The 144,179-nt window shown below is 30.7% G+C and overlaps 3 protein-coding genes across 3 annotated transcripts in view; 1 reads left to right on the top strand and 2 right to left on the bottom strand.

Moving 5' to 3' along the window:
* Positions 1-2,960: 2,960 nt before the first annotated feature.
* Positions 2,961-76,821, bottom strand: Flo2 (flotillin-2). Its single transcript, XM_040724364.2, is given in 11 exon segments — positions 2,961-3,901; positions 4,221-4,367; positions 4,428-4,534; positions 6,169-6,245; positions 7,784-7,917; positions 26,408-26,488; positions 29,183-29,326; positions 30,148-30,356; positions 73,033-73,306; positions 73,308-73,330; positions 76,630-76,821. Coding segments are annotated over 11 exon segments (1,290 nt in total). The 5' UTR covers positions 76,679-76,821; the 3' UTR covers positions 2,961-3,856.
* Positions 34,344-40,387, top strand: LOC139907068 (glycine receptor subunit alpha-3-like). The gene has a single exon (XM_071893038.1). It carries the CDS (start codon positions 36,994-36,996, stop codon positions 37,915-37,917), a length of 924 nt encoding a protein of 307 aa, XP_071749139.1. The 5' UTR covers positions 34,344-36,993; the 3' UTR covers positions 37,918-40,387.
* A 64,927-nt stretch (positions 76,822-141,748) lies between the features above and the next one.
* Positions 141,749-144,179, bottom strand: part of LOC121127684 (tubulin polyglutamylase complex subunit 2) — a 6,238-nt gene continuing 3,807 nt past the window's right edge. The window contains exons 2-4 of the mRNA XM_071892893.1: positions 143,690-144,130; positions 142,243-142,565; positions 141,749-142,173 (exon numbers count right to left, since the gene is read on the bottom strand). Coding sequence (XP_071748994.1) covers positions 141,985-142,173; positions 142,243-142,565; positions 143,690-144,130 — 953 coding nt within the window. The 3' untranslated portion in view covers positions 141,749-141,984. The remainder of the gene's footprint in view (positions 142,174-142,242; positions 142,566-143,689; positions 144,131-144,179) is intronic.

The raw sequence follows: 144,179 nt of genomic DNA on the forward strand, positions 1-144,179 counted from the left end.
TAAATAGATTAGAAAGCTCTTTAGAAATTCATACGAATACTTCTTTTGACTTGATCAACATGTACATTTATATAATTTATTGCTATACAACTCATAAATACATATTGCTAAGATAGGTAGAATGGTAAATTATATTATAATTATTGAATTTTATTTAGGGTGGTACATACAGGGTAGGACATCAAAACGCGGAAGGTTAATTATTTTCTCATTATTATGAAAAGGTTTAGTTACTATTTATCGGCCGTCATTTTTTCATAAACAAGCTATAGTAATCATTTAATTATCATGAGCAAGCAACAAGCAAAAAGGCAGCGTATCTCAGATCTCCTAGATGCTGGAGTTGATGTGATGAAGATTACTGACATTGTTAAGTGTTCTAGGAGCCTGGTCTTTACCTTGGACAAGATGAAAATAATAATAACAATAATAGACAAGACCTCTCCAGGATGTCAGGAAGTGGAGGGCATAATTTAAAGAGGGATATGAAGTTCTTGTTAAGTTTGGAGAAGAATATCCCACTAGTTTGATTAGGCGTCTCGTCAACGACTTCTCTGTGGCTCCTAGGACCATCAGGAGGGCTATAAAGCACAACTTGGGATTAGTTACTTTCCCAAGAACCCTAGGCCACCTTCTGATAGAGGAAATGAAGGCCAGGAGTCTCAAGAGGTGCAAGAAAATCCTCACATGGATCAAGGCAAATGGGTGAATCGTATAAAAATTAAATGGACTTGAAGATTTTCACCGTAGATCAATTCCACAACCATCGGAACGACCACTGGCTTGTGGAAACAAAAGAAGAGATCCAAGGGGCTTACCACAACAAATATTCAGCCTAAAAAATGGTCCTCACCGTGGCGGCCTCTGATGGAAAGATGATGTCTCCATTCTTTTTCAAGGATGGACAGAAAATTGGCCAGGAAGCCTACGATAAGGTGCTTAGGTACAATGTCTTGGCATGACTGAACACCAACTACCCGGAGGGTAACTACGTGTGGACTCAGGAATGATAAAAGTTTTATGCAGATTACTTGGTTTGATTATGGTCCAAAGAGATATTGCCCCTTTCTCACTAGATTGGAACCCACTGGACTTTTCTATACTTCTTTACTTTGGATAGAGAAACCAACCTGACGTCACACCCAAACCTGCATAGAACAACTTGTCAGATGAGTCGCAACGTCGCATGTCTTACAGACGACGTGTAAAGGCCGTGATTGATAATGAAGGTGGCCATATTGAGTGAAAAAAAGTTTTACGAGAACCTTATCAATATGTTTTGTTAATATTTTTTTTTTTTGCCTATGTTTGAAAATATAAAATTATTGATGTATTTCTAAATAAATTTCTCGAGTCCACGTTTTGCTGCCGTACCCTGTATATGTCTATACAGGGTGTACAAGTTGCGATGTCTATATAAGTTGTAACTTGTTTAAGGAAATTGTACAAGTTGAAATTTCTTTGTCTTAATATGCATTATTTAAATAAAATATTGGTCGTTCTAATTACTAACTATTAATTTATACGTTCATTTCATTTTGATCTATGAAAATTACATGGTTGTCATGTCTTTATGATTAATATAAATGTAGGCATTTGAATTTTATAATGTGTCACATAATAATTAATGAATATACAGTTTAAAAAACGCCCTTCGAAGACTTAACTTTCTTAACTTTACATTGTAAGGTTAAAAAGTTATACAACTATTGCTATAAGCATAAAAAGGCTTTAATGATGATGAAAGTCGCAAGTTTCTTCCTATTAATTTGAAAATAGATTTAAAAGATAAGAATTCATGGGTGAAAAAGTAATTTTCGGGGTAGGGGTGGGGGAAATTTGACCGTAAATATTTCTTTCTTTTTAACATGTTTTTTGCATCCGACAAAATTGGCAAAAATTTAATTTCCTAATTTACATACATTAAAAAAAAGAATTTGAAATTTATGTCGAAAAGCTTAGACTACTCGTTGCTGTCGAATACACATAGGAAATATTAGCATCACTTAAATTAGATGAAACGCTACATCAAATAACGTTTGAGTCGATAACAAAAATAATTTTCAATAAAAACTTCAGTCACTCTATATATTCTTATTTTGAGACCCTTATTCACTAACTAATTTAATGCTCTGTCTAATATACAATTTGGTTTTATTTTCAGAAGATGAATCCATGTATTGGAATGCTTCATGCTAATAGTCCTAAGCAAGGGAGGTAGTCCATAATTGGCACGTCAATCGAAAAGAGTAGAATGGCCATCCGTCTTCTTTTTACATCCTGTCTGGGTACTTGTTTTATGAATTTATGAAATATCCGTGAAAACAGTGGAAAATTGACTTATAATATAAATCAAGTATATTTCTAAAATCAATATTTTATAGATATAACAAGATTTAAAATATCCTTCTAAAAAACAAAAAAGAACAAATAATGCATTATTTGTTTAAAAAAAGTCCTGTATTAGTGTAGGGTTACGGTTTGAAAATTCTAGACCAATTTGAGACCGTTATGATTTTTAATGCACCAAGTTAATTCGGTCCTTCAAAGAAATTTGGTCTGGAACGGTATCAAATATAAAATAAGGGTTGAATCAGTTTTATTCAAAATTCGGTGTAGACCAATCCTATAGATGAATTGTTGATGACGTCATAGGTGTGTAAAAACAATAATATCATATGAAGTTGAATGTGTTGCGTATTTCATACATGTACAACTCATAAATCAGAATAAGAGAGAAAATAGATTTAGACCAAAAAATCGGCCCACCATTTGAAAACTCTTCAATTTTGGTTTGGTTCAAATCCGTCTGGAAAAATAAATTAAGAACGAATCGAAAAATGTAACCTTGAATCGAGTTTCAACACTAGTATTCACTAATAATTTAAAGAAAATTAGAGGAAGAATAATTATCCATAGCTCTTACTGAACTCAATTTTGAAGGTAATAAAACGCAATCATTAAAATAAAAGATTATTTTATTATAATGGACTTGGATATACAACGATTACAAAATATTGAAGCTAAAGTTGTGTTAAACTTGTTGTTCTTGAATAAAAAGCCATTTGATAGAAAAACAAGTGAAAATAAAGCATAATAATACAAGGCGTTAAGACAATTCATAATCAGGGACAGAGAAAAGCAATAATACAATGATAAAATATGACGTTGTAAAGTTGTTTTTTTTATAAATATATAATGTATATAAAATATATTATTATTTAGTTTATTTGTTGGGGAAAAAATACACAAACAAATCCAATCAAAAGTTTTGTCATAAATGTAGGGTAGTCGTAGTAGGCATAAGATCATGAAAGTTAATTTTGATTATTTTTTGTCTTTCTGAAAATTTTTATGTTTGTCCTTTCACAAAATTGCACCATATCCTTTATTACAATTAAATAAAATCTCTCAAATCAAAATAAATGAAATTATCGAAATATATAACATAAAAAAGGTTTTTTAGGACTATTTGAGTTTATATAATATGATTCAAAGTTAAGTTAGAAAAAAGTAGCTATGATGATGATAAAATGAATACAAGTAACTTCTAAAATTTATGTATGTACATAGTTATGGTAAAAAGAAGAGTTGATCATAAACGTGATAGAGCATCATGTGACTATGTACATATAATATACGTCATAATGAACGCAAATGGATGTTTCCTATTCTATTTTAGGATCCCCGCAGAGAATTTATACAAAAATACATTTTCATTTGACGTTATGAACACAAAAATAGTAATAATAATAGTAAAATCCTCGTCGCCCACATTAGAGAGGGCGTTAAGAGGGGCGCAGTGGTCTTTCTTTCTTCTTCCTTTTAACAATGGTACTTTGAGATGATGAGAGCTTTAATTAGCTTTAATGGTAGTAGCTCCGGGGATCTTTCCGAGTGCCTACAAAGGAAAACAATATATACAAATTACCTATCATAATTACTGGATACATGGTCAGTTTTAGCGTGAGTGGAGCCTGGGACAACGATAAAGGTCCAAGGCCATTTTTTCTTATTCGAAATTATTTTAAAAAAATTATAAATTCATTTTTATTCCTTAGAAAAATTTAAAACTTCTTATTTTTTGAAAATATTCATTTTCTCAAACGACTTTTTGTAATTAATGGATGTTTTTTGGGGCCCTCTGATCAAGGGCGGAGCCTGTTTCGATTGCACCCTCCCTAAAACTGACCCTATCTAGATTCCTTGAGATCCCTTACCCCAGATAAATCAATTCCAGTCAAGGCTTGCACCGCTGGTGGCAGTTGCCCCAATAGTTTGTTGACCTCCATTGTTGTTTTATCAGCACCTCCCAAAAGAACAATTTCATCTATCTTGGCCAAAGGAGCTGCAACTTCAGCAGCGATCTAATAAAATAAGTTAAAAATTAGAATTAATTCCAAAGTTATGAAATATGTAGTCCTTACTTGTGGCAAGGCATCAAGTACCAAAGCCATAATTGCAGCATCTCCATATTGTTTGTACGCAGCAGCTTTCATACGCATTTTTTCGGCTTCAGCTCTTCCGACAGCCTCTGGAATAATAAAGAAAATGAAAGGTTATTTGTGTGTATGTATAATGTAGTATATGTGTGTGAGGATCAATAAAAGTAAATTAATTGGATTTATTATTAATAATTATGAAGGTTATTTGAGTGGAACAAAGGTGGTAAATAGAACACAGTCTCTATATTGTATTTTAGGTAGATAAGATTAATCGAAGGAAAAGGAAAGGCCCCTTTTTTCCAAAAATTAGATGGATACTTGCAGGGGCGTCCCCAGGGGAAGGAATTAACGAATTTTGGCTCGTTACTACAGGGTTCGGAAGCAAAACGTGGACTGTTAATAAATACTAACGGTGTAATTAAAATAGACAGATTTTGTCATTTTTTCCTGCATATTCCGAATCTCTTGTCCTTTCTGCAATGTAAACAAAGAGAAAAATTTCTCAAATCTTTCATCATGAGTGAGCAAGAAGCAAAAAGGCAGAGGATCTCAAACCTTCTTGATGCCAAAATTAGGTTGCAGAGATTATGGACAAGAAGAAGATCAGGGAGGAGCCCACAAAATCCATGAATCTCCTTTCTAACGAGTTTGACGTGGACAAAGGGACAATCAGGAGGGCTGTGAAGGATGACTTGGGGTTGTCCTCTTACTCAAGCACCCCCCACAACCTGTTGACGGAAACGAGACTGCAGAGGTGCAAGAAAGTTCGCACGTGGATCAAGGGAAATGGATCCACAGTAAAAATTTTCTCTGACGAGAAGGTTTTTACCGTGAACCAGGTCTACAGCCGTCAGAACCGCAGTTGGTTTGGGAATCACCAGAGGAGGTCAAGGGAGTGTTCCGTACAAAACATGCAGCTCAAACAATGGTCCTGGGGGTCGTGGTGTCTGCTGGCAAGAAAATGCCTCCCTTCTTTTTTAAAACTAGGGACAAAAACGGCTAGGAAGCCTACTACAAGGTTCACCATACTGCCATGGCTCAAGACCACCTACCCAGAGGAAAACTATGTGTGGACCCAAGATGGTACACCCTCACACATAGGCCAAATGCCAGAAGTTCTGCGCCAACAACATGGCTGCTTTTTGGCCCAAGGGCATGTGACCATCATCTTCGCCGGATTTGAAGCCGTTGGACTTTGCTGTGTGGGGTACATTGGAGAGGGAGACTAACCGGACGTCTCGCCTGAACGTGGACTGCCTAAAGCCGCGAGTGTGAAGGAGTGGAACAACTTGTCAGAGAAGTTCATCATCAATTCCTGTAAGGCTTTCTGCCCCCGTATAGAGGCTGTGATTGCTGCTGAGGGCGGACATAATGTGTGAACATGTTCACAAATGTCGTGTCTCAAGGTTTTGTTATTGTTTTTTCTCCCGTTATTCGGCCAAATTATGCAGCAGACCAAAAAATTTAATATTTGAAATGTTTTTCCAAAAAATATAACTTTTTGTGAAAACGTGTGGATTTTTAAATTTTTTTTTTGTGAAATTTAAAAAAAAAATTCCAAAAACCAAGCCCCTCCCCCTCCCAAAAAAAAAAACATATATATATATATAATCCTGCCTACGCCCCTGATTAGATCAGTACATCTCAAATAGTAAATAAACCTAACTTTTTACATACATTCAATAATACATACACAAATGAATACGCAATAAAATACACTCACCAATGGCTCTGGCTTCGGCTGCTCCAGTTAGTCGCATTCTTTCTGCTTCGGCACGAGCGGATTCAACAGTTTGAGTCCTGTAATGAATACAATGATAGATCAATAATAGAGTCCTACATACACGTAAAACACTTATTAAAACGTATTCTGTTATTTACTTTTATTTGAGTGTGTATTACTCTATAAATGGAATATACACTCTTTTTCTCCCTTTACCAACTGAGGGGATTTTTTCTATTAGTATTATGAAGTAGGTATGAGATGAAAGATTGAAAATGGGGGGGGTAATCTCTGAGCCATAAAGGTCTAATTATATTAGCCTCAGATGAAAAATCTGAATTCTATTGTAATAAATAAAATATAAAATGAAGTATAAGCTTATTGTAGGATCTGATTGAATTGATTTTATCTGGGCCATTTATGCCTTAAATGTAATGAAGTGTCTTCATGTGGATATTTTTTACCAAAAACTTTATAAATTGTTGCATTCATTTTGTCTACATGAGGGAAAAAACTTTCATTCAGATTATACTTCAGATGTTTTCTTACTCATCTAATGGAATTTAATGATTTTTTTTTTAAATTCTCAGAACAAATAAAGGATTTATATTTCTTCAATACTTAATAGTTTTATAAGCTATAATCCAACAAAAATAAATGTATAAAATAAGGACATACCAGATCCGTACTAAGCTTTCTCCTCTTAAAATAAATCTTCGTGGGTTAAAGAAGCAAATAAAACTCATTAAAAAATAATGAGTACTAATGAACAGGTATCAAGTAAAAAAATATTTCAAAAATTCGGTCTAGTCTCCATAGAAGAGATTATACGAATACAAGCAAATGTCTTTTACGTCGTGATTACAATACGTTCTTAGTCAATTAATACCAATATATCAATGGAATACTTTATATAGTCTAATGTCTATGTTTTTAAACTTTTTATTGTGTAACACTGTGCAAGGAGGGCTGAGCACCGGAGATTACTAGTGATGAGAGGTTTGGAAAAGTTAGGAGCTCAAGAAACTTGCTTATTGCATACGTCGACTTAAATTGAAACGAGAAAAATGATTATTATCAGCAGTCATGGGCAATAAGGGAAGAGTAATGATAAAATTTACTTATATTTTCTAAGGTAGTAGTAATATGTACAGATTCAATTTCTAATAAATAGGCTAATATACGCTAGGTGGTGTACCAGCAGCCTGTAACTTATTGTTTAAAAAAATGGCATATGTTGAGAAGAATTTCTATAGAACTCACTCTCTATGTGAGTAACGGATGTGCACCTGATTTTGGTATTAAATCATATTATCATTCAGGGAGTTGTATTAGTTTGCCGCAAGACGGCGGTACTATTTGTCGCTTTGTTTACAAACTAATATAAGTAAACAAGCCTCACACCCTATTGTAAAAACTTATTATGAATTAATTTCAAATCCATAGAGGTAAATGGTCTCATCACTAGTTATCTCAGATGTCTTTCCTGTACATCCTTACTTAAAAAAACATAGCCCTCCTAAAAATGGAAATTCAATCTCTGGGCATGAATTTGACGGAGAAGTGATTTACTTGAAAGACCCTATACACTATGTATGAGTGAGAACATTCTTACCTTTTGCCTTCAGCAATGGTTTGTACTCTATATGCCTCCGCCTCAGCAGGTAATTTGACTGTAGACATCAGTTCTTTTTCTTTACGTCGAATTTCTTGTTCTTCAATCTCAATCTGCTTTCTTCTTTCCACGACCTAGAAACATTTAAATAAATAATCATTTATCTTTGTATAACTCACGTTGAAAAAAAAATAAAATACAAAAAGTATGTCCATTGTAAAGTCATACAAAGTCTTGTCACTATTGAAAAAGTAAAGTATAGAGGAGTCAAAGGGATTTTCATTGACAGTTTGGTAATCATATGTCTAGATCAGAAATTTTGTTGAAAAAAAGAGCTAATTGATAGAATGGTAAAAATACAAACATACCCCGAATATAAATTGTTAGACTATTTTAATCCTGGGTTTTGGAGAACGACAATTTATCATTTTTTCATGGTAATGGAAGATTTTATGAACACAAGGGTTTTAAAATCAAATCCAAAACTCACACAAAACGAGGCATTGCTGCATATTCAAAATTTAAATAACGAATATTCACTGCAGAACATAACTCTCACGTTAAATAAAGTAAATGCCTCGGTCTTGTGCACACCTCCCATGCTCATCCCGTTTTACGGTGATCATTGTTTGAGGCAAAATCATAATGAAGCCCCTTAGCTGTAACTAGGACGTGTTTTACAAAAAAATTAAATTTGACAATTTTTTTTTTCTTTAAAAAAAAGACAAAATTAATGAAATATTATTATATTCATCATTTTGACTACAAAAATATATATTTTTTACAAATTATTTAAAAGCTTGACTACAACCACTGCCTATATGTACAATGTCCAGGATCTAGGGCAAGTGCCCCAAATGTCTCCCTTAAAACCAGCACTGCAGTTCTATGAACTTTTTTTTTACAACGACTGTTCCTAGGTTCCATATTTGAAATGTTTGACCTCAATCAGTATCGATACGTATTAATATGTTTATCCTTTTTTTATAACTTTATATTGTGTAAACTTTCAAAGTTTTGAATGTACATCCATTGAATTGTTTTGACTAAATATTCCCTCCTTCTCTTATAATTCTTAGTTAATCCATGAGTCGAATTATTAGTTTTAATTATATACGTATATAGGTAAATGCCAAGGCTGATCATATATGTAAATAAAAAAAATACTATGATTCATCCAAAAAAAATGAGTCTTTCAAAACTAAGATGAACTATGTATAACATAATCCCCTCTCAAAAATATTTTGAACAGCTGTTTTACTATGTTGAAAGAATATCAATTAATTAATCATCGAAGCAACCTGTCCACAACGTGGTCCAAATAACTTAATAAAATCTTTAAAGGCTGATAACGAACGAACTACAAGAAATAGAATCTTAAATTTTTAGTTATTTGAAAGCTATATTTAATGACATTCAATTATTTATAATGAAATCCACCTTTCTTGATAACCTTGGCCACATGGAGCCATAAGCTTTTACAGGCTAGAGTAACCTCCTGCAGATTCAACATTACCATGGTACTGGTTCTGCACTTTTAATTTACATTTCTTGGATGGAATGAACACACCCACGAATAAATTATATATTCCAACAAGATAGCACACCCGTCCACTTCGCCAAAAAAGTGCGGATGTCGTGGTCACATAATAGTCTCACTTTTGGCCTGCAAACAGTCCAAATCTGAGCCCAGGCGATTTCTATCTCTGGAAGAGGGTCGAACATGAAGACTGTGCCAAGTATCATTCATTTGTGGATACCCTGAATAAGTCCATTACCCGTACAATGGCAAATATGGATCTGCATGAGGTCGCCCAGGCCCGCCAAAGCTTTTGCCACTATGTGGCTGAAGTTAGGCAGATATTATTATGAATATCAATAAATGTAGGTTTCAAATAATAAAAAAGATGATGGTTCTACGCCGTCTAGTTCGTTCGTTATAAGCATTTAAAGATATATAAGGACCACACTATATATACAGTTTAAATAAAGTCTTATTTTGAAAGTGATTTGAGCAAAAAAAGTCACGCATAAAATGATTTTCAACATATGTTTTAAGCTTATATAGTATATGTATACACTAGCAAGAGAAAAATTGAAAAAAAAAACCAAAAAACAATGAGATATCACAGATTTATCTAACTATGACTTTATTATCAAGTAACACAGTAATTAGGCTATTAAAAGGAAAAAAAAAAAGGTTCAATATGGGTATAAACATTTATTTGTAAAAAATCAAAGTATTTTTGTTTCTATTTTAGCTTCATCAAAAAATCCTCCCTTTGCCGCTTTAACAGCTTTACAGACTCTTGATATTCTTGTTGTAATTTTTTCACATCATATCTATTATACAATAGTAACCTCAATCTCCCGATTTGGACCCAATAGATCTATTGTGGGAATACATAGACGGATGTAGAAACACATTTAGTAAAATATATTTTATATTCAATACATATGTATGTGTAGGAACCAAGTGAGAAGTGACCAACGCGATATTCGTACAGACACTTTTTTTTATATCTAAAACTACCAAACATATAAACAAAACCTACTCTGTCTGGCCCAAAAAATGTAAAAAACTATGAGCTAAAATGTTACACCGAAATTTTATACATAAATTCAAATCAATAAAAAAGTTATTTATGCGGAACATTTTTTACTTATTTAAATCAAAACAAAGGAGATTTGTGTGATTTAAAGGGAAAATTAGTAGTACAGATTTTTTTTTTTTTCATAAACCCAATTCAAAAAGTCATTACTCCAAAGTATATCTTACAGGTAATGTTGAAAATACTAACTATTAGAAAATAAGAAATTGTCACGTAATACCTTATTTTGCAAAATATACGTTAGCCAACTGGTTGTGTAGATGGACAGCTGTTCCCCAAGGTAGATCCAAACCTATTGGCGGAGCTATGATTTTTGCTTTTGTCTATTTTGTAATGAAAAGGTTCCAAGGTTTACAGAAGCCCCAGAATAAAAAACTCCGAAGAAAAGGGCGGGGTAAATTGTTCAACCAGTTCTTTCTTCCCTTTCTACTAAACCATTTTGAAGATTGCCCACTCTAACATAAATTTTGGAAAATACCCGTAATTATACATACATACGAATATACTAGGGTCCACCATATAGGTATTTAATATAAGAATTTAAATTTAACTCCACTAGCCCTTAAAAAGTCCAAAATTTTAAGGCACCCACTACAAGATATCATTGTTCAGAAAATGATAAGTTTACAAAGGATGAATTCTCCTCCTTTCGTCCCTCATGGAATTAGTATTCCGAATTCAAACATCTCTTGAGATGGATGATCAAATTAGAAGTATCTTCCTTCAATTGCCTCAATCTTCCTTTTACAGTGCATGACGTAATAAAATTAGTATTGTAATCGGACAAAATATGATAATAATATTGACTATTTGCTAGTAAATCCCCATTAAAATGGGATCGCTTAAAAAATACAAAATAGAACAAAAATCCTTGGGGATACATATTTTTGAAATTATACATTGAATATTTTTCTATTATAACATCTATGATATTTCTCATCACTATGTATTATGAATAAGTTATAAGAGTCTAAAGAAGAGGGTCGTTTACCGTCATTTTTCAACATAAAAAAAATAAAAATAGTTTAGCACCAGATGCAAAATTAATAAAAACACAATTTAATCATAAAAAAACACTTTCATATAACTTTTATCAATCCTACTTTTAATTTGGTAATTGTTTTAAGAGTTAAAAAATGACTCTGAACGATAATAGTCCCGAATTACTGTAATCCCAGATATTTCAGAATTCAGTTGACTTTGAGAAAAACTTAGATCAGTTTTGGATTCTGCGCTCATAGATAAATTCGAATATTTCTTTAACTCATTTGTACAAAATCCCCTCCCCCCCTTAATTGTTCCTCCGTGTTATTCTTCCAATATCATAATCTGTTAATGTTAAAATATGAAGACTAAGCTTCTGGATATATTACACTATAATTATAGACATTGTTACATGAGAGAAATTTATATCTGCATAAAAAGAAGAATATTTTTTATACATACCGGGTGTAGATAAAGTATTGAGACCTCCCTCTAGGTAGTAATTAAAATATTCATAATTGATCAGGTTGACGTTGTATATAGAAAATTTTATTTTATAATATTTTTTACTATAACAATAAACAATTAATTATGAATCTGGCCACTATCAGCCTCACTGACACCCTCCAAACACCTCCGGAATCCCTTGCACACATTGTCAACGTTGTTCTCTTTCATGATCCTCCCCTGCTGGATAGCAGAGATTTTCATGGCATCAATATTCGGGGAGGGGCGGACATTGCAGGTCTTCTTCTCAATTTGCCACAAAATAGAACAATCCAGTGGGGTCTGAGGGGGACAAAGCTTCTTGGACGAGAAGTTCATGTTGCTATCCATCCACTGTTGCATAATATTAGCAGTATGGGCCGGAGTCCCGTCCTGCTGAAATACGTACGTATCCTTGTTCAACTTCTTCATGGTCTTGGTGATCTATGGGACCACATTTTTCTTGAACACCATCAAGTAGTCGGCCACAGGTAACCGGTATCCAACAGGAAACAAAATTAGAGGCATTTTTTTCTCCAGGTGATGCCGCTTCCCTGAAAATCACACAGAGGGCGGATGTTTGGTCTTGTTGACTGTCCTGATGCTGTTGTCAGCTTTGCCAAAGCATACCACCCCATCATTTTGCTTGTTATAGACGGTGTCAACCGTAAAGGTATTTTCATCAGAGAAAAAATTACCCGGTTGCTGTTGTGCTTCAGATCATTCAAGAGTTGTTGACATCGCTGAAAAAGGAGTTCTTTTTGACGTTGGGATAGAAGTGGCCTCTCAATTCTTCTAGGCGAACTTCCTCCAGCCTTTTGGATGGCATTGTCTACAATATATCGATGCACCTTATTCTTCTTGGCGTACTCTGACATCTTCATCGTTGGGGTGACCTTAAAGGCCTCCATGGTGTCTTCATGCTTCACTTTGGTGGGTTTTCCAATCTTGGGAGTGTCCTTAAGGTTGTCCCCATCCGCCAAACAATTTCTGACCCGACAGCATGTTGCCATGCTGAGTTTAAGGCCTCATGATGTCCAAGGTGGTCCTCCTGGCGCCGAATAAATTGCCTATGATGGTACTTCTTGACTCCATCACGATATATACAGATTTTTTTACAATATGTACATCAATCAAAGTCTTAGAATCTAACCTATTCAAAAATAATCGGAACTTTAAGATTGAATCAACAACACCTATTCAAAACTGTATTTTTAGAAGATCTCATTACTTTTTCTTTACCCGGTATTTGTTAATTAGATGAATATAATTTCTTATATGCAAATATTATTGGATATAAAATAATTATAATCAGATTTGAATGGATTATAAAATAGTAGGTCTAAAACGAAAGAAGTTGACTATCAATCTATTATCGTATCCTAGGGATCTACCACAGTGGATCAGGCCCGTAACTATGAGTGTGGGTGTGGAAGGGAGAGGGATTAAATTTGCATAAAAGATAGTAATTGTTGACAAAGTGTTTCATGTTTCACAACAGATCCAAAAATCATAAAACATTAGGAAAAAAAAAATCTATTATAAACATCATACAAACTTTTTTACATTAAATTTTGTCAAAAATGTAGGTAAACGTTTCATCAAAAAGTGTTATACAATTTTGTATTCAAGCAAAATTTCCCCTTTGAAAGAATAAAAGTTATCTTGATGAGAATAAATTATGAAGAAAAATCTTATACAGGACTCTACCATTGTTTATACTAGTGGTTCCTTACCGGGGCTCCTCGATCAATCAGCAATGCTTCTGCAAGAGAACACATAAATAATAAATAACACATTTTGTTGAGTGTATTTTATATGCCGCAAGCTGTTAACAAGTTGCTCTGCAATTATGAATAAGTTGGGAATCACTAGTTTATACATGTAATATTTTAAGGAGACTTCAGAATACAAAGTGACTATTGGATTATATAATTTATTTTCACAAAATTCATTACAATAAATATCATAAGTCAAACTGGTTGAAACTCTCTTGCTAGTATATAGTATATATCAGTAAAGTAAAGTTTGTCTGTCAACACATTATTTTGAGTGAATATCTTAATATCTTGGGACTGTGACTACTTGATCTAAGATATAAAAATGTAGTAACACCAAAAATCAAGAGATTAAGCTCTACGCGTCATATTGAATATGAAAAAAGTGGGGTACGTAGTGTCTACATTTATGGTATGTATTATTAGAGCAAAGTGGTTCTCTCTTTTTGTCTGTAAGCAATAAGCAATTTCGGGTACTCCCACTGGTATCCAATATTTAAAAAGTAAATGTTGACATCCTTAATTAAGGCATTATAAAGGGGGGTTTCAATAGGGAGGCTCACATTTTATGTTGATAAGTTTCGAAAACGACGTCATATTTGTTATTTTTTCTTTGACAGCTGTGCTTAGAAATAATTGTAGTTTCATCATGGAGCAGTACACACTCGAGCAACACTTGCAAATTATTAAAATTTATTACAAAAGTGGTGAGTCTTTGATCCAAACTTTAAGAGCGTTAACGGCAATTTATGGTCAACGTAATCGACCTGCAAAATCAACAATTCAACGTTTGGTGAAAAAAATTTGAGTCCACATACACACTGCATAATGTTTCTGTGCCAGTGAGGCAAAGAAATGTACGAGGTGTAGAAAATATTGCTGCCGCAAGCGCATCAACTCAAGTGACCCAAATTTGTCTCTTACGCGCCGTTCTCAATCGTTGGTCATCTCTGTGACATCATTGTGGCGAATTTTTCGAAAAAATCTTGCCCCTACACCCATATAAGATCACGTTGATTCAAGAAAAGAAGCCGCTTGGCCACTTCAAACGTCGGGAATTTGTAAAATGGGCTGAAGGAAAATTCGAAAATGATCCTGATTTTCAACGTAAAATCATCTTTAGCGATGAGGCACATTTTTGGCTCAATATACAAAATATGCACTATTGGATCGGAAAAAACCCACACGTGATTCATGAGGCGCCATTACATTCCCAAAACATTACTGTTTGGTGTGGATTGCATGCTAGTGGTGTCATTAGGCCGTACTTTTTCGTCGACGATGACAATCACCACTTTACTGTGAATGGAAATCGTTACTGCGCCATGATAACCGATTTTTTTTGGCCTGAATTGGAAGATATGTACTTGGACGATATGTGGTTTCAAACACAGCAAATGTTACAATCAATTTATTGAAGAGTAAGTTTGATGAGCGTCTTATCTCCAGTCAATTGGCCACCTCGCTCGTGCAATTTAACACCTCTAGACTATTTTCTTTGGGGTCACGTGAAAGCCCTGGTCTACAACAATAATCCGTCGACGTTAGAAGAGCTCAAAACAAATATTCAACGCGAAATCGCTGCAGTTTCAGCCAATTTATGCGGAAAAGTAGTCGAAAATTGGGTTCAACGATTGGACTTCGTAAAACGTGCACGTGGTGGTCATTCAAACAACATCGAATTTCATTCATAAATTAACTTGAATGTATTTTAACGGCAAATAAAGAAATCGTCGATATCTCAAACCGTTTTTGTTTTATTTAAAAAAAAAATGTGAGCACTGTTAATTAAAAATCCTGTATTTAATCACGGATATTCATAAAAAACAAACAAAAACACCCATGATTTTATTATGAAAAAAAATAAAAAAAAACCAATTTTATGACAATTATCATTATACTTCATTATAATTGACGTAGGCTGATATAACTGATCGAAATCAGAAAAAGGACGTATAGGGCAAAATATTCAATATCTCGTGTCGGTATAGGAGAAAATTCTTAAAAATAGTGACATTTGCTTTGATATTTTATAGAGTACAATCAGAAAAATGGGAGTAATGAAGAAAAAAAAACGTTGTTCAATTTTCTCAGCCAGTGAATACTGTGAATACACAGAACAGTTCTCACAAAGATAAATTTATGCATCAGTTTATGTAGTTCTAAAAAAAACTGCAACACAAAGTGTGCCTCCTTACATCTTACTTAAGGTAAAACATCCCAAATAAGACATATAATACTAGAGGTTTCTAGTATGGATCTTATGGACAAGATATATTCATTAACAACTTTTTTCAAGTTTGCCAGCGATAAAAATGTATCTCAGATTTTTTAAAGGGGCATCCCATCCCACATTACGAAACCGGGATGCAATCGATGAATTTTTACTGTATAAATAAATATTTTTCATTCGAATAGATTTTTATTTCACAAGCCAGCAATTTTTGATCAAGTAAGACATTAACCATGAAGAGCTAAGACATACGAAAGAAACCAAATACAAGATAACAAAACAAATACTATTCCGAGAAACAGGTACATTTATTTATCTGTAAAATATCGGATAGGATCGGATTTTTTTAAATAGGAGTATTAATTTAATATTGTTTATACATGAGCTAGTCTAACAATCTTGACGCTTAGATTATATGTAATATCTTTTCTACAACTTTCTGACAGCTCCATCCATAATTAAGGTTGATGTAGAGAAAATGAGATAAGTTAATGGTATTTGAGACGACACGGCAATGTAATGATGTAGACAAGAAAATCAAAAATGTGAGAGCAGTCACTTAAGAAATTACTTTTATAAACAAATGATTCATTATGACTATATAGGCAAGTACCTACGAAATACATATAACCAACATGTTGACTAATTAATTCAATAATCTTGATATAATGCCGCCAGAATCTTCTTACTAATAGCCCTACACAAACATAGGCATATATACATCCATGCAAACACATTCAGACGATATAATCGGCATACACTCATATCTAAATTTCTTAAAATGGTTATTTCATACATTGTCTTTTGTAGTTAATTATACTTTAATTTATTACAAAAAACAAAAACAAAACAAGCTTTTAATGTACATACAAAGAATTATTTCCACCCGAGATATGATAATTTTTTTCATAGAAAATATCAGATCTGTTATTTTTTGTGAGTAATGTACACAATTGTAACACGCTTTACTTTAACTAAGGTTAGAAATATTTGTTTTTTAATATGAAGACTCACTGACGGCAAATAATAACTAATTTTTTAATAAATAAGCCACTACTTTGATGAGTCCATTTTTATTTGTGTTAGTTCCCCTAATGTTTAATAAACAATGGCCCATTGGCCAGACTTTCACAGGGAAAGGGGATGTGTACATATTAGAATATTTTCTCCACATTATATTTCAATAAATAAATACAAATCAACCCTTTTGGATATATGGGGCACTGGTGTACCATATTTTGATTCATTTGTCATTGCATTATTTTTCATGATATTTGGGATATTATTTATAAATTAAACAGAATAATATTAGGTCACTAAAATTTATGAAAAACATTTGATCATAGAACTTGATGTTCGTACTTTATATGTAAGTCTTCAAACTGTCATTTCTTGGAATTCCATAGGTATCATTCTACCTATCATATGCTTTTCATGTACGGATAGTATAAATTAAGTATAAGTATAGTTTTTAAGGAGTGGAGACCTCCAGGTGATATAGCAAACATACAGTCTGCCTTCGTTAGAGTTGGAACAAAATCCTTCAAGGTAAATTTCTTCGATTTTGCTTCTGAATAGAGTTGTCCTATCACAGTCATAAAATATATGTAGCGAGGTCTCCCGCTCTTTGCCACAAAAGGAATATGTCCTCTCTTCTTTGTTCTTTTTGGTCTTGTTTGTATAAAAGTTGGAGGTTGCGAGTCTATATCTGAGCCATTTTTGACTCGAGTTGGTATACGGGTTCTTCATTATGGTGTACCATGAGTCTAACAAATGTTTGTTTCCCTCTTCTCCAAGGCGTTCGATTCTTCTTTTTACTATCATCTTTGAGAGGTCAGAATTTAAATGGGCATTAATTTCGTTCTTAATTGATTTGCTGGGAAACAACTCAAGGGTTAGATACAATGGAGTGAACGGACCATGTTCATTTGTTACTTCCAGCTTCCTCATCGCCAATCTTGAGGCCAGCAAAAACGTCTCAGGACGATTTTCTGTTTTTGATTGCAAGAGTTGACCTCTGGAGGTCATTCCTGTATGATAGAAGAATTCTCTTCTATTGTCGATCGTTGTGTTAAAGTTTGGAGGTTCATTTTGACTGAGCAGTGGGAGCACCTTTTGATTACCGAATTCCATGACAAAGTCATGTTTTTCCAGAATATATTATCATTTTTGATTGTAGATAATAAATCCCCTGGACCCGTGTTTTATTTATCCTATTTCTAGAGCCGGAATAACCAACCGAGTCACGCAAAGACTTCTTGGTAACGTTTAAGACCCCTGCTATTACAGTTTGAATGCTTGAGTGGTCGTGATTTATGATTTTCGAGAAGTAATCATCCATGTCTTTGTTTGGCCATAGATTGCATAAAAGCTAGTTGTAAGAACAAAGAGTTCAATGCCTACTATCACAACGTTTCCTTGTTCGTCTGATCGTACAAAATATGAGGTAAATGATTTTTCTAACTATCAATATCACTCCCCTTGAAGGGTGAGAGCGAATTGAGCAAGCATTCGATCCAAAGGCAGCATGTATTTGGAAAACGAATTGGAGCTAACCAGACGTATGTCTATTAGAACAACTATGCCTGGGAAACTAATCAGCCTTAAATAGTCCAATATTTTACGGGCTCTCTCAGGATATACCATCGAATTTACATTATATGATATAATAGATGCCATTTTTTTATTAATTAATTTTACAATATATATATATATTTGTACTATCATTGCCCTGATATATTCCTTAATTGCTAATCCATGTATAGGTTTATCTATTCCAGAAAATTCAAACTTATCTTCTTTTCGTCTAAGTCTGTTCTTTCTACGAATAAAGCTCCACCACCTTGAAGAGTTTTCGAGAAGCCAGCATTGACAAAATTTAAATTCACCCGACTGCTGTGATATTTGATGCAATGTTTGAGATGCATTCATGAGTATATCTCTATGGCATTTCGATTCGAGTTCTTCCATTTCATGATTAATGGGTCTTGTTTATTCTTTTCCACATTGGTGTTTAGGGGTGTGGGGTTATTTCCAAAAGTATTATGCACATCTAAGCCTTCAGAGTAATCGTGTTCCACATCTTTTAAAACGACATAATTACATGATAGGGAGTTAAATCTTTCTCTTTTATACTTCTTAGTCTTTTTAGATTAAGCAATGCTTTCATGACGAGGTCGTTCATTAGGTAATACATTATCATAATTTTGATAACACATTTCATTTGAATAATTTTCTGTCGATTTTAAAACTATATGTGACTCTTCTTATCCTTTGTCTATAGCAACTTCAATTTCCATTACAGATTCCTTTTTAGGATTCAGAATTCTATTTTTCTCGCTATTATTATAGGTTTTAACCTTCTAAAAGATACGACTGGCTTCTTCAGAGGGAAGGTTTGAGGTTTCCGCAACGCCTGGTTCAGCTAATTTACTTAAAACCTGATGATTTGCTTCAGGATTGGTTTCCTTCAGCTTTTTCTGGGTTCATGGAGTCGTCTTTTTCCTTTGCCCTTAAATTTTATCAACCTCCTTGCTCGAGTTTTGTTCTTTCCCTTCCTTTGTAGGATTTTCGGATCTTCCTTTTAAGTATTCTCCTTGATTGAGTGACTTTTTATGGACATTGACATTTTTGGGGATTTATCGATCATCTTTAATAGATGTTATATTGTTCTCACAATTAGAAAATGTGTGACCAAACCTGAAGCAGTGGGAGTACTGTTTTTTTTTTTTTGGCTCTGTTAAAATCTAATTTAATTATGGTATTCCTAAAGGCAGGAGGGGTGGAATTTTTTCTTTGGATCCCCAAATACCTCAAACAGAAAGTTACCGGCTCTAGTATCCTTGTTTTTAAAAGCTGGATGCTCTTTAAGACTTTTTTGGTGAATTTCAGATCGCATCGATCCAATGAATTTTACTTTTTATGTATAATTTTTATGTGAACTAAGGATTTCTTTAGGAGAAGCATTACCTAGACATCTTAGTGCTAGAATTCGGAATTGTTTTAGAGTATTTTGTTCAAGGATACTTTTCAATCTAATACTGTCCACAAAAAATATTGTTTAGTTGATTTCTGTTAGTAAGTTAAAGGTAGACTAAGGCTACTGAACTTTGAAATAGATTTTTAAGAGTTTAATCACCCTATAATGACTCTGCAGGGCCAATCTCGGCACTGAGATGAGAAATATTATATTAAAACAATCTTACTTTGTTCATGGGGATTTCAGCCACATCATAGTCGAGTATTTTATCGGACTCAAGAATGGAACCATCTAATTTCCTTATTTGAAGACGAACATAACGCCAATTACCTTTGTTTACAGTTGAAGTTTCGTCTATTGTGACAACTTCCTCAGAATTTTGTGGTAGGGTATCCTTAAAGTCCGTGGAGCACTCTCTTCCGTCCGGAGGCTAAGATTTTCCCCTTAGGTGGACATGCCTCCTAAGAGGGTTGATGCTTACGGGTTCAATATATTAAAAAAAATTATTATTATTAATTAGCTTAGAAACTTAATTAATAAATAAAATCAGGGAGCAAAACACTAGCACTTTGTTTATGCAAGCACGCACGTGTTTTGTCAAAATTTGCCTGTCTTATCAAAAGGAATCGGTACAATACATCAGATTGAAAATTCTAGTAAGCCTAATTATATGATGGTTTAACCGTGTATTTCTATTAACCTTGAAGCTTGTGAACGGAACGCAAAATTTAATGGCATTCCTTTGAACGTGCGTTCAATTAACGGAACGGATTTTTTTTAACGATGAACGCTTAAAATGAGATTTTAGCTTTCCTTTCTAATAGGTTATAGAAATTCTGGAGTTTTCCACAGGATAAGTATCCTAGAAACACAACTTTTTAAATTCAGGGCCAATTTTTGAAATTGGAGAGGGACCTAAAGCCTCCACCCCTGATATTAATATTCACGTAAATGTGAATAACGTCTCTAAAAAGTATATAATTAGTATTTATGTCCTTTTTTCGCAGTAATAATTCAATTTTTTTTTGTATTCAATGAAACCCATTCTCACGCTCTTTGTTTTTTGTTTTTGTCTGTAGTTTTTCGTTTGGATTTGAAGTACTTCACATTAAACCCAACATTCACGTCTTTATCTACAATTGTAAAGCTCGACAATAAAAGCATGGATCAAAGAAGCTATATCTTTTAGATAATAGCATGTCACGGTGTGTTTAAAGTAGGATTAGGCTTTAAAAAATATTTATAAAAATTTGCTTGTATTTATAATATCTACGTCGTGTCAGGATGCCAGATATTAAAAAAATCGCAACCCTATATCCCTTAAAGTTAGATAAAAATAATGAATTTAGATTTTTTTCAAATCAATTAGTCAAACCTTATGTATTATTTGTTTTCTGTTTTAGTATAATCTTAACAAACATATTAATCGTTTTAACAAGTTTATATAGACATTACTACGCATTTAATTTTACTTTCATAAGCTCCAGACTACTTTAATAGATTGGTAAATACAATTATTTATTAATCGTTTCTAATTACAAAGGAAATCTTAATCTAATTTTTCATATAGAAGAGTTCTGCCATAAAATATTCATAAAAATAAATAACTATAATAAAAATTAATAAGTCTAAAATGATCCATATCCCTTTTATTAAATATTATTAACCTTTATATAATATTATTTACCTAAATGTTATTAGAAGTAGTCTGTAGTATATTTTATGTACTTTTTTGATGATATAGGCTGAAGAATAGCTCAATTGATGAGTATATATTTGTACACAAAACAGTAACAAGGGAAAGTTGTCTATCGTGAAATAGCCTATTAGTGTCTTAAATTTTTGAAATGCTTGGAAATGATAAAGATTATAATAATATATCTTTTTGCTGAAATAAAATTTTGTTTCAATTATATCGATAAATACTATTAATTTCTACTTTTATACATAAAGTAACACTACTACGTCAACCAGACCCATCGATCTGAGAAGTTGGTTAATAAATTAACTACATCAAGGGTTTGATATGACTTTTGCACAAACATAATTTTATTTGTCATTCTATACTTCATTCGACCTTTACCAAGTATTATGAATAATATTTAGTATGCACACAACCTTTAACAGTATTTTGTAAAGGTAAGGTGGTAAATATGTTCCAACAGGATTTCAATGTTTTACCTGCTTTGACAATTTTGTCCCATCAGGACTTCATATAAATACAAAAAATCCCCCTTGGACGATTTTGTCCCAGATGTGATAAAAAACATTATTATAAAATAAATAGGCTATTAAGTACATAATAACTTCTCTAGTATTGTATACAAACTTATTTTGTATCACAAATTGAGCAAACCATCACAATTACCAGGGTTTCAATGGGGGACTTCCCATGTAACGAGATTTGCTCAACAAATGACAGTCCTTGCTTACAAAAATTATTTCCATCATTCATCTGGTAGCCACTTGGCCCACACCTAATGCTATAGTCCTGAATAGTCCCAACCAAAAGCATTTTCTATGTGTAAAATAGCTTTTTAACACTTGTTGCAAGGATATACAGGTTTCTACACGACCGAAAGTGTTAAAATTGATGCCAATAGCTGCATTTTGAAGAAATAAACAACTCAGACCCCAATAAGCCTTTCACAAGATAAAAAATATGCTAAAAAGGGAGTATGGCACCAACTAGCCCCACTCCCTCCCCCTATTTGAATCTAGACTTGGATTGCACATGTAGTAAGAGTAAAATGAAAATGTGGATTCAAATACAAGTCTGTCAATTATCCAGTAAACTCACAAAAAACATACATCTATATATATTCAACTTTTTCATGTGGAATATATCATTATTTTGAGAAAACCAGTGGAAAAGCCGCCCCTATTGTTATGGTAATAAAATAATTCACTTTTGAAATATGTCGACAAAAGGTATCTCAAAAAAAGTGCATTGTACAAATATATATATATATATATATATGCTACGGGTAATGTGAATAATCGGGCAATTTGAAAAATCCCTGGGCAATGTGCAAAATGCCCGGCAATCTATTAAACTTCCAAAACAGTGGTCCATGGTCATTTTAAATTAATTTACATTCCGAGGTGAAATGATGGTGGGAAATTTGATTATGATACAATTTCATTGCAAGCAATTGATAATCTAGTTTATTTTTCATTGAAATTTATATTGTATTCCCACAATTAAACTATTCTATGATAAGAAAAATAAAAAAAGTAAAAATATTAAATTGTATTTTGCAAAATGTACCTCGGCCAAAGTCTATCGCCACCTCGATCCTGAGTATCAAGCACCCTTTCAAAATTATTATAATACAAACCAGCCCACTGGCTATGCAAGTAAACCAATGTTACCCAAAGGGGAACAAGACCTATCATCATAGCTCAAGTACCCCTTATAATATCCTATGATACAACCTGGCCCACAAGTTGTGAAACTGAACCATTGGTCCAAAAGGTGGATCATTACCCACTGCCACTTCCACCCCAGTCTAAAGTTCATACAAGTGAACCGCTGGTCTAAAAGGTGGGTCATTAGCCGCATTGAGCATCAGGAACCTTCGCTATTCACACTAAAGGGAGTGAACTTTTTTTGGTATTATACTTGGTGGTCTCTGTAAAGGTATGTGTAACTATGGTGGTGGTTTATGATCGTCATGCAGCTTTTCTGCAACCGGAAGGCTCAGTGTTTTTTAATACTAAAACTTTTCGACCAGTAGTTCACTTGCACGACCCATAATATCATAAACGTGTATTATAGGATAGTGAAAGGGGTCATTGATGCTCAGGGAAGTGGTGGCAGTGGATAATGATCAATCTCTTGAACCCGCGGTTTTTTGCATAAACCGTCGGTGTATTAAGATATTAAAAGGGGACTGGAATGCATAGGGAAGCTGTGGCAATGGGTAATAATCCATCTTTTGCACCAGAGGTTCAATTGCACAACTCGTAAAATGGGGTGTATCATAGGATATTAGAAGGGGTCCTTGTTACATGGGGTAGCGGAGGCGATATATTTTGATCTCCTTTATATACCACCAGTTCACTAACGTAACCCGTGGGCTAAGGTGCATTATAATATATACAAAGCGGTCCTTGAAACTCAAGATAGAGGTGGCGATTGGTTTTATCCAACATAGGGACCAGCTGTCCACTTGCACAACCTATTGGCAGATATATATTTTACAAAATAATAAAATGGAGTCTCTAGCAACAATTTCATATAATACAATATAAATTTCAATAAAAATGCACTCGATCAGGGATGTTTAACCTTTTATAATATAATGGACTGCATTGCCAATTGAACTATTATTATTGGGCTACAGAACCTATTGAGTTACATTTCTTGCTAAATGCCTATATATACGATTTTTGATAATATTGCAACAATTTTGCTAAAAAATACTATTTGAAGTGAGCATGAGTAGTGGGCCACAACCTAAGACTAGACAGGCTTCAATGCGGCTTGCAATTCACAATTTGGAAATTTCTGCACAATATTATCAAATTGATTGCCCTGAAACTTCATCTACATTAAATCCTTAACGATCAAATGGTTTAATAGTCAACTTACCCACAGCCATTTTACCTGACAATGTAAATGAAGTTACAATGACCATTGCCCACTCTATTGGAAATTAAATAGATTGCTCGGCCATTTTGCACTCTAACCAGCATTTTCCATATTGCCCGTATCATATATACTGGGCCAACCTTAATTATTTACCCATTTTAACACACAAAGTATTCAAATCCATCATGCCAGGATCCTGGGTGAATTAGGAAACAAGTTTATTGAAAGTTAATTTTTAATTAAAAACCAAAGGACATGTTTTTGTAAATGTATCCACCCTCAGAACTGATGGTGAGCTCCAGGGTGTGGCGGAAGATACTCCAGCCCCTTTGGATGTATTCAGGCCTTGTTGACAGGGGTAGTATGGTATAGTCTAAGGCAGGAATCGGCAACCTATGGCACGCAGAGGTATATTCAATAGCACTCGCAAATTAGAACATCTTTCCGTAGTTTGTGGCTGTTTTTTACCATTATTGCTGATAGTGGCACACTCATAAAGTTGATTCTATCAAGGTAACAGCTGGAGTTGGAAAAAAGTGAACTTGTTTTGCTTTCAAATAATGAAAACATTGACCATTGTGTGGGGAAAATGAAGAGAAAGGCGAATTACAATCAGCATGGAATGATGTAACTAATATAGATGATGCATCTACTAAAAATGAAGATATAGGAATTCTTCAAAGAAAAATAATAGGGAAAAATGCCTGTCATTTATGTCTTGTAGACTCTGAACGAGAAACTTTTAAGTAACTTTTTTAAGTTGGAACATTTCGATGTTGACAAAATGTCTTATAATATATCATATTGACCTCAAATAGAGAGTTACGATATCTCAGAAAAATATGAAATGTCAGCATATGCTTTAGGAGCCGAAAGTTTTAGTTGGAGATTTTAAGTTCTTCGATTAATTTAATCGAATCTGGAAATTGATATATTCTACAAATTCATTTGCAACTCTTTTCATTCATAAATAGTTATTTTTTTTCATTATGTTGTCTATAATCATCAGAGTTTTACAGCAAATCTATCAATAGTTGCATTGTTAGACAACTTTTTCATCCTAAAATTTGTTATTCCATAATTTTCTTATCCTTTTTGATGAATTCATTAAGTTATTTTGAAAAACCTACAAAAAATAATGAACTACAAAAATAAATGTATTAATTTAATAATCATTTATTTGAATAGCAAGTTTCTTTGTTTCAAATCCGATCCATCATTAGGTCAGCTGACGATGAATAAACAGCAGACGTTAAGTAAAATCTAAAATTTAGTGAGAAAAGGTAATAAGTGTTGGACCCGTAAAATCAGATTTACTCTGTGATCATCCAACAAATTGCGGTAAAAGAGATATTTATATCCCAACTAGAAAGCGAAATACATCTTATCATCTATTTTTTAGTCAGATATTGTGAGTTTTCAAATTTTGTTAACATACCTACTGTATTGCTATAGACACATATTTAAGATGTTTCAAAATAAAAGAAGCAATAAATGTTTTGAAAAACACAGCACACTCTTTTAGAATATACATAAATAAAATAAGAATCAAATAATCAAGCAATATGTTTCAAAACAATACTAAGCATTGCGCTATACATGTCATATGAAAAAAAAAAAATAATGAGGAAAATACTCTAATGAAATTATAAACAAAATTAGGGAAGAGTTGTCAGAAATATTTACATAAATGTAGTGTACACTGTGTCAAGCCACTTCTCCTTTTCTATCCAAAATGAAAATAAACTTCAATTAAATCTACTGCCTCCCATAACACTATACAACTTTTAATTCCCAGTGTATAAATTGTTTTCTTCTATATATGAAGAGTACAGAGCTACAGCGTCTAATGACATTTACCATACGTAAATATGAATTTAAAATCTACAAATTATGTTAGTATCTACTACATAGTAATAGATCAAAATTAATCTTTAAAAAAAACTAAAACTTACCTGGATTTGAATCTCCTCATTACGAATCTTTTGTTGAATCTTTGCCGCTTGGAGTTCATAAGCAAGTTGAGCCTCGGCTTTCTAAATGAAAATTGAGAAAAAAATATGACAACAAGTATTAGAAATGAATCACTGATTAAGATATTAATAGTCCAATAATGAAATATATTCAAAAGCTACAAATTAATTGCTACAATATTCAAAACCCTAAAAAAATACACAGTTTGTGTGCTAAATAATTCTAGGCACGGCGTTACCTCACCAACATATTAATTTACACTGTATTTTTTCGTCAGCTACAGCATTTTTCTGAATGTTGATTGATTAAATTCGATCATATTCAGTGCTGTGTACAATTACCATAAATTATTATTGAATACTAAATACTGGTAAAAATTGACTAATTGCAACCAATTGATTTTGGACCTTATTTCTGTTTCTTTATGGAGGAAAAGTTCTGAGTTACTAAGAAGATAACGACGTGTAGAATAATTGTTATTAACTTGTTGAATTTCAAATAAAAATTTTTCAAGTTACATCTTGTTGAATTGATAAAAAACACAAATAAATACTGGATAAAGATGATGATTAAATATATGTTCCTCTGCAGAAAGATTAGGATTGTCAACTTTCTAAATAGTAAGTAAATTAATTAAATTGAAATTTCTTAAGAAGAAGCGTGATGTGAATGCAAATTGCAGATGTACCTTTCATATGTAAAATAAATGAGTCCAGCTCCGACTATTCAGCCACCAAAAGGTACACTTACTTTAACCTAAATTTAAATAATTACCCAGTGTAAAAAGTGAACAAACGTTCTCCTATTAGGCGGGAACATTTCTATCTACTCATAAAAGGCCTCATTTTTAGTGGGATACACAGATTTATTCAACCAAAATCCTAAACAAAGAATATGAATCCATTGATATTCTTTTATTTATTAGTTTACAAATATGATTGGGTCACGTGTCCTCTTTTTCAAAATTAAAATAATAGTGTTGAATTTGAGCATAACTTGTACTAACAAAACTCGACTTTACTAAAGTAGACAATTTTTCAACATTAAAACTCGAAACATTGGAGTAATGAATAGTCAAATTTTTACTACCGCTCAAAAAGACAGACCTAACTACAGACACTACTCCTTTGAAATTAAAGGAAGAGTATATACATTTAAAAGGAGAAACCACAATAGATAATAATATGTGGGAATTCTACAAAAACTCAAACTCAAAAAATTTGACTCAAATCCAACACTACAAAATACCATTAGAATCATCGTACATAAAGGAAATATTCAAATTCTTTTCCAGCTACTCAATTGGCAGTGATCATGCCAATTTTTTTAATTATTAAAACAAAGTTTTCACTCCTGTGTATTTATAATAACATCAACTCTTACTTATTATTACTCTTATGATGATACAGTAAGGGAATTAGGGCCTTTGCTTATCTGAACATGAAATACAATTAGACTACTCAGATAGTTAACATAATTTGACTGAAACTAAATCTTGATAATTGTCGTGAAAAAGTCTTCAAAACTAACATTGATTCCCCTTAAAAATAATCTAGTCAGTAAAAAAATATAAATGTGCCCCTGTATGCATGAAAAACAGTCACATGGTGAAGTGTATATTGCTCTCCCTGATGTATATCATATACCAAAATATGATAAAGAAGGAGCACAGTATAAAATGAATTAAATCTCGAAAGCACTTAACTCAACTTTTATTGAGGCTTACCAACGAGCTAAATTACTCCCTGACTCATCAAATTGATAATTGAGTGAGTAGTTGCACGTGTGAGTGTCTTGATGAAAAACTGAGGGAAACACCTAGGAATCATTGCTGAGTTATTTTCTTACTTTGTCGACGCAAAATAACTAGTGATATACATCGTGTGATTTTTTAAATTTTAAATTTGTAAGAATGGTTTTTTTCCCTCAGCAATTGTCATTATCATTTCATTCCTGAGGCGTGAACTTCCTTTCCTATATAGATTCAATAATATTAATAACCTGATTGAACATTCATGAGTCCTTATAAAAGTATTATGGTAACTTTAAGGATTTGTTCCAGAATTATAATTCTAAGTCCTTGATGGACTTATACTAGCATTGCGGATCAACATCGGAGTGATTCTTGCTAAAATCCTTGTTAATTTCCTTCTCCCCTCCTCTCGTATCACACCTGATTGTAGCTGGACTCCACCAAAACATTTTTTTCAAATTTGCCAGGGATACCATGGTGATTATCGGTTTCTTTTTTTAGCATACCCATTATGCATACGATTTTCATCACTACTTATAACTTCAGACAATGCCGGGTACTACAGCTAGTATTTTTTCCTTTTCTAATTTATGGACTCGACTCAATCGGCTCAAGCTGAGACAAAACCTTTGACTCTATAAAAATGAAAGATTCGGAAAAATGAAAAACCATTCATTATCTGTGTTTTTACTTTCAGTGTCAAAAGAAGTTGATTATAGAAAATTTTAATCCAACATAAAATGATTAGAGGTAAATGTTTTAATCTAAATTCAAATAAATAAAATAAGAAAATATAACGACTCCCAAAACATTTTTTTTCAATCTTTCAAAAAGCAATTATACCTAACGTAATTATGATGAATAATGCTCGGCAGAATACATATGTGCTACACAATATATGAACATTAGAAAGTAGTTGTATACTGCCTAGTTAAATAGGAGTAGTATTATAATTGTACTTAAGTGTAAATATCGTCATAAATACATACTTAAATGTACTTACGGCAGTATTAACTTCCTTATCGAAATTGGCTTTTTGAAGTTTAAAGGCTCTAGAATTATCCTCTATTTTGGTGTCTGTGTTGTACTTGACGTCCATAGCAGCCTTTTCACACTCAGCTTCTCTTATACCAGCATCTCGGTTTGCCTATAAAATAACGTTATTAATATTTTCGAATTGTATTTTTATCCCCCAAAATATCCTTATCTTTTTTTTTTCTAAATAGATTTTATGGCCTGTCAATAACAAAAATATCTCTATGCATTAATATGTGAGGAATATATGATGCCAATATAATGATGATGGGTAAATATGTCTATTAATTGACTTCCTTCCACCTATATAGAACATATGTATAACTTTTTATATTTCTCCTAATCTCAAAATCAACTTTTCAAATCAAAGAAAATTAATTAAAAGACGAAAAATCAACTTTTACACTCATTTGTTATTTTGTGTATTATAAAATACAAACATTTTTTTAAGACTATAGTTTTTTATTTATTCATTCTTTTGAATAAGAAATAATTTCATTTTAGGAGTTTCTGTCATCCAATAAATTAATAATTTAAAAAATCATTGAAAAAATCCTATAACATATATATTAATAAATTATAAATGCTTCACTAATGGAATGCATATCTATTTTGTATTTTATTCGGCTAAAAAATGGGATTACTCCACACTAAATGTAAAATACTCATTATTACACTCAAATTCTATTAAGAGCAACAAGCCGTAGAAAATAAATATATTAAAATTGCTAATTTTTTATATAAAGCCACTTTAAATTCAATTAGTTTTTCAGAAATTTCGCGAAAAAAAATCACGTTAACTTCGGAAAAATCATTTTTTGCTTTTTTACTGTGTGTACAGATTAGACCTATAATTTTCCTTCCTCGAAACCCCCTTCTAAAAAACTATCTAATCCAATTTTAACAAAATATTAGACAAAACCAAATACATACCTGGGCTACACCAATTTCAGCATCCCTCTTAACAGCAGCTGTTTGAGCTTTACCCAATGATGCTAAATAAGTCACGTTATCATAAACATCCTTGATAGTAAATGATAGAATCTCAATCCCCATTCGTCCGACATCCGGAGCTGCTACCTCACGAACAAGTGTAGCAAATTGATCTCGGTCTTTATACACTTCTTCCACGGTCAGTGTACCTGGTAGTTAAACAAATGAATTGTTTTTAGTAAAAAAAATTAAAATATAAATTGGGGAAAAAGATGATGAAAGTTTTACATTTTGAGTCATCAATTAAAGTGAGAAATGGATCATACATAAAATGAAATTACTATTATGCAAATAACATCCATTTCAATACTTTTATTACAATAGAAATGAGTCATCAAAACCATTAGAAAAAAAAGTCAACCCTCGTACAAAAATAATTTTCCATCTAGAGCACATTTAGAAAGCATTTCTATAAAAGAAATGCAAAACTTAAAATGGAGATAAAAACGGATCACCATTGTTTGAACATTTATGGTTTGAGATATCCTAAAAGTATTTTAAAATATCCATAAAAACACACAAAAAATGTTTTTATGATTAATTATTTAAAAGAGATTGTATAAAAAACACTTTAAATAATATGTATCAACTCTTTATCCCTGCTTCCTTATATTAAGATTTTTCTTATAAAAATTCAAGGCACTCATATATTAAATATATACTAAAAATAGGAATTTGTAAAATTAAAATTTTTTGTAAAGAAAAAATGGGAGAACTAAGAATTGAGTTTCAAAATGATGAATGAATTTTCAAACACAGGATCCCGAATGAATATTGTGTTTACGTACGTACAAATACATTTTCTATTGCCAGTAAGGGATTTATATTCAAACATCCAATTTTTATCAAAAAATATATGAACTTCAAAAAGCTAGGGAAAATATTGTCTATAGTATGAACCTACTTTTTCTTTTCTAGCATAGAGTGATTAAAAAATAATTATTATTGACTTTCAATCATGATAAATGTGAATGAATGTATGATGGATAAAATAATCTTGAGAAGAAAAAGAAATAAAAATCAAATAATATGTAGCTCCAGGTTATTTAATCTGATAACTCATTTGCCACTCCAAAGACTCAATTTCCAAGCGTTTTAATGACTCCAACAGTTTTCTTAAAATAGTTGATACCATAATAATACACATATTTGATTAAGCAATACTCATAAATAAGACCATTAAATATTATTATAACATGTATCGCCTTGAAATGAAGATGAAAACGGAAGTTATTTAATTAAGGAAAAAAAGCCATTAAATTAATTGATTTTTATTTGGAAACGCCTTTTCATAATATATATTGAGTAAATATATATTATAATTATATTCTTCTTATTTGAATAACAAAATTAGTTTTGCTTCAAATTCCTGCTGTTTCTATTACAAAAAACAAAGTTGAAAAAGAAACGTTACTCCTCACTACTTTTTGTACAAACCTTTTCAGACACTTGAATAATATCAATCTCTTTATTCTATATCGCAACTTTTTCTCTAAAGAGAGATAAAGGCAATAATTATTTAAATAATCATTATCAACTATAAAATTATTATTTAATAATTTTTTCCCGCTGAACAAAAACTATTTGAATTCGATCAATCAACATTCAAAACACATGAATACGAAAAAACGTGCAAAAATCGAAACCTGACAACAAAAAAACAGTATATTTTTTGTAAATGAGTTAAAGCCGAGATATACCTATCCTGCTATTTATTTTATTGTTTTCCGAATCCAAAACAAAGTGATGAAACGACAGTTACAAGATTAATTATTGTTTCAATTTATTTGGCTAATATAATACTTTTTATCTATTAGGGGTGCTGATGGTATAACAAATTACCCAATAACTAACTTCATAACAAGGTACATTGTGATGATATTAAATTATATTTTTTCTGTAGTACCTCAAAATAAACATGCAGTGAAGACATATTTGTAACGTAGACAACTACAGTGTACGGAAGTAAAACGCGGAGCCGAGAGATGGATTTAAAAATAGATCAATAATTTTATATTTCCAATAATATGCAAAAAAATAATGTTAACAAAACTATAAATAAGGTTTTTACAAAACTTTTTTCACTCAATATGGCCACCTTCATTATCAATCACACCCTTGACACGTCCCTTGTAGGCCATGCAACGTTGATGACAAACTCCTCTGACAAGTTGTCCCGAGCAGCCACTATGGATGACTTGAGTGAGTCAGTATTTGGATGTGAGGTCCTGTTGGCTTTCCTCACCAAAGTGCCCCATACAGAAAAGTCATGTGAATTCATATCTGGTGAGGAAATGGGCCATATCTCTTTGAACCAGAATCAAATAAAGTAATTTTCATATAACTTTTGGGGCTTGACGTAGGTGTGGGTGCCGTCCTGAGTCCACACGTAGTTACCTTCCGGGTAGTTGGTCTTCGGAATTGGCAAGTGATTGCGCCTGAGCACCTTATAGTAGACCTCCTGGCCAATTTCTATCCATCTTTCCATCAGAGGCCACCACGCTGAGGACCCTTTTTTGGGTCGGATATTTGGAGTGGTAAACCCCTTGTCTTTTTTTAAGCCAGCCAGCAGTTGTTCCGGTGGTTGTGAAATTGATCAACTGTGAAAATCTTCAAGTCCATTTAATTTTTAGACGATTCACCCATTTCCCTTGATCCATGTGAGGATTTTCTTGCACTTCTCGAGACTCCTGGCTTTTATGCCATCTGACAGAAGGTGGTGTGGGGATCTTGTGAAAGAAAATAATCCCAAGTCGTGCTTTATAGCCCTCCTGATAGTCCTAGGAACCGCAAAGAAGTCGTTGACGAGGCAATTCATCGACTTAGCGGGATCCTCCTTCATATTCTTCTCCAAACTTGACAAGAACTTCGTATCCCCCTTTTAGTTATGCCCTCCCTTTCCTGACATCCTGGAGAGGTATTTTCTATTTTATTTTTTTTCATCTTGGCCAACTTAAAAACGAGGCTCTTAGAACACTTAACAATGTTCGTAATTTTCACCACGTCAACTCCAGCATCTAGTTGATCTGAGATGCACTGCCTTTTGCTTGATGCTCGCTCATAGGGATAAAATGACTAAGTAGTTAGTTTAGTTTGTTTATGTAAAAAGATGGCGGAAACATAATAATAAAAAGAAAAAAAACACTAACCCTTTTCATAATAATGAGAAAATAAATATTAACTAACAGTCCACGTTTTGCTACCCTACCCTGTATATTTGGGCAGAAAATTATCACGTGGTCATCTTTTCGTTTAAAATAACAAAAAACGAATAAATTAACGTTCAACAGGTCCAAGACCGCCACCACTCCACTTCACTGATATTTGACACTGAAACGATGTCAGGATGTCAGAATGAGTGAAAATGTGCATCACCTAATAAAAATAAATATGCTGTAACATATTATTTAGATGTTGCTTTAAACCAATGAACTTGCAACGTTCATATGATTTAATCACTGATAGAAATCCATAAAAGAGAAATTCTTCCAATCTAATTATTGCGTTAATGTAATAAATGCATACTTATAAAAATTTTATGAAAGTCGTCCAAATGTGTCATTCAATTATTTCTTTCTTTCTTTCCTTGAGCTCCAAAAAAAACTATTTTAGTTGACATTCGTTGGTGTAGAAAGGGAATGTTCAACTATATAACTGAAATGGTGTTTTCTAAAGGAAAGTACTTTAATAACATTATTTCAGTCTAAAAGGGACAAGATGACGTTTTACTTAAATGTTTGAACCAAAAATAGATTAATAAAAGACAAAAGCCATCTTATTCACTAGACAATCTGTCAAGTTAACATCTGCAGCAATATCGGAGTTTATGGTACACACAATTTTTTTATTAATGCAGCCTCTAGTTGGCAAATACCATTGTAAAGATAATTAAAACTTTTTAACTATTTCAGTAGCACCATCACAAAATTTTAAATTGTTGAGTATAATGATAGAACTATAAAAACATACGAAAGACCTAAATGTGGGCTTACCTGAAATTCCACGTGGTTTAGCTTTAAGGATTCATTTAAATGAATTTTCCAATAGTCGTCATATTCCCATAAAAAACGAAATCATCACAGCCAGGCACCCGAAGTTAAATGGGTTATGAACTTTTTAGTTGTTAGCACTTTTTTTTTTTTTTGGTTAATAATTTAATGTTGGAATTTTCTAGATATAATATTTCCCTAGCGATACTGTTGTTGAAAGGTGTAACACGGAAGAGGTGCGTTACTTAAGGAATAATATAACTATTCAATTCATTCCCTAATCTTATCCCATACTTTTAAATTGAAAGAAGATTAGTGAGAAGTTGTTTTCCTAATTCTTTTATAAATTCCAAAATATTAACTTCTTCACTCCACTAGGCTAAATGTATTCACAGCGCTACCCCACTGTCATAAAAATATAATATGTTGTCAAATATCAATTCCCCTCCCCCCTCATTAGTGTTTTGAACGTTTCTGATTGGTTGAACTCAAATTTAACTTAAACTCTTATTCAAGTCTTAACATATAAATTTTCGGCAATTTTTATATGATAATTCCATAGATTGGAAGAATAATTGGGTAAATATCAATTTTGTAACTTTTTGAAGAAATGTTGCGTGATACTGTGATTTTTTTTTTCAAATCAAAATATAGTCATCCTAGTAGTGCTTAATTTGGTTCTTTGAGTTGTAATCACAATTAACATTAAAACATATTCTTTAGAATGTAGGAAGAATCCCAGTCATATTGATTCAGTACTTGAATCCTCCTCTAAATTAATGGAAATTGAATTATTAATGATGTATACATAGCTTATAATGTTTATTATTCTGAAATAAAGATTTAGTTTGATTGTAAACCTCCTTGTGCCATCAAATAGTAATATTAATTATTTCAAGTCAAATGAAAACTCGTTGGATAACCTTATTACTCTTTATTATCTACTTGAAGACCGCCTTCCTTAAATTTAATGTAAGAATTCAATGTTCAAATATGCATCCTCTATTATTTCTAAATATATAAATATTTTTTTTGTTTCATTATAGCTTTTTAAATTCAAATGGATTCAAATAAACTCTGCTATTGAATTCAATTTCCCTTTAAAAAAGGTAAACCTCCAAGATATTACGGCAAAACTTGTCACAAATACAATTATGAATGATGAGAGTTTAATGAAGAATCTAACATTTTGTTTCAAATTCAAATTGTTCCATGACGTTCCTCAAACTATTTTTTTTGGACCTCACATCTCCTTTTGGATTGATTCCTTCATTAAAAAGGCTGCAGTTTTAAGATTTCAGAGTAAAAATGAGTATTTAATTCCATTCAAACACCATCATTTAAGTCATTTCTGGCAATGCATATGTATATTGAAGCAAGACTTCCAAACGAGTAAGTTATTCATTGTAATGAGTCCCACATAAAATACAATTCCTTCTTAATATGATTTTGTTTGCTCTGAGTCAGAATCTACTAAAAAGGAAACAATATTTAATTCATGGTTCAATATTGTTTTCATTATAATACTTAGGAAGTCATTTAAAAGTCATTTGGAATGGAGAAATCTGTTTGAGCGTCAATGACATTTCACAAAACTTTGCCATTCCACGTAACTTCATCAAAGACCTTACCTTAGGGGGAAGGGCTCCAAATCTAGTCCATGAAAACGAGGTGTACATGTTTCGAGGTATGGTTATTATAGGATTTTGTTCCTCTAAGCTTTTAGAAAACAGTAATCTCTACCATTTTTTTTTCTCGAATCGCGCCCCCCTGGGTATCAGATATATATCAATGGGGATCAAATATTTCAGAATTTAAGATAGGAAAATACGGGAAAATTACCAAAGGGGTATGTATTTATTGATAATAAATCTTTTGATTTATATTTGTGGTTGAAATATCTTTCTAATATTGTTTTAACGTTTAAAAGGTACAAAAGTATAGACAAGTTTTTAGTAATTTTGAAATACCCGTATTTGACGGGAAACGAAACCCCTTCGAAATTTGTCGAATTTGTAATTTTCTACTTGACTTGAGATGGAGAAGTCCTATGTGGAATAAAACAGAGTGTTGTGAAAACTTAATAACTACTACCCTACATGGAAAAGGGAATCGTAAAATATCTAAACATGGTTATGGCTATGATCTAATAAGTAATAAACCTGAGAACATAAAATGTTTTTTTAATTTGAAATCCTACTGTGTTTTTGGAAATAATTATTTCTATTTGAGAGGACTATCTCCTGATATTCAAAGCAAAGTAGACAATAAATATATAAATATGGTTCAAGGATCACATTTAATATTTAAAGGCTTTTCGAAAAGTAAAATAACAAATATAAATAACAGCAACGGAACGAATCTTTGGGTTATCATGGATACTTTTGATCATTTGAAAATATTTGCTTTTTATAATGGATCTAAATTGATTCCTTGGGGTATTAATATTTGGTTCTTCAAAGGAAATAATAACGAAATAATACAAGAAAGGTTACTAAAGTTAACAAAGGTACCAACTACAATTACATAGAACATAATATTCCTTCTATGATTTAATTTTCTTTATATGTAGTGTACAGCAAGTGAATTTTCCTGTGATGATTCAAATTGTATTCCAAGGAGTAGTGTTTGCAATGACGTTGCAGATTGTTCTTCTGGAGAAGACGAAATAAATTGTGGATCAATTGGACTCAATGCTTATCAAAAAGAGTTTCCTCCTTCGAGTAATGAAAATGGCCAAAAGAAAATACCTCTACAAATTCAATTTCATCTGAAATCAATTAATTTCATTGACGAAATGGGAGAATTACTTGAAGTTAGGTATCAACTTAAATTGAAATGGAGAGACTCACGAATTATATTTTACAATTTAATCAATGATAAAAGACACATTCTAACAGATAACGAAATCAATAGAATTTGGAGTCCACTATTAATGTTTGAGAAGTCTGTGGAAGAGGACAAAATACTTTTGGACAAAAAAGGTATTCAAATTACTGTTTTGAAAGATCCTAATGCCACTGGGTATCCAAATTCTATCGAAGATCTCTACGAAAAAACATATTATAAAGGCTCTGATGTACAATTGATTGCCACAATTGAAAATAATTTGAAAATCTACTGCAATTTTAATTTCCGAAATTATCCCTTCGACACTCAAAACTGTAGCATTGAAATAAGATTACCCTTTGATTTAAAGAATAAAATTGCCTTGATCATGAATGAAACCCTTACGTGGGATCCCATTCAACTTTTGAAATTTGAGATATCTGGACTTGGATTCATATCATGCCATGGGAGTGATGCCATTCGAATTCATATCATATTAAAGAGAATGTTTATCAATTTACTTTGGACGACATATCTCCCAACATTCTGCCTACAAGTTGTTGCCATGTTGACGCTCTTCTTCCCTCAGGAAAGATTTGAAACCACAATCATGATCACACTCACTACGACTCTTGTCATGTATACCCTGTATCAAAGTGTTTCCTTTTCTTTACCAGCAACGGGTTATGTCAAGTTGATTGATACATGGCTTATTTTCTGCTTGATTCTACTCTTTTTCATATTTGTTTTAGAGGTTATCATAGAACTTTGCAAGCTCTCAACAACGAAGAAGAAAAATCGAATTGCATTATTTGCAAAGTGTTGCATTATAGCTTGCTCCATTTTGTTTGATGTATGGTATAGTTTGAAATTCTTCTTCTATGTCATCTAACATGTTAATTTTAATTGATTTTAAGAACACATTATTTGTAAAATAATTAATTAACTAATAATAAATATATGTACATGTTATCAGTCATCCAACAACGTTTGTCAGTACTTCAAATCATTTAATGTATGTAACAAAATCTCTTATTCAGATCTACGGTAAATGACAACCAAAAAAAAAATCGAGATATAATTTCTCAAAACTCATGACCAGAAATGAAATTAGTAAATTCATTTCAACAATTATCCCTTTCAAAGATAATTAATTAATTTATACAACATCAAAAACTTATAAATATAATCAAAGATAAAATTACATAACCTTGTATCAAGTAATTTCTCGGTAATTCGCATTAAAGCATCAAATGTTCTGGTCTAAACGAGCGTTTCCCAAAGTGAGCGATAACTTTACCCTGTGGAGGGTGCTTTGTTGTCGAGGGCGGTAGAGCGAAAAGGAATGACTGGGGGCGGTAGAGCGAAAAGGCTGTGATTACATGTTATTAAATAAAACAACAAATTGATGTACAAAATTTAAAAAATGGCATTGCAAGGTAACATCAATGAATATGTTGAATATTAGTACGATCTATATTGATTCTCCAATCCTACCTGGAAACTTATGACAGCAATTATGATCGATTGATTCGATATCCTTCTCCTCCTAATCCAATAATATATTCTTCGTTTCGAAGTTACTTCACTATTATCAAAAGGTTGTAATAACTGATTGTAGACTAGAAGTTTATTTTGAAACCAAGAGGGTACGAGCTTGAAAAAGTTTGGGAAACCTTTTGTAAACAATAAACAAAAAGCAAGTTATTCTCTAGTACATTTTCACATCGTATTTAAAACTATACGCTGGCGATGACAGCTAAAAGTTACAAATGTATATGTTGTGTCCTTAACTCAAATATTGTAAAGAATATATTAATCCAGGCTCGTCGGCAGCCCAACGGGTAGAATAAGTAAAAAGACACGTGACTCAGGACGAAGTTTAATTTTAAAAAGAGTATATTATATAGTTTAACTTAAATACACGGGCTACATAATATAAGAACTAAGACACAGGGATATGGCCTGGCCCAAGGGTAAAAAGGGAACAAAACTGATCTCATGGATCGTTGTTTGAATGCAAAGAAGGCTAAGTAAATTGTATCTGCCTTATGATCGTACTTTTTAACTTAATCAGAAATCAAGTATTAAACATTAAGAATATCCCTCGACAATGTTTTTCATCATTTGAAAACCCTTTCGAAGAGACCAATAGAACTGAAAAAACAAGAGTTTTTAACATGAGAATCATTTACTTCGACTCTAACATGATCATTTTTATTATCCATTTGTAAATGTTTAGCCACCAAAAACGAAATCTTATCAAGATCTGGATGTGGTACTTTTCTACATTACATTTCTTCTGGAGTAGAAGTAAAATATAAAAAATAAACTCGATTGTATAAAATGTTAAAATGCTATTCAATATTTAAAATAATATATGACAGGATTGAGAAGACACTACATTATCCATTAGAGGTCAATCTCGACAATAGACTGTAGCGACATCTAGTTATTAAAATGCAACTCATATTTTACGTTCATCCCATCCTTCTTTCTCCATTAAATAATCAGTGAACCCCTTTTGTAGTTTCAAATAGCCTCAGGGAAGCCATTAGAAGCCAAAATATGTTTTATAAAAAAAACAAAAAAACAGGGACCTTTTCAAGCCTTTATTTAATTTGAAATATTGCACATAAAGTTTTAATTGAATGGATTTATTTAGTTTTAAGCTTCAAATATACTTCTGAATATTCCATCAAGTTATGGTACCTTAGTTAGCACATGGTCAAGAAGCAAGCCCGCCGCCAATTATATTGTGGACACTTGCACTAAGTTCCGACCTTGTGAAGAGGCTGTGATAGAAGTGGAGGCAGATATGTTGAATATTTCTTGAAAAGATTGATTGCTAAAATATTTTTTAATAACATTTTTTATTATCTTTTTCTAAAAAAAGTGAACAAATGAATTGAGTTAAAACGTAAAAATGTTAACTTTCTAAGGAGTCTATTTTATGGAAGTCTGATTTGACTTCTTACATAGATATAATTCAATGTGCATCGCGCCCGGGCGATTCCTAGAGAAATAAATATACTTTCTGTACATGGATTTCACCAAAAGAAACCTAAGTCAGTTGGAGTAGATATAATATGAAATCATTAAATTTTTTTATGAGAAAATAAACATTAATTAACAGTCCAAGTTTTGCTGCCCTGGCCTGTAAAAATACTTATATTTGGATAAATTGTGCATTTATTTCCTGAATATCAAAAATAAGTGGGTGATTCCTTCCCAACTTTTAAATTCAAATGACAAACTCATAAGTTCGTATATATTGCATGTTACATCCAAACTAACTATAACAATTTGTTTTAACAAATTCAAATATGTATAATATACATATTCTTCTTTTAAAAAATCAATCAGCTATTTCAAAAATAAGAAAAGGAAAAAAAGTCAAATACATGCAGTCAAAACTTCAATGCCTTGAAGTTAAATCGTCCAAATCAAGTTAGGTATCTCACATACATACATATTTACAAGTAATACTTATATAAAATAAAAGCCGTATAATGTTTCTCCGGCATCTTTCCATTAACCTTAGCCTAATTAAAATGAGTGAAAAGAGCCTTCATGGCCGTAAATCAAAAGAGTTTTTGACGATGCTGCTGTAAGGTGAAAAGATTATAACTCCCCCCCAAAAAAAACTTATCTTATTATATATAAATATAATATAAAAAACAATAAATTATCCACACATATGGATATAAAACTTTCTTCTTAACAACCTCAAACCATAGGAATTTTTAACAAGTAAGCTAGAAATGATACAAAAACCACTTAAACGCATGTAAAAAGTAAAAATCAAATACACTCATATCAAGATATAACATTAAAAATATTCTTGACCATGCTACGTACTCTCAGATACCAATTTTTTAATATATAAAATACTTTGTATAGAAGAATCATGAAACAAAAAATCTGACTAAAATCAACCTTTCCTTCTCTTTTTTTGGTATCATCTTCATAGGGATTCATGAGAATGAAGAATTCCCTGGAGAATTTTAAATTTTATAATGGTAAAAGTCGTAAGTTGACCCCAAGATTTTTTTTACTGTAAGTTTCTGTTGTAATTCATTACAAATTGTTTTTGAATTAATACAGACACTTGATATCGTGAGTACCCCTCCAAAAACACTTTTGCTGAAAGATAAGCTGAAAATCCTGTAGGATCTGTCAAAAATAAGATCTAATCAAACGTTAGTTGCTTCGAAATAAGCAGCTTCAAAATTACTTAATTACATAGGTATAGAGAAATTGTGTTTATTTTTTTTATTTTTTAATATTGTTCAGATGTAAGAAAAATCCGGGGTTTCTCAACTTTTTATCTAAAAAAAAAAAAAGTTTCCCTTATCCAAATTTGACTGTATTCACTTTTTTACTCATTTTTATAAAAGTTGCAAGATAGACTTGAACGATGATAGAAAAAAGGCTGCACAAGGACATTTAGAAGGGTACGTCATTAAAAAGTTGGCTCACCAAATCTCATATTTATGACACCTCCCGCAAATTAATTTTACAGTCATAAAAGAATTAAACTTTATTTTACAGAAAGATATGAATACGAAATTTCTTAGCTGAATAGTATGGAAAAGTACTGAAATTGCCATACCAATTTAGTTACTGATACTTCTACAAATGTTTTCGCAAAAATGTTTACGGCTAAAAGTCCATACATACACAGTGATAACAATATGAGATAATGATGCCCCATATTTGAAAAAAAAAATCAAAAAAAAATTAGTTTTACCAGCTTTTGTCTACCCTAACTCATGTTCGAAAGCTTATTTATTGAACTCCAAATAAACCTTATAAAGCTTTGAATATTACCACTATTCAAATAAAGATTTGTCCAACAGTTGAAATGAATGACTAAGCTCTACTACACCTCCTTCCCCATCCCCTCTTTACTCAAATCTTGTTGTCCAAATTATCAAGAAAAAAATGATTTTTGCCTACTGTTTTGTTGATGTCCCAATTTTGAAATTAATAAGATTATTAAAAATTTATTATTTCATTCCAAAAAATGTTATTTCGGGAAATCTTGAAAATACGTTTTTTAATGAGTACCTTATTTGTTAAATTTTGTAAATTATCCTTTTTCTTTAGTATTATTTGTCAAATTTGTATTTTTTAAAAGAAGTGACAAAATAAAATTAATTCAAAATTGTCAAACAGCTTTGACGAATTTAGCAACTAATTAATTGTCAAGTAAAGGGGCTGAATATATTTCCTACCTAATGGAAACGGATACCAAAAATAAACATTATGGATTTTGAAGACAAAATTCCACATCATTAGCCTTCTGCCAAATTTTAGAGGCCAGTAGGAACCACAAAATATAAAGTCACTCCCTGTGTATACTACAACTTATTTAAGTAAGCTTTTTAAAAACTTCTATGACCTTTATTTACGAGTTGATCAATTTTTTTAATTTTGTTCATTCGATAAAAAATGAAGAAGTCTTTCTTGGCATATACTTAAGCAAAAATAATTTTATTATAGTCTAAAAAGATTGAGATAATATAATTAATATTTTCTTAGAATAAAAGCAAAATAAAAATATGTCAGCAACTTATGTCAAAAAAATGTGTGTTTTTTAATTTTTTTAAAGTTAAAAGTATTAAGTTTACTAGAGATAATTAGTATCAAATATTGTAATTTAGCAGGGAAAGGGAAACCCACAGGCTAAATAGCAATGAAAATATACTGGCAATTAATCACACATAGAACATCATACGAGGGCGGCTCAATAAGTCCGTAACTTTTTTAATGAAACATATTTTTTTTTGACAAGAAATCGTCTTATTTCTCAACATATTTTGAGCTCTTCGTCCAACATTTGTAAAATCTTTTTATCCCTCGCAAAAAATAAGATTTGATGAAGTCCATAAAATAGACATTTGTTTCAGAGATGATTTCATCATTAAGGTCAAATATCTTTCTGCCATACAATTTCTTTAAATTTTGCAAACAAGTAATAGCCAATTGCGGAAAATCCATAGAATAGAGCGGAAGATGGAACAATTTTTATCACAATCACAGAAATTTCGTCAAGGAGACTACACATATTTGCCCCCTTGCATTGTCTTGATGGAAAATAACTTTTATCTAAGACAAATGCACTCCAATATGCTGGCATAATATTTGCCATTGATTTTACATCCCTTTTGAAGGTAATCAATGTGGATCCAAAAAAAAAAACTGTCGCCATAACTTTATTGGATGCCCGTAGAAACCTACTGTTTTGGCTGGTGCTTGTTCTTTGGTGTGATTCCATGTTTTGTCCACGGTAACAAAACCGTGCAAAAACTTGTCATACGACTGCGTTTGTGGCCAATTGTGAGAAATACAGCAACAATCTCCCAAATACCTTTTATTACCCAAGTGATCTTTCTAAATAGAAACAATGGAGCCTTGTGATGTGGCTATCACTTCCACAATCTCCTGCACTTTAAATCTCAGATTGCATCATATCGTTATTTTTTTCAACTGTTTCGGGTGTAGCAACGTCAACTGGGCGTTCCGAGTGTTCGGCATCTCTTGTGCTTGTACGGGCGCAACTAAATTCAGTAAACCATTTTTTTACCATTGAAATTGATGGTGCAGAGTCTCAGGAGTATTTGTCAACCTTAGACCTGATTTCAGTGATAGCCTTTTTCTGCAAAAATTAATACTTGATGAGCAAACGAAATTAACTGTTTTTCATTTTCACCAAAATTCTCACGGTGTGGTCTTCTATCAAAAACACGTAGGTTGTTCAATATTTGAAAGAAATCCACTGAAAGATGCTTTTTGAAAATAGCTGATTATTTATTCAAGTGAATAGGCTAAAACTTATAAAAATCGTAGGTTTATTGGCCTGCCCTTGTATGGAAGTACATTAGACCTAATAAATATATTTTTTTATTCATTTTGAATACATATATTATCTTAGTTGATAATATTATGCAATGCGAATTATATAAAGAGCAAAAGAGAGCTGATAAAGCCTTTATAGAATATATTCAATCAATTAGTCAAAATATGTTTATGCAGGAGATATGATATAGCTTTAAAAAGAAGGAAAAGTAGCGATCATTTATACGTTTGCCCATAGTTTTTAAACAATACATATCATGAAGTGTCGAAAATATGAATATTTCATGCCTAAAAGGATATGTCAAATGTATATAACAAATTTTCTGATAAGTGAGAACTTCTTGCTACTGTAAATTAAAGTTTGTCTTATCCATCAGTCTAACGACAACTACTCTAATTGGTTTACATAGAGACTTATCGTTGAAAAATTGATATGCCTGGAAATATATACTAATTTTTACCGGAAAAAAATGAAGTCAAGAAGTAAAAAAAAATCAAATTAATTTAGTCATCTCAAAGAATTATATAACGTGCCAACGGTTATTATTTACTCATCTTTATTATGCAAATTTTGAGAGGTGAAAAGTCATTTTCTTACAAAAAAAAATTCCTATTTGCCACCATGAGCATACGGTACAAAAAGAGCATTGAGATAAGAGCGCTCCTGCACGCAAAATTGTACCAGAATACGATAAGGGAGCAGACTGGGGCCGCGAGGAATACGATCTACAATGTCTTCATGCATGGGATATTAGGAAAATGTGTTTTTTAGCAATCCACAGCTAATATGAAAAAAAAAAAAAAAAAAAAAAAAAAAAATGACTCAAGGAAGACGATTTACAATGTCGTAGAGACCCCAGTCTGTCTGCTCAACCATGGCCTTCTTGGACAAATCGCTCAGAGGGGCGCTCCTCATCCTCTTCTCGTACTATGTGCCCATGGTGGCGACTAGGACAAAGACTTTCTTAACAATCGACAGTTAATTCTTATGTTCTACTACATTCTTAAAAGGGAAATTCTAAAAAAAATGACTCTTAAATTTGTATGATTAAGATGAGTAAATAATTACAGTTGGGCTGATAAAAAACTGATCATTATTACCTTTTTAACTCCTGATCCTCGAATTGTCGAATCCCCCTTTTTCGAATATTACTTTCTCGGATAATAAGTGCCGTTGAGGCTACAGTGACAAATAGTTCAACTAGGGGAACAAAGAACATCCCCATGGGCATTACATAAATTATTGGTATATTTTTTCTCCTTTACTAATCATAAAATATAATATGACGTCAATTGATTACCAATATTATATAGGAAATGTTGTTAATATCACAAAAACATTTTTCTGCATTTAATTATACTACAAAAAAGTCCATCCACATTAGAAACAAAGCCAATTATGACTGAAAGTTATGTATTTCATTAAATCAAAAGTTGAATAGATTTTGAAGGGATCTTTCAGGAATATAGGTAAGTATAGCTTAAAATGGATGTTTTCTTAAAAAAAAAAGAAAACAACAACAACATAAATACCTGGAATTTTACAATTATTTACTATTCCATCACAGACTTGCTCAGAATCCCAAAATAGTAAAAATTGGTTACCTTGTAATTTCCTGGCAAATCATAAACCAAAGAAAACACATTTTAATATAATTTGGGTTGCTATGACTCCAGAAATATGGAAAATTGTGATTGAAGATTCTTTTCAGTAAACTGGAATACGATTTCAGTAATACCATACTTTATTAATGTATGTAAAATGTGCAAACTTGTAAAATTTCTGGATAAATCTGGATAGGAATGATTTAGTTTTACATTTGTCAATTTAAAAGAGTAATAAAACACGCCATATATTAAATAAGAACACAATTTCCAAAAGATGAACAACAAATGCTTGACCTTATTTAGAATATTCTAAAAATAAGTAATTCCATGAAATATGGACAACTTAAAAAAAAACAGCTCGACGTTGTATTTATCTACTAATTGAAAAAAAAATCCAATTTTTAATATAGAAAGCCCGTGCTCCATATTAAAATTTGACTTTTAAAACTTATCTTTGCTAAGGTTGTCCTGATCAACACACAAACCGGCTCTGATCGTAAATAATCTTATACCTAATTTGCAGGAATGAATTTATTAATGGTAATCAAATCTATTCATTAATGAATATTGAGTTATTCTCTTATCTAATTAGTAAGTTATTAACGAATTGAACCCTGTTTCCTTATTTATCAGAGTAGACTTATCGATAAAATTATCTGAGGAGGAAAAGTTTATTTGGATATTTACTTATTCTCCTTGATAATATAAAATGTTATATCAGATATTTGTTAATTATTTTTAGTTAAACACGTGTAGAAAATCGAGATAAATATATGTTTGTACTTTCCTCAAATGACGTCATATGAACCAATTTAATTACAACAATAATAATAATGCACTTCGTTTTAAATAATTAAATATCAGATGAGTGAGTAGACACTTTTCCCCACGTCCTTTCACAACAATCTTGTCAGCAGACTACTATTATGGTGTGTGTTAGTGAACAAATATGTACTGTGTGTGTATAGTGTATGCAGACACACGTTCTTGGAAAGGGTGACGTGGGGGGATGTAGACGAAGAAGAGGACGTAGGTAGGTATCAATATAGTTCTCCTCTCCCGCCGTGTGGGTGGGTGGGTATGATGTCAGAGAAGAAGAAATAAATAAAAAAGAGAAGACACATGTAGAAACATTGTTGTAATAAGGAAGATTTTTTATTATTTAACGGATGTGAAAGGAAGACTGGGGAGAGACAGGAAAGAGAAAGAAAGTATATCTTTTTTCGTTTGAATAAAGGATTTTCTCAGGTAGCTAATAGCAATAAAGAAGAAATAGGTTATAACTATTCGTATTTAAATATGGACTTCCAACCATACTATCTACATATTCCAATTTTTGTGTTCACTAGTGTCTCAGTAGTACGAAATGTGTCCTAAACTATTTATATGATTTTCACTTTTTAAAAACAAAAAAAAACTTGCGGGCAGTACCCTATGCAAAATATATTGCATGGATCAAATTCCAAACTAGATAAATACAATAATTGAGGCCATGTATGGCCTTAGCGTGAGCGGCCCAGTGGTACAGGAATCATGTATTAAAATAATGCTATAAGATAATATAAATAGCTTGGCATTTTGTAGTTTCTACCTAAATATATGTTTCTTATTATTTTCTAGAGCTGTTCCCGTTAGTACTTTACTCTGAAAGAGAGAACATAAACGATAAATATATATTATATAAAGTGAAAGCACGAATGAGGAAGAGTAACGCTGAGAAACTAAACCTGTAAGTCCTTGTTGGACTCAAAGTAGAATTGAGGATCAAAATGAGAGTAATTCCTGTTTATTTATTTTCTATATAAGGAGTGGGATTCGGCACTCCTGCTTTAGAACTTTTTTAACAATATAAATTTCTCATTTTTCTGAAATCGTAGGGTAAGACATTTAAGAGACAACAATATAAATAACATTTCCATTACTTCCCATGTATATGTATACATATACAAAATTTATATTTTGTCTCCTTTATCAAAACAAGTTGATTCATATATGACCTAACATTACGAAATAATTGTTCAATAAATCCTCTTAAAACGTGTACATATTATACTCTTTCAAAAATAAAATCTGATCCATCAACCGAAGAGAAAGCTATCATTATTTTTCTTAAAATTGACAATTAATTATTAAATTTGTTAATTATTTATTTGATATAATTATTTTTGAATTATTTCACAAATGTAGGTATTTAGTACGTAGATCTGAGTTGATGATTGATGCTAAATATACATATTCAATTATCAAAATATTTACATTCATTTTGCAAAATAAGATTAATTTAAAAAGTATAATCTGTTATTGATATATGCATTCCTTTATGGAGTTGCTTCCTCTCTGAAGACATTTATGCATAACAAATTGGACAGGTACTACTTACTTTGAAGTAGTATATCAAATTTTTCAATACATTTGTCAAAGAACTATTGGAAAGACAGTTCCAACACTATCAAGAAAAATGTAAAAAGTAATAAATAAAATCCTGAAAGCAAACTAATGAACAAGTAAAATAAGCCACAAAACTATGTTTTTGAGACGTATAGATGTGTACTAGAAATAAAACTTTCCAAGTAATTGTACAGAATACTTATTTAATGGAATGAAACAAACATTTCTTTATTACAACTTTTCCTTTGTAATTAAAGCTAAATGTTACTTTTATTAAATTTGTCAGCCCAGGGCTCGTTTTAGCATTTTTTTCCTTTACCAAATGACCTTTTCTTAGGAGAAGAAAATATATTTTCGAACTGGCTTTTGTATAAAATTTTCATAATATTTTTTGAATGACGTTTTTCTTAGAAAATAATCATTCTCTCCATTTTTCAAATGACCTTAAAATAAGTAAATCTTTTTTCTATTTTTGTGGTCTTTTTAAAAAAATGTCTTCGAATATATGGTCATGATCCCAGGGGTGAAAAGCGGGCTCTCCACCCTCAACAAGGTTCAACAACATGTTTCTCACTGTTTTTTCATCGACACCCAGGTTTGTAGCATGAGCTCTAATTGAATTAAGTGGGTCTGTCTCCATAAGGTTCGTGGTCAATTCTGGATAAATAATTTTATTCTTTCCACGTGCTCCATCCTGTTGTCGTCCTACAACCTCCTCGGGACTGAGTAAACAGTATCTACGTATACCCCCGCATGGCAAGCAGTCTTTGTCACACTCATCTCCACACGAAAGTTTTCATTATAATACAAACATTATTTTTATTACTGAATTATATAATTGAATAATTAAAAGAGGAAAACAACCTAAATGAAATCACGAGGGATCGATTTCACCTTCTCTAGGGATTGACAAGTGGGACTGGATTGGACCGCAATGCTACATAGATAACGTTCTACACAAAACTAGGCTATGGGTATTATTAAAAAATCGACAGTTGATAAAAAAACCATAAATTTGTATGTTAGTTAGATAGCCCAATGATGAGGTAATATGTTCTGACAAATTGTTGATATAATTTTGAGAGACTTTACTTGTTTTCACTTGAAAGAAGAGAATATATTTTTTTCCATGTAAAAAACAAATTACATTTATATATACATATAATCCAAGAGTATTTCTTAGAAAAAAGTTGTAAGTACCTCTGAGCATTACAGTTGCTCCATTAGTATAAAGTAAACCAGAATATACGCATAAAATAGTTCAGGATTAAAAAAAAAAGTAAATACATATGATTTATTGTGATAAATTTTTCTGGTTTTTTATCTTTTGAGTAACTAATATGGTATGCAAATATCGGGAAAAAATTATATACAGCAATTCATGTACACATATAATGATTTTATGTCAGTGGAAGTAGCTATACGTAATATATGTACAATATATATATATATACAAAATCCTACTATAAAAAGTGAGAAAACAAGATTCCTTCACCTGAAGCAAAGAACAAAAGAACACTTAATTAATTATGTATGACATTAGTTTTGATCTCTGTTTACTTCACGTCTGTTCAAAATTAAAATATATTTTGGAGTTAAATACAAAGGTATTAATTATTATAGGGAAAGTATTTAAATGACAGCTACCGTTAAAAAACTACAAAAGATATATCATCTCTCGGACAGTACCTTAAATAAAGGGGCATAATATTATTAGTACAAAATCTATATCTATAGCGTTTGTGTAAACATATGCATCAATATAACAAATCATGTCGTAACTTCACTTAACAGAATTAACAATTAATTTAATTTTATAATTTACGTCATAAATAAATAATGAAATTCAAATGTTTGACGAGACATACATATATTCCATTTCATAACCGTTCAAAAATAAGGCCTCTTATAATATGATCACATATATTTGTATAAATATTGATCACGAGGCCTTCTTTTTGCCACTTTATTAGTGGATTTTTAGTTATGCTATCAATTAATTAACCACACTTGTAATCCTTTCAGACCCACAAAGAATTGAAAATCAAATCAAAGATAATGAAAGTCAATTCTTGATCTCTTTGATTATATTAGAACTAATTAGAATTATTTATTCTTTAATAACTTCAATAAGTTCACCAAAATTTGATGGGACACTGGTGTTCCACTGGGTGTGAACGGTAATTTTTTATTATGCATGAACAAAATGCTAAAGTTAGGCTATATAGTTGAATTCTTAACACTTATTTATTATTAAGATTATACTTTTTATTTCTAATTCAAACAAGTAATAATTATACCATGAAAAATTGATTAATATTAATATAATAACTGCTTTACATGTGAAACAGGGAACGAAGCATTTTTTATCCCTTACCAATCATAAAGCAAGATTACAAGCTTTTTAAAAACTCGGATATAAAGTTTCACGTTCGATAAAACACCGGATATATCCGTAGTTGAAGAGCTTCTCTTTGCGTATAAAACTTGTTGGGCCTTGGAGATATGGCGTTAATCATATTTTCTTCTTTTCCAATGTAAAATGCTATGTAATAGTTTCGCTTTGGGCGATAAAAGTTAAATTTCAATGAAAATGATTCCAATTTCTAAATAAAATAGCTTAAGGCTTGCACAGTTGCAGAGATAATCGTCGCTTGTTTCATCCTCCATCTGGCAAAAATAACATATACGTTGACTGCCAGAACTTTATTTGTGTTCTCTGACCAATTTTATAATTAGAAAATTTTGAATTTAAAAAAATGTTGTAGTCTATATATGTATGTACATATATATTAATAGAAAATGAATACCAAAAAAAAGAAAAAAGCGTTCCAACACACAATGCCTTCACTCAAGATAGGGAAGTAAAATAATTAATGAAACATGATTGTACCTTTGTACATTAGGGTGGATCTTACTTTTCAAATGTTCGAGCTATGAGTTCCTTAGGGTCTCAAAGTGTTTTTATTAGTCTATCGATTTCATTGGATAACTTTAAACTTTTTTAAAAATATTTCGAAGTAGCTGAACGGCCCAAAGTTTCCAAATTTTCCACTTTTTTTAAATATCATACATAATGTAGTATTTACAGCTTTTTGTGCAAAGTAACAAATTTAGATATACAAAATTACTATCAAGAATATTCTATTATTTTAATGAGAATTCAGTATCTACGTCTCCAACACAACGTTCAGAGTAGGGACACGGATTGTAACTTTCCACCTATCTGCTCTTTAGAGTATTACGGCCAAATAATTCAACTTATAGATACCAAAATTGGCCAGTAAACATTTTGTTTACTTAGATAAACAAAAAAGTGTAAATTTGGAAGACCTTGACATTGGTGATTTTTATTTAAAGAAAAATATCTATACAACTAAATTTTATGAAATAAGTCACAAATGTTTAGGAATAATTAAGTTTTGCATAATAAATTAAAAGTAAGTCATGTTTATATAAAAATGACATTTGAGGTCAATTGAAGCCAAGAGCAATGACAAATTCAAAAATATTTATCATTTTACATAAACTAACTATCAAAATGTTACAGAGTTATGCAAAATATTTAATGAAATTCTTAAAATATATTTCCTTGAATAACATATCACTTCTAATTGTAAGTCAATATTTACAAAATAATATTTTAACTTCTTGCATTTTCTTATTTTTTTTTTTTGTATGATTACAATTTAGACAAAGTATACATATTTCCTAGAATTGGGTAGCAAACATACATGATCTTTGACTACTTAGAGGAGGAATTGCGGATGTGATTCATCACATGTTCATAAACCATGCGTATGATTAGATATTAGATTATTAACAACTTTTAGTTACTCAAAAGTATATTGAGCCTCTTTATAATCATTTTAACCATTCCATACCTTTGGATCAGCCAAAAGAAATGGCTCGAACATTTTAATATCTGATCACAAACATGATTGAAAAACTGCACCAATTAAAAGTTCCATAATATGGTGTCTATACGCAAGGTCTCTTTTCCAATTTTTTTTAGAGGAATACAAGCTTCAGCATTCCTACTTGTATTTCAATTTGTTTTGTCATAACACATGTCTTTAATACTGTCATCTATACCACAGTCTTGAATGGTTTCGTATGCAAAATTAGCTTGAGCCTCACATTTTCCGGATGAAAGCTTGAAATTAAGTAATTTCGAAATTATTTTCCTTCAAATAAATATGGGTAGTCGATCAACCTTCTTTTTCCCTATAAGACTAAAAAATCATTTTTTCATTCCAATGAATTACAAGAGCAACATACTTTGGAAATTTGTCTATATTTTAATAAGTTGAAACTCAAATTGTTTTTAGCAAATTATGCCTCTATTAATAGCAAATTGACCAAAAATCTAAATTCAAGGCTTTATCTGTTCTGCTAAAATGAGCACAGCTTTTCGATCTAATACTTAATAATAGTTAAATAATACGTTTATACTATTTACTCTATCGTTACCCTAGGCCTCATATGTCATTTTATTATATAATCTACTAATTTTATGTTGTAAAATTTATTATTTCACACAAGTTTTTGAATTAACGTATAACGAATTTAGTCATACATATATTTTTCTTCTAATCAAGGTCAAGGTCCAAATTTGCAATTTTTTGTTCATCTAAGGCAAATGTAAATTTTGCAAATTTTGGTATGTATCAGTTGAATTGATTGGCTGTGATACGCTAGAGTACATTTTATATGCAGAAACCTATAGTTCATGTCACTACACTTATCGTTTCCTTAGAAAACGTAGATACAGAATTCTCATCAAATCTTCTAGATTGTTGTTGATTGAAATTTTGCTTTTCTAAATTTGTTTTTTTTGCTCAAACATCTCATTTTTAGATGACATCAACAGAACAACATTTTTTTTCCTAAATAAGTATAAAATTTTAAAAATTTAGGGCCGTTGAGCTTCCTCTTAATATTTTTCAAAAAATCTATAAGCTAGCTAATGACATATATAGACTAAAAGGAACATTTTGAGACCTTAAATACCTTATATTTCGAACATTTAAAAAATAAGCTCCACCCTAATGTACAAATTACCCATATTAATTATGAAAATAATTGCATGTAACCATTCGAGAGTGACACACAATGTCTCCTCCTTCATTTGCTTTCACATAGAACCACATCATACTCCCCTGTTCAGGAGGAATTCATTACGAAAAGCTATAAAATCATCATTCCCTCCTCTAAAAGCATGGCGTACAGAGCAAGTCAATTAAGGCTATTGGAGGGAATAAATTAATCATTTGTATATTATAGGTTCGTACGAAGGTAATAGTTTTTTAAGGTATCGTTTTTTAAGCCAACTTTGAGTTGATTAATTATATTTTATATACATACAATATGAGGAATTAACATGAACGGAATGATTGATATATGTAGATTTATATTTTTTTATTCATTTAAAAAAAAATAGTAATATTAAAAAACCAAAAGATATATTAGGATAGAATTAAAAAAAAAGCCATTAAGCCTTTTGGTATATAATATTTCGTTTCTATATTTGAAATTCCTTACTGACTAATTTGATCCACTGTCTGGTGTAAATTTGACTTTTAATATGAGAATGAATAATCTTTTTAATTCCTATGTATGTATATGCTGTTCCGTTGTGATATTATAACTTTTTTTTTTTTGCACAAAAACCTTTTCTACCGGCGACAACCAAAAATCTCACTTTGACTTTGTTTGAGAGCTCTCACTTCATTTTTTGCCTAGTATAGGCCCTTTTAATTTGAAAAGAAGGATATTTTATGTGGCGAAATGAGCCACTATGAGTTGAATTTTTTTTTATAATTTTTAATATTTGATTGTTTATCCGTCAAAAATATTGTGAACCTGCCGATTAAGAATTTTAAAGGGTCCCAGATATGCTCCATGTTTCCGTTGTTTTATTTTTATTTAATTTATTTTGTCTCTCCATAAGAATTTTAAATTGTCCATATAAGGATTTTTTTTATTTTAAGGCAGCAATATCCTCTTGATTAATAATCCTTACATCAGAACTCAGAATAGGTTATTAATCAAAAAATACCCTATTCAAAGAACCCTAGTTGAAAATATATTTTATGTGTGTTTCTCACATATCTAATATGTGAATTGATACACTCTTAAAAATGAAACAATATACAAGTAGTAATAGCGTGTTGATTTGGTATGATATCTTTTTACTTATCATTTGTAAATGAAGCATCTATTAACTGATAAATTGAAATATATCCCTCCGGTAATAAAAAATCAAAATAAATTAACAAGCCACAATGCATATATACATATGTACTAACAAAGGATTCTCTTGTGGATTTGCCTTGCTTTGCACGTACATAAGTATACAAATTGATTACTAGACAATTATGGGCTTTGTCAAATATGCCCTAGTCAATTAATTATGTACAAAAAAAGATCAAATATATGAGTAAATGCCCGAAGAAATGTTCGGTATTTAAGTAAAGAAAACATTTCCATTAACCTTCTTAATATGTGCATTTATTAGTTTAGAGAATATATTCTCCCAGAATGAGAAAGATATTTATTTGTGGACTTGAAGAACAATTGTTCACATAGTGTGTATATATTATATCAATGTACAGCGTAATATATAGTTTTTGATAAAAAACAATATAGGTGCAAACTTTAGAAGGAATGAAAAGGAGCAGAACATTGAGGCTTTATAACATACAACTTCATTGATGTATCTTTCTATTTTTGAAAATGCTTTCCTCTGATTCATACCATGGCCTCCAAACTGGCCCTAAAGACACTACAGCACTTCTTAATGAAGGCCTCGGGCGAGGGTGCCAAAAGCTGATCGACGGATACATTCAGGTCCTCCAAATTTCGGTGAGGGGTAGCACAGGCTCTCTTCTCGGCCACACCCTAAATTGCATAGTGAGGGAAGAACAGTCTGGGGTAGGAGGATGCCCAAATTGATACATTATTATTTAAACAAGTCAAAGAATTTATGACCTCTCTTGATCCGGTTGGCCTTGGCTGCTGTTGAAAGCAGTTGCTAAATGTCATCGTACATAAAAGACCTTCCCCAAATGCTTCACATACATCCTCATAGTCCAATTAATACTGCCTCATCGAGTTGGCCAGTTCTCGTGCGATCGCGGTGTTCATGTCCCCCATTATCCCGATTTTCCTATTCTACTTCTGCTAGGAGACCTCTCAAGGCTCTGACCTGAAGCCATTATGCTTTTAATCTTGTAAACAAGACTCTGAGAGTACCCTACCATTTTCATGATCTCCGCGAGACAAACTTGGGCTTGGCCCGTATCAGACACACTTTACCTTTTCAACTCCATGCTGACAACTGTTGATTTTTGAAAGTTTTTTTTTAATAAAGTGGAATAGTTCCTACTTTTAATAAAGCAACAAAGTATTTTAAAATGTTCACCCTCAAGTAATCCAGGTTTATTTAAAGTCAAGTCCTCAATTTTACCTCGCACACTGTATGTAGAAATGCAATTAGAGTAAGTGATGAATAATGTAAATTGAAGGTACATATAACTTATGAGGGTGTGTGTACTTCAAGACTCCAAAGTGTGTAACACGAATATTTCCTGCCTGTGAGTTTTTTTTAATTCAATTATACTTTACTAAAATCCATTTGACACAACACCATAATACCATACCTACATTGTACACTCAAAGTAGACACTACACTCATAAAATTCCCATTTTCTTTGTTTCAAATTGCTCGCGTACATAGCAAGTCAAGGAATACATTATTCCTATATTTTGTTGGTACATTCAAGGTAACTAGAAATTCAAGGTATGTAAATAAAATATATCGGGCCAGCACTCATTTTCAAATTGCTGTACCGTACCGCTCGCTAGTCACCCTAAATAGAAGGAATGTTTTTGTGACGTCAGAGTCGATAATAATATATTCTTTAAGTTTTAATAATAATTAGTAATCAATTACTATTATATTAAATTCATAAATTTATATTGTGACCGGAGATGGAGTCCCGCAATAAAAGTTGGGGTTGTGCAGTTGTCATTTGTGGCTCACTTAATAATGAGGATTTCCCTAAGGATTGCTTAAGGAGAAAGATTTGGGAAATAACCTTCCGGTTCCTTGATTATCAATATTAAAAAAGGTGGATCTGAAATTAAAAAAAAATCCCTGGTGTTCAATCTAACATTATTGAAATTGTCTCTCAACAATTAAAATCAAAAGAAGTTCCAAATGGAAAACTAGCCGTCTTATGTTTTAATGAAATGAAGATCAAGGAGGAAGCCTGCTATTCTATTCACGATCAAAGGATTTATGCTCCAAAGAAAAATATGGAGGCATTATGTAAAAATCGTCCTTCGTAGACATTCTTTGTTTTAGAATATACTGCCAAAAGCTTGTACAGCAGAATTACAGCGTTCATTAAAACCATTAATATATTTTAGATATTCTATTTAGGAGAAATAAAATTGTGGGGCGTATCAACATTTCCTAAATTAATATTTCATCTCTCACTCATTCTATTTCATATATCACTGGTAAGAAATAATCTATTCCAAAACATTTTGCAGCTAAATCAAGCTATATATTTTCAGCTTTTTTAGTCATCATATCTTGAGACGGATTAACATCAGGATCGATCGTAGTCCTCAGATATCAGAGGTCATTGTATAAATTAATAAACTAACATACTCTTTTTTTAGTATTCCACAAGTGAATTTATACATCAATATATGATCATGCTTCGAGCTACATCCAGCTTACCTATCCATGATGATGTCAACGAATAAAAAGTTCCATTTTATAACTTCAGGGACTCATTTTGTATCAGTGTGATTCAATCATCAACTCCTGAACATTTACATAACCAACAAAACAGTTTTCATTTCATGAAATATATTAAAAACGCGAGGAAACAGTTTCTTGCTTTTACATTTATAATGATTTATTTCGTAGATATGATATTCCAATCAGTTAGATCTATGTATAAATATGTATAATATTGAAAGCCTTGGAGAAACCGGGTTAATAAAGTCGTATGTCTTACTATTATAATTATATATTTACTTAAAAATTATTTCATATCGTGGCAAAATGTATGTGGACCCCTTCAGAAAACAAATTGAGCTAACAAATTCAACATTTTTAGAGTTTGTGGTTATTTTTTTATTTTGCTGTCGTGTTTACTTAACAATGAATGACATAAGTAATCCATCATCTAACTATAAGTTACAATATACAAATATGTACTAGTTTTTCTATTTTTAAACATTTGCTTCAATGACGTTCAGTAACAATTAATCAAAGACATTATAGTCAAATAGTACAAAATATTTACAAGTATTACGACCATTTAAAAAATAAATTATATTTACAATAATTAGTTATAAATTCAATCGTCTATTCATTGCAAAAAATCCAATGATCTTTCCAGATATCATGAAAATTTATATTGATGTAATTTCGATAAAATATTTTATTTTTACGGTTAAATAATATTACTCTTATTTTATACCTCGAATTCAGGTTATATTTATTCGAGGATAAATAAGTCCTTGGAAGTAACCCATTTTCTTCGGCTTTGATTGTCCGGTAACAAAAGAGCTACTTTTCAATGTCATTTTATAATTGGACAACAATGGGATGGTGTTTCTGATATGGTACACAAAAATATCCGCTTTGGACAGAATTAGGATTATCTACTGATATAACATATTTTTCTAATACATTCAATAAGGACAAACGTATATATGCGTTTGCAAATGTCCCTTACTTACTGAAGTTACTCAGAAATCATTTTACTGATCAGGGCTTTCAATTAGAGGATGGAATTCTCATTTTAATCGAAACAATTAGAAAACTATTAGATAAGGATAATGAGGAGTTTCGAATATGCCATAAATTAAGTTCTGATCATTTAAATCTAATTGCAAGTGCTAGATAACGGGTTCGGTCAGTTTCTGAATGATTTAGTTATACAACAGCTAGTGGTATTCGACTTTTAAATGAGAAGGATCAATCTAAATAGAAATTTGCTAATTTTATCAAACTTGTAGATAAATAGTTTGATGTCATGAACAGTTCCTCACCTATAATAAATAAAAGTTTTCGATGTGTTTAATCTGGAGAAGTAAGGGGGAATTCTTCTTTCAATAATAAATGTGATAGGAAAAATGAAACATATTAAAAGGAAGGATCTATCTTAAAGCCTTACCAAAAAGGCATAATCATTTCAACAAAGTCGATGATGGCGTCGTATGAATATTTAAAAATGAAATTCAGCTTCCTTATGTATTGATATCTTGCCTAAATCAGGTGCCTTGAAAACTTATTTTCCCAGAATTATATATAATAGTCGCACTAACTCTCATCCTAATGTTGTAGAATCAATAGGTCGATTTCGTATTATTGCAATCAGTGGCTCTGAAAAGATTATTGTTGAAAATGCTCCGGTTAATTTTCAAAATGTCCATCACTCTCATTCCATGATTAAACAAGTCACAGATAGTATATTGGATATAAAAAATTTATGAGAAAATCGTAAATTTATAACAGAGGAAACATTCAAAGACATTGATTGAAGATTTTGATTTTTTCAATTTTTTTTGAAGAACATGAAGTACACAAGGACCCAGAATCTAGTAGTGAAGATGAAAATATAAACTACTATGTAGAAGATTTTGCAAGTATTCCCAACAAAATCAACTGTCAGGAAGAGGGAAAATTAGGTATTTTTTTATGTTTTTCTAAATATAAATAATTTCCCTCTAAAATATTTTATTTTTAAGGTAAATTTAGTTTTAAAAACTGACAAGCATTTTATTTCTTAATTATTACTTCATAATTATGCGTGAATGCAATCAATGAATTTAATAGTATATTGACCAATACGTCACACTCCATCGACTAGGGAAAAAAAGGAAAACACGTGGTGGAAGGCACACATCAGTCCAAATATGTGTAATTAACATACCTGCCATTTCTAGTTACCTTGGGTACATTAACCAATTGAGGTGCCCCAAAGTAATAACACGAAAATTTCCTTGGCTACTGGAATAATTTTTCACCACGCGATGTCGCTCAAGGGGTAGTTCAGATTTTGTCATTTTATCATTTGTTCCTTGTGAGGTATACAATTTTGTCTTTCATTAAAATTATACATTCATCGAACATACGCAATTAGTTAGACATGGAGTAATGGTACTCTCAGCACCTCAAGCAGACAAAAAAGTATTATCGTAGCTTATTAAATTTGAATAAAAAATATCTTCTTTTTGCCACTTGACTTTAAAGCTTGTGGGTGTACTAATCCAGTGATTTTAATACCACATGATCCTGCTATAATATAACAACAACGAGAAAATATTACAGTTGTGTAATTGTACAAAATTGCTATTAGTTTACCAACAAGAATTTATCTTCAGATATGATGTTTTTCACAACTACCGATTACATGATTTAATGTGTGAGTGGGTGTGGGGTTCCTTTAATAAATATTTGATTATACCAAAGAAATAAAGATTATCAAGAGCATCGAATATTTGAAAAAAAGCTCAATGTAGAATTATATTTAGGGGATCACTACAAGAAGGCCTGAACCGAAAATAAATATAATTTGAAATTATATTTATTTCATAAGCAAAAATAATCAATATCAACATTTGCTCCTTGTATTAGAGAGACATCGATAAGTTTCCTGAAACTACAAAGGAGGAAGAACTGAACCAATACCTTATAATCAATAATATACCTACTTTCAAAATTTCAAATATATTATCGACTATGCTTAGGTAGAAGTAAAATTAAACAACCCTTCAACGATAAATTGAAAGCTTCAGACACCTGGCGGACCAATTAACTATTACAATATATCAACAAAAATGTTATGGAGTGTTTTTGAGTCAAATGTCACCCATTCATATCTTTTGAGTCACCCTAATTTTGCTCACGCATTAGTTGTCACATACAATTCCAATTTCTCTTATGTAACTTTTTATTGTTGTTTTTGTTGGTAATGTCAAAAGTTTGAAAAAAAAAATCAAACAAATCATCACAGTAATTGAGTGATAACATTGAACAAATGGATTTATTTTCTTCTTAATTAAATATATATATACCATAGGTATTTTTTAAGGGAAAATCAATACGTCGATATTCATATATCTTTACTAGCAAAGGCTTACCCGGCGTGGCTTGGTCAAGGAGGGAGTGGGGAATCACATTTAGAATGTTGAAAATGATTCCTTCTGAATGTTTAGATCCCTTCGGCCAGGGGGAACATTAAAATATCTATATTATTATGAATTAGAAAAAATTGTTTTATAAACTTCAAATAACATACCAAAATATGTTTTGATTAGATGTCCATTTTCAAAAAATTGCCAAATCAAAATTTGTGAAGAAAAGTAAAAAAAAAATAAACAATAATAATAATGCACTAACTTTGCGCATAAATAATTAATAATTATCTAAAAAAATATAATCAAAAATTAAAATATTTGTAGAAAAAAACTAAAATATACCTACTGCCGGTGAATAATAAAATATCTGCATAAATCATATCTCTTCTAGCTCTTTATTTGACATTAACAGGAGCTGTTTCTTATCCTCTGTTCAGTCCCCTTAAAGGTATGTTTGGGCTTGGAGAACAAATGCTTGCTGCTGGTAGTAATGTGACACGACATTATATCTTTGAAATACCTTTTTCACCCTTCGGTAGGCCAATATCATTTCCAGACCTAGAAAGTCATCAGTCATTTTTCACTTAATGCTTGGACGTATCCATCTTTTGGGACGTCTAGTGAAGAAATGACTCTCTTTTTGCACATCCTGAGACAGCTGACTGGATGACTAACCTTCAAATAAAGTGGTCTCTTCAAGAAGGAACTGGTTTGCTTTTTCTTGAGTCTCATCAGTAAGAAAGGCTAGTTTAAATTAAGGGAGACCCAAGACTTTAATGTATCAAGTCCGAGACAAGACCAAGAACATCAAAAAGCAGTCTCAAGACCAAAACTGGTCTCGAGAACCACAGCACTATTACATGATATGTAATTTTGTACAAATTGATCAGATCGCGATTTTTTTCCTATTTTTGTGGTAATATAAAGATTCAGAGCGTGATACTGTGATCAGCAACATAATACTGCCATATCCCAATTGATCGCCGATCAGGAAAAAACTCCGAACAACAAGCCTGCAAAAATGTAATTATATATATAAAGAGTGGCCCACAAAACTTTTTCTTTTTGATATCGCTATAAAAAAAAAAGACGGATGGATATTTTTCAATAATTTTTATTTATTTGAAAGCCTCAACATTCCGGTTAATAATGGAACACCACTTTATTCATACGGTCTCCGTCGCCGGCCTTACAGTAGCCCATTCTGTCGACCCAATTTTTCAATACATTTTCGATTGTGTGAGCTTCAATAGCTGTAATGGCGACTCCAATTTCGTGTTTTAAATCGTCAATCGTCTCTGGATGGTTGTTTTAACATTTATCCTTGACGGTTCCCCACAAAAAATAGTCCAACGGAGTAAAATCGCAGCTACGAGGTGGCTAGTTGACGTTGTCGTTTCGGCTTATGATGCCATTGTCGAAGACAGTGCACAAAAGATCCACTGTAACGTTGGCTGTGTGGCATGTAGCTCCCCCTTGTTGGAACCAAATATCGTCGATGTCTTCCTTTTCCATTTGGGGAAACAAAAAATCTTCCAACATGGCCCGATAGCGCTCACCATTGACCGTAACTGCAGCATCTTGCTCATTTTTTCGCTTTCGGCAACAGCAGCAATGTTTTCGATTGAGCGCACTGGACGAACACGGGAACGCGTTGTTTTATCCATTAACGAACCAGTTTTGCGCACACGCTTCACAAATTTATCCACAAACTACCTGGAAGGTGCTTTATTTCTACCGACGTAATTTTCTTGCAGTTTCGTTTGAAGACACTCCATTTTGGAAGTAAGTCTTCAGTATTTTCCAATTTTCTTCCAGCGTAAATTTAACCATTTTTGTAAACTGGAAACCTTTTACAAAATATTAGGCACAATCAGAATGTTACTACAGCTGTAAGACATCAAAAAAGTGGTAGTTCAAAATGCAACCGCTAGATGGGCCACCCATTATATATAAATGAGATTTGATTATTTGACTCTACTCTTAATTTATTTATGAATACATTTCTTCATATGGACAACAACGATATAAATGTATAAATACAATATATATGTGAGAGATAAATATAATATAATTCATTTCATTTTTATATGTAATTTTCTCTGAGGAATTATATTTCTTATTCTGTTTTTAGTTTCTTCAAAGAAAGAGAAGGAAGGGGAGTGTAGCCCCCAGATGTGACAATAACGTCATTTATGATGAATAAGTCTTGGCGGGGTAATATTTTGTAATCAAGCAATAATTTGTGTTTTTAATTAAAACAATTTATTTCTTTACTCATCTGTATCAAATATTTTTATGTCGATCTTCGACTGTTTCTTCAATAAAATCGGGTATTATATGGATTCATAAAAAAATTCTTTGATGTCCCGGTAAGGATGTAAAAATAGAAATTATCCGGGGAAATGAGTGAAACTTGGTCACTCTAATGTACAAACTTTCAATATATTTTGAACTCATATGTTTATGTTGTATAAATCATTATGGACACAGCTGTTTATGAAAATAGCTTCTGTAAAAAAAAGCTTTTTTATAAAATTGCAATAAAATATAGTGGCGTTCACATGATGCAAAATATTTTGTTATTTTATATGCAAACACGTCACACAATCATAAAAAGATGAATGACTTTTCAAGTTATTGAGTATCGTTTGACCCATTTAATCGATAGAACAGCAATCATGTAGCTAAAATGGTGTAGCCATTATTTAAACGTAACCTCTGTGTGTGTATGTAATTTATCTCTTTGACAACGTTATTAATTTAATAATTATGCTTACATAATAACGATATTTTTTTATACCACATATTATGTCTATCGATTTACGTAACATTAAGGGTTGTATATTAATGAAGCAATATTCTATTTTCTTTGGTAAAGCCTACCTAGTACGAAATTGTATATCTATTAAAAAAGGGTTATAGTCCACATAGTATCAGAGGGCCTTAACAGAGTAACTTTGCTAGATATGTAAATGTTAAGGGATTAATAAATATCTTTTCATGATAGACATTCCTTACTTTAAAAAATAAAAGATGTATGAATATAAAAGTTGACTATTTATGAGATAATACGAAAGTAATGTTCATAAGAGTTTTCCATAATTTAGAACATCCCATTATGCCACCTTTCCATTGTCGCTGTTAGGCTACTAAGTTCACTGCTGCATCGACCAGCCTTTGTCAGGTCAATGCATTTGACAAAAATACGTCTCCAAAACTTGGAAGAGAGTCTTGTCCTTCTCAAATACAGTGAAGATTCTCATGCTTTGCTCCAAAAGTAAAATTCTGTAGTTATCTAATGTGAAAGTATTTGGAGGCTAAAAAATGATAAAAAATATAGTCAAAAAGTCTTTACTCCAGTTTGTCCTTGATATTTTTTAGCTTCGTAAAGTTAGGTGAGAAAAAGTGATTTAATGTCTACCCGTTTCTTAAAGAGTATATAATCAAAGAGTAACAAAGTAAATTAAAGTTAGTACTTTGTTGGTGATATATATGGTTTTGTTTTGAAAGCCAATTAGTATTTTTTTTCGGTCAATATGTTTAGTTAAAAAAAATATATAATTTCACTAATATAATAATAAATTACTTCAATTTCCCATTGAATTAATAAATTAATTCATGCATAACAATAGTTTCCCACTACTCTTAATATAGGTCTGTATGTTGAATTCTAATGAATATCATGACGGCCCATACATATAAATTAATCGATGATGACACCATTGGCTGATATCTATTTTTGACGTGAAGTCAAACATTACAGATCGTCTAGAATTGCATATAAGTTATATCCAATGGCGTTGCTAGCTTTCATCATTTGGCGGGCCTTAGCTCCAAAAACGGTTATATAATAGGTTTATTTTATCTATATACTAGTAGAGTGGGACCGATTTGGAGGGCTGAATAAAGGGCACGTCGTTTCCTTTATTGCATCAGGCAATTTTTCCTCCAAAAAGAAACAGAAAAAACCACGTAGTTGGTAGTTAGCCAAATAAATCAATCACACCAATGGGAATTGATTACAGATTCTGAGTAATTCATGAACATAGGATCAATTCCAATAAGATTATAAAAGAATACTTAAGTCATGAAACCCGCACTCATTTTTCCCTTCCTTTTTTTAACCCAATAATGGTATTTTCCCCCTACTTATTATTAGAAGAATATTAATGAAATGAAAGATGTAATTGAATTTAAAAAAATCTTATAGTAAATGTCTTAAGGCAGTTTTTTTTATATATACATTTTCTTTAACGAAAATATATCCTATTATTCTAGATAACCTTGCAGAGCCCCAAATAATAAGCTTCATTGTCCACTCATAGATATCTTCCCTACCAGGAAAAATTGTACAAAAACATAATTAACCCATAGAACACCAGGTAATTTATTGCAAGTTTAATACTACCTCTTTACTCTTTGGGATATTTTTATACGTTCATCACAAAATATAGTTGTTATTACGAGGTATCTTCCTTAGCAAAGCATACCCTATAATAAAGTTGATTACATATAACTATATGGATTAACCGATAGATTCATGTACAAAAGCACAAATAAATGGTGTATAAAGTAATCTCGCTTTTTTCCTCCTGTTGGTAGCTAATTCCATAAAATTGTGGAAGCAATATTGAAATCAGCTTTAGTAGTCTATTGGAACATAAGTTTGAAATAATTAGATTTTATTCTTTATACATATGGAAACTTCCATTGCTCTTGTTGTATAATAGGTTTTAAGTTTTTAATTAAGTGTATAAGCTTGTAATGGGTCCGTTGGGCCCAGTTTTATTAACACATGGCTTGAAGAGTTCAAGCTTAACAAAGAAAAAACGGTTTCACTCGTTCAAAGTAGGGCAAACAATCAAATTAAAAAGAGGGGCTAATGGACCCAGTTGATATCATAAGTATATTTTATTCTATACGATATGTATTATGTAGATTGTAGGTACATACATTTTGAGAAATGAAAGCTAATGTTTTATTCTTAAAAGGACAAAACAATTAGTTTTTTATTAGATAATTTGTTTACATGTAAATATTATCGTCATAGGTATAACACATAGGTAGTACCGCCCTTTCTGTATAAATGTATGCACGTAGGAAAAACCAAACAAGTTGTTATGTATGTTGGATAAAGTTTTTCTTTTGTTTCCTAAATAAGAACTCATTTTTTCCCTTATCTAAAAACAAAAACTCCGTGGGACTGGATCAATATTTCTTCGATCAAAGTTACAAGGAGATCGGTCCAGACTGAATTTGGAAGAAATGAGTAAAAAATATAGCAAGATCGGTTTAGCAATATAACATTGAGACTAAAACTTATCAAATGTGTCAAACACTTTTCGTAGAGTTGGCTATGATAGAGAGAGAGTGTCAGATTGACACGCTATTATTTAATTATATCCAAGTTCATTAGGGGGAGTACATATTTGCTGAGAATAAATATAGTTAACTCAATATAAATACATTCTTACAATTGTTACTACTCATTCTAGTATTTTTCAATCCGTGTTCCCAGAGAAATTTCTATCTCAGACGGTGCCCGAAAAATTTTGACATAGGACATTTTGTCTCAAGGATATTTCCCCTTAATATATAAATGAATGAATTTTATAAGTCGTTATTGTTTATTTTTGGTTTAAATCAAAATATGTTATATTTATTACTATAAAATGCATTAAATGTTTGTTTTCTGTTGGAATAATGATGAAATTATGATCTTGCCTCGTATTATGCTTTGTTTGACAATCCATAAGTCTTTTCTAGTTAAAATAATACATCATGTCTTATGATAATTAATAACGGAAAAGTGATTAGCAATTCATCTATTCGTACTTTTTTTCTTCTTATTATTAAACTAATCTTTATTATTCTCTGGTTAAAATTAAATAATGTGATTTTGTTTTGCATTGAAATTTTGGGGCATGTTTCCATTATTTTTCAAACAGAAAACAATTATTTGAGGCGTTTTATTGTATTACCCATTACATATTTTCATTAAATAATTACAAGAAAACAACAATTTTAACTCCAAATAACAAAAAAGATACATTAATCTAACTTATGTATTCATGAAGGCAAAATGTCCTAAGATGACATTATTTAAAGCAAAATATCACAAGGAAAAAGTAGTTAAACGCAAAAGAACCTTACGCCATCTCAGACAGAGAGATGCTCTCTGGAATAACGTCGAGTTTATTTTATTCCCTCGTAACCTCTACTCTCCGAAGAGAAAGGAAAAATTAAAAGGAAAAAAACACAAACAAGAAAATAACATTCTTTTTTTGGTATTTTTCTTATTGTCAACTGTTAATTATTATTTATGTATTAATTATGCACGATAATTTTATGAATATACAAATAAATGACTGAGTATGAAAAGACAGGAATACTAAATGAAGGCCCTTGATCTATATACAGTCAAATCCGGATATAATACAGATACGCTTATAGTCAACGTTCTCTCACATGCTATTTTTTTCTACATAAAATAATTCACATTAAAGAAACATGAAGTAAAAACTCACATAAAGTCGACTTTGTCTTCTCTTTTTAGGTATGAACTTCATAGGGATTCATAAGTTTGATGGAAAAATTGGAATGAAGAATTTTTCTTGTTATTGATACAAAATGAAAGATAGTGCTCACATTTTTTTGCATATTTCATTTTAAATTAATTTTAAATTGTTTTTCAATCAAAACGGATACATTTTATGAATCCCCCCCCAAAGAAAAAACAACAAACAAACAATATACAGGGATCGGGGATCAAATTGTCACCTACTTTAAACCTTGATAACTTGAAGACGACATTATCAAATAAAAAACCGGTTACCGAATAGGAAAGCTATTTTTGTCAGCTGACGATACGTAGTTCAGTTAGCATCATGCCGTCATCATATGAGGAGATAAAGAGCTATAAGTGGAACGAGGATCTTTCGAGGTCCGCCGTAGTCATGGCATTGGTTAATAATGGAGGTGAAATCTCCAAGTCACAAGTCAACGATTGCTTCAACCTTAGGAATGAATTTACGGACTGTTCAGCGTATCCTTAAGAAGCTAGAGGACACCTGGGATGTTGATGCCACCATAAAGAGGGCACCCAAGGAGGAGGGCGCCGACAGGAAGGTCAGGGACACCGACTTTGTCGACAAAGAAGAAGATGGTTGAGGATGGCCCTACCAGGTCCATGAAGGCCGGAGACAGGCCCTGGGTCTGGCAACAGGACTCAGCACCCTGCCATGTGTTCAAAATCTCCATGCAGTGGTTAACCGAGAACTGTTATGACGTCGTAAACAAGGATTTGTGGCCTCCTAACTCTCCCGACCTTAATCCTTTGGACTATTTTGTCTGGGGCTATGTCGAGAGACATACCAACAGACATCCCCATAGCACCAAGGCCACCCTGATGGACTCAATCAAGGAGGTATTCGGCAAACATGGACAATGAGATGGTCAGAAGAGCCTGCGGCCGGTTCAAAGGCCGTATTGAGGCCGTTATTGATGCCAACGGTGATTATATCGAATGAATGGCTACTCTATACCTATATGCTCGTCATAGTTTTGATTTTCAATAAAAAGGTTAAAAAATGTATATTTTGTGTTGTTTTTTGTAGAAAAATATTTTGCCGACAATTTAATCCCCGCTCCCTTTATAATAAAAATAACACAAAAAAACAAATTAATAATAGAATATATGCAATAAATATTACATTTTAATTGTAAAAATTTAGTTGTATTAGATTATTTACATAAGTATCCCAAAATTATGAGCTTTTTTATATACTTCAGAATTAAGAAAAATCCGGGTATAGTCATCTTTTCACTTTATACGGACTTGACTTCAAATTAATATAAACATTTAAATCATACGTACTGACCTTTTTAAGTTCTTAATACAATTTAGTCAACCCAGAAAATAACTGAACGAAAAATACATTGTATCTTTGTTTATTTTTAAAAAAAACCCGAGCTGTTTGTGCATTGGTGAAATGTGAGAAGAGAAAAACAATGAAGAAATAAAAAATATTTATTGTGTTCCATGAAAAATGAAAAAAAATGTATTGGCCCTAAAAAAATGATGAGAAACACTGCAATATAGTAAAAGTACATTACATAAAAGAAGGATATAAGAACTGATTAGAGGACAACTTCTGTTTTGTTCAAAATTGTAACTTATAAATTAAACAAAATTCGTTGTAGGATTCTTCTATGGTAAAAAGATTTTTATTATTATTGAGATGATATTTTTTTAAAGAAATTTGTTCTAGGAATTTGATGGCTTTTTTATAGTTCCAAAAATGTGTTGACCTTTTTTTTTATTGGACTATCCTATTTTTAAAATTAATAAATTAATTCCTCAATAAAAGTTTGTTGTTTATTGATCTCATATGTTGTGTTTTCGTAGATTTAAGGACCTGTAATCTCCAAATCTGTCGATTTCTCAGTCCCCCTATAATATTTAAAAAATATATTATTTGTTTAATCAAATTATTATAAATAAAATGGATCGCTGAGTAGGAGTGAAATGTAACTATTGTTTTATTTTAAAACTGTATCTAAATCAGATTAGTAAAAATTGATACTCTTGCAATCAACGTACTCTCAAATATTAAAACCATATCACATATAGAATTATAACCCACAAAATAGAGTCTGACCTTTAATAAATCCAGCATATCTACCTAAATAATTTAATGAAATTACGATATGAAGATGTATTCAACAGTGACTATTTGTAATAATGTTAGTATTGATAACATTAGACTGTTTTTATCAGTAAAGATCTGCAGGTTGACAAATTCTCGTTTTTCATGATATTAAACGACTGTTTCCCAACTCCTATACCGACCCATTTTAGAACAAGAAATCAGGAATTGACCAAATTCTTAAAATATCATATGTATGAAGTCCTTTTTTTGTACCAAAAATTACCATTTATTTCGATTATGAATTATAGATTATTTATTCATGAAATAACAATCATTCCGTAAATTATTCATCGGAGAAGAAAATCACCGGGTGGCCATGATATTTGAGGTAATTTAAAATACCCATACGGAATTATTGAAGGTTTTGAGTCAAAAATGGCCTCTATTTGATCCTCATTGACTTGATATCAGTAGCATTGACGACCATTGACACGGTATTCTTGCTTTTCTTACACAACATCAAACTTTTAAGAAAAAAAGTTCCGCCAGATGCAGCCAATTTTTGCTAAATATAGTCAAAAAATGGCTAATTTGACAACTCCGATGGAGAAGCGATAGCAGTGGCGCGATCAAAACAAAACAGGAACCAAACATGTTCAATTTCGGCTCAGTTACTGAGGCAGTTACTTAGGGAGCTGTTGCATTTAGTTTCATTGATTGCATTTATGTTACTGTCTTAACATGTTTTTCACCGGGTTATATACCAATTTGGCTCAAAATAAATTAACGATCCCATGGCATTGGTGTCGTCACCCAATTTGGGGTTGAGACCCGGAGGTTGAGAACCACTAGACAAAAAACCCAAATATGTAAATGCTTCATTGGCAATTCGATATAATGATATTGAAATACTAACAAAGTCAAACGATAATCAAATTCATCTAATTTTCATAACAATAAATAATTCTGGGCCTCTTTTCATTCTTCAAAGTCATTGAAGGAAAAAATAAAATCACATGTGAAGCCAAGAATATGAAATGTATACATTATATTCAAGAGAAACCAAAAACATACATTAGGGCAGAGTTAATTTTATAGAGATGTACCATTTACTTCCTGTCTTTCTCATTTCCTCTTGTAGAAAGAAATAGCACATGTCAAGTTTTTGACGTTCTTTATAAATGGCGATCCATCAAAAGAAAAATATATAATTCATGCTCATACTATGGATAGAATGCCTAACATCAATTATATTTTATTAAAAGTGTACAGATTTATAGTTCAATGAAGTTAATATGTCAATAATTTATATCCTAGAGAGATTCGTACCCGGAAAATCAATATCATAAATATCCTACTAAAATTAGTACCCCACTAGTAATTAATCATCAAATGTTAAAATTTTAACATAACATTCAGTTTTTCTTTATTGGCGAGTACTAGATTTTTTCAGGGTATATATTACATAGATATTATATCTTACAACCTTTCATACGAAAATAATCAGAAAAAAACACATAAAATCAGTTCATAATTAGCTTATTCTTTCCAGCTATGGAATTATTATCCAATAATTGTTCACATCGTAAACAGAGCTAATTCGTATTTAACCAATCGACACTCAGGCCACTGATAAAAGAAAAAGTATAAAATTGAAAGCTGACAAAAAAATGCAGTATACATTTTTATGTTATTGAATACAACTATTACGATTAGCGGGAATATTTCGATATTTCCTCTAATGAATAAGTATTTATGCCCTAATGAACGAACATAGTGACTGTGAAGGTGCCTTTAGTGTTAGCAAAATTAAAATAAAAACTTAGCTGCAATACATGGAAGTTTTACCTTGTCAATTATGAGATTCGACCCCCGTTTCACTGCCAAAATTGCGAAAATATCAAGTTTCGAATCATATATGTATTAAATGTTTTCTAAACCAAAATTGTATTTAAAATTCAAATCGGAAGTCAGAAATACAAAATATGCATTGGTGTATTAGGTTCACTCATTTTTGCGAGGTATGTCTAATCTGACAGAAATAAAAATATATCTTCAGCATTTTCAAGTTCTACAAATGAATCAATTAGTCAAACATCTGTTGTTTTGAGAACCTGTAGTTTTTTTTTGACAAATTTGACCTAGATTTAGTCAATATCAAATAGCTGCTAGTAATTTAATTGTGCAATATCACGCGTTCATGGAAACATGGATATTTTGCTCAAAATTCAAGTTTATGTTGCTTCGTAAAAAAAAATCAGCAATATTAAGTACTATAACTCAAATTGGGTATCATTTTCATAAAGAAGTATGTACTGGGCATAATCGGTTAACTTTTCACGAATACTGATCATTCTGTATTTTTGTCACGGCCTCTCGTAATGCGAAATTTTGCATAAAATTTTAAATGCGTAAATCGTAATACCAAACATAATTATTACACTGGCTAAGAAAAAATTAAACAAATCAGCCTAAAGGATTCTATTTCAGGTAAAACTATTAATTTTTTTTTTTACTCGTAATATTTTTTTTTGTACCGTCCATTTGAATGACAGACGGTATTTTTTTTTCACACGTCAGTAAAATTAGAAATAGTATAAATTAGGTATTAATTTAAATTTTATTGAATTACAATAAAACGATAGGGTAATCAAGCAGGTAGGCATTTCTTATTAGAAAATATGGGTACCTAAAACCAGGCATTTATCAAAAAGTGTGAATTATTTATTACCGTTTGTCACTTGAGACATAGTTTTTAAGCGGTCATTGTACAAAAGTTATAGAATAAAAAACAAAAGAGACAGTTTTATTTTAAAGTCCATTTTAAATGTACATTGGTCTTCCAAATGGGTCTGCAAATTTGGGGTTTAGTAATTTTTGTGACCCAAAAACAGTCATTCTCGGCCAAAATTGGTCAGAAATTCAAATTTCTTGGCTAGCTGACACAAAATATATGATTGAAACTTAAAAAATCATAATCGACAGACATTGTTACCCTAGAAAATACTTATCTAACAATTCTCAATTCTTATTTTCTACCCTAAATATTTTTTTTTCACATTTTTGGCAGTGAAACCAGGGTATGGGAATAAATATGTAGTACACCTGACACGATATGTGAAGAAATACAAAACGTAATATTAAATAGGTATTCATATAGTATAAACTAGGGTTTATCATTTCCCGGGAAGTTTTCATTCAGTGATATCCCAGGATACAAATTTTTAATTTAATTTTACAGCATTTATAACAGTATTATGCTAAATTGGTATAGGAACGAGTGCTCACAGCATCATTACTTTATAATATATTGGCCCATCTAACCTCCCAATTTATGTGGTGGTCCTCCCCTCTCCCCCAAATGGTAACTAATAAAAAAAGGTAATATAAAAAATTCTGGATTAACACCCACTCGAAACAAAATAAGGCTGTAAGTACATGTTAATTGGCCGAAACAAAATTGTTATTTTAAATTTTTAGTCAAAAAAGTATCGAAGTACCGATGCCAATTTTCAACCAAAACGAAAATATTGGTATTCTGATAACAATATTACTTACTTATGTTAGAATGTGTTTACTTTCAAAACGAAGGGGCATTTATGTATGTTACAAAATCATATTTCTATATAAATTCCTTTCAACTGTGGGACCTCCCTCCTACCACTGGGATTCGATACACACATTATATAAATACAACTCTTATTCTCTTTGAACTATTTGACACAGCTTTAATAATTAAGAATGTAGATTAATAATTGACTTTATAAATATTTTAGTACTCCATTATGAAGGTTTTATTTCATGTTAGCTGATAATAGTGATAAGATGCAATTATCGATATATAATTTAATGAGTGCATTTTCTTTAATTGTTTTTCTATTCATAGATAAAGAGATTCAAATCATTATGCCTAATTATGAAATGGATATCTCATGACAGAACTCCGGAGTAATATAGTACACAATACATATATTCCCTTTCTAAGAAAAACTGAGACAGAACAAGAGCACAAAAGAATTATCCAAAATAATTCTGAATTGTACTAATATACTTCAATTAATAATTATCTTCCGTTTATGTTACTAAATTTTTCTGGTTAATTCTTTAGAAAATGTCGTAAATTGCACTTAATAAGTAGTAAGTGTACTTATATTACATCCCATTATTTTAGATAGCCATTTTGTATTCTTTTTTTTGTAAAAAAAGCCATTATTATTTATGAAATACAAGGGAAATAACATGGCAAAAGAAAGGTTGCGTGGAAAATATTCTATATAATATTCCGCTAATAAAATTACTTATTTTTAACATAAAACACTTACCCAAAATGGCTCGGAGATGACCCTCAAGAGTTTGCAAAACCGTGCTCTTAATCTCATGTTCTTTTTTCCCGAGAAACTGTTCTGAAGCAGTTTGGAGAAGCTCTGGATTCTTCATAATCTTCACTTGAGCTACGCCTGTAACTGTAAGAGGAACACCCTGAGCTGTTTCTACACACTCACAAACGGGATTGAGTGTCATAACCTCAAGAGATAGTCTTTGAACATCTGTAACAAACCACCAAGCCCATGCCCAACTACCAACTCGAGTTTTTTTTCAATCGAGACCCACAACAACCGCCTAATAAAATAAAATAATGAAATTATAGCGTCATGTACTTTACTATAAAAATATTTTTGACATCAGTACATAATATGCGAGTCTTCCCTTTTTCGCGATATTTATGCATATTTTTAAGGTCAAAATAATAATTTTAATAAAGAGTGATAAATGAAATTGCATTTCATTATTAATAAATAGTGAGGAGTATTTGCCAAAAAAAATTCGCATTACAAAATACCACAGACTTTTAATAAAAAAGGTTCTACATCTTAATTCCTCCCTCCTCCATCAGTAAGTTTTCCACGAACACTTCTTCATCCAAGTATGAATATATATATATATATGTATGTATAAACGGAAAATCATGCTTATTATTCACAATTGATACAGAAAAGGACCCATCCCGAAGGATTGAAGCCCCAACTATATGTACTAATCAATTAGCTTAATGTTTTTTTTTAAACAAAGTAGGTACATTTAAATGATTTATTTATTATGTTTCTGTATATTTCAGACTCATTATTACGATTCAATATATGAATTGTATATGTTACGGACAATGTAGAAAATAGTGCATTTTGCAGAATGCCCGGGTAATGTGCACATTGCCCGTCAGGGCGGGCAATGTGCAAAATTCCCGGGGATTCTAGAAAATTTCCAATAGAGTTTGATAATGGTCATTTTAACTTTATTTACATTTTCAGGTAAAATGAGTCTTAGTAATTTGATTATTAAACAATTTATTGCTTGCAATTGGATAATCTAGTGCAAGGATGTCCAACCTGTGGATCGCGGGCAACATTGTGGCCAAAATTTCTTATCATACAATAGTTTATGTATATGTATTATTGGGGTTAATATTCCATCAAAATATCGACATATTATTAATTGATACTATCATTTCATTTTGATCTATTAAAAATAAATGATTTTAATGTATTTATGAATACCATATCTGTGGGAATTTGAACTTTATAATGAAACAGAAAACTGGCACTTTTGTAATTTGTACTAATATACTCGAAAATTACACCATTAATAAATAAATAATCCATTGAATATTCAATTATTGTATTATCATCATCCCAATTACTATAAATCCTTCAATTAAATTATGTATCTCATTTTTTGGATGCAACTTGAACTATTCGCTTGTACAAGTTACATCTTGTATATAACATATATATATATATATACTATATTTGATGTTCAAAGATGCAAATTCTCTAATTTTAAAATGAGTTTTTAGACTTAAATTACTTTTCTTACAAGTCTACAAAAAAATTGGCTAGCCACAAGTCATGTCATCAAATTGACAACACCAGTCTAAACCTCTTGTTGAAATTATATTCAATTTTAACATCCTTCTAAAAAAGGTATCACCTTCTTTCTTTAGACAAAAATGTTGATTCATTGTTCAAAGATCTTCTCAATTTATTATTACAAAATATATAGAACATTTAATAAGAAAAAAAATGCAGCTATTAATTATCATTTAAAAGTTTCCATGATTGTATCTGTAGAAATTCGATAAATTTCGTCATTAAGAAATAAAATGGAAGTTCTTTCCAATATTAATGAGTCAAAAATAATTTCAGAGTATTCCACAAGTTCTCAAATGATAAAACTTATTTTTGTTCCAGATCGGCTTTAGGTCATTTTGTTTAGGTTATATCTTTACTCATTATTAGAGGAGATGCGTATTTTTAAAATAGCTTTTTGAGACTCAGAGTTCAACATATATAATCATTTCATTAATTCTTTATGCTTATGAATTATCCAATTACATAGAACAACATGTTATGACTGTGTTTATGAAGGATGAGTCTTTAGAAGTAGCCTCACCCATTCATTTATTGACCTCATTTTATTTTAAGTAATCACAAGAAGACTAATTTTCTCCACTTCTTTAATTCTATATTATGTTTTTTCAACATACAATATCACATAGATAGTTCCTTTCAGATTCATGAAATTTCGTAAAAGGATAGCTGAAACATTTAAATATGTGAGAAAATTTAAGAAATTAAAACTTTTAAAAATGGCCAAAATGTATGCCTAATAATATACAAATTACTTATAAATTCCCTTCTCTCTTGCAGAGAACGAAACGAGAGCTCCCTACAACTTCTTTAAGATATCTAGGATTCTGATACGTATTGGAATAATTAACTTTTATTTCAGATAAACCTAGGATGAAACGATTTAAAATAACCCAGTGGAAATGGGTCGCCATGTTATTTTTCTTGACATACATACATACATAATTTCATACTGACTATGTAAGGTTTCTTTTTAAAGAAAAGTTGGTAGAGTATAGTCTATAGCTTAAGACCTCTAATAAGTAAGATAAAAAACCATAACAAACAATTAGTTTATAATGTATCCGTCAAGAAACAAGAGGAATCAGGAAGACTTCAAGTTTAAATAAAATATACCAGCCAAGAAAATTATAACTTTAGTCAAATTATCTTTTATTAGCAAATAGCTGAGTCAAATGTTAAAATTCTATAAACATACATAGACATTTATAAAATATGAATTTATTATATTTCATATTATACAATATTTGTATTGTATCTTGCAACTTTTCATCAGAAAATATGTATAATAAAAAAACATACTGATCTGAACATGAATGTCCAATCAGTCCGGTCCTAATAGAATTGTCAGTCCTAGGACCGGTCCTTATCGGTCTTTTATGGAAAATAAAACCGGTGAAATTACGTAGTTACTAAATACTAAAAGACTCAACTTGAGTCCTTTACTACTTAGTACGAACTATGTCATTTGAGTTACTTAAGTTTCATCATAATTTGTATCCTCTTTCAAAGAGACAAGATACCTGAAGTTAAAGGAAGAAGTAGGATGTATCAGTCCTTAGTTCTGATAAAAGAAGACTGAAAAGGGAGAGGAAGAAACTGATAAGGAAATCAGTCTAAGGACCAATCCAATACTAGAAGGAAGAAAGTACATATAGAAAAATTTATAGGTGACTAAAAAATTCCTGGTAAATTTTTATATGTCAGTGGGAATAGAACGGTAATGAAACTAGGAATGTGAATCACTGAACCTCTTTGCCTACATTCATAGAAATTCTATAACATTTTACAATTTTTTTGCTTTTCTCAACATGTGATAAGAATCAGGTTTTAATGAAGACTTGAAGAGAGAGAGAGAGAGAGAGAGAGTGATACATTCGTCTACAGTAATGATACTCACATACATATTCGTAAAATAAGGAAATATACAAATGTACAACATTATATTGACATAATTTTAGCAATGGAATACTATATTTATGAATCCTTGCTTACCAGAAACGATGAGGGCTTCATTGGGACCTACGGTATGAATGTTTCCCATGTTGAGGTAGAGCCTTAAATACCCAATATAGCACTAAATATATTATTTAAACAATTAAATGATTATAATGTCTGGGATTTAATAATAATATTGTTTATTTTGTCCTCAATATATTTTTAAAAAAATAAATAAATGAAGAGAGAGAAATGCTGAGGAGAGCGGAGGCACTGCAATACAATAAAAATACTACTACTAAGAACACACTCCCTCATACAGAGGGATACACACAGACACTGAGTTGGAGAAACAACAAGAGAGATAATTTTCTTTTTCTTCCTATAAGCTGCTATTCCTCAGTCATCAAGAGTTACTACCACCAACAGCAGAGTTTAACAGCAGAAGCTTTCTCTTCTTCCCAGAAAACAGTGTGATAACTAAGAAAAATCAGCACTTAAAATAAAGGCTAACAATCAAATGAGAAAGGATCCCATGGAATATATTAACATTGACGCTATTTATCATAGGGTGGAAGGAAACTAAATGAAGAAAATATTCGAATGTGGCATAAATGAATCATTTCATTGAGAGTCTTGTCTAGGAACTCGACGAGATTATGAAGCAAAAAATATGCTTGTTAATCAGTAGTAGTAGAAGTACTTGCTTGTCTGAAAAAAAATTGTGCGTAAAAAATATGTGTATGTATGCCTGCCTTGAGTATTACATAATCCTGGCAAAGAAAAATTCCCCTTGATGTATGGGAGGGGCTTAAATTAGGTAAATCAATGTATAAACATCGTTCATAGAATCATACTCCACTTTGAAGTTCCGATAAGTATAGCGCAACCTCGAAAAATATTTTGAAAGATATTTTATAATAATGTTTATAAAATAAGTAACTTGCCAAGTTTATCTATCTAATTAGGCAGTGTCTTGAGTGTATGTTTAGTGTATCATAAAATGCAAAATGTATTCCACGTTGACTTGATTCAGCTGATAAAAAGCAAACTGATTTTATGATCCTTTAATTTTCGAATTATCTCTTAAAGGATAGGTGTTTCATTTATGAACATATCATTTAGGCATCACATATTTTATTCTTTTAACTAAATTAAGCTTAACATATAGATATTTTGTACATTAAGTGAAGCTATAATATGTATATGGAGGAGTCTAAGCGCAACGGAAATGAATACTTCCTTTGTAACATTTTTTTAGCATGGTGTGAAATTGAGTAAACTACGTAGTTTATGATTATAGGTTTAATATTTTCCTCCTTGTTAGAAAAAGGGTTATTTAATCGAAGTATATGTAAGAGGATGTTTTATGACTATATATATATGATTAGTACTTTAATTTATACATCAAATTTTACATGCACTCCAATGAAGTGATCCAGAAAACTGTTGAGATTAACTTCTATATAATATTATACTCGTATGTAGAAGATTGTATAAAATTGAACACTTATTAAGGGACGTTTTGTATAATATACCAATCCTATTTGAATCTTTTTAAAAAAAATAAATTGGCAAGTTTAAAGATTTTAAATATAATCACGAGGAGCCAGAGGTGGTAAAAAGTCCATATACTGACAAGTTCTTGAATGTTTCAAGTCTAGTTTGAGTCGATGATTTTTTTTTATGAAGTCAATTTCGAGTCCTCAGTTTTTTTTAGTTCATTTCAAGTAAATAATTTTAACATACATAGAGTCCATACAGCCAAGGCTTTAGTTGAGTTCGCCAAATACTAGCTTTCAAGTTGCTAGTCTTAGCTATCGAGTCCAAGTTTTGTCTTGAGTCTTTAATAGTGAGATCAAGTCAAGTTCAAAGTCTTAAAATAGTCCTTACCTATGCCATCACCGACAAAGTTATTAATACATATACCTTATAGATTCCTTTCTCTAATCCTTTTTGATAAGCTAAACAAAATTTTCGTGGTCGGCCATTAAAGAGAAGGTTTTGTTAGTAATTATAGTAATGACAATAATAAAAGTATTGAATAGTGCAAATGTATTTTCTTTTGTTGTTATATATTTGTCAATAACATATGTATCTTACTTACTTCTAGTTCTACGTATTACTCAGTGGCAACCCCTTTTTTTTTATGAAAATAAAAGAAGTTTCTGTAGCTCCCCTAAATTTTTTATCATATATTATACAAAATAAACCTACAAATATAAATAACTTTATTACGGTATTTATAATTTTTAGACTAAGGTGGTTTAATTCGTAATTCAAGTGATAGCTCATTGAACATATATATTTTTCTTCATATGTTATAAATTTTATGCAATATAAATTAAGTCCAAGTTATTTTTATAATCTATTGAATAATTTATAGCATTCATATTTTTTTTTCACTTTTAGTAAATACTAAATGAAGTTACAATAATACTGCACACTAGAGAATATCGATAATATACATGTGAACTTTGTTAATTATATAAATACATAATGCCACAATATATAATATACAATCACTAAAAAGTGTTTCGTCGTCCGCTCATATTAAAAGAAAACAGTACTTAAAAATTGTTACATTAGGTATATTTTCGTTCAGGTATGTCAGTAAAGATAAATTTTTAGATTACATAAATATTTAATTATTACTAACAATTGGTAAAATACAATTTCATTAAAAATAAAATTCAATGTTTAAAGATACGGAACAATTTTTTTTGTAGACACTCAGCCTCTTATATTTAAAGAATATGTTTGCTCACGTCATAAATTGCATCGTAATTGAAAAAGACACCATCTTGGTGACTCAAAATTCATATTTTTATTACATAAAATGCATAGATTTCTCGAAAACTTTGATAAAACATCGAATGGGTTTATGAATAAAATGACTTAATACTTGAATTTAATATAAAAAACAGTGATATTTGAATGAAATCTGTTGAGTAGCATTATTATTTTAATTACATCTAGTTATATGACAGCAAGATATAGTCTTCATTATAATCATATACCTCTTTTTTAGTTGATCTTTTATTATTGTAGTTGTACTCACGCCTTTTGCCTATTTATCCGTTATAAATATATTTGTCAGGATATTATTGTGCCACAAATGCAGTATTCACTATTTGCAACCTCTTCCGTCGTTCCCTGTATTTAGTCGTCTTCAAGACATATAATAAAATCAAAGTAATATGACCGTGTAAAGACTGTGGGAAAATGTATAACTCGGTCATCCACGCATTGGATGAGTGCCACCGTCTGGAACTAATTTGACTATTTGTATCTGTAAATATGAAGGTTTCATAAATACAAAGTCAAGTTAATTATCAGCCATCATTCTTTTTGGATTATCCATGAGAAGGAATTTGACTCTAGAAACTAAGGCACTATATAATTGACTTTTAAATTGCAAGGCATATATTGACAAAAACTCACTTTGAGAGAGCCGATCAGAGTAAATATTTTAGATACATTTTAATAGAAGCCACAGCAAGATATGTTGGTTTTAATATTAAAATACCAAGAGTCTATGGAAAGTTATGGGACTTTGCCTCTGGTATACTGAGGTTCATACCCTATGAATCAGAATGTCACCTGAAAAATTAAAAAGATATAGTTATTATTTAAAAAAAAAACATTATTGTTTCTCAGATAAGCTATAGCGGTGGAAATTTTTATTATACCTTTTAACACTTTCATATTATTTGTGTCCATTCTTTGAATATTTTTGTTAATTCTTTTCATCCTTTATTTTACTTCCAATATTGTTAAATGAACACTATTTTTTATGATTTTTTTTTATTGAGACATACAAAAAAAAAATAATAATAATATATACTTAAAAGCCCTAAAAATTGCAAGATATGTAAAATTTGTACAATTTTTTATTTTTAACTGGAAAAGTAATATAATTAGGGAAAATATCCTATTCTTTCCATTACATAATTATTTTATATCTATACAATGGAAGTAAGATTGTAAAAAGATGTAATTTCATATTTGTAATACATTTTAGGGTCAGATATCTAATAAAACAAGGTAACTGAGCAAAACATTTTTTATAGAAAATAAGTTTTAAGTCCTTCCATTTGTTATTTCCATTTTGACATTCAATAGTATACTATTTCCCTTAACCTTTTGTTAGTGAACTGGGATTTTCTGAGCCCCAAACTTTATAAAATTGCTTCAAATCAGTTTTGAATAGAATTTAGTGGTGGAACTTTTTAATATACTCCATAAACATCCTTTCAAATAAATTTAAAAAATCGTTTTATTGACGAATTACTCATAAATTATCAATTTTTCATATAGGTTAGATGAATTTCCTATTTATACATTTTTGTTTTCTAAAATTCTTAAAAAATAATTCATTTTTTTGGAGATTTTCATCAAAATAAACTTAAAAGGTTTTATTATAATTATCTGACTTTCTCTTATTATTAAGATTAGTTTAAAAAAATGATATTTACAAGTGCAAAATGTATGAAATCGTAAGAAATTATTATTAGTGTAATATTTGAAGTACCGTTTTACACCAGTTTAATAACTGCGTAAAAAAATGATGTTCATTAACGGAGGGATAATATTAATGAAAAAAGGAATTTGTTTGGATAGAATGTGTTGGAGTAATTATATTATAAGGAACATTTGTGATTTAAGTCGAAAATCCATAACCCTAATGAACATACAAACTATGGATGGACATAGAATGCCATAATATATTAAGTATATATACATATATAAACCGTATTAGTAAAAGTAATTGATATTTATTTCCTTCTTGAAAACGTCTTTTTTTATTATCGCATACCTTTTTACTGCAGGTAATTGTAAGCGGAAATAAAATAAGTAGTTAAATCAAATTAATTTACAATTTAAAACTATGATGACTTTATATGTATTAGGTTGAGTCATAAATAATTTGCGTGTACTATAAAAACTCGAACTTTTATAAAAACCCTAAGGTAACTGTAGGGTGTACATGCATATTACATAGTGGCCCATGAATGCTGTTACGTCTTCGTTTTAAGTTTGCCCAAGAGCTTCTATTTTGTCACTTTTTTTATGGCACACTGCTCGCCAAACCTAACTTCTTTAGTGTCGTCAACCCCGCTCTTTCGACCTTTTATCTCAGTGGTTTGTCGCGCCACAGTCAAATGTATTTTCTTCTGACACATCCTGGATCATAACAAAGTGGAAATAAATAATATAACCTTGCATTATATTATGCTAAAAATTGTTCGTAAATCCATAAGTATTGTCCAATATGAATCATCCATCATGTCTACAGTTTAATGATAATTATTAGTTCAGAGAATTAAATTATTAGCGCTTCTTCCATTCTAATTGTTGTCGTGTTTATTTATTTTTATTTTATCTTAATATATATTAGATTGGTGATTGGTGCTATATCAGTAAAAACAATTTTTCCATTTTTTTCAATGAGTCACTTTTAATTTATTCCTTGTCATTTTTTTGAGTTTTTTTCCTTTGTCATTCCGTTTCTGGAAGGAAAATAACAAATCCAGTTCGGCAAGATTATGTCATATATTTTTCAAACCTCAACAATTACCCATACAAAAAAAGAGGATTTGTATTTTAGAATGTGTTTAGTTCATAGGAGTGATAATGCTACAATCAATTAAATTTTACTTCCACAAAAATGACTAACGTGGTATTCTTTTTCTCTAAATAAGAAACACATTGAAAGATATCCTGTAAAAGTTATACCACACGAAAAACCCCAGTACAAATTTGCACATTACGACTCCCGTGCAAAGTATTCATGAAATTAATTCTACTGTCATGATTCATCGTAGATATAAGAAAAAGTCGTAATACCTTACATAATTAGATATGATCTCCTCCGGCCGCATCCTCAGACAACGGATTGACTCTGAGAGTACTCAATCCCCCCTTCTCCGAATACTCCATAAGAGCCAAATTCACAACTTCTTCCACACAATCAGATCTTCCATCTACTTTCATGACCCTTTGAAGTAACTCGGAAAAGTCGAGATCCCTTTAGTTTGTTAATGTATTCTTCGCTTGACACTTCACGTCTCCTTTTCTTCTGCCAATTATATTGTCCCTTCTCTTCGCGTCCGTACGCTGGACGTACCAAATTTATTTCCGTATTAATAAAAAGTTGCGAGAGTTGAATTTCAACTATCCTCTGTCGCTGTCTCCAATTTGCGGATAGAAAGAGAAAATATGACGTGTGGGCCAACCTATACAGTATACCCCATGTTGAATTACAGAACTTCTTTATTTCGAAAGTCTCAATTGTTGAGGTTTGAAGATATTAATATACGAAGTTCTAACAGATATATTACTCCAGGGCCGTCCGCAGGATTATGTCAACATATATATATATATATTTTTTTTTGTGCTTGGTGTTTGAAATTTTTTTGAAAAAAAAATCCAAAAATTCCATTTTTTTGCAAAAAAAAAATCAAAATCCAGAGCTAATAAAACAAGAACTGAAGAATTAAATTTTACGGGGAAAAAATTTAAATATTCAACTAGTCACAAAAAATTATTTTAAGAAATTTATTTTATTATTTTATGTAAGAATTTATAAAATATAGATATTTGTTTAAACAAAATTATAATCTTTAAAATTTTATTTTATTTAACATTTACTCACATAATTAGATCAATTATTTCTAACAGAAATCAGTAAGATACTCTAACCTTTCCAAAAAGAAAAACAAAAAAATAAATTAAAATTGAGTGTACCCATTACAAAATTAAAGAAAAAACAATTATTTATATAACTATTGAAATATAAATAATGTTATTTGCATGTAACGTAGCATCCATAAGATGAAAGAGTTAAATGGCGTAAAAACAAAGAAAAAAGTGGGTTTCAAATTCCAAGACAAGGGTTTAAAATATTTTTTGGTATAAGAGGGATTAATTGGATGTATTGGGGATGGTTTTTAGGGATCAAGGGTACCTACACGTACCTCACGCAACCCAAGGGCTCGGATTTTTTTTCGGGTTTTTATAGGGATTCCTTGCATGTCTTGGCGATGGTTTTAAGCAATCCTAGACCACTCCCAGGCTAATCCGAGGGAGGAGGGTATTTTACCATAATTTAAGAGACCCTAAACTAATATTACTTTCACGGGAAGGTACTCTCTTGGGGGATAGAACAAACAAATATATTTAGATATTTCACATAAATAATATTAAGCGAATTTATAATGTGGTAGTATTTATCATGAAGTTCGAACAAAATACGGACAATTTTCTCCCGACAATTTTCCTACATGACAATTTTCTCTGGGGCAATATTCAACAGGAATTTTCACCAGGGTAGTTTTCCTATAACCCTTTCAGATGATTTTATTAAATAAATGTCCTCTCAAAACCTCTTGTTTAAATTTTACTCGTTAAAGATTAAAAATAAGACTAAAAATATGTATTACTTGATACAATCAACCTTGTATTAAATAAATAAAAAAATATTTTTCCTATGGGAATATAAGATATTTTATTTGTTTAAAAAAATAAATTTCAGATCTTATTTCGATTTGGTGCACCTTTCAAAAAGTTTATGTCACAGTAGAGATTGAAATCCAGCAGAATTGTTGATTCTCCTAGTAGAAATCATGGTCATGATCTCTACTAGGAGAATTAATAATTGTACAGGTAGAGATTACAAACAGAGTTGAATCCCCGAGGCACAGTGAGGGAAGCACAAGTTAAGGGTCGAAGTGAGAACAACACATGTATGATTGTGATAAGTTAATAAAATATTTGGATATATTTAATATTATATATCATATTCAGAAATGTATGCGGACTTTCATGGACGAGGTACACATCTTGATCAAGTTCTATAACTCTAGTAATATCCTCTCCATGGCCTCTTGATGAATGGCAATGATTCTTTGCAAAAGGACCATAGTAGTAATATTCCGTGTCTCCTTCAAAATGCTTTGAAACCTACGTATTGAAGTTTGAATAGTTGTGATTGGATGTCGTGATGATTCAAGCCTCTCTCCATACCCAAAAATGTTTAAGAATAGTGGACTGTATAACTTACTAATAAAACTAGATCCAAAGTTATTTGGTATTAATAGTACAACGTGTGTATTTCATACGTACATATAAAATGGGGAAACGTATGTTTCCCTAAAAAGCATATGTTTAAAAAAACTTTCCACGTGAGGTAGGAAAACAAAAATGGATAAAACCTCCGCACAAAATAAGGAGGGAAGAATCCAATTGTAAGGAACTTTAGAAAAACCCACTCTTTAGTGGGAAAACTATTGATCCCAAGAGTCCATCATTTATTATGCATGTAAGTTATATGACTGGCGTTTCTATTTGTCGGATGGTCAATCTATTTTTTATTTTGCAATTATACACTGTCTCTTGAATATCCCAATCATCCTCTCTGTTACACCATTTGTCCAAGGGCCTTCAGGCTTAGAGTACCCCATTGAATTGGTGAGTCTCAATTAAATTTATCTTCCTTTACGTAATCAAATTTGGCGCCAGCAAGCAATTCTTTTAAGTGAACGTTGTTTGTTTTTTTTTAATTTGTGGCATTGTCAGAATAAAATTTAAGTGGTATACATTGTATATAGGTTCAGATAATCAATGAATTTAAATACAGTTCGAGTACTCCAATAATGAAATTTTAAGTATGTTGTCCATCCTCACTTACAATGTTGATTCCATTGCAGACCTAGGGAGAAATAAGAGAATTATCAAAGTTTAATATAATTGCTTTACAGGACACTAGAGTGGAAGATACAGATAACACTATGGGTCTACCCCCCTCCCTGTCATGAAACTTTAAGTGCAAAAGCATAACGTCAGGCCTCACACCCTTCGATGGACGTAATTTTGTCCACTGACAAATCATTGAATCCAACTCTGAGAGCCACGGACCCTTTTGGAAATTATTTGGTAGTTGAGTTAGTTATATTCGATCAAAGATTTTCATTAGACACTATATATGGACGAAACTCCGATAAGGCAGAGTTTTTCTCCAAAATCTTCAAAAACACACGAACAAAAAAGAGATATCGTTCTTCTTGACAACCTCAACATTAGCAGATACACAAAGATCGATGCTAAGTGCAATGAAGGTTCAACAAATAAGAAAAATACTTCTGACCTAGAAACTGGTGAGAAATCCAAACCATTAAAATTGATTTTCTCTGGAATAACAAAGAACACAGTAAAAATTGCGAGTAGACTTGATTACATACTCTCCTCTCCAAGGTTATCAGCGGTCCTTAAAAACTAACGGTATTTCACCCATAACTTTCAGGCAATGGCAACGCTCTGTCCCCCTACAATGCTCAAAAACCATTTTGAAGTTAAATGTCTCCCTACTGGAGAGCAAAAAGGCACATACAGAAATACAGAGTATTATTATAGAATGTGTTAGCCATAGGTAGGAGACAGGTTCTTCAGCAGTCAAAGTTCTCAAAATAAAATAAAAAAATAAATAGGGACCAGTTGTAGCTCACTATTAATTAAGAAAGAGTGTGACGTAGCATCTGAGAAAAGATTAGCACAGAAGACCCTACTGAAATAGCAACATAAGCTCAAATATTTTATATTGAGTTATATAAATGCCGGGAATAATCTGAGGAGAAGATAAGTTTATTTTGTTTATGGTGGAGGAAGGAAAAAAACAACTTTGTTCCTCTGTTCGATGAGAGGGAGGAGAAGAAAAAGAAATAATATTATCCGGTTCATATAATAGAAGATTTAGACAAGGAAATAACGCAAGAAGAAATTGAACATTAAATAAATAGTTATAAAAAAAGTTAAGTCTCCAGGCCCCTCTGGACTCCCATTTAAGTTCTATAAATCGCAAGTAAAACTTTTTAGCCCCATTCTGAAGGAAGTCTTCGTTGTAATATGTGAAGAAAGACTAATCCCCCCAAGTTTATGAATAATGGGATTATGACTCTAATTCCTAAAAAAAAGGTAAAGATCCCTTTTGACTCATAACTATAGAAGCATTACACTACTTGATACAACTTACAAAATTCTAACGGGTTTCTTGAATAGTCATATAAAGAAAGTTTTAAAGTTTTACCATATATAACTTCCACCTCTCAAAAGGGTTTCATAGAAAAAAAATCTCGCAGAGGACATACCAAGATCACTTCAAGATGCAATAAAAGTGATTAGAAAAACTAATAAAAGCCTATGAATTTATTGTAAACCATTTATACAAGGCTGGTTTAGCACCAAGTTATATTTCAAAAGTGGCAACAATTCTTGGGTTATTTTTCTCAATACGCGATCTGTCTAGCAATAAGAAAATAAAATATATAGAGAGAGGATGCAAGTAGGGTGGCCCACTGTCGCCTTCATTGTTCATTATAGCCATTAATCTGCTATAATGAAAAAGTGATCTCTAACCCATTCATCAAAGGTCTTAAAAAAGGAAGGAACTCATTGAGGATAATGCTATTCGCTGACGACGTCTCTGTATTTATTGCTGGTTCACAGAACAAAGTAAAAACTACTTGCGAGAACCAGAAGGGGTGTTAACCCAATTCCGAACGAATTGATTGCTTCAACCTCCAAATGGGAGTTGAAACCTAGGACTTGTCAACCTGTTTTTTTTTAGAACCTTGAACATTAGTTGGCTCAAAATAATTCGTACAAGTAAAGATTTTTGGTCGATATTAATTAAGTAAAGGTACAAAGAAACCACTTTCATGGCAAACATATTTAAAGGGACATTATAACTTTTTCAAGTGACGAAAAAGCTGGTATTGGTATTGGACAAGAATGTCACCAGGGTGGTCAAAAATATTTTTACAGGTTAATAAGATCCTAGGCCATGAAGAACCCCAGAACTATAACCCAAGGCTGGATACAAGGAATGAATACTAATCAATCCTCAATATTACTACCACTGGAGAACTCTGGATTTGCAATGAACGAGGAGTTGGCCTTCCAAACATTAACACTCACAGGATGACTACTTCACTTGTCCTCAAGTACAAAGGAACTAGGCGTTTTGGACCCCCAACTCCTTTTTTAATAGCTCTAGAGGCAACAAACAATAAAAGAATAAGAACGAAACTACAAGGTCGCGAAGAATCCTCACCTGAAAAGCTGGTAACCAAAAAGTTGAACAGACTAGGTCTCCCGAGGATTGACTTCGATACAAAAATACTATTTAAACCCCCTTTTACTTCATCGAAGGAAAAATGGTTTTGGTACAGAATCGCTACCTCATCAATTTATACGAATAAGTTGAATAAGGAGGATGAGAGTATGAACTGCACATTATGTAGCAAGAACATTTAAACATCAGCTCATGTTTTCTACGAGTGTAGTAAAGTGAATCCTTTGGTAAGGATCTGTCATGTAAAATTAAAAGAAAAACTACAAGTCTCGACGTCAGAAACTGATTGGGTAGTAGCCATCGATCCGAATCGTCCCAGGGCTTTTTAGGTGGAGGCCATCATCAGTGAAGTGCAGGTTATAATATATTCTTGCAGATGTAACAAAAAACCCATACCAACAAATGTGGAAGGTATAATAACGAAAGAACTCGAGATTTTAGATCATTTTTCCGACAATGGTAATTAATTCGAGCTTTTGGATACTTGAATGCAAGAAAAAAGGAAAAAAAAAGCTGTAATTTTTATTCTCGTTTTTCTTCTTACTTTTTTTTCATTACCTCATATCAGTTATTTGTTATATTCAGTTAGAATGTTTGTTCGTTTTTGTTTGTCCGAATTGTAAATAAAATAAGGCCTATTGGTGTTTAAAAAAAAGTAATGAAGGTTCACCAGACGTGGTATAACACCTTTTGATTTAAACATGATTAAATTTCAAATTTTTACGATCTATTTTTTATTTTTAGGAGCTGAAGCCTTCTTTTCTGTGTCTTACAAAAGAATGATGTAGACAATAGTGTCAAATCCAGAACCGTTGCAAGGATATATCTTTAGGATGATTAAAAACTTTTAAATTTTTGTTGAAATTTTTTTGGATGACTTTTTTTTAGAAATTACGTTTTTGAATAACTTTTTTTAAGGATCAACATGTTTCTATAAATGATCGTTTTTAAAGACATTTCTGCGATGGCGACAGCCCTGGGAATATTTATGTTTAATACATGTATGAAGTGAAACAATTAACTGATTTTTTCCTCCTTCAATAAGACTAGCCCCTTTAGGGACTAAATGACAATAATTCGTGGATGCAAATTCTATTTTAAGTATTTATATAAATTACTACAAAGTACAGGATGTATGCATATTAGTTATTAGTGATGTATCGAATTTTCGCATTTGCATAATATTGTTTAGATATTCAATACAATCACTAATCAAGATGTATGTGTTTACACTCTACATAGGTCAGTGCTTCCTTACCTTTTTACCTCCATTTCCCAATTTAATTATCTCAATAATGACATACATTCTCTCACATATTTTTGGCCAAAAAATTTAGTGATATCTTTTTATAAAAAAAAAAAAAAAAAATTAAATGACTTTTTTTTTAATATATCAATTTATTTTTAAAACAAAAGTCATTATAATACACTTAATCTTTTTTTATTAATCTGTCTACCCTGTCCTCATGTTAAGAATAAATGTTGACATGATATTTAAATTAATTATATGATCATTTTACGGCAAACAAAGTATGGCTAAAATGTCGTGCGCGGGAAACTGGCCTGGAGAAAATTGCTCGTAGAACATTGCAGTGGAGAAAATTACCATGGAGGGAAATTGCTAGTAAGGAAAATTGTGCAGGAGAAAATTACCTGTATTTTATTCAAACTTAGTAATGGATAATACACATTATAAATTAACTTAATATTATTTGTTTACTGATTATGTATTATTAAAAGATTTATCATATAATCAGCATCAATTTTAGGTCTTTAAAAATTATCATAAGAAATGTATTGTATTATTTTATTTTATATACCATTTACTCAGAGGATTGTATAAATTATTTCCAAAAGAAATCAGTAAGATACTCTAACTTTTCGAAAAAAAAGTAATTAAAAATTGAGTGTGCCCATTACAAAATTAAAAAATAATTATTATTGAAATACAAATAATTTTATTTACATGTAGCGTAGCATCCAAAAGAAAAAGAGTTAAAAGGCGTAAAAACAAAGAAAAAAACGGTTTTCAATTTTTCAAACCCAGGGCTTGAAGCTATTTTTTTTTTTTTTTTTTTGTTAGAGAGGTTCCTTAGATATATTGGCGGTGGTTTTTAGCCATCACACCCTACCCCCGGACCAATCTGAGGGCGGAGCATATTCAACCATAATTTAATAGCCCCTAAACTATTTATTATACTCGTCCTAACCAATCCTCTCAATCCATTTCTTAAAAGATTGGATTGAATTTAAAAAATTGCAAGGAAATTGTACAACTTCTATAGAGCTCTTGATTTAAAAACTTCTTAAATGTTCTTAAAGTTATATTTTTAAATCAAATTAAATCCTTTTAAGATGTTAATATTCCTATAATTTAGAAAAATATTGAGTTTAATAGCATTTTTTTTTAGTAATCAGGAGGAAATAACGATAGGTTTAAAATAATTGATTATAATTTTATTCATTTTAGGTAAATACATACATCTTTTTACTGGTACTAACGAATAATGCCCGTTGAAGATTTCCATGGAGGAAAATTGCCAGTTAGGAAAATTGCCCGTATTTTTTTCAAACTTCATGATGAATAATAACACATATTAAGTTTACTTAATATTATCTATGACAAATATCTAAACATATTTGTTTGTTCCATCCCCCAAGGGAGTACTTTCAACTGTGAGTAATATTATTGAATACAATTTCCTTGCAATTTTTTAAATTCAGTGGAATCTTCTTAGAAATGGATTGAGAGAATTAGCAAGGAGCGGGGAATAAATATCTTAGGGCCTCTTAAAATATGGTTGAATATCCCTCCGCCCTCGGATTGGCCAGGGGTTTGTGAGGGATTGATAAAAACCACTTCCAATTCATCCGATACATCCAAGCAACTTCTATAATATCAAAAATAGTTCCAAGCACTCGAGTTGCGTGGGGTAATTGGAAGGACCTCTGAATCCTTAAAAACCACAACCAATTCATCTAATACATCCAAAAAACTCCTATTATATATAAAAAAAGTTCCAAAATCACATCCTTTTTACTCTATTTAACTATTTTTTCTTATGGATGTTATTTACATGCAAATAGCAATATTTCAATGATCATATAAATATGTTTTTTTAAATGTTGTAAGGGGTACACCCAACTTTAAATTATTATAATATTTTTTTTTTGAAAGGTCAGAGTATCTAACTGAATTTTTTTGGAAAAAAATTATCTAATGCTGTGAGTAAATTGTAAATAAAAAAAAATTAAATAGTTATAATTGTGTTTAAATAAAGACCTAAAAAAGATGCAAATTTTCATGATAAATCTTTTAAGTATAAAATTGTATCATCTTATTCATCATATTTTCTAACAATATTGAAAATCTTCCTCGTATATTGCAATAACATAAATAACTCTTAAAAGTACTCCCTTGGGAGACTCCTTGGAACAAACAAATATACTTAAATACTTTTCAAAAATGGCAAATTAAGGGAAATTTATTCTCTGTTTTTATTCATCATGAAGTTTGAACAAAAAACAGGCAATTTTCTCCGGGACAGTTTTTGACGCACGCTTTAAACTCTATTTAATTATTAAAAAAAACCATATAGTTTTATATCCTCAGATTCATTTTTATTTACAAAGTCACAACAGTTTTATTCACCACTTGAAATTTTTTTCAATACTAAAACCTTGATATTATTAAATATAAAGATTTTGTGCAGGTGTAATCTCGTAAACTTATAATTTTTGTCAAAAATAAATATATTGATAAGCCTAAAAAGACTCTGAGCTCAAATTGACAGCTGTCCAAAATACATTGATGTGTTTGATGTCTAAGGATGAAAATTATTAACCAAAGGGGAAAAAAAAAGTTTCTCGAGATTTTAATAAAGTTTGTTTAAAAAATACCGTAATATGTATATTATGTTGTATATTTAAAAAAAAACCCTATAAAACTGAATTTTGATTTGCTATTAATAACTAACATATGGTTGTAATTTTTATTTGTTTTCATAAAAAAAATAATTATCCATCTAATATTAACATTGTCTTAATAAACGTCCCAGTATATTATGTAGTCATTGACTGATACGTAAAAAAGTAGTATACAATATGCTAAAGTAAGAAATCGAAAATGGACATGTTAACTTTGACAATTTGAAGAATGTTTTGGAGAAGTGCTGTGAAATTGGCATGTTGTTTAATTAGATTAGATGTGAGTAGATATGAAATGAAGAAAATAAAAAAAATCTAACATCATCTAACAATGACATTTGTAAGATTACACCCACAATTTTTCAATCAATCAATCCTCAAAATCATGAGTACATGCATGCACTAATAATTACTGATTACTTTACACATCGATGTTTTCTCTTTTCAAAAATTGTATTATGGAGGGGTTTCAAGTAAGATCAAAATTTTAATGTTGTACACTTGTGGGGCCTAACAAACAATATTTATGACAAGGATAACCACTTTTTTCCTTAATATGAAAAACAATTATGAATTATTGGATGTCGAAATGTTAACAAAAAATAGAAAAGCTTAACTTACTGTACATAAATATTCCATGGTTCAATTGCTTTGCTTTATCATATACTAGCACAAGGTTACCTGGCGTTGCTCGCCCAAGGAGGGAGAGGGACATCACATTGACCATGTTCAAAATAATTGATAAATTATTCAGAAAGAATTCTACATACAGAATATTAATAATCATAATATGAATATGTCATTGTTATTTTTTTATTATTATTACTCATCCCAATGTTTCAGTCATTTTTCAATACATATTTAAATACAACAAAAGAAAAAAAAACAAGTGATTAATAACTAATAGGGCATTAGATAACAATAAACAATAAAGAGGCGTTACGTGTCGATTTTATTACATTTAAGAGAACACAACCTTTCCTCCTTAATTTTCCGATAAAATTATTGTATAAAAGTGTCTTGCAGTTTATATGAGGTTATAGGTTTCTACCTACTATATGTCTTTAACACTTTTTAAAGATCCAAAAATATTTAAGATTTTTTTCTTTCCGTTTTTCTCCTCGAGTCCTGTGCAGTGCAATCTAAATAACGGACATGAGACAGTCTTATTATGGTATAATCTTTGAAACTTCACCAATCTCTCAGCCCTTGCTACAGCTCATATAGGAATATATTAAGTAGGAATATATTAAAAGATGTTGTGGATTTTTTTTTTTTAAATATGGATATTTAGGTTGTTTAGCATTTTCACAATTTGATAGACCAGGACTTTATTAGGCTCATCTTCCTTTAATTCAGCCACAAGATCCTTATCTTTGATGATTCCTTCCAGTATCGCCTTCCTTTCCATTGCTGACTTCTCCTCTACTTCCACGCTCATTCTTCCTCTCCTTTTCACCAAAATCTCATCCACCCTCACAAACAAAGGGGGATCGTTTTCCTGCGCCTTTTGGTCCATACAAAAGTTTCTTCCAAAATACAGAATGTCGTCGTCTTCCAATCCCAACGATAAAAAAATGTTCTCATAACCAAATAAAATTAGTCTAAAATCCTGTTTGTTTTTGAAATTTGTCTTCAAGCCCCATTTTCTTGTAAAATTCGTAGAAGCATTTTAGAAAAGATCTGTGTAATTATTATCTCTGGAGAATTGAGCCCAAACCTCCCCATTCTTTTAGGAAGTTCCAATTTTTTTAATATTTTCTCTTGCTATAATAATAAAGATGGAGCATAAAATTGACTATATGTTATAATACATATACTAATCTCACTATATCAATCCGGTTAAGTAAGGTAATCTACAAAGTCTCATCATAGCACCCCCTCCTCAAATACATACTCTTATTATTGGCTCTTATAACTTTAGTACTTTTATTATGAATTTAAAAAATATATATTGTGATATAAATTTCAAATAACAACTAACATACATGCATAAAAAAACTGTTTAGATTAGGATTCAATTTTTATTTATATTTTCAGTTTTGCAAATAAGGTAAAACTTATGTGACAAAAATATTCTGGAAATTTAATTGCGTTAGCATTTATTTGTCAAAAGGCAGTGAGTGTTCTGTGGATATTTTTCTTAAAAAATGGAAAATTAACGTTTGATGAAAAAAAGAGACAAAAAATGAAATAAATTGAAAAAAAAAAGAAATTTATATATTTTTTTTGGATTTTGAGTGAATTTAAAAAGTATAGTTAGTGCAGTCTCCTTGAGCTCCAAAAAAGTGTTTTTAGGTATAGTATAGCCCCCTCTCGAAAATCACCAGCCCTGTTTTGGCCCGACCAAGTTCAAAAGAGGTACCCATGTAAAATTTCGGCTACCTATAGAAGACATACACACACAAACTCTATTTTATAAATATACAGATAATAGGAGGTAAAAATAATTTCGTATTTTTTGCTTTCTTTCAATGGCTCATAAGAAGTGTTAAAATCATTCAATTTAAGCCAAGTAAGCCCCTTTATGTTTGATAACTTTTTGCCAACAAAAGTTCAACTTCATAATGCTCTTCTTGTATAGTTCCGTGTTCCTATTGGACTAAAACTTGGACAACCAATTTTGTAAGATATAATAACCATTACAATTGTTCCGGTTTATTTATATATAATATATAAGCCAAATAAACAAAGATAAAAAAAAATGACTAAAATTTTATAGTATCAAAATATTTAGAATGTGAATATATATATATATACGTACTTTTCCGATGGTAAAAATGTATCAAATTGAACCCTTGTAAAACCACGTACCGTACCGGACCTAATATATGACCATTAAATGTATTAAGTATATGTTATTACATCGATATAAAAATCTCATTTCCATATTGTAGATAAAAAAATAACTCATGTGGTGGAAAGAATAAGGTATTTTACTCTCGCTATCATACTTTTTTCGTCCCTAATTGATCTTTAAAAAAATTAATTGTACAAATCTAGCCATTTTAGGGATTTTAAGTACATATTACTTTGATTTTCTTTTAAGTATCACTCTTGATCATTCACATGAGGTGGTATTCAATAAAAGTATTAATGCTTTTTTGTATTCATAAAGCCATTTGATGGAGTTTAATCAAGAATTATTGGAAATTTGTCCAATCTATATCGTAAATATATCTACTCTGAGACCCCCAAAAAAGTGTCCCCATCAATTATGGTGCAATTTATGACGCGAATAAAAATGTTTTATAAGAGTAACAACTTGGAAAAAACACTTTTCAAATTGCCAACAACAGCAAAATTTACAAGGGAGAAAATACTTTCTACAACTCCATAATTAAGTATCACGTAGTTTTATTCCATCTACGTTTCTAAATATAAACTTAGATGCATATATCTAATATATTACTATACTAAATTAAATTACTCATCTAAATAGGTACACTCCCGTGTAGTACGTAAATATAGTTTAGAGAATACCATATATGGGAACAAATAAACTAATTATACTTCAGTTACTTTAAGTGCATGTTCCTTAGGCTTTATTTAGAGTGCCTGTAATTTGATATTCATTAAGGGAGATGCATTATATTAAAATATCCTCCAAGGTATAATAATAATAAGTTCATAAAGAGATACATACACAGGTGTTATTCGAGTTAAGTGAAATTAAATTTACTGATATAGAAAAATTAATGTTAAGCCTGCAACCTTAAATTACTATTCAATTCATGTTAGATCCTATCCTACACATACGTTCATGCGTTGAACTAAATTGAAAAAAATTATTTATCATTTTTAGAAGCAAGGATTAAGACATTAAAATTCTACTTATTTTGTGTCAAAGTAAAGGAGAATATTACATGTACTTGTGCTGTGTCGATCCATATATAGAACTGAAGACTGCAGTCCGGTCCAGTTCAGTCCTGCAGATCAACCATAATAACATATAAAGTTCGCTCTGAGATGACATAATTCAAGTTTACTTTTTCTTTTATAAATCAGTTCTAGTAATGATAGTCCGAAAAAGAGATCCAAACTGAGAGCAATGGCCTTAAGAATGAAATGTACTAGACCGAATAAATGCATAGATGGGGATATTATTTTTTAAATTCACCTCAGTGTCAGATATTACCCAATCTCAAAAGACAGCTGCCAAAATTTTATAGCAATTTGTACCTTAGTTTGTGAGATATTGTGCTACGTGTGATACAGTGTTTTATACTGGTGAGACAACACTTTCTTCTTCCTTCAATCTAAGACGACTATAAATATTTACTTTTGATGGTATTACCTTTTTCAAAGCAGTCTATTAATATTATGTCATGCACATCCCAAAGCAACAAGGCCATAACCTTTCCAGGTGATTTTTTTTTTTTGGGGCGCTTTGAATTATGTTCACGAGTTGATGACCCCTCAAACGATGATCCTTTGATTTTGGAGTGAATTGATGGATCTATGTTTCATCCATTATAACATACCAACTCAAGAATTCCAGTTTGTTATGTTTTAAAGTAGACAAACACTGCTCAGAATCATCAGCACGTTTTTGTTTTTGGGGAACAGTGTGCAAACGTCACACCCACTTTGAACAGAGCTTTCTCATGAACAAATGTTCAAGTACTATAAAAGCAATATGTTCTGTAGATGTATTTACAATGTCAGCTAACTCATGCAATTTCACTTTCAGATCATTCAAAACAATTTTGTGGATTTTTTTTGTTGTTGATGTTTTCTGTTGTTATCACATCATTTGGGCGTCCACTGCGTTCTGCATCATTGTTGTCTCGACGACCATGTTGGAAGTCAGCAACAAACTTTTAGTTTTTTTCCTGATAGAGCAGATTTCTAATAGTACTTTTCAAGCCATTGTTTGGATTGAACTGTATTTTTTCCTGAAGAGAAGTCGTAAATTTAAACACGAAAGCGTTTTTTATCCATTGTTGTGGAAATAACAAAAGTAGCTGCCACATTCATCCTACTTTCTAGCTTCCAGGGTCTACTCGCTGTTTGCAGGGGAAAAAAAAAAAAAAGAAGAATATTGCTGGCAAGAAATTGAAGAGGTAATCGTTAAAAATGAGGAGTATCTTTAGCCGAAAGATAAAACCTTGAATAAAAATGGCATTGCAATATTAAAGCAGCCCATAGAATGATTGGGATACTATGGATGGGTATTATATTGATGAATAAAGCCAATTTAAAAAAAAAAAAAAAAAAAAAATCTTTTGTTAGGCCGGGACTTTTTTGCACATGTTTTATAGATATCTTATCAAAAAGACTTTAACGTTACTTTTGAGTGACACAATCTTTTTATTTTAAATATTGTTTGCTTTTATTCGTACCCTTTAAACTAGCCAAATTTAACTGGAAGAGCCAAGGAGAAGGTCAGTTTTTTAATCAGTACAGTAAAATTGGCAATAAGTGATATTGTAATATTACAATTTAATCATATATTTATTTTGCGCAAGAGCTCAGGAAAGTTATTGCAGTATAGATTAAAAAAAATGTTAAAAAAAGAAAACACAGGCTCTGATAACATTTAATTCATTAAACCATGGGATACGGTGTTTGTTCTGTTTGGTAAGATGGTCAACAAATACATCAAGATTCAGAGCTTTGCACCTCCTAGATTTTATGATCAGGACACCAATATCACTTAGATTATCATTTATTGTGGTAGACGGCAAGAATTTACTACTTCGGTGATTTCGGTGTCCAATAACATGTATTTGTCGGCACTTGAATATAAAATTGTAATAATTCATGATTTCTTTACTTGATCAGCACAGGATGGCCACTAGGATGAAGTAGTATATTTAACCTTGGCACGTGGTAACATATGCGTCCGTGTAGAACCACCACCACTGACTGAGGTACTATTTTTGAAAAATGGTACCATGCAACAGTATTTTTGTCCCCGTCTAAAACCCACATTTATTATCTTTATTAAACCATAGAACACAAAAATGACCATTAAAATTTTCAACCACTGTAGGTTTAGTGTTTAAAGCCTTTTTAAACCACATTTTTAGACTGTAGTTCGAATTCACAGCCATATTTAAATGTGTAAAAAATAAATAGATAAAAATTAAAGGTAATAACAATTGATAAAAAAATATTTCACTATTTGCAAGATAGTTTATTTTTTAAATGATCTTAAATAATGTTCCTACAAAATTGGTCTGATTATACAGAAATCTAGTGAAATAAAGGTTCAAATTTGGAAGCTATATTTTTTTAAATTTTTTAAAAATAAGTAATATTATAGTTAAAAATAAAGAATAATCTTTACATTACAACTTAAAAAGATTGGCTGTCAAAAAAAAGTTTGATTTTGATTAATTTTTTTTAGGTTAACTTTAAATTTTCAGATGGAATATTTAATAATAAATAGTAAAAAAGGTTGAGTGAAAATGTTTCAAATGAAAATTATAATTATAAATTAGTCAATCTTAATCTGTAATAAATACACTGGATATTAAATATATTTAAATTGAGATTAATCATATTGTCTCTAAATATTAATAATTATAACAATTAGTAAATATTCTTGCAGAAAATGTTAAGTTAAAAAAACTTTAAAGGCCAAATATTTTGCGTTTGAGGGTTTTAATGACCATTTTTGTGTTTTGTGGCTTATGAAACAATAATAAATGTGGATTTAGCGGGTGAGTGTTCCAAAACCTTGATTTTGTTGCATGGTTTAATACTAGTAGTAAAAAAAAATCCAATATTAACAAAGTCTAAAGTTAGTTCAACCAATCAGCGTTCAAAACACTTATATAGAACATGAGTAATAGAAAAGTGAATGAACACTTTTTGAAATAGTTTCTTCCCATATTGTTGTCCCCTTTTGAAAGATCAACAATTATATAGCGGCTGAAAAATGGTACATACATCTGAGGTATCCTTTTTCACAAAAACGTATATAAAAGGTGTAACATGTAAACGTAAGCACAACTACATTAGTGCATAATATTCACCTATATATATTTATATAGAACGATGCATTCATGTCTAAGGATGCAAACATTAAATTCTGACGTCTTGTAGTATAATATAATTAATGAACAAAAAATAAGTATAATTGCATTTATTTCTTAAAAAGTTTTTTTTTAAATTCATTTATATCATAATATCAAAATGTATTTTTCTTAAAACTCATCTTTACATCATTTCAACCAAGAAATTCAACGGCATGAAGACGAAATTTAATATATTTTTTAAATTTTTATTTGAGACTTTTACATCGTTTTTTAGACATAAACATAGATTTGGACCTACTTACGTCTTACATACTAATAAATAAAACACAGCGTCATTCAACTAACATATAAACAATTTTTTTTTATCCCCCACCAATTTTTCTATTAATATTGTCTCTAAATAATTATTGTTATGAACGTTGATTGTTTGAATTCAAATGAGTTCTTGTTAAGCCATGCACAATTAATTCCCTGCAATAATTATTTTTGAAACTAATACGGCATTACCTAAACTAAGTAAATTATAATATGTAATTACATATCGCTGATTTTTTTTTAATGTTCCTTTAATTGGTTAGATGGAATTGTACTGATTGAGTATAAGTACAAATTATAGAATTACATTTACTCCATTTGACCTGGAATCTTTTGTTACATCTGCATAAAGTATATGGATTTCTCTAGGAATCGCATGGGCACGAATGCACATTGAATTCAAGAGAATAACTTCTCCCGAGCGCGTTGTCAATGAGCTACGGTGATTCAATATCGATGATTAGGATTATAATACCCTCATATTAAATGAATAGTATTTTTACAATTGAGAAAAATTGGTCAGTTACCAACTGTTATTAGACATTTCTTCTCTTTTAGAAGGAAAGGTTTCGATATAACTTCGTGAAAGATTGTTTTGAAGTAGCCACTTATTTTTTTCAAGTGTTCCTTTATAATTTAAAATTAATTTCAGGTGAAGACAATTCAGAATGTTAACATATGATCTTAATTAATGTATATTTTACAAATTGACTGAGACATATATCATAATTGTATTTTATATTTCAAAAATATCATTTACTTCCATATCATTTTTTGTCTGCTGTTGGTTTTCTTCTTATTTTGCCCTTAACAAGTAGGCTGCACTCTCGAATAGTTCCCTCCTCCTAGTAGACATTGTGATACTAGAAATGTGTCTAATCATGTCGATGATGTTTTGAGTTTTGATGATGATTCGCGATCGACTAATTTCAATTTTACGAAAATATTTCGTGTACATAAATATCTGAAAATTGCGGCCATGGGTATTTGTTGTTTTCGAGTTAGAGTAATATTTGAGTATAAACACGACTTATTATTTTATGAAAAATTGTCGAATAATATTTTTGGCTAATTATCATATAACTTCTGCCAGTTTTTTTTCTTTTTTAGGAAAGGTTGAGAAAGTGAAGGTTTGTTAACATGTGGTTGTACACGTAATTCACTAATTATTTCTAACAACCGATTATATTTTAATCTTGAATCATCAACAACATTATCCTTCAAAATGAAATTTTTTTCGACTTAAATTGTGTCTTGGATGTGGGAGAGAAAATATCGTGTTAAATTAAATTTTGTAAGCCCGAAAATTACTTAGGTTGTATTTTCTCTCCCCTAACCAGAAATATTTTAAATCACAGAAACTATTTATTTTAAAACGGAGAGTTGTTGAGGTTTGAAGGTTACAATATACAAAAGTTCAATGAAAGGTGTCTCAAAAACTAAATAGTCTGGTATCGTGAAATATGTGCTGTTTATTATGATATTTTCAATATATAAATAAAATAGTAAATCATAAATATATCTTAAAAATTCAGCCATCCCTGTAGACTTAAAAATTTAATCGATTTAGAAGGGAAAAATTGCTATAAATTTTATGGATTCAGCACATAAAAACTAAATATTTCTGTGAATATGACTTATTCTATTATTATGTTTGACCTATGTTTTCATTCTAATACAACTAAAAATCAATACTTTCCTTTGTAGTGTTTTAAACTAATTTTTCTTACATGTTTTTAGCTCGTTTATGTTTAATTACGCCCTTCTTCTGCATAAATTTACTAGTTTAGGTTATTAATTTTCAATTTTTAAGTACATTATGGCTAAAGTTAAGCCTGTTACAAGAAACTGTACACAAATTCGCAATTTAAGCCAAACTATTTCAATGATGGATGATTCATCAACCTTAACATCAGTTGATAAAATTTTGAAATATTTTATTATATGAAACATGTTCCATTACACTATCATCGAATGCCAAGCAAAGGAAGTTTAGATATGAAACAAGCTGGATTCATTATCCATTAAGTTCAATTGTTTTGGAAAATGTGCAACTTACCAGGAGTTACAAAAGATTGTGCCAATAACAAATTTATCATATACAACAAAGGAATGACAAACTTTAAATAAACCCAAATGAAGGAAATCATAATTTCATCTACAATATCTTGATACATTTTGGAAAACATGGATATGCCTTTTGATATCTGTAATCCCAAAATAGAATAAATAGAGCGTTCGGCGATTGAAAAAAACGAAGTTCCCTTAGATAAATTGAGTTTTTAAAAATACACAGAGCAGGAGAAAATGTACATCTTAGAGCAAAAGATAAGGCCTCCGAAAAGAAAATGACAAAAAACAAATGTTAAGACGCTGCAGCCGTTGAATTTCTAAGACAGAAATAGTACCTTACAGAAGAGCTGGTTGGGTTAGCTTTATTCAGCGAAGAAGTTGATAATGGTATGTAGAAATCAATGACTTCAAAGCTGCTTTCTTTTGAAAATTCCAGACAGATTTCGATATGGTAACTCTAACTTTCCCAAACTAAAAGAAAATGTTGAACTTCCGATTTGATAGGACCACTGTATTTAAAATATCGGAGATGGAGCGTAGCTGTTTAAAAAATTATGTAGAAACATGGAGGGATGACTCTAATTTAAATCATATGAAGGAAATAATTACAAATCTCCATGATACTAACGACAGTGCCGAAAGAACAATTAAATTGATAACTGACCAAGATACTTCTGTTCATAATAAAGACCAGGCTAGAGCAAAAATTCAATTAGTTGAAATTCTGAAAGGAAAGAGCGCTTTTTTAAAGCCTTTACTTTTCCATCAATTATAGTCTTTTCAATACCTTATTTAGGTCAAACATATAAAAGGATTGATTGAACTAAACCAAATAAAAAGAAAAGAAAAAACTTTAAAAAATATAAATATACTTATAGATTATAGACCCAAAAAAACTGTATTTCTTAAGATTTTAGTTAATAATAAACGGTGGTATGTTAAAAAGAATTTGGGTTGTTTTTATTTGTTAGCTCTCAAGAGACTAAAGTTCTCATCAGTCATCCAATCATATTATAAAATTTTCTCATATTCTTCTACTTTTATTTTTGAGGACAGAAAATATATTAATTGATATAAGTATTGAATAGTTACGTGTGAGTGTGCTCAAGAAAAACAAAGAATAACACTGAAAATTTCTTTGGAAATTATCTTTCATATTACTAAAGTAGAGTTGGTCTTTTAGCTGATATCTAATTACTCCAAACAGGCCCGCTACTTCCCTCAAGTCATAATATAATTGTAATCATCTGCACTCTTTTTGGTGTGCTTATTTGGCATGCATCTTTTCGGCAGAGCACTTTTCTAGTATGATTATTTCACCTTGCTTCTTTTTGAGGCAGTATCATCTGGCAGTAACTTTGATTGGATCTAACTACTAAAACAGAGCTATGCTTTCTTTAAAAAAAAATTCAAGGAGACTAAATACACTTGTAATAATAGTACATATTATTTAAATTAAAAGACTTTTAAAACTTTCATTAATGAACACAAAAAGACAAATTAATGTATCATATTTTATTATGATTAGAATTTCCTTCTATCAAATGTAACTATTTAATAAAGGATCATTTTATAACAAATTAATTCAATAACATCAGTAGTCTTAAATAATCAAGAACAAAAATAAATATCAACATATTAATATATAAGTACATCACGAATGTTACATTTACTTCGTCTGTTTAGTTTAGTTCTTGAAATTGACTCTCCTATTATTTTGCATGAATTTGATTCTTCAAGAGCATAACAGGTTATTTAAATAATTCGAACGTATCATATTGGTCTTCATCCATAATTGGAATATAATATTAGGTATTTGTACGCTATTTAGGAAATTATGAATCATCAAATGAATAAAAATATAGTTTAGGCAAACAATATCGTATTAATATTTAAAAATCAATAGAAATACATAAGTACAACTTTGATCGTCCTAAAAACAAACATCCTGAAAAGAAGTTCTGACGTAAAAACTGTGCCAAAATGAGGCTTGCGGAAAAGAATGCCGTAGAAATTAATTAACGCTTTTTGTAAGAAACACTTCTTTGATGTATTTTAAAACTAGCAAGTTGAAGGCCCTCATTCAAGCATTTACTTAGTCGATTGCCCTGTCCATAAGTGTTATCAATTATTAATAAATTTCCCCATTATTAGCCTGTAATTTGTACATTCATTTCGTATGGTGGCTTTTCATCCTTTTTTATAATGAAAAACTTGCTCTCTAATATATTGTCATTAGGTAATGCTTATTCTACACAATTCATTTAGAACTACATATCTTATAATACCTTAAAATTAATTAAGTTATGTAATCTTACACATCAATTAGAAAATATAAATATCCATGATCCCCCGGGTTTAAAAATAATATTTAGCTTATATTCATCTATTTACCTAACTTATACAGTGCCCCTCATTATCATATGAATAAACCAATGGTAAATAATTAATTGATATAGTCATTACAGAGAGGCATCTACAGGGAGAGGGCTGGGTATCTCCTCATGAAATTATGATTTTTTTGTTCTTTTACTAGAAAATTTAATATTTGAAATTTTTTCCAAAAAAATTTAGTTTTATGTAAACACCCATGAATTTTAGAAATTATAAAATAAAAAATTAATATTTTGTAAATAACTGTCGATTTTTGTATTAATTTTCTAAAAAAAATTAAACATTTGAATTCCTTTTTAAACAAAGTTGAATATCTAAAATTTTTGACCAGAAGATTTAAGTTAATGTAAACAGCTGGGGATTTTTAAATTTTTTGTGAATAGCTATAAATTTTTAGAATTTTTTTAACAATAGTTTTAATATTTGATATTTTTTTTGGAAAACATCATACATAAAATTTAATTGTTGCAACTTTTATTTATAACTAATTTAATTTTTCAAATTTTTGGATTATTTTTCGAAAAATAACAAAATCCAAGCCCCTCAAAAAAATATAAGCCTGCGTATGCCACATTATACATTGTTGTAACTTCTAGGGACCAGGGCCTGAAATACTTTCAAGAGAGCAGATGAGCAAATTGGGGGAATGTTATTTTACTAATATCTACAAAGAAATCCTACGAACAAGAAACAGGAATAATACAAAATTATATAGAGATATTGAGGGATAGTAATTACATTATTGAGAAGTTGGAGAGTCCGGTATCTCTACCTCGGATTATAGCAGTCAAGAAAAATCTAGTCATGCTGATTTCTTGGATTTAAAAATTCAATATCAACATTGTTTTTACTTTGTTGCATTAAAAAAATATTGTAATCAGAAGGAAATAAGAATTATTGACTATGAGAAGTACTTTGGAAAAGTATTCGCAGATTGAATTTCGAAAAAAAAAGAAGATGATAGTATTGTAGACAATTCTGGCGGAAAGAACATTCCTGAAAAAGTAACCGTGAATAATTGGGCTTTGATCAAAGCAAAGAAGGTGAAGAAAACAGGAACTATGAAGAATGTAACTCTCAAAGGAATGAGGGAACTGTGGGGAAGGAAAAAATAGAGGAAAAAAACTTATAGAAAATTGTAAAAATTCCAGACAAAGACATATTGGGGAATCAAAACGACGATACTTAAGATAATTCTGAAAAACGGAATCAGGGTTTTAGTTACTGATCTGAAAAAGCAGCTGTGAGGGATACAGCTTCTTAAAAGGAGGAAGGTGATTTGGAAAAGTTTGAGAAACTAAAAAAAAATGCAAACGCAAACAAATATAAGTGATTATGTGTTGACGTTACGACCGGGAGCTGGGTGTGTTTTAAAGAGATCATCCCTGATACCCTGATATTAAAGAAGCTCTAAAAAGTAGAAAAGAGCGAGGGTCGCTGTGTTTGTTATTAAAGTTTAAATCTATTTTAATTATGACACAGAATCTGAAAGATACTATTTTACTTCATATGACTTTGAATTACCATTCCAGCAATTATATTTGATTATCTTGACATAAATATTTGTAAGAGAAGATGAGTTCCTTTTAACAAAATTTAACGCCTGGAAGAGAGAAGATACAAATTAAAAACGTAAATAATAAGTAGTAATACTTCGTTCTATGAATAATAATGGTTTTTTTATAGTAACTATTTATCCACTGGATAAAAGCCTGGCTTCAGATCTAATTGTCTACAGATAAATATGGGTAAAATATCCCTCGCAGGTTACAAACTGTGATAGATGACAATACAATGACAATGGGACTTCCTACGGAACAACCTAACAAAAATGGTCCTTTTGAATATTGGCATCCCTGTTATGACAATTTTTTATATTTATGTTCCACTAGAACTATCGTAAGGACGGGCATTATGGTTTTGAAATGTTTAAAGGCAGTGAACTTACTTGATTATTATAATCGGGATATGGTCACAAAACATTGAAGCTGAAGAAAGATTGTTACAACATTGTATTCTTTGATTTTGATAAAACTTTTATCAGAATAAGAAACATTCAATCTAGTATTTTAAAAGCAAAGGTTCGAGTAGTAAGTCTATGGGTTTGGAAGACTTAAGTGGTTTATTTGTATCATTATATGCAAAATTATATAATAACAATAACGCAATACTTATTTATAATTGTTGAGCCAATCTTTGTTATTTTAAACAAATTAATGTGTGATATTCATTCTCATTACTAGGCCATTGGTTGTAAAAATGATTTAAACTCCATTAATATTTAAACTTAGCTATTATTTTGTAGCGAAACAATTTGGGTAGTATAATTTGAAGGTTGAGGATATTATTTAAGTGTTATTCCTCTAGACACCATTATGTGTGAAAGAAATCATGTGAACAAATTAAATCTCTCATATTGGTTATAAATCACCTTCAAGTACATTGAAAATTACAAAAAGAAAAACAAATCATTCGGTTCAGACGGATTTCCTATGGAATTTTATAAGAAATACATGTTAATAGCTCTATTATTGGAAAACATTTTAAGAGAAACAGTCTTTAGGGGAAACCTGGAGGGACACATTACAGCTTTAGTCGAGGAAGGCTTATGGAGGATAATATTCGAGGAATTAAAGATGCAACATCAACAGGAAAGAAAAGGGGCTTGGAGGTTGCTGTAATGTCAGTAGATGTTGCGAAAACATTTGACAATGTATCACACAAGTTGATACTACGATGTTTAAAGTCTCATGGTCTTGGTGATAATTTTATTCAGATATTGTGCCTGTTTGTTTATGTAAAATTTACTCGCACTACAAACTTGATAAAGATAATTTCAATATTAATAATGGATGCCGACAAGGACACTCTATCTCACCAAATTTATTTATCTTGGCATTGAATGCCTTGGGTAAAGAAATAGAACCATTTAAAAATATTAATGGCATAGAGAGATAGAAAACGGAAAATATTCGATGTTTATGCAGACGACATGTCGATAATGTACTATTATCCGGTGGAACAAATTAAACGATTTGGAACCCTCTCCCTATTCGAATATATATATGGAACACGCTTATTTTATCAAAAAGCTAACTTTCAGTTTTTCTTCTCAAATAATTTTTCTATGTAGTGGTTTTTTGTTTCCAACTGGACGATCCAGGATAATTACATAGAAGAGGACAACACCTCCCAAAAAGAAGGATGGATTGGTATTCATTTGCCTCGAAGACTTTTGGAAGGCCATTACCTTCTATTGGTTTAGGAGATTAATGAAAAATGACTTTGTTGGGCGTAGAATTTTTTAAGAGTAATTGAATATCATAATATGTCGAACGATTGAAGAGATTGAAAGTTAAGGCCAAACCTGAGTAATTGACATTTTTTAGTAGGGAAATAAGTACCTTGTGGAAGACGAACTCAGAGATAAACTGGCAATAAAGACGCTACCAATAATGGAATGGCAAGAACCAGTATAAGATCATGGATGACTTACGGACCTAGCTAAAACGCCAATTGAAACCAAAATAGACTTTGTTGTGGATGTTTTTAATGACATATCAATTTTAATTTTAGTGAAATACTCGACAGGGAAAGAGTTTTGTTGGAAAAAAATATAAAAAAAGAAAAATATGGACCTAACAATTCTTAATTTCGTTTTATTAGAAGACTTGAAAATATATGCTTGTGACGGGTTTTGGTGGAAAAATCTAGTAAGACGGGTTTTTTAGTCAGATAAATAGAAATATTTTAAAACAGGACACAAAAAAAATCACTGCTGGGGAGTGGTTTGATGGATTAGTTTCTGTACTGGTGAAAGTATAGGGTCCATTGTCAGGGATCTTTCTTTTGGTAGTATTTACGGTAATACTTTTGTAGAGAGGATCTTTTTTTCTGCAGAAGGGAAATAGGAACCACAAAACATTTTTTATATGAATGTAGCTACACAACCAAAATATGGGATCAATTGACCGCAGTAAAATATCCGAAATATAAAAGCTTTTCTCAGAATGCAGAGTTTCTTTTATATTTATACCGGCCCAGATAGAGAATTAATTGATATTATCATTACCAAGTTACCAAGTTGCAGAGTATAAATTTAGATGAAAAAAGCCGATTGTCAGATAGCTTAATTTAAAAAATTAAGGACATAATAAATGCGTTGTTGGATTGTAGTAATAATAGGAAGCAAGTGATTACTTCTACTGATTTTTCAAAGGAAATAGAATAAATGAGACCATATTTTTGCATTTCTTGTTAACATATTGCAAACCATATATGAATTAATAGCAAAACTAAAGGTTAAGGTGTATTTTAGACCTATTCAAATTTAACCTTTTTTGTAAAACATTTGTAAACTCATATTTTTCCCATTTTCCAAGGAATATGAAAACCAAATCTGCTAGTATTATGGAATTTGCTTCGTGGCTATGCCCCACGCATGAAGCATGAAGTTTTATTGTTGATTTGACCATGTATTTACTTCAAAATTTACACTGTAAATGGTTGATGATATAATGTTGAAAGTGGTACGAAATGAAAAATTATCAAATTGGAATAATTTGATTGTCATACAAAAATATTTTCTTTATAAATTACAAGGACTGAAAAGATTTATCCAAAGACAGAGAGAATACATGTAAAAAGAGGGGGGGGGGTGCATTAATGACAGAGTATTATATGCTGCGTAATAAATACAGTATTGGTTTATAAAGAGTAAACAATGCTAATAAAATATCGAACTTTATATTTTTTGATTAGTTAGCATTTTTGAATTACTGAGCCAATGTTGTCTGGACAAAATTTCGATGAATCAATGTGGTAACTCATACAAGTAAATAGGTTGAGGCCAAGGATATAAGAAGTAATGTGTTGAGTTGTCTTGTGAGGGTCATACATTGATGTATACCTTATTGCCCAACCAAGCTCCAGCATCAGGGCCTCTCAATTTCTTACTAATTGTCAGATATTTCAGTATTTCCTGCGCTTGAGAAATGTGAATCCAAACTGTGATATTATATACATATCTAAGTCATTCAACATTAGATGCCCTTATGTCATTCTGGATAAAGAATAAAACATTAACTATACCAAATGCAGTCTTCTGTTTCCAATTAATCCATAAAAAAAATCACAAAAATTGTGAAAAACAAGGGAAGAGACAGCGAACTCGATAAAGGGAAATGAAATGAGTTTTACATAATCTTGACAAATTATTTGATATTGCCTCAAAAAAATGTTATGGAAGAAATTAAAAGTATTAGACTACTTACAAAGCAGGTCAAATACAAGAACCTTTACTTCTACTTGGACTTGAGACTACCTATCATGAACATATGTTAGGCAATGATAAGGTTTTTGAAAAGAAGCTTATTAAGAAAAAACATTTTGAGCAAAGTTAACATAGATTACAAATATCACTGACTTCTGAAGAGGCTAAACTTGGGGGAATATAAGAAAATAAAAATCCTAGTAAAAGTGAAGGTTCTCATTCTAGGAAGAGCTCCCAATATACTGAGATGAAAAGGATGACCATCAACACCATTCAAAATATTCCACGTGCAGTTATGGCCAGTGAAGATATTTATAGTATTGCAGATTGTTCATCACTATCTGTCAATCAAACTACAACAATGGTTTCTGCAGTCTTGAAAGTAGAAGGTGCAGATCTGAATGATTTTATTACAACAACCAGACGAAATAAAATAAATATTTGCTTTAGATTCTACCAAAAATACATAAATTACTTCAAGGAAATCCAACAAAATATTGTATATTACACTGGGATGGAAAACTTAAAAGTAATGTTGGCGGTGAAAAATATCCTTATAAAAGTCTTGCAGCACTTTTATCTGGAGCTCTACTGTATGAAAAACGGGAATCGCTTGATGTCCCTTTCATGAAAGGTTCAGTTGGAATTCTACAATACAAGACTACATTGGACTATTAGAAACATGGAGTCTTACAAAAAACATAGTCAGTCTTGTATTTGATACAATAGCATCACCAAAGATAGAGCTAAGCTTATTAAATAAAAACTTGGAAGAAAGACTTTCTACTTTGCTTGTCGCCATCACATATCAGAGGTTATGATTGGGGGTGTAGTGGAGAACAAGACAAATGTGATTAAAGAGGAGCTTGCAGGAAAAGAAAACCCCATATGTTATTTAAAGGGCAAGCCATTGTTCCCTTTCATCACCAATGCTACAGTTATCGAATACCTTGTGGGATCAGAATCACATTTAATTCATGCTCTTGGATTGAAATGTGACTAGCTAACAACACCGACTCATGAGTGACTTTGCAAGTCAGATAATCACTGACTTAGAGTAGAGAAGTGCTTACTGTAAGTTATAGAATATCACAAACAATAATTTATCGATTTCCGGTGGTATCCATTAAACGATTAAAGTTATTATATTGTTAGTATTTAGATTTATATATAAAAAAAAAGTTATGATTCAAAAAATGTATAATTTTTTTTTACATTCAAATTATTGGAAATTTTATTAGTTTTCATTTGGTAACACTGTCAACACTAAATCACTAACCATTGCGAAGTTACAGTGAAAAGAAGACATCAAATCCTATATTTTGAAGTTAATATTAAGTCAAATCAACAAAAAATCTTCGTGGCGAATACGGGGAGTATAGCCACAGACCAAATTCCATAATATTGGTATATTTAGTTTATAAAGACTTTGGAGTGTGCGAAAAATATCAGTTAGCTAAGGTTTGACAAAAAAGTTGAATTCAAATATAGCTAGCTACAGTCCAACTCCATCTTCAAATCTCCATCAAGAGATCTTACTTACCGTAAATACTTACGATTAAACAATCAAGAAGTATCTTGAAGAAGCTCATCCGCATGGATATTTTAAATTGATTGAAAAGTAGGAAATGATTCTTACGATGAGAGATTTGCTAAATTTTTTAAGAGCATTGATTGGGTAAAGAAATATCACACGCACTTAGTATTCAAAAATGAGTGCATGGCGTCTTTGAAATCGAGAATAATAAAGATGGAACCAGAGTATCGAAATTCCATTTAAAGGGGCCTGAATTGTGAGGAATGACTTAGTTTTATATTCACACTCACTGTTCGTCAATCCATGAGTATTTGCCAATATGAATAATCCATCATGTCTAATTATAATTAATTCATAAAGGATATTTGATTAGCACTTCTTTTATTCGAATCGTTATTGACTTTTTTTTTTTTTTTGGTTTCTTTTTTCTTATTATTAGCTAATTTGTCTCAGATTCAAATTCATTACATAGTGAAATAACCTAGAGGTAAAATGACTATAAAGCGATAGGGCTAAGGTAAAATAGTAGAATAGTAATAACTATGTAGAAATAATATAAAATTAATGAACATCCGTATTTAATATTCTTAAAAAATAGTTGTATATAAATTCTAACATTAGTCTTTCAGTAATCCCAAGACATCTTTAATACATATGTCTCCTACTAATCTCTCTCCTGAGAAATAATTTATGTAGGATTACTTTCTTTTAAATGTGCAGGGAAACTTCGTAATATATATATTTAAAACTTAAAAGTAATACATAAAGTTTTTCAACCTTCTATGTTTTGGATATCTCAACCTATATTATGTGTATTATAAATATGTTGGTACTTACACATAAGTTACTTTTTTCATTATTCTTTTAAATGATGGAAACTTTTGCAGCTCATCATAATTTGTTGCCCAAAAATGCAGAGGATACATGCATAAAATAATTACTTCTTCCCCCTTACTTCATCTATCTATATTTATAAAGCAAAGTTTATCTTTATGAATATATGTTGAAATTAACAAGAGTCATTTTTGATCTAAGAAATAACTAAGGAGTTTTAAATCTAACATCGAGCGGTTATACAGGATGTACTGTATTTAGGCTACCTGATGTATATCATATATATATTAAATCTAAGAAATAAAAATGTAGGGATATTAATGAAATTTTCGCAGGTAATTGCATGTAGCATTGAGCGTGGATAGCTAAAGTTCCGCTAGGTAGTGCTGTAGAGGCTTAAGTACTCCCTGGATCATTATTGATAAAGTCTTTTTTTTTCTCCCAAACTGTCATTATTATTGTTTCCTTCTTGGTAGAAACCTTCTTAATATTGAGTAATTACGTGTGCCTGTGCTAATTAAGAATGGTGAGCAACACTGAGGATTTCTGGAATAGTTATCTTCTATATTTTTTAATCAAACATAAGCTTGCAATCACTAAGTTAGATGGAAAGGTAATTAATGTTCTTACGTATGATACAAGGTCCACACAATCATTTAATATATGTGGAGCCAAACCTTCTGAAACGCATCATCCTGATAAAATAATATAGAAATCAACAAACATTGGACCAATGAAGTTCAGGATTTCTGTCATGCACTGTTGGATTCGATTTTTCAAATTTATTCTCCATCTAGGATATAAAATGAAGATGGAAAGGTGGAGTGTAAGGACAAAGGAAGAAAAAACTTGTGTTGCTAAAAGAAAAAAAATATTTAAGAAGATTTTAAAAAACAATTAAGCTTAATTGTAGATCAACCAAGAGTGGGAAGTGGAACTAGTAACGATGGCATTACTGCACGAAGAGCCCTTCAAAATTCCTCAAAATTTGCTGAAATTACTTTAGTTGACCTACTAAAGTTCATTGAAAGCCTCTACACTATTCTTTAAGTGATATCTGCAAACACTCCTATTAATGTGGATAAATTTCATGACTACACTATCAAAATGGGCAAAATTTCTGTCGATCTATTTCATTGGTACATGATCCCTCCCTATATCCATAAAGAATGGATTCATGGAAAACAAGTAATTTAGACTATTGTTTTTCCAATTGGGTTATATTTTGAAAAAGCTGCAGAAGCATTAATAAAGAAGTTAGAGGTGCTAGACTTAATTACTCAAGAAAATTATCCAAAATTAACAGATCAGATTCACCATCTTCTGATAAGCAGAAAATACAATTATAAAGAAGATAAACAAGAAGTATCAGCAGATGCTAAATCACTATTGTATATTGATACAGTAAATGATGCTTCTGATGAGAATTATATTATGTAAATAGTTTGCACACTTATATATTAAATAGGTTACATTTAAGTTCTCGTTTATTTTCCATTTATCAACAAATACGAGTATATTACGTTTAAATTATTTTCATTAATATAGAAATAAATCCATTAAAAATCATATGAAATCCGTCGAAGGTAATATATATTTGATCAATAAGTTATAAAAGACTTAAATTAAATCTGGAATGGTAAAAATAAATAACTAGGTATAGTTTGGCAGCTTTTTTTGTGGAAACAAAGCACTGTAAGTGTCATCAAGTGGACTTTTTCTGTGTCCCGCACAAGTAAGCAATGGGACTACTTGATAGGACAATATTTACGCACCCTGTTGATATATTAATCTATTCAGTTACCATGTACATGGAATGAAGCATGTTTTATAAGTATAAATGAACATAGACAGTGCAGTACAAGGGCCTTTCTTTTTCAATGATACATTATCGATTACCAAAAGTATCTCGTATAAATATGCATTTTGATATGGATGCATTCATTCAAGAAGCATATTATAAATTATATGTATATTTGCATATGTATTTTATTCATAAGAAAAAGCACAATGAGATTGTTTTAGAAAAATTTGCATTATAAAGGCATTCAGTCATATAATTGTATTTAGTTGGTTTTTAGGATGTCCCACAAGAATACAAGTTGAGGATTAATAAAATCTATACTCCTTATATTTTTTCTATTTAATCTTAGATGAGAACCTTTTCAACCATGGGGAAATGGATACTAATGACACTGAGTACTACCTGGCTGAGTCTAGAGATGTGCGGGATGAGGTTCCACACCTGGCTGGAACTGGTCATTAGGTAAACTGCGGCTATAGTGATTCAGAATGTAAGGAAGGTGCTCCTTGATTGTATTTATGAATTAAATTTTCGAAACTTGATGATATTTTTTTAAATATATTGATTTTTGTCATTTTCAAAAATTGTTACATTTTAGACGGATGCACCTATATTTAACGCCTTGTTGGAGCTTTTAAAGGATTAAATCACGAAAAAACAGCCTATGCGAAGAAGAAAAAGTGTTGTTTCGTCAAAAAGCCATATTAAATCGTGTTACAAACCATTGAAAACGTTTGCAACATTTCATAGATAAGCCTACTAATTGCTTCCCTATTCATTGTATTCTCCAGATCAGTTAGTTTTTTCTGTATTTAATAATGCTAAACTCCTTAAATATTACAATTTCAGCTATGTATTACAGCATAGTACTTTCGTACATACTGGGTGTAGAAAAAAAAAAATAATAGGAAAAAAAATGTAAGGAAAAAAAAGGAACGTTGACAAAGTAGAAAAAATTATTTTTGTGTTGATAGGTTATAAGAAAACATAATATGTATTTATTTACATACATATTATGTACATTTTTAACTTTTAACTATAAATAAACCAGGTAAATGGGATGATATTTAAAACCACTGTTTTTTTGTCAAAAAAGTATCGAACGATACTCAAATAACTTTTTTTCTTGTAGCTTTAAATGTCTAGAAGACTTATAATATGGTAGAGCTTATTTTTTTAATTTGAAAAATGTTGAGTTCTGACGGTTGCCGTTTTTTTTTTCTTTTAAGCTAAAAACATCGTAAATAAACTTTTGTGCTTTTGAAATTTTTTTGGAGGTAACTCCAGGGCTACAAAGTTTTGAAATTTGACGATAAAAAAAAAGAAAGAAAGAGTATTTTTACCTGAATATCATCTATGTCCTTTGTGTAAAACCCCACTTTACAATTCAGTACAAAAGAGAGACTGAAAAGAATTTCAAAAATACTTCGTTTTAAGTACTTTAATGGCTATATTCCATACTGATTGGACGTCTTTGTTATTGAACAAGACATCCAATGTTCAATCAGATGATGAATATCAAAGAGTGTTTTGTAGCAGTGTCTCTAACATTACAAGAATAGCTGTACAAATATATTAAAACAATCGTTGTTTGGAAAACGGGATCAACAAACGTTATACAAATTTAAAATTAATAACAGTGCCAAGAAATGTCTCAGTCTAAAATAAAATATGGTAAAATACTTTATTTATTGTTTAAAATTTGGCTATGAAGACTTTTTGGATAAAGTAAAAGCCAAAAACAGTTCAATGTTTTCACAATGAGTATTTCTTAATACTCTATTACCATTTATTACACGATTTAAAATTAAATTTAAATTTTTATTCGCTTAAAGGTGAGTTTAAGGTTGAAAAAAGGTACAATTTATCCTACTTTCACCTCTTTTTCTATTTCGAGTAATAAATTAACCATTGCTAATAATTTGGTACACGTAAATCCTTTCTTTTATGAACAAACAAACATCCAAAGATGCAAGTTTTTGCTCTTTTTGACCAAGTGTAACAAAATATTAGTATAAAAAACTATAAAATAATTTCTATAGTAAATTTATTCAGCTAAATATCTTGTGTATAAATAATCGACCAAGCCAAAATTGCACGTGATTGGGTATTACGGTATCAGTTTTAGTGTAGTGTCGGTCCTTATTTAGGACCGAGGACTGCGGTCCAATCCCATTTGTCGGTCTATACAGAAGGTAAAATTTATCCCTCGTGACGTCAATGAGGGTGTTTTTCTTTATTTTTAATTATTACACTATATATTAAAATAAATTACATGTTTAATTAATGATATAATGTATCCGTATTATATGTATAGAAAAAAATAATACTGTTTGCAAAATATGTGCAATAATTTGTATACATATTGGACTGGACCGAGTAAATAATGAACGATACAAAAGTAATAAGAATCATAAGCACAATTCACATATTCAGCTACCTGGCTTGTGTTTATCGAAGAAAAACAGAATGGCGTATTTGTTCTTTGCTTGTGTACATCTTTAACTAAAACTATACTAAATCAAACAATCACAAATCTGTCAAAAAAGGTTTTTTAGGATAAAATCTTATTTTTCTAAAATACTCCAGAATAATCCAATCACACTTATACAACGAGGTAAAGCTGTATTTGCGTTCACTACATTTATTATATCCATATCAATGACCTTTAAAGTAATTTATGCATGATTAAAAAATATAATCAAATAAAGTTAATTTGTGGAATCTTTAGAAAAAATGTTATCCTTTGGCACAACAGAAAATCAATTTTGGAATAAAAGTTAAAAGTTATTACTTAAATTGAATTACCTACCTCTATATTTGGAAAATTAGTACAACTACTCTTGACAAATCAGTTTTGTGAAAACTTTGCTAAGAATGTCATCAATATTCTTAAAGTGTACAAAAATCTTGTATGTACTGAACTTTCTACAAAATAATAATCACGCTGTCAAAGTTTTTAAATCAGGGCTTTGAACTTTAGTGACATAACTAAATAAACATACTTCGTACAGGGTTGAGTTGAAGTTATATTTGATTCCTTTTCTACGTATATCGAGATAAAATCAGTAGATATTATAAATAAAAATGCAACTGAATTTTCATTTGAAAATATTTCAAACCCAGCTGAATGCTTTAAACTAATGCTTTTTCAAAAATTTTTACATTGTCTGACATCTAAAAAAATGTCACGTTCTCCAACATTCGACATAATTATATAAAACTTGTCAAATTTTGACAAGTTTTATACAGCAAAATTTAAAAAGATATTTTTTATAAAAACTATATCGCCCACTTACTATAAAAATGTCCTATCTGGTCCTATTTCAAGAGATTGACCACAAGTAAGGTTTTTATTAAGCCAACAGAGGGGAATTTTTTTAAGTAAAATAGATCTGGTTTATAAAAAACTGAGACTCTTAGGCAGCATAAAATTCATTTGGCCAGTCAAAAAAGTACTCGCCTACCTATAACAATTTTTCCAAATTTTACACATTGACGATTTAATTACTCCCAGGGGGATGCTTTTGGTGGCTCAAATCAACAATTACTCGCGATTGATTCATTGATAGATAAAAAACTTGATTTCTAATCTGTTTACTTATAGATAACCCAAGGGAACAGTTAGTGGGTAAAATTTTGTAATGATGAATTGGATACAATAATTGAATATATTTATGAGCGTATAATCCAAAACTGATCACAGTTTTTCTCTCAATCATCTGAATTCTGAAATATTTGGGAGTACAGTAATTCAGGACTCTTATCGTTAAGAGTCCTTTTTTACTATTAAAACAATCACCAAATTAAATGTAAGACTAATAAAACTTATATAAAACTGTTTTTTATGATTATATAGTGTTATCTTGTGTACCTTTTATGAGCAGATTAGTTATAATAATTATGACGAGGATGTCGTTACAACTTAATATATTTTCTTTATTAGATTAATTCTTTTCATCATAGGCATTTTTCTCGAGAAAGTGAATGTAGTTGATTAAATTATGATTAAAATCCATCAAAATAAAGTATCTCATAATTTCAATTGATAAACATGAGTGTATTCATACAAATATTAAAGTAATACCGAGAATTTGTTGTGGTATAATTTTATATATTATTAAAGCAAAGTTTTTCTGTTCGTCGACATCTAATTACTTCGGGCAATGCAAGGTACTGTAGGTAGTATGAGAAAAATGAAAAAAAAATATCATTTAATAATACCAGTAATGATAAACGAATGATCATAAATAATATTCCTGAATAGACTTTTAGATTCAAATTATAACTAAAAGATGTTTTGTCACTAGTTCTGAAATTTGCATGGTATCCTGAATTCTGTTTTTTATTTTTAAACGATCGATGGAAACTAAGTGAGTGATATCTCTCGAATCCAATTTGAAAATTAGACCGTTTTTTGACAAAACTTTGTAGGGGCCTTGGTAGGCAGGGTCCAGGGTAGGTTTTATCGACTTATTTTTAGTAAATACGTAAGAAGCTTGACTCAGAGACTTGATTGTAGACTTAACTGTACTCAAAGGCTCTGGGAAGATTCTTGGGGCTCATATTTTCTGCTCATGAGTTTTTCAAATATAAATTTCGATCGGTAAGACTACTTTGAAATTCTGCCAACGACAGGGAAGTTTTGAAGTCAACCCCAGCACGTGATGTATGGGGGTAAACCACGTTCCCGGGATAGAAGGCACTGAATTTCTAAAAACAAGGCACATAAAGGGTAAGCCTCTATCCAATACTGTCCCTCAATATTCCTACTAGCGGCAAAATATGTCTTATAAGTTTGATGTAAACGTTCAAGGATACCGTTTGATCCCAGACGGTAATAAGTTGTAAATAAATTTGTAGACCAAAGAAGTTGTTTTAAGGTTCTCCATAACTTTATCTTAAATAAAACTCGTCTGTTAGAATGGACTGTATGTAATTGCCGAATTAACAATCATTAATAGCAGCCTCAGTCCATTAAGATACCCTGCCGAAGGAATTTCGGAGGATGATTTATTTGGCCAAAATTGAAATAAATATTTTTGTCTAATTAAGTTATAAAATGAGCTGAATTTTTTCAAAACATAGGCCTTTTTTCGCAATTAGAATTCCATTATAAAATGTCAAATGTATCTATCATTTCTCAAGACTTGTTTGTTTTCTCAAGAAAGGCTATTATTAAATGTGATAATAAAACTAATGTCTACTTTCTAATAATATATTTTTTTGAGAATTCAGAACTTTTTTTTTTGTAGAATGACAGTATCATTTTTGGGTTTTATTTTTTCCCCCTAAGAAGTTACTCTTTTCAATCTCCGATCCTGATTTTTCTCTTATGAGTAGATGCTAAAACTAACAAAGCCGACTATTTTTTTACCGTCCTTTTCGTGCCAATATAACAAGGTACACTGTATTTATGAGAAGAAAAAAAATGAAAAACATGCCCAATTCAGTGACATATTATGTATAAATCTTTAAAATATAAAATAAATCTTAATACTGTATTTATCGGAGCCCTTTGATCTCTTGTGCAATGGAAAGAAATAACTATTTTTACAATTTGTGATTGTAAATTTTCCCGTATTTTTGAATAAGAGACTCAGAACTTCATAGTTGTCAATTTGACTTTCCCTTTTAATATTTAATACAAACATGGTGATTTCCAGATGCTCCTATTGAATCTACTTTGGTATTTGAAATTCATTTCACTTTATATATTGAGTGGTTGCCCTATACATGTTTTTATTAAATTAAAAGTAGAATTGCAATTAATCAATTTAGAATCCATTGGCTGTGGTTAATTTCTAATGAGTTGATTAAAGTTTATTTGATTTCTTATTTCAATATTAGTAAAAAAATATAGTGATTTTCACACTATGTAAACAATTTCAGAATTTAGAAAGATAAAGGGTATCAGGAAAGTGGTGATGAGGGTTCCAACAGTTCTTCAAATATTTAATTAAAAATCGACAGGACCAGTTTTGATTATTCACAAAGTTTTTGGATCGAGAACATAAGTCAGAGGAGGTTTTCTTTGGTACTGTTAGTTTGAACATATAGATAATTTCTTGTCAACAGATCTGATTGGTCATTTTTGTATTGAGTTGGACTAAAAATATCCTCAATGATGTTCTCAGTCTGTACCTCTTCAACTAAGAGTCATGTTCATGCTGTTTTCATCCCTAATTATATTACCTTTTATAAAAAAGTATGGGTTTATAAATTAAAATTTCTTAGGAAGATTTAAAGGCCTTAAATTTGCCACATTTTTAATGTTAATCATACAAGGATTTTCCTCAGCTGGATTTTTACTTGATTGTAAGAAGGAAAAAAGGACGGTACTGCATCTCGTTTCAAATTCTGATATGATTTTCATCCCAAGTAAGCTAGGGTTTTTCTTGACACTCGGAAATATTATGTCTTGAATTGTTGTTCACATAAAACACAAGTATGGTGATGGACATCAGATTGAACCCTTAACACCTTTTCATCTCACAGCAATTTGACATTTAAGAAATGTACTTTCATTTGAAGGGAATTTGAGTGATTCTCCCCTCGAGTACCCGGGGACAACAAAAGATGATAAAATATTTATAAATTATAATAGTTACTAACTTTTACAAGTTACAAATATCACAATATTGAAATTTGCAAAAATGAAATAATATTAATATAAGCATTAAAACAATTTGATGAACCTTTTATTTTAATAAATTTGTAATCCTTGATGATGAAGTAATTTTAACCTATAGTGAACATATTTTACACCTTCTTATAAACGAAGTAGTAAAAGTTGCAATTTATTGATTTCATCACCATTAGATCAAAAGTATACATTTTCATATAAAAACGTGTTTGTATTTCATAGTTGATCACCAGTATTTATTTTCTAAAGCAAGAATATACAGCCTTCCTTCCTATAAGAGGACTAATCACGACACAATTGCAACGTTAGGCTACATAACATTACAATTCCATGTTTTTTACTACGATCGAAAACATTTGTTTTTAGGGGAAAGAGCTTCCCCTAAATAGTTCAGTTTAATCTCAACTTCAAAACAAAACATTCAATATTTTGGATAAGTGTGCAATATATATGGGCTGAAAAGTCCTGGGTTTAACAAAGAAAACATACTTTTTGTTCAAAATTGCCTTTTTTTTAAATTATTATATATTTTATTTTTCACTTTATGGAACAGGGTCTCCATAACATTTTTAAAGTCTTTGCTTAGCTGGTGGTAGCATTTTAAAATTAAAACAAGAAATTGTTTTTGATCCATTGTTGTGGAAATAACAAAAGTCACAAAATTTTAATAGCCGTTTTTTTAAGGTTGCTACTTACTCAAAATGAAGTCAATTTAGAAAAATATGTGAAGTAAGGACTTTATAATTCATGTGTTGATATAAAAAATTTAGTACGTAACAATTTACAGTTCTAACTGAAAGTTTACTAGTATAACTGATAACGTCATTGGTATTCCGAATACAAGAATATAACAATACAGACAAATTGGAAAACCTCAACATATTGTTAATAAATAAGGAATAAATTAAAAAAATGGAATGAAATTACTAGTTATTTAAATTTTTTATTATCTTTATAAATGTCTTTTATTTTTATGAGCTTTGTATTTAATCAAATGAAGTAGTATGATATAAAATTAAGAAATATTCAATTGCTAAATTTAATTAATATACTTTAATATTGAATCTAAGATAGCAAAGAGACGTTAAATTATTTTTGGAGATGGAAAAAAGAGATTTTACAATCATCAGCAATTATTTACGATAACAATCATCAAGAGTTTAAAAATGTTTTCAACGATATCCAATATTTCAAGCGACGTTAAATTATTTTTGGAGACGGAAAAAAGTAACTTTATTGCTAAATAGTAAAACTATTTAATTCGAATTTTATTAAACATTGTTCATTCTATTTTTATAAACATTTATATAAATGATATTGTTAATTTTACAAGCTTAAACTTCCAATTGAAAAAATTGTAAAGTACTATTTAATTCAAGAGTATCTTACTAAGGCTTAAATAAATCCATTCAAAATGACTTCAATAGGCCAGATATTATCCACCCACTTAAAAAAAATTACATTAGATTGGAGTAACGATAACTTTCGAGGAAATTTAAAAATATATTGCTTACTGAAAGTGTCATCCAGTGCTTCGGTCAATTGATACATAAGAAAGTTAAAAGGTAAACGTCCTTATTATATATGTTAAATGAATGTAATATCACTTATTAACAATATGGCATAATATAATAATGAGCCATGATAAAAAAAGGATTGAGTAAGAAGTTATTTACTAATTGATAAATTCTACAGTAATAAACTCATAATTATGAGGTTGAATATGGTTCAATGTCCATCTTCTTTGATAACTTTTCAACTACATTTTTACTTTTTATGTATTACATTTACCCAAGCAAGGGTTCCTAAAGACGTCACCAGAAATCTAAATAGATATAGTTTTTCTTGTTGTCTAACCTTGTTCTTATAATATTATATTTCCTTTGGCTTATTTTCATCAAGATACTTTAGAGACAAGGTAGATCAGTCATCATTTTTTTAACTTTGGCAGGCAGACATGACGTAAATAAAAGCGCTCCCTAGCTGAATAAAACATAATAGAGTCTGCTGTTTCTGTTTACAAGTTAATTAATTATATTTGTATATCCAAATCATATAAATTATAATTATGAATAATATCAATAGTCAATACATGTAAGAAAAATATCCTAATATCAAATATGTGCAATATTTTGCTTTGAGGACCCAAATAGTTTTCCTAAGAAGACCAGGAAGCTTCCGAAACCAATATTCTTCCTTTTTCAGTTAATTAACTACTTACTGGGATAGATTTAGCCTTACTGTGGTCAACTTTGGGTGTGATAAAGATGAAAAAGGTAACTCCTTGATCTTAACTCATGATAACTACTGACATATATATTTCAATCCCGTGATAAGAAGATACCTCGAATTAAGAAGGAAAAATACATTCCCATTTGAGGTTGTCAAGAACTTATAATGGACTGAACTCCAATGGAAATTTGTTATGAAATCAGGAAGCGCCTCAGACTCGTAAAATTTGGATTTAGAATTGGTTCTTTTCCCGTTCACTATGCAAAGCCTGAAGTCAGCCAATAACAATCATCAATAGTTTAAAAATGTTTTCAACGATATCCAATATCATCATTGAATAATTCTGGAAGGATATGGACTTAATTAGTTTTAGCCTAGAATCCACAGTTGACCTAGAACTGAAAAATCCAAAATATAGTTAAAGTTGACATCCCAACTGTTTTGAGATCTTCAGATTCTCTAAAATTAGTTTTAAAAAAATAGAGAAAAAGTGTCGAGTTCCAAATACTTTCCTGATTGACTGCTGATAACTCTTTAGTAGGCTGAGGCTCTAGTTCTGCTGCATGCCATAAGGAACAATGTAACCTGCTTCCATTTGTTGCTTCGTTGTGTCTTGTGGCTTCCTGTCAACACCAAGAATTGATGTTGACGGTGATTAAACTTTCAGTGTTGAATAACAGCTAGCTGAAGCAAGACTTAAAGAACCAAGGGTGTCCATCAATCGCACAAGGTTCAAGCTTGAGTATATACCAAGAAAGAAAAGATAAAATATACCTGTTTTGAAAGATTCCTTAGGATTATCTAAACCCTTCCTGTTATTGATATATTTTGGGGAACCCCTTGTTGGCTTACCATAGGTCTTCAGTTGATCTAAGCCAAGCTCTTTTTGGAGGGGCCCAATTCGGAATGGACACTTTTTAACAACAGGAATTACAATTGGCTTCATTAAGGGCATATTCCATTAAGGAAGCATCTTATGAAAATGAGAATGGTGAAAAATACAGCAAGCAGACTTTGTGGAGAACAAACACTTCAATTCATTTATAGGGAGCCCTGGAGAGTAGAAGAAGGAGAATATAGAAAACTTGGCTAAATAAAAAAGAAATCTTACTGTTTATTGAACCTGTTTGAAGACTGCTATTTAAAAGCCTTTTTTTTAGATCTGTGCTGTTTTATAATTTTGCTTTGTTCTATGAATTATTGTTGTAACAAATGTGACTTTATTACATGAACACATATCCCAATCTTAGGGGTACATGATACATGTGTTGCCGCATTTAATTGGGATTTCCATGGCTTTAGGGAGAGGTGGATATCACGTCGATGTACCCTAAAGGCTTGTATTAAAAAAAAATAACAAACGATTTTATAAATATTCTTGTATGAAAAATTGTGGTTGACCTTCATCATATTTAAAATATATATAATCGTATGTAGATATGCATTTGCAATTTATTTAAATTACAGCTTTCCATTTTGTAATTAAATTATCTGGTTTATAAAAATAATTATATATGGACCTAAGAATATAAACTGACGCAAGTATGTCAGAAGAAAATTATTAACAAAAAAAAAAGTTATTCCAGAGTTTATGTTCAGAAAATGAATTACATCTCAGGAGTGAGTGCACTCTCAATGAACCGTAGCTAATGCAACACTAATAGGTAAATATTCTTTGAAGGTATTGAAGTATAACTCGTAGAATCTTGCAAGAAAATTGGAATGTATCAATTAGCCTTAGAATTCCGTTTTCCTGTCGGCCCTTCCTTTATTAGGTCTTCACGAGCCCCTAAATTATAAAAGAATGGTACATAAAAATGAAGAACTCTACAAATCTGATCAAATCACCTCATTCGGACAACTAAAGGGTAGGAAGCCCTCCTTGACCTCCAACAACTTTTGGGTGAGAGGTCGTGAAATTAAGCAGCGACGTGAAACACAACGGGACTACCTGAAATTGGGACCCTACACACCGGGTATTAAAGCTTTGATGATATTTAACACCAGCAGAGTCAGAAAAGCCTTTTCTTGAAGAGTCCTAGAGAATAACTCGAGATATTTAATGAAAAGACGTCTGGAGCTGTTAATAATCTCTCCCCCCCCATCACTCTATTTTAAATAAGTTTGGAAACATTCTTCAAAATCCCTTCACAAACTCGAAAAAAAAGTAATTTACCTTTAAATTAGCTATAGGGTCCTTATTTACAAATAATAAGATCTTCAACCCTTAGTGAAATATTGTACCTTGTGTAAATTTGAAGTAGAGTTCTCTTGCCATCTATTCTATAATTTATCTAGGGTGGTCCCCCTCAGCAAGGCAGCATTATATTAAATTGATGACCCTTCCTTGATGCACATCGCTTGTTTTATTATCTAATTAATTCTATAATATTTATTTTTACACACGCGTGCTAGCTTTTTCGTACTTTACCTCTTGTTTATTTCTTGTCTTTATTTTTTTATTTTTTTTTGATATTTCACATAGGAGTCTTTGAAGTTTGAAATGTAATGATGTATTGAATTATTATTTTAAAAATTCAAACTTACTTGGAAGATAGGAGTACTAAGTTGATGGCTACAAAAATATCTAGTGATGAAAATCATGTTAGTTTTGGGAATGTCAAAAAAAAACCAAAAAAACTCAAAATCAATAAGGTAATCCTAACAATTTGAAGAACGATTTTGAGGAGAGCAAATTAGCTGTCATGAATTTTCCACTTTTAAATTAATAAGAATTTGTCTATTTTTATTTTAAAACTGACAAATTTATTATAACTATTAAACTAAATGTTGTACCTAAAGAGACGGTTGTTAAATATATATAAAATTTTCCTTCATATAATACTACTTTTCCATTAAAGTCACTATTTTTTACAAAGAAAATACCAAGGGCAGCCACCACCCTGCAGAGTGCTGCCTTCGAGACACTCAAATTCCCTGAAAGTTTTTGCAATGACCTTATTGGGTTGTCTTGGATGGTGTCTTCCAATTGCTCTAAAAACTCATCAGTCCTCACTTTTTTCTACACTCCACTCCCCAGCTTCCTCTTTAGACTTTCCCCATCCTTGTTCACTTCATGAACATGTGTTTTTCCCTAAGAGACAATTTAACAAAAGGAGGAAACTGGTATTCTGGCGTGGAACAATTGTTGTAATGCTAAGAAACTAGATGCCTCAATTAAGAAAAGTAATAGAAGGTCTTACTTTATTATATCCTCATATTGGCATTAACAAAGTAGGATAATGGTGTAGATTAACAAAATTATCAAGTCTTTGGATATATATTGTATAAATTTATTAGTTAAACTCTGTTAGTCGTCCAACCAAATTGCCTTATAAATTATCAGTGTATTCATTTCCATTTTTTATACTTCAGTTCGTGAATAACTATCATATTCATAGTTCATATATAAATTTTTTTTTTTTAGAAATGTTAAATAGTTTGAAATCCAAGTGGTTGTAAAGATGGAAATGTCATTAGAAATGTGTTAATTGGTAATCTGAAGAATAAGTATTCCTTTCTTTTATAGTTATCATTATTATTTAACCTTTAAATCTATATTTCATTTCCTACTTCTTCCAATTATATTCAAGTCCTGATTAAACATTCGTATGTGCAAATAACTTTAAGGATTTAATGTAGAGCTATAACTGTTAATCATTTTTGGACTCAGGGTAGAATTGAGGATCGACGACAGAGTAATTTTGATCATGTCCCTGTTTATTTTCTTCCCTCCTTTGTCACAGCGGATCGTAGCTGATCTAATGAAACTTCATGACATCTAAGCTGTTCTCCTCTTGAAATTGTTAGGATTACCATGTTGATTTTGAGTTTTTTTCTTTTTTTTAACATACCCAAAACACACATGATTTTCATCACTAGATATGTTTGTAGCGATCAACTTAGTACTCCTATCTTCCAACTAAGTTTGAATTTTTTTTTTAAACTGTCGTTTTAATTAATGTTTGCCGGGACTTCGATCGTTTTCACATTTCCATGACTATGTCTGATCAAAAAATTATTGATCCTTCTGTTATTATAAACTTTTGAGAGGGTTCTTAGTGAGTTTTATGATAAGTGACATAGTTAACCCTGTTTTGATGTTAGAGTGCCCAATGACCTATTTTTGATATCGACACTTGATAGTTTTTTTATATGCTATTCAATTGTCATTAGTAAAAATGTCATAAGTAAAGACTCTTTGAGATCAGAATTACGGGAATACAAGTTAGTTATCATATTCTGAAATTGAGATATTTACTCTGATACAAATTTTCTCCCAATATTGTTAGCATTGTACAAAATTTCTTCATGAGAAAAAACATTACAATAAATCAATTGTAAATAAATTCTAACAACAAATACTATCTCATTCATAAATGATCTACTGAAATAATTGGTTTAACCCAAAAATCTACAACAGAAGAGATTTAAAGTTTAAGATACATATGTTACGGGTTATATAGGTTCTAGAGAAGTAATAATTTTGAAACTTTCCCCTATATTACTCAAATTCAGAATTCTAATGAAGCCTTCTCTCCTTCTCTTCCGATAAACTTTTTTTTTTAAATATATGTTTTTTTCCATAAAATACAATTGTAATTGACATTTTTTTAGAGTAGATATATATTACTTTCTAATTATTTTAAATGAGGGCGTTAAATTTATCTCTGTCGTGGTTCTAAAAACTTGTTTTTTTTTTAAACTTCTTTACCTGAGATTAAATATAAAAAATGGGATTCTAAAAAATACTTTAACTGTTTGGGACATTCCAATAATAGAGCATTATTTTTGCCATAGATGACTCTATTATTGTCTTTCTTTCGTTATATAAGTAGGGTATAGGGTATAAGTTCGGTATAGACTAGACGGTACTAAACATAGTACTTGTACTAAATAATCTTCCTTGATATTTTTATATTTTTGTGATTGTTTGACTCACTGTTGTTTGAGCATGCGTCAAAGATAGACACTAACAAAGAGAAAATATGCCATATTTAATAGTTTTTCTTCGATAAAGGCGAAAACGTAAGCCAGGGAGCGAAATTGTAAATAGTGTTTATGGTCTTCGTACTTTACTGCCTACGCTGCACAATCTTAGTCTCCTAGATTCCGTTCCACTAATGTTGAAAGATGCACCAAGTTTTGGGAGACTAACTGTCAAAAATGTGTATACAATAATGGAAATGGTCGAATCCAAACGTCATGTAAGCACTGTTGGAATTGCCAAAGACATAAACATTGATGGAATTTTTATCAATTTAAAGTTATATTTGTTGTTTTTTTCTTCACCGTTCTTTTATTTGTAGAAAACAATGAAAGTAAATAAATATTAAATACTAGCATCAAGAGTCCGGGTCAGAAAACCTTAAACTTCTGAGGATTGACTTCCGTAACTTCTTATGTTGGAGTGATACTGATGGATAGAATTTCACTTCTTTTTTCGCCGCAATCCAGGATGTGGCTACAAAGGATGGTATATTTAGCAGCAGATGCCAAAAATATTGCTCTAAGCTCGTAAGGGTAAGATGTAAGCTTTCCAGCAATTAATGCCTGAGTGTTTAAGAAAGAAAAATCACTTGCTATAGTCCCCTGTGGAGAATGTTTTTTCCTTTGAGATAATGCGAGGAGTATAGAAGCTTTAATTAAATTCAAATGTGAATTTAAAGATCCATGATATTGGTGGAATCTTTGTAGAATTCAGACACCCCTATAATCCACATAGGTATGTAGTTAAAAATTCACACAATCTTTGCATGGCTTATAAAATTTGATACAATTGGCAGAGATCTGAAATTAGGCGGTAAATTGCCTACCTTTGGAAATGTACATAAGGGAAGATACAATTACATTTCCCCGATTTTCTGGAAGTCCTAAAAAATTTAAATATTATTCCCAAATAGATTTAGCTTCGACTGTTGGTTTTAATAAAATTCATTTTAAGATGCCAGGGTCTCAGAATGGTTAAAACTTTTGCCGCTCTTTTTAAAGGTTAGTAAAAACGCCCATTGCAAAAGGGGTTTGTGGCTTTAGGTCATAAAATGTTAAAATATTTTTTCCAGGGCTTCTTCTTATAAATACTTTGGAGCGCTAAGATTCTAAAGAAGACAGGATTCTTAACCTTGCCTAAGTTTATACCCAGAATAGAACCACCATTAAATACTGCAAAAGCTGAACAATGATTTGAGCTGCAGACCATACCGGGGGAGTGAACAGCAATTTTCTCGTTGGGTAGGTCAGTACCAATAATCATGATTCTATGGTGAAATTATTTATATCAAGGTTATACATGTACGCCTTCTACACCATCCTGTTTCTCCTTTTTTTTTCTCTCCACTGGTAGGAATTATATTCCGTTATCACCACTATTATCGATCCCATGATCATAAACCTTACATTTTGGTCAATAGTACAAGCACATACACTGTGAGCCCCATTTGCACCAGCAAGAACGTATCTTAAAGGTCGAAGAGAAGCGAATTTCGAAAAACTTTTACATGAATCGGGGTTACAATCCTTAAAATTACGAAATAGTTCTCTCAAATTCTTAAAAATTAACCGTTTCTGTAATTTTACCAGTATGATTTTGTACAACGACAAAGTCTTTTTTCGCGAGTAATATCCTGCTTCATTCATCAGAACAGTACAATTCAACTACTTTATTAACAACATCGATTGGTATTTCCTTACGCTGCTTTAGATTAGGAGATACAAACATACCTCTCTTGCTCAACAATTTCTTTGCCTATGATGCCATTCGTTGTGAGTTGCTAAAATACTGCGTCATTACTCTAACGGTCATTCTTGCAGCGAATATTATTAGTATCTGAGTCAGTTTCTTATTTCCCTGTATTTCTCCTTGAGTCCTTCAATCACTTGAGGCATCTAATTTCCTTGTCATAATGGCGTACTTGGGGTATCTATCACACTAGGGCCAGGAATCAAGTCTACCTTCTTTTTTTACAGATTCATTTACTCTGTTTCATTAGGAGTTTGCATAGTTTTTAGATCGGGCAGGTTTTTGTATATCTATTGGACTTTCTCCAAGTGCAGACAACGAACATTTTAAAGTTCCTATTTCAGTACTCTTCTCAACAACTCTTCATTGCCTATAAAAGACGTTTCACTTGCTGTAACTGATAAAGCTTCAGGCAAGCTAATAATTTCCTGCGTCGATATTGGAGATTTCTGTTGGTTCTTTATTTTTTTTGGGGAAGCCTTTTTCTACGTCCAGAACAAAGCCTCTTCTCAGTCTTTAGTAAAGAACAAAATTGTCTCAACAGAGGCTCTGAGGCTTTTTGAGGATGTTTTCTACAATATTTATTCATGTGAATGTTTGTAGGATCACAATATTTTCTGAAGTATCTTCTTTTTTTTTGTTAAAACCATTTTAACTAATGATGCAAATAAGTAATTTAATACGACTATATTTTTAGAAATTATTCAGTTTATATCAATCTCTATAAAAATGTACTTCATTACTAAGTTTCAAAGACGAAATAGTCCATATGTAATCAACAAAAAACGGAAATAAATATAAACAAGAAAATGCTAGGAGTTTGTTAATTTCAACCCATATGTTCCAATAAATTATAAAATTTACATTATACATCCAACTGGATCAAGGTCAAACAAGACTCTTTTTTCAGACAAATATTGTTTAATATTGCCAAAATTGAAGCACCTATTGCGTTGGAGTTTGACTCCTAAAAATTTAAGTTTAACCAACTGACCTTTAATTAGAACAATTTGGGGGATAGAGGACGTATCTGCAACTATTTCAACAATGTAATCGCTATCTCCCCAAATTTCTCTGTAATTTGAAAAAGTTTTTCCCTCTTTTTTATATATCAGGTCCTTTTTTGGATAGTGGTTCGGTACATCACCAAACTGCTTCAAGAAGGAGATCATTTTTGATTCATCAACCCGTTTGAACGTATTGACAAGAGGAATGCCAATTTTTTTCTTCTTGTCATGGGAGAACTGATCTACTCCTTTCAATTTAAAGGTAACCTCCGCCAGCATGCCCTCCATATTTCTAATTTTCAATTTTTGAGGATTTTATAGTTCCTTAAGTCTACCTTTAATATCAATTGAGAACCTGAGAACCTTGTATAAATACAAGTTTGGCCAAATATGGCTCTGCAATTTTGTGCTCTTTGAAGCCGGACTATATAGTAACATCATATATATCAACATTTTAACATTATCTGCTTTTAAGGCCTCTCCATCAACATCTTCAAGCATGCGAACAAAAATTTACACCTTAAAGTTTCAACTCAAATTGATTTAAGTATCTGCATCTTTATCAATTTTTTTTTCATTTAAGGACGGTGGCATTTTGCTTTCTTGGAGAGTTCAAAGAGGGAACGTTTTCCTCAGTATGTTGGTTCATCGTCATCTTATCAAGAGATGCAGATGAAATACAATCGGCACTTCTTCAAACTTATAAGATTGAAAAAAAAAAAAAAAAAGGAGACGAGGTCCAACACACGCTCCTTTTCCAATGGGAGGAACAAAATAGCAATAGATATCAATTACATGATTCCCTAGCTTGATTCTTCGGATAACAGGGACGAATTCCAAATCACGCTCCGTAATGTCCGAGCTTCAATTAATATGTAAATACATATTATATATATAAAGCTCATCTCACTATCAAACATAAGCTCGATAGTTCAATGTAAATAAATAAGTCCCCACGGAATAGTCACTCTCCACTATCACTAATTACTATCAATGCATTATAAAGAAACACGAATGTACGTAACGAATTATTTACCTAAATATTTTTTACTTAACCTATTATATTCAGTCATTATTTTTATTTATTTATCTTTACAATTAGTTAAAACTTTTCCACAACATTAATATAGATATTTCAAACCTTATTTCAAACATAAATTTGTTAAAGATACCTGCATACAAAAAATTAAAATGAGTTTTTTCGAAATAACTATGTTTTATTTGCAGTTCCTTATATTTAATTTATTTTTTCCTAGTGTTGCCATTATACAAAATATATGTATTAGTATTTTTCGACTAAAAATATATAACAAAAATGTCGTTGAGCGCAATTGATATGTAATTATCGGGACGTCTGCAGAGTTTTTGTTTGATAGCGGGCTATTTCAGATGTTTGAAGGTTTTTTTATGCTTGCTTTTTAATAAAGGACAATTCTGCTTCAGGTGGGGCTAAAAAAATTTTTGGTATTGTGATTGGTTGTTCTTTTTTTTTTTTTTTTGTTCCAATTTTTTTTTTCGTTTTTTTTTTTTTTTTTTTTTATGTCAGTAAGTCATTTTTTTATAGCTATAGTAGTATTGGTCTTCAAATATGTAGTCTATTACAGTTGCCAACATATGTTTTTCCCTTTGATTTACACTCAGGAGGATTTTCACATCTAAGTTTTACTACTGAAATACAGTCTTTAAAAGGGTTGATTAAAAAATTTATTTATTATAAAAACTGATTGTAATGTAATTATCCCTGATGACTTAATAAAATTGTATATTGTTTGTACCACTAAAGTATTTTTTGACATATTTACCTTATTTATACAAGCTTTCATAGATTTTTCAAATAATAAATTACTAAACATAATATTCTAAAATAATCCACAGTTCAGAAGTATATTTCAAAATGGCACAAACTTACGCTACACAACATTGAAATATAATTCAAGCAAAAGTTGTTTGATAAATATGCACAGTCTAAAATGTATCTTATACCCAAGGAAGACAACTAACGGACCATAGAAGATTTGAAGGAAGTAATTCAACTTATATTTAAAAAGCCACGTCATCACTATTACATCTTTCATAAGTATGAAATATTTAGCTGTGTTGATGGGGAAAAAAATTTCAAGAAAAAGAAAGCAACACCAGCAGAATGTCAGTTTATTCTTCTTCTATGGAATACACCTATGGCATTATCAATAGAGTTCATATTGCTACTGGCCATGGTGGTGGATACAGGATGCTGAAATACATTGAAGGAAAGTATGTTAACATTACAAGATATGCTGTTGAACTCTATAAGTTGATCTGTCAAGAGAAGAGGAAACATTTAAAGACAACTGTATTGTTGTACGACCTATTTTTTTAAGCAAACTCAGTTCCTGGGGTCATGTAAATCTAGTAGATGTGTACTTATCTCTTCAGATCATCTTTCTGTAAGGTTTTTTCACGAGCCCACTCTGAATGCACTTAACCATTATGTGTTGAAAGATGATCCATTCAGAAGCTTCAAACAAACAGCACAAGTTACGGATATTCTTAAGCGCTTTTGGCATAGCATAATTGTGATCTCTAATACTATGTATGTCCAAAAGAGAGACGTTTCATTAAAACCGATTTCTGTAAAGGCGCGGAAACAAATTAAATTAAATTTACAGAATGGATTAAAAAGTGGGAGACACTCTCAAAAAAAAATGGAGGTGGTTTATCTTCGAGACATTTTATGACAACTTGCTGGTGGAAATTACTATATCAGTTGTCGACAGTTTTTTGAGGGTGAAAAAAAAATCATTTTAGCCTACTTTTAAAATCAATATCATTAGTTGCAATTGCATCAATTTTAGTCGATACAAAAGAATCTAATTATACAAGTGAAGAAGATGTTTCTACATTTATCAGCCTTATATCTTTCCATTCTGTAATGAAATTAGATTCACTTAAAGATCATTTATTTTATATGTGGCTATGTTGCGTTACCCATTCTATTTTTTTTTAAAAAACGTTACATCGGGAGTTAAATTAATAGAGGTAGTAGAAAAAACAAAGTGATGTAATCTATCTTTCTTGAGGACATCTCTATGACTTGTTACAACATATTTTTTCAAATAAAGAAAAGTGAAATGTTATTTTATCTATGGCTACTCCAAGAAGTGTTTTTATAAAGGGTGCACGAAGATTTTTTTACTTCTAATCTAAAAACTACTTGAAAAATCTTCATACAGTAATAATCATCTACTTAGCTGCAAAATAAAAAATGTTTTTAAAGCAAATAACTATATTCATGTAAGTAAAAAAAGAAAAAGTGCTTGCAAAAATTATTCTAATACTAAAAAAAATTTCAAAGCTGAAATCAGATTGAATAGTGAACTAGCTCCATTTTTCTTCAATATCATTTTGATATTTTACTTATTATATTTATTTCATTATAATGTTAAGCTCAATTAAAACTATGTGTTAAGTTTTTAATAAAAAAATTTAATTAGGGGTTAAAATAGGGTAAGTTATGACTTATGAGCTGTTAAAGTTTCTATTTACTGCATTTACTTTATTAATATGATAAATTCATTTGCACTCTAGTAAAAAAAAAGCGCATGCCAAAAGAAGATATCGTTCCATATACAATTCAGTGATCTTTCACTGAATGATATATTGAAGAAAAGGAAAAGAGCGAGCCACAGGTCTATAAAGGATAGAAAAAAACAAGGCTTTAAAAAGAAGTTTACCTGTTTTTATGCTGACGCATGTATAGTGTTGTTTTTATTCTTTTTTTTTTTTTTTGTAATTTTTATCCCGATTTATTTTTTTGCATCATGTAAATATACAGCCCAAAATTTTATCGCCATATTTCGGTAAATTATCGATTTTGTATTTAAATTTTTTAGGATAGGCTAAGAAAATCAAAAATGTAATCCCTAGTTTAGAACTTTAAAAATAGATCAAGTGATTCCCTATTATTCCAGGAAAAGAGAATGGTCAGCGTTCTCGTGTAGACTTAAATGGAGGGGTGGCACAAGGAAAATTATTCGAGTTATTATTGATTGAGATGAAAATGATATGTACATAATTGCTATGAAAACTGGGCCGTATATATCTTTGGAAGTAAATTGCTTAATATAAATTATTTCATAAAAGATAAAACTTGGTGCATGATTAGAATATTTCATTGTTTCTAGTTGATTTATATTCAATTCAATGTCCATGATATAGATAGTATCAAACAAGAGTCTCTATTTCATGATAGTTTCAACTTTCTATGCCATCACCATCAATGACCCTTGAAATTGTATTTAATAATGCTCCCATTACTTTGTCTAAGCAATCATTTAATACATATCTCAACTTCTTTTGCTTATATATGATGAATCTTCTGATCACATTAAAATCTCCAAATTCAAAGGCAAATGTCAATAAAACCCTTTGGTTATTTGGGGAAGAATCATTTTAAAGTTATGTTTGAAAGACTGGCTGGGAAATATCTTGGAAACTTTTAAGATTTATTGCTTTCAAATTAAGATAAAGTTCCTTCATTTTATATATGAATTTATTGTATCAATAAATTGTTGATGTTCCTAATCGTAGGAAAGATTCTAATAAATAAAATCAAACAATGCCTGTCAATTTTAAATAAATTTAGAGAAAATCGATTACCTCAAATGACAATTAAAGTAAGACATTTTGTCTCACGCCCATATTTTGAGTAAAATGATCTAATAAACATTTAAGGTACATTATCATGGAACAAGGTTAAACAACCCACATTAAATTATCTTTACATTTATATGAATTGTTTGCATGATATATTGTTTAAATCAGGACTAAAATATTGGTGATACAATAAATTTCTGTTTTATAATACTCTAGTGTTGGCTCGCGGCGGTCATCAAAAATGCAAATTTTCCCCACCTATGTCTAATGCAAATTATGATTTTTTTATTACTATTAAAAATGTTATTAATATAATATGTTGCAAAGAAGTGAGGGGTCATCCCACCATGGGCCCACCAGAGGTGTGACCCTAAAGTACAAATTACTTTTTTATTCATGTTACATATAATTTGATTTTGATACTATAAATACTCGATAAATATGTAAAAAAAAACAAAAAAAAAACTAAAATGGTCACTCGGTATTTGGCAAAATCTCCACCTATAATAAAATTGAGTTATGTAGCTTAATTCTTTTACAAAGATATTGTTGATTATGCATTTTGTATTACCTTGACCTCTCAAAATTTAATGCCCTCTTACTATGACCTTCGTATCAAGTTTGATCAAAATTGATCCCTAACTTTTTCCATAATTCTGATAACTAACAATTAGAGGCAACAAAAATGACATCCGTTCAACTTCGTTTACGGAGATAATTACAATAAAATTTGATTAAATTACCATTTGTAAGAAGAAAAAGTAATTTTCGCATAAATTTAGGACTAAAATATAATTTGATTTTAACTCATCTCTAGAACAGTACCTTATACCTTAATACACGAGGGTCTGGGTGCTCCATTGAAATCTGAAAAATTATTAATTCAATAATTAATGAAAGTTTTGTGATTGAAATTATTCCATCTTTCGATATATCGAAGCATAAAAATGAACAAAACAAACCTGAGCTCTCTAGCTTTCATACAATTCAAGAAAACAACACATGAACGTGATCGATGAATTTCAATTTGCGAATTCTAAGCAGTTGAGGGTATCCAGGACCACCATTTACACTATCAACTAGTCTAAAACTTCGATAAGGAAGAAGGCCTCTCTCAAAAATAACAAACTGGGTCTGGAGGAGTTAAAGAAAACAGTCCAAGCCAATTTCCTCAAGTCCATTAATGCCCATGTAAGAGATCTCGGGACTTCACACCAGATTTTCCAGGAATTTTCAACAATGTGATTGGAAAGATCCTTGTGAGGGGGGAGAGGTAATTTTTGAAATTCTATTATTAATTAATAAATTCTATATTGATGAAGTTTAAAATTTATAGTGTTCAGATTTTAATGGACCATTTGGTAGATTCAAAAGTTGATCTTGTCTTTTTAAGATACAAACTACTCTAGAATTGGTGACGGAACAGCAGCACCGCTTCAAGCACAACTTTTGCAAATTATTTTTTATTTGAGAAATCACATTGACTTGCGAGCTCCTCCCAGGAATATCTTGTTCTACTCGTATGTGAGGATATTGATGTGGTATATACTTTTTTAATACATAATACAGCTTTGTTTTTTTTGTATTTCAAAATTTTGCTGAAAAAAATTCAGGAAAGTCAAAAGTGTAAACTATTTTCCAATAAATAAGGTAGAATGATAAGAAAAACTTTTAACACAGACAATTTTACAGGTACCTACTAATAAATTAATATATATTATTAAAAAAAAACACGATACAAATACTACAAAATGTTAACTTTCAAACATAATAAATCATTTTATTAGGTAGCTATTAATGTTTTTAGCAAGCATATATATTATATTTACACATATGTAATATCTGTATATATTTACATATGATTTATGTAGGAATGAACAAATGACACACGTAAATTACTTCTTATTCCCTAATTTATTTTTTTCAATCATTCTTTCTCTCTCTCCCCCCTTGATATTGAATCTACGCATCAATTTGATTCTCATACGATTTGACATTTAAGACGTCATTGTGTGTATGTAGATATGTACTTTATTTACTGATAGTTGTATCAGATATTGCGTTATCCAACAAACATATTTTTTGTCAATGACTTTCTATTTTCTATTTATTTGTGCTATGAATATGCTTGTAAAATATATGAACTACAGATATTTTAAAAGAAAAATCCCACAAATGAACAATATCACTTGTAGAAGATACTAAAATGTTTTTAGAAAGAGGTTGAAGAATCGAGCAAGTTGTTAGTCTAAATACAATTTTACTCTTGCTACTAAATGTCTATATTTTAGTGACTTTTTTTTGTTTTTGTTTATTTATATCTTTGTTGACGGAAATTGATATAAAAATTAATTTGTATTTCCTATTGTATTTGTTTTTATTCAGTTAATATTTTAATGTATATTTTGTTGTTGAGATGTTAATTTTCTTAAATAGGATTTATAAATACTTATATTTGTAAGCTTTAACATAAGTATTAAGAAATTTTAAATTATATTTCTTTAAATGCATCTTCATCATTTTTTAGATAATTTATATATATTGTTTGCTATCTAAATAAAGGGATAAAAACCAAAAAACCATAATCACCCCTATAGTTTGAAGAATGTATGAGAGTATTGTTGCTTAGCTGTCATCTCGTTTCATTAGAATAACTCCAAGGGCGATCGGTAATTTTGCCTCAAACTCTTTTTCTTTAAACCATTTCCCTTATGGGCATGTGGTCTTAAAACCATTTTACCGAAAGGGTATTTCCCATAAATGACTAATAGCTTATTTTTGGTTCAAATTGATGTTCTTTTGGATTTTTTAAATCAAAATATGTAATGTGTATTACTATAAAACAAATTTAATGTTTGTTTTCTGTTGGAAAAATGATGAAATTTCAATGTATACATAAAAAAAAATCTCACTATGTTATGAATTTGGACTAAAGAAAAAGTACTTAATTCCAAATATGCTCTGATTTTTTCTCTGTTAACCTCATAGCCTTCAGAAAAAGGGTATAAAGTATTTAATTTAGTTTTGGCTATTTTTAAGATTCATAGCTTTTATAATCGCATATTCTTGAATACTGGCTTGCATTATATCAATAGATTTCAAAGGTTAAAATTAAAAGATTCATAAACTGTTTTTCAAATGTCTCTTTCATGCTTATTACTCAATTAATATTTTTTTAAAGTTGAATATAGATTCTTTTTATTCAAAGGCTCGTAGATTCAAGACGCATATAGTATGAAAGTATAACATTATCTCATTTAAAAGTCTTAACTTTAGTTTGAAAAAAAGAGACGCCTCAAAAACTCTCATTATCGTTGTCGATTTATTATAAAGACCCGGAATTATTTCAAAGATAAAGCTCATGTTTGAATTTATTCCATATACTTGCATACCATAGTTAAGAAGGAAAGAGGAGAAAATGAAGAGAGAGAGAAAAAAATGGAGCCGGTAGAGCTTAAAAAGTATGAAATTAAATCCCACTTGAGAGTAGGATACCATATTCGGGATCAGTGTTCATCAATGGAGAAGTGTGCATCTTCAAGATGGAATTCCTCCTGAATTGATCCTGGCAACGAGTGCAATGATCTATGAAATCAAGTCATAATGAATAAATTTCTAAATGAGGGATGATCATAGTCATAAAGAAAAGTTAATTTTTGTTTGGAATCTTCATTTTAAGATTTTGTTAAATGACTTTTATTATCCGGATGCATCACAACTTAACAAAGTTTCAAATGAATATATTTATAGCTATGACAAATATGGTCATTCTAGAATGTTCAAGCCACAGAATTTGAAAAGATTTTAGCATATGGTAAATTGTTATTTGTATGTATTTTTAAATTTAAATAAAGATATTTTATATAATTCGTAATTATGCTTTATTTATCAACTTGTATAAATAAATCTGGATTAAAGTATCTCTCTGTCACGAGCAAAATGTTGATTTGATCGAGACTTAGCTTTTTTCAAAAGTCCCTAGAAAATTTTATTTTCATATACCTGCATGATGAAATATGTATGTCAATATAATATTGATTTTAATGCATATTTATAAAGTTAGCTTAGGGAATATAGATTAATTTGATATTTTTTAATCAATTTTATCAACAATGTTATTGTTGGATCTAATATATGAAATGTGTTTATTCTAATAAGCTTTTCTTCGAGATTTAACCCAGACAATATGTCAATATTTTAAATTTGGATAAACTACAGTGTGCTTTGTATATTTTATAATACCTGCTATCTTTGTCATACAAAAATAACATAAGATTTTTAACGTAGAATATATACGACATATATTAGGAGCCCAGCTTTTATCCTGATCTCAAATTTTAATTTGAAAATAATGTTTGGATTAATGGTATAACAGAGTCGTTTCTAGCCATGGAGTGTCAATTTACCAAAAATAAATACTTTTTCTTCGTTTGCTGGTATTTTTCTCAGTAGGGCATGAAAGAAAATATTTTTCGTAGTAGGTATTAGATACTGTTTCTCAGGTACACGTCGTAATATTATGAACAGAGGTATAATTACGATTGATACTGCAATTGTAATAAATTGATTTCTTGTATGTGAACGCAGGAGCCCCTCCTACTATAAACTTTTTATCTGAGATCTACTATCTCTATGGTTAACTTAAATTTGATTTTTGACATACTTCTGATTATAGCTCTTCTTACTAAAAATATTTTCTACTACTCCTCAAGCAAATTTGAAAGAAAACTCTATTCTCATAATATCTTCAAGTTTTGCACCAATTTCTTGCAGAGGGTTTTACATACTTACTTCCCTCTTATTGGTTCTTTCTATTTTTATAAAAAAAGGTTTTTGTAGAAAACCTTTGTTTTGGGTTGTATCTATAATAAAAGATGACGATACTGAATTTTGTAAGCTTTGAATCAAATGTCATTTTCAACAATCTTTCTCATAGTGGTTCTGGATTTTACCTATTTTTTTTTTAACAGACAACCTTGGAGTTCTCACAGTTTTCGTTGTTCTACTCCTAACTACCTATCAGACGATTTTTGCACCTGTAAACAATTTTACAATTGACCTTGGCAATCTTCTGGATTGACTGGGAAGTGTGCCCAGCTTTCAATAGAGTTATAATATGTTGCCTTTAGGATCTTTCTATTTTTTACAAAAGTTGCATGTTCCAGGGAATTATGAAAAAATATTGTCTTGTCTACATGTATTTTGGGAAAAAATTATGTTGAACAAAAAACCTCTCCAACATTTTTTTTTAAATACAAGTGTTTAAAATACGGGACAATTTTAAAATGTATCCCTGGATATTTTCTTCCGAAACGCAAGATTTAGCCTAAATTCGTCAATTATTTTTATTTTATGAAAACAAAACTACTTGTAAATAATTTAAATGTGTAATTGAGTTAATGGATTAATAATTTAGATGAATATTAAGGCTTGAAGTCAAAGAGTAGATACATCCGGTAGAACTGGACTAAGGCTTGTTGAGCAAGAAAAGAAAAAAAAATACACATCCAAAAAGACACCAAATTAAAATTTAAAAACCTGCAATCTAAAATAATCAAATGTGAGATATCACTGATAAGTTTATGTATAATTTATTATCTATTTTCTATATACAGGGTGCGTGGACAAAATCTGCTGCTTAAAAAAAAAAAAACTACAAGCTTATTTTATAATATTTATTATATAATAAAAACGAATATCTTTATTAGGATATAGACCAGCTATCTATTCAATGGAGCCGCTGTCTGTTGCCAAACCCCGCTCAATGCGGCTACGAAACCGAGAACAGGCATTTTGGATCTGCGCTGCTTCTATCTCACTGAATTTCTCCATGATGCAGGTGATGAGAGACTGCTTGGTGTTATGGGAGGAGCGGGTGGTTATGTTCTCCACGTAGGATCAGACAAAGTAGTCCAACGGGTTCAAATCCGGTGATGAGGGAGGCCAAGGGGAGAAAGGTACGAACGCAAAAGCATTGCTTTTAGCCATTCTTGCGGTGCTTAGCTTTGTGGGCCGGAGCCGAGTCCTGCTGCCACATCCATGGCCTGTCGCTAACAACGGACTATACATGAACCCAAAGACCATGCCAATGGCCGGAAACTTGGTCTTCATGACCCTGGGGACGTCTCTGTTGTTCACGGGAATCCAGAGATGGTTCTGGGAGTTGTGGATTTGATGCTGAACGTCCGTCGGGCCCGATGACTTCTCCAGCTGCTTCCTGAGACTTCTGACCATTCTAACTGGCATTGACAGAAGGCCAGAGATGTCAGCATTGCTTAATTTCATGTGATCTCTAAGCATAATCTGAATAGCAGCGCACCTATGATCTCTCTCATTGAACATAATGACTTTTCTTGGGCACTTAAAATGATGCTATCGCTACAAATAGTAAATAATAACTGAAGCCTATGACCTGGGAAAAATTTTAACATTAAAAAACAGACGGATCAAACGTCAGCTGATGGAGTAATGTTGTCTTTAAAATGTGGCAGATTTTGTCCACGCACCCTGTATTGCTTGTTAAATGATTTTTTATTTCAAATATACCGATTAATAATTTATCAATGATCACAGCTGAACTAACATTAGAATTAATATTACAACTAAAATACCATCAGCTTGTAATGAAATTCATATCTGAATATCACTATAACAAGCTGAGTAGTAGAACAAAAGTGAGCCAACTTTTCCAATTTTTTCCTATACTAAGGCCAGAGTCACCACATTTTTTTATGATAACATATCAGCCGTGGTCTTAGACTCACCAGAATTGTAGCAATTTTATCATCCTTATAAAAGAATAATTTCCCAATCAATACCATTTGGGATTTATCCATCGATTTGGGTATGCATAGAGGGCATGCATTTATTTTCATACACATTATATAAACATTTCTAGAAATAGTTTGGTATTTTTTTTTTTCTTTCAATATCTAAAATATCATATAAATATTATTGCAATAAAACTTCTATTTATTATTTATTTTATGAGTAACATTAATTATAGACATATCATATTATATATAAATATATATATATTAAGCCCTTCATACCGTCTTAGGATAAGGAACTTTTTTCTACCAATAATATATATAAATACAGAGTGGTCAGGAATTGATTAATTCAATTAAGAGTGCCTATTACTGTGTATAAGGATTATACTAACCAAGTCGGAAATTTTGTTGCAGAGATTTGTCAGAAGAAATACCAGACACTACAAATCATGTGCAATAATGGCGAAAAACCCCTTCTGAGTACATTAAGTACAATATCTTTTAGCTTCTCTTCACCTAACCTTCACACATTTGAGTTTATAATGTAGGATATGGTCAAGTGGGAGGCCAATAGAGGTTGTTTTGGAAAAGTAGTCAAGAAAAAGTAATATGTACCAGCTGTGTTCTTGTCAAATTACTCAGAACAAGGGTAAACCCATTTATTGTAATATTCATCAATTGTAAGATACTATTACAGGTGTAAAAAGTATTCTAATGTTCTATATCTATCATTTATTTTACTCAAGCTATACTCTGTATTTGGTATATATTGATGAGTCTTTTATTCTAGAACACCCTGAATATAGTCAGAACGAGTTAGTTTATTTACAAACAAATAATTTTTATATTTCAATCATGGTAAATAACAAATTAATATAGTCTTCCCCTTACCAGTCTTTTCTTTGCTACCCAATATGATTTTTTTCGATTATTCTAATTTAATTATTATTATTAATACTCTTTTGTGTAATAAATGAGTTTTAAATACAATATATAAATCAAAGCAGAAATTAGATAATTATGTGAGCAAAAGATTACAATTAACATTAAATGCTTTGGGTTGTACGTTGATTAAGAAAGTTTACCCCATTCAATATCATTTTCTTAAGGAGTAGTATATTCTCCTCCTTTATTTTCCTCCGTTTTCTTGGAAGATGATTTATTCTTTATTTTGAATATGGATGGGTCTATTACATGCCTTGGAAAAGATGGACTGTTGTTAGGTTCACCTTTCTTATCATCCTCGTCCTCATGAGGGTTTAATAAATGCGGAGCTATGAGATTGTAAATTTGCTGAAAATTTGATAATAACATTTAGAAAAATTACATGCTGACATTTTCTAATAAGGGGATAAACTTTACCTTAGCCCATGGTGTTGGTCCAATATTTGTGAAAAGAGTTTGCCATCCAGGGAGACCCAAATGAACGAGCATCATTCGAAAGTAATTTGTAAAACATGGTGCAAGGAAATGCCATTCATAGGCTCTATCTAGGAACCAAACTTGGGGAATGACCGGAGCAACATCAAAAGTGATATGAGTTGATTCAAAAGTCTCAGGTTTTGGAGGGAATACAAGGAGAACCTTCCCTTCACCTCGACATCCGTCCAACTCAAACATTTTCCATCTTAGACCAAATTGAGGTTTTTGATGTTTCACTACATATATGTAAATATTTTGGAATATATAAAATCAGAATACAAATTTCCAATGAGAAAATCATGATTTAGTTACAATTTGTTAACTTCGTTATTGAGTTTTGTTTCGTTCTAAAAGTTTTGTTACCTCTTAGTTCAAAAGCACAGGTTAGGTTTTTAAACTGCAGGTGACCCGAGCTAATTTTACTGCATGTAGTCTACAGGATCTGAGAAAAACATTAAAGTTAATTTTCCCAGCAATATTTTTAATAAGAGTATTGTTTTTTTAAAATATGGTTCTTCTTTCAATTATATAAATCAAAAGTATTCCAATTCGTGTTTTTATTAAATAAAATTAAGAAATAAGTGCAATTACAATTGATTTTTTTTACCTTAAAACTTGTTCTGGTAATAAACCATTCTGAAAAAAGGTATATCACTGTACAGGGCCGATCTCAACTATTATGAGGTCCTACGCAAAACGGATCGCATGGGGCCTAAATCTTTATCTAGGAATTTCATTGTGAATCTTTTTTTCTGTATAATTTAAAATGTAGGGGTTTTTAAAGAAGAAATTCAAATGATCCTTTTTATGAAAAAAATACTCTCATTTTTCTTAAATTACCTTTTTTAGAAAAGACATATTTCATTTACATCAAATATTTTTTCTCCTTAAAATGCAGGGTCGATTTTTAAGCGGTAAAAGGTTGAGCCGGGTTGATATTTTATATTCTCCCTTCTGATGTACCAATCCCCCCTCTGAAGGGTATTTGTTGAACATAAACACTGAACACCCCCAAATTATTGTACTGATCTCAACCAGCAATAGAAATAATCAGTACGTAACAAAAAATAATATTATTATTTCGTAAGAATTAATTAGTAAGATTAATAAACTTAAATTAAATAAAGAGGAATAAAATATTAACTCCTTTAATTAACTTTTATGTAAGTTCCCCAAACACCTAACAGCTAAATTTGCAAAACCACCCCCCTCAACATTATATACTCTTCACTTAAATTTATAACTAAGTACACAGACTAAACATTTGAGAGGTTATTAAATATAATCAACAATCTCACCCTCCTATTTACTACCAAGTCTAAGCCCCATAAATAGAAAGGGAATACTCCTCAACAAGGACCCAACCCCTTGGATTAAAAAATACTTTAATCCAACTGTGCCCTTTTCTCAATATTAATGTGTAAATTTGCTTGAAATGAATATTTTCTGAGCACTTGTAAGCTGATTTTAACGATTCCTTCTTTAGTTTTAGTCACTTCTCGCGAGATTTCATTCGGTTGTTTTATTTTGTTACTCGGAGTAACCTCTAAATCCAAAAGAGTTGGATGTTCTGTATCAAAACTATGTCGGAGTCCAGCCACACGTCTCAAATCCGAAATCCTATTAATGACCATACATCCTGTGTTGGGTAATTTTGCTCCTCCATATCTTAGATTCCATTTGAGTTTCAATCCATCCGTTGCTAAATAAAAGTTTTTAATTTCTGTGGGGAGAAGTGTCGAATATCTTTGTTCCCAACTCGTGATAGCAAGTGTATCACTCGGCCCATGGTCATAAAATACGACATCCTCCACACCTTCAATTTTTTCTGTAATCAATTAATGGATTTTAGATTGTAAATATGTACAAACACTAGT

The sequence above is a fragment of the Lepeophtheirus salmonis genome, chromosome 13, assembly GCF_016086655.4.
Source record: "Lepeophtheirus salmonis chromosome 13, UVic_Lsal_1.4, whole genome shotgun sequence".
Classification (NCBI taxonomy): domain Eukaryota; kingdom Metazoa; phylum Arthropoda; class Copepoda; order Siphonostomatoida; family Caligidae; genus Lepeophtheirus; species Lepeophtheirus salmonis.

Excerpts from the sequence above, each read along its gene's own strand:
- LOC139907068 (XM_071893038.1), top strand. The coding sequence starts at position 36,994 with ATGGGAGAATTACTTGAAGTTAGGTATCAACTTAAATTGAAATGGAGA.